Raw genomic sequence first — 126548 nt, 5'->3', positions numbered from 1 at the left:
GTGTGTATGCATGTGTGTGTATGTGTGTGTGTGTGTGCGCGCGCACGCACGAGTGAGCTCACAGGCCGTCACTAAATGTGTGTTGACTGCCTCTCGCCTCCCCCTGCCTGTCCCGGTTCTGTCCCTCTGTCCCGGTTCTGTCTGGAGTTCAGGCTGCTGCCTCCTCTCCTCTGTCAGGCCTCCCATCTCTCCACATGGGTAGGTTGGAATTCCAAAGGAGGCATCTGAGGGCTCCGGCCGCGCCCTAATGATCGCTCAGAAACCCAGACAAGGCCAGTCATGGCTGCTGAGGCCTGCGGCCCCCAAGATGCCCATCTGCAGTGGGGTTTATCTTGGTGTTTGCTTTCACCCACTGCCCGCCGCTGGCTCACTGCCGATGGCCTTCAGTCTCTGCCGCAGGCTCCGTGAGGTCTCAGCCCACTCGCTGGGGGTCAGGAAGGCGCAGGAGGAGAGATAAGAGAAGAATGAGGACACAGTGGTGGGGCTGGGCAGGGTGCCTCCAGGGTTCCACCAGTTGGAAAGCCCCTGGGAGGAATCCTGAACCCTTTCCTCTCTGAGGAGTCCCCCAGAAGGCGGCCTGAAGGTGAGTGCGTGACCTTCGGCTCAGGCAGCCCAGGGCTGGGACCTGCTGGTACAGCTCCTGCCCACCCCCCGCAAATGGCCCTGACAGCAGCCTTGATGGTCCTGGGTGAGCTGCACAGTCCTGTGACGGGCAGAGTGGTGTGGTTGGGGGCGGGGGTGAGGATCGGTGACCCACTCCCAGTAGGTGCTCAGTGAACTGGTGACCTTTGAGAGGAATGTGGGGTTGGTGGACATAATCAGGTTTCAGACTCAGAGAGACTCGGGTAGGGTCCCCGGCACTGCCACTAAGTAACTATGTCACTTTGGACAAGTGGCCTTTGTTTCTTAGTGCCTTAGTTTTCCTCCTCTGCAAAATGGGCTCTAACAATTTCCAACTACACCAGAGGATGGGTGCCCCATGCAGGGGACTCAGCTCAATAAACAGAGGTCGGGGTTTTGTTTGGATGAATGCATTTCCTCTCTAACCCTGGATTTCACTCTGTGCTGGGCGCTGACACAAGGTCAAGGCTGGGAACACAGCGGGACAGTTCGGGACCACAATGTGCAGAACTGACTAACCTGCCCTGCTGCACTGACCAATCACCAGTGTGGAAGGAGCCCGGGTGTCCTGAGGCTGGTCCAGCGGCACAAACAGGTGGGTTTCAGGATAAACCATTGTGAGGGGTGTGATGAAGGGAAGGGGCACCTCTGTTAGCTGCTTGCTTACATGGGTCCATTCACACCACCCTACCCCACCCTATGCATCCCGACCAGAACTTCATGTCCAGACACTCCTCCGGGCACACCAAAGCACCCATGCCCACATATGTGACAGATGGTGGCCGCTGCTGCCACCTGATGCTAAAGCTAGCAAACAGACTGTGGAAGCCCAGCGCTTCGTGACACACCACAGACAATGCTACCACACACCCAGGTGTTGTGATCCAGATCTGGAGCTGGGGAGCCCAGCTCCAGGAGCCTTCCTGTGATGGTCAGTTTTCTGTGTCAGCTTGGCCAGGCTGTCGTACCCAAGGATTTAATCACACACTGATCTAGGTGCTGCTGTGAAGGCATTTTGCAGATGTGGTCAACATCGACAAGCAGTTGACTTCAAGTAAAGGAGATGGACCTGCCAGAATGTGGGTGGGCCTCACCCAATCAGGTGAAGGCCTTCAGAGCAAAAACTGCGGTCTTGGGGAACAAGAAGTGTGGCCTCAAGTGTGCAACATCAACCTCTGCCTGAGCTTCTGGCCTGCTGGCTGGCCCTACAGATTTCAGACTTGCTGGCCCCTACAATAGCATGAGCCAATTCCTTAAAATATATCTCAATATAAATACATATATAAAAAGAGATAAATACATAGACACTTAAAGATACATAAATATATTGGGACTTCCCTGGTGGCGCAGTGGTTAAGGATCCACCTGCCAATGCAGGGGACATGGGTTCGAGCCCTGGTACAGGAAGATCCCACATGCTGCAGAGCAACTAAGCCCGTGAGCCACAACTACTGAGCCTGCGCTCTAGCGCCCGCAAGCCACAACTACTGAGCCCGCGTGCCACAACTACTGAAGCCCGTGCGCCTAGAGTCCGTGCTCCGCAACAAGAGAAGCCACCGCAATGAGAAGCCCGCGCACTGCAATGAAGAGTAGCTCCCGCTCGCCGCAACTAGAGAAAGCCCATGCGCAGCAACAAAGACCCAACGCAGCCAAAAATAAATAAATTTTTTAAAAAAAGATACATAAATATAAATATTCTATTGGTTCTGTTTCTCTGGAGAACTCTGAGACACCCCCATTCCAGCCACCTGATCCCCTGAGGGGCAGCACCCATGCTGCCAGGAAAAGCATCGAAGTGACTGTGGCCTCGGGTTCAACAGGTCTTGACCTTTCACTTCAGACTGCTCTGACTCTCGTTAGCAGAAATGGGTTTGAGTTGACATCCCACGACAGAAGGGGTTTTTAGAAGCCCGGCATGCTTTCTGCAACCACTGACCCCGGGGTCAGCAGTATAGACTAGGGATTGGCAAACTACAGACCAATAGCAGATCCAGGCCGCTGCCCTTTGGTGTAAATAAAGTTTTGTTGGAACACAACTGTGCTCATTCATTTGTGCTCATCTATTTCCGTGTGTCTATGGGGGCTTTTGCACTACAACGGCCGAGTTGAGCAATTGGGACAGAGAGGGTGTGACTTGCAATGCCTATATGAAGGGGGACTTTCTGGGCTTGATTCCTGAGATCCATCCCCAGTGGGAGGTTTGCCAGCTCCCTGGGGCCTAAGCAGGGAGGAAAGTGAGTTCTCAGGAAGGTTTGGTGCAGTAGTTCTCAGACCTGGGGGATGAGGGTGGGGTGGTTATCAAACATGCAGATTCCCAAGCCCACCCCTAGAGATTCTGAGTCAGAGGCCCGGGTAGGCTCAGAAACCTGGGTCTGCTCCCCAGAGGATCCTGATGCTGGTACCCCAGGCCCGTGTTATAGGAAACCCTGGATTAGGGGTGTTTCCCTGTCCAGGCTGTAGGAGCCAGTCCCTCAGTGGTGCCTGGGCAGGGAGATCCCCACAGGAACACTAGGCCTTTAAGGGCTTCCCACACCTGTGGTTACCCTGGCCCCCAGGAGAGTCTGGACCCTACCTTGGCTTCAGGATGCAGAGCTGCTGAGAGCCATGACATAGCCTTGCTCTGATCAGATAGGCTTAGGGGGGTCTGGACTGCAGAGCTGGGTGGTGCTGGCTGGAGCTGCTGGCTGGAGATAAGGGACGTCTTCCCTGGTGCTAAGCCAGGCTGCCCCGTCGCCAGTTCACACGCTTTCCCAAGACGGCATCTGAGGCTGCCCAGGCCTGGCCTCAGGCGGTGGTGCTTTGTTCTTCCGCATTCTGCCCAAGCTGGCCTCTGCTTGTCTCTGCACTCTGCCTGGAGTGAGCCTGCCAGCCTTGTATGCGGCCAGCCTTGTAATCTCTTTGGGACCTTAGCTGCCCCAACTCCAAAATGGGAGATAAAAATATGAAACTCCCACCCAAGAGGTCTGGTTAAAGGACCATGATGCAGTCCAGGTGAGGGCAGAGACCCTGTCTGCCTGTTTACTGCTTAGCCCTGAGCAAATGCTCAATCCAAGGTGCGGAGTGAATGAGTAAGTAGCTGGAGAAATACCGGGTTCAGAGTCCCCTGCAAACACCCTGACAGTGCTCACTGCCTGCACATCTCTGGAGGGGCAGAGAGAGACAACACGGCAGCTTATTGACCATCACCTCTTTATTTACAGCTCAAGAGAGCGCATGCAACACGCCATCACAGGACTACAAGGGCGTAGCACCTCCCCCCTCCCCTGCTTCCCCAACACCTTAAAGAGGAACGACAGCCCCCCCCCAGGGAAGTTCCCAAGAGTCAGAAAACCCAATGACTGAGGCCCCAGGCCCAGGTGCTTCAATTCATTTCCTCTAAAAATAAAGGCCAGTTCCAGCCCGGGAGACACGGTCTCAGAGCCTGCGAGGTGGTCATTGCTGGTTATTAACTAGGCAAACTGGATCTCAGATTTGCCAACTCACACCTGAATGCAAACGCCCCCAAATCATCTGAATGTCCCTGACCGTCTGACAGTCCTGTCTCCCTCTCTGCATCCTAGGCCCACGTCTCTGAATCTTTATTGTGCACAAGCACGGCCTGGAGAACCTGTGGTTCAGTAGGTCCCGGTGGGACCGGGATCCCACATTTCTGCCAAGCTCCCAGGTCTTCGTTCCTTTTCCCACAAGAATGTGGAATGACACTGACATTGACAATGGGGAATTGTAATAGGGAAGAACCTTTTGTAGCCACTGAAGGGATGTTGCCTATAAGCTCCAATTGTACACAGTGGCCCATCTCTGGGAACCCTGCTTCCCAGATAATGAGCATTAAGCTAAAATACCTTTGTTTAGCTCACAAGAAACATTCTGACCAGGCCCATCTGTGAATGACTGCAGGGAGGAAGAAATGAACACATCCCTTCTGGAGGCTGATGGGAACCAGGAAGTGTTTGACTTTACTCGCTCCCCTTTTAGTACAAAAGGAGCCTGAATTCTAACTCTGGCAAGATGGTTCTTTGGGGCACGCGCTCACCATCTTCTCGGTTTGCTGGCTTCCCAATTAAAGTCATTAGTCCTTGCTCCAGCAACAGCAATAACAACATAAAAGGACGGAGGGACCAGAGAGCCTCTTGCATCCAGAAGACACCGCTTATCCTCCATCAGACCACCCGTCCTGACTCAGGATTCAGAAAATACACTCCCGGCAATGGAAGCCCCTGGCTCTTCAGACTGGCAAATCCTGTCACCCCTCCCCAGCACACACTCTCTTGTCTCCCATAGGAGTGAAGGTCATCTTGAAGGTCATGGTGCACCTTTCAACCCCATGAAACCCCCAATGAGTAGCCTAAATGGTTTGCCCTTCGGGCCCCTTCCCGCTGTCTCTTCCAGCACGTATTTTTTCCTTGCTGTTCTGTTGTTTTTTTTTTTTTTTTTTTTTTTTTATTTTTATGACTGTGTTGGGTCTCTTAGTTTTCGTGTGAGGGCTTTCTCTAGTTGCGGCAAGTGGGGGCCACTCTTCATCGCGGTGCGGGGGCCGCTCTTCATCGCGGTGCGCGGGCCTTTTCACTATCGCGGCCCCTCCCGTTGCGGGGCACAGGCTCCAGACGCGCAGGCTCAGTAGTTGTGGCTCACGGGCCCAGTTGCTCCGTGGCATGTGGGATCTTCCCAGACCAGGGCTCGAACCCGTGTCCCCTGCATTGGCAGGCAGATTCTCAGCCACTGCACCACCAGGGAAGCCCCTGTTCTGTTGTTTTATAAACACGTTCCTTGCAGGTTGCACGTATGTTCGCTGTCTCTCCAGCTGCAAAGCGGATCCCCTTCCAGGGAGCTGATGTCCACCATCTTGACATCAGATTTTATTGGATGTAAACATCCACTTGCAGCTTCTCAGTGGTGGGAGGGATCGTGGCTTTGGGAGGTGACTAGTGGCTCCGTGACTCCACAAGGGGGCGGGTAAAGCTGTCCCGTTCCCATGTGGTGTGGCTTTCATGTCCTCTGACCCTTCACTCATTCCCAGCAGGCTCAGGAGCCCCTCTTGGCATCGCCGGACAAATCCCAGAAAGGCAGCCCCATGGGAACGGTGGGTATCTCTGGGGAGTGGCTGGAAGACTCCCGCAGGAGGAATGCAGGGGTCACAGGTGACCGTCCCTGCAGCTATTGGTTTCCACTTGGCCTCCTGCTTGGCTCTTCCCGGCCCCGGGGTGGGGTGGGTACTTTTAGAAAGTCCTGATCTTGTTATTATTGCAAAGCCACTGACACCTGCAGCTCTGCCTCAGTGGCCAGAATCTGTACATGCTGCCTCGGGCTGAGTCCAGAGCAGTTTTCCAAACCTCTTTGACCCAGAACGCCATCCCCTCTCTCCTAATGGAGCATCTCACGGCCCCCGTGTTCCAGGGGACACGCCTTGAGAAAGGAGCCTAAATGGTGATCTCTGAGTATGTGACGGATTGTTATCTCAAAAAACAGAACACCTACTAAAATGATCCTAAAAATAAATTAGCTAACACTGAGGGCTTATTATGTGCCAGGCACTGTTCTAAGCATGTTACCGGGATTTTGTGTTTACATCTCACAGCACCCCTATGAAGGAAGATTTATTATCCCTATTTTACAGGTAAAGAAATCAAGGCACAGAGATATTAACTAAGTTTCCTAAGGTCACCGAGGTGGTGAGCGGTGTAGTAGGCCGTTTGTCGGCAGCTGTACCCGCGTAGTCAGCAGGGCGAGGGAAGGGTCTCGGGCCCAGTGTACATCAGAGTCACCTGGACGCTTTGCAAACACACGAAGCCCAGAGACAACCCAGACCAATTAAACCAGCATCTTCGCAGGTGGGCTCGGGCATTGGTACCTTTGAAAGTTCCCCAGACTGTTCTAATGTGCAGCCAAGGTTGAGACCAGCAGATTAGAGCAGGGACCTGCAAACTGTGGCCCGGGGGCCAAATCCAACCCACGGCCTTTTTTTTTGTAGTCTGCAAGGTAAGAGAGGGTTTTATATTTTAAAATGCATTTTAGAAAATCAGAATAAGAATAATGGGTCTGTGACAGGTAAAAATTATATGAAATTATGTGTCCATAAACCATTTCATTGGAACACAGCCTAAAATATTTATCTGGCCCTTTACAGTAACAGTTTGTTGAACCCTGGATTAGAGGAAATTGGCTTATGTCCCAGCAAAAAAATTTAAGATAGACCAAGGAAGAACTTCCTGGTGGAGAGGTTTGTTAAACACACAGGGGGCTTTGGGATCCCTGACTCTGGAGTTATGAGGATTCCACCCACCCTGCCTTTGCAAATGCAAAATGGAAGTAGCTAGGGCAAAGAGATAGGCCTTGACTTTCTAGCTATGGAACTCCCTTGGTAGTCAGTGGTAGTTCTGTGGGGCCTTTCAGCTTTGTCCTGATCTTCTGTGTTTTCCATCGTTGATGGCCCAGGGCTAGCCTAACCGCTGCCCTCCAGACAAAAGCAATTCTGGGTTCCCTGCCTGCAGCCACCCCTGCTAGGGTTCTATCACGATCTCGAATCTGCCACTCCATGTGAGGCACACAGTGTGGGCCTTGTCTGGTCTCAAACAGACAAAACTGCCAGTGGATTCGATTTCCAAATAGCCGGCTTTGATCTCTTGCAGTCCCCCTTCTCCCCAAGATTCCCATGCCCGTCGAACTTGAATAGGGAGAAAAGAGCCAGTGTATTTGGTTTCTCCTAGATCTGTCTGCTTTCCTTGGTGCCGGACCCTTGACCCCGACTGATTTTCCCAATGGAGTAAACAGCCCTGGCATCCCGTGGGCGTGGTCCGCCCGGCTGGGGTCCAGGCCAGCAAGGACTCTGGATGGAGAAGGCTTGCAACCTTCTTTGCCCTGGAGCTGAGGGTTGGCCAGGAGTGAGATGCCAGGTGGGGGTATTTAAGTGGTTCTCCTGAGGTGGCCACTAGAGTCACATCTGCTCAGAGAGGTGTTTGGGGTGGGCATCGTGAGTCTGGCCTGTGGGGGGCTGTTAGGAGACGTGCCCCAACTCCTCAGTGGGCTCTGCTGCAGAAGTGTAGGTGCGGGGGTCCTGGGATGGTCTCTGGGGGGACTGGGAACCACTAAGACGTATGCAAAGTGGGTGCACACGAGCAATGTGTGTATTTTTTGAGTCCATGCTTGCATTAGATTCTCAAAGGACATGAACTACAAAAGCCAAAGAACCCCCCTGGGGTGGCAGCTTTCAGGCAACTCCAAAGTGCATGTCCCAGGACGGGGTGAGCGGGGCCATAGAAATAAGAAACAGCTTTACTGTTTACCCCAAACACTTCATGTCTCAGAATACCAGCTCCCAGAGGGCAGGGGTCAATCTGCCCAAATCTTGCCTTATAAGCAAGCAGGTGCTTAATGCACATTTTCTTTTGTTTTTTAAATGATATACCTTTGTCCAGGGAAAGAAGAGAATAGTCGGTTATTCCAGCCTTCACCACAGTGAAAGGAACTACCAGGGAACACGTCTCTCTCACCGAAAGTCATGGAGAACCTGAAATGCGGCCTTAGTTGTGGAGGAGCAAAGACATGTGCCTTGGAGCTGGTTGGACCCAGGTTCAGATGCCAGCTTCACCCTGACTCTGCAGGACCTGGTGCTTTCAGTGGGGTCTTGGGTCCAACAGCATCGGCATGCCCTGAAGCTTGTTAGAAATGCAGAATCGACTGAATTGGAATCTGCATTTTAACCAGATCCCTGGGAATTCTTACACAGGTGAAGGTTTGAGGAGCATTGATCTGGGACCCTGGACAAGTCATAAAACCTTGCCTCAGTTTCCTCCCCTGTAAAATGGTGATTATGCCTACTTTAAAGGGCCATGTGATAAATGAGATAATGTATGCCCCTCATTTAGTACAGTGCCTGGTACATAGGAGGTGCTTCGTACTCGTCTCCCGCCCCTGGGTTCCCCTGTCTCTCAGGGAGTTTCCATTCTTTTCCAGCTCGAAAACCTCTTCCTTTTTAAACTTGAAACCATTGCAGTGCTGCGGTCGGACGGTAGAGGGCGCTCTCGACACTACCATCGCGGAGAACGCGGACACCGGGATGCGCTGGCGGTGTGGGTCTCCCATTGGCCGGGTGATGGCTGCAGGTGTGCTGCTGCTCGGCTCCTGGGCGGGGGCAGTTCGCCCAGGGCTCCCCTCCTGGGGCTGAGTGTCCTGGGTCTGAGCCTGCAGCCTCAGTCATCTGACTCCCCATTTGCTCTGCCACCGCGAGTTATAAACAAACTGCCCGGCTTCTCCAAACCTCCCGCGCTCAGTCCCCTGGCCGGTGGGGAGGCGCCTCACGCGGCCCGCTAGACGTTGATGAAAGATCCCTGGTCGCCGTTGGCCGTTTCGGGCTCCACGCAGCGCCCCTTTCTCCGGGTGACCCTGCGGTTCCGGTGGAATTTGACGTAGCAGCGCAGCCCTGGGTGAAGAGAGGCAAGGGGGTCAGGGATGCGACCAGCCAGACCCCTCCGTGCCCTCTGGAACCCCCTGCATCCTCTCACCGCCACCCCCTTCTTTTTTTTGTCCTACAACCAACCCATTCCCCGCAGAGCAGCCTGAATGGGCTTAAAAAAGCGAATCACAGAGGGAGAAGGGAAGAGTGAACAGATGGAGCACAGGGGATATTCAGGGCCACGAAACTATTCTGTGTGATACTATAATGGTGGGTACATGTCTGCGCATTTGTCAAAACCCATAGAATGTGCAACACAAAGAGTGAACCCCTAATGTAAATTATGGACTTTAGTGAATAATGTATCACTATTGGTTCATCAGTTGTAAAAAGTGCACCACACTAAAGTAAGATAATAGGGGAAACTGTGTGTTTGGGGGGACATATGAGAACTCTGTATTTTTTGCACAATCTTTCTGTAAACCTAAAACTGCTCTTAAAAAATAGTCCATTAGGGGCTTCCCTGGTGGCGCAGTGGTTGAGAATCTGCCTGCCAATGCAGGGGACATGGGTTCGAGCCCTGGTCTGGTAAGATCCCACATGCCGCGGAGCAACTGAGCCCGTGGGCCACAACTACTGAGCCTGCGCGTCTGGAGCTTGTGCTCCCCAACAAGAGAGGCCGCGATAGTGAGAGGCCCGCGCACCGCGATGAAGAGTGGCCCCCGCTTGCTGCAACTAGAGAAAGCCCTCGTACAGAAACGAAGACCCAACACAGCCCTAAATAAATAAATAAATAAATAAAATTAAAAAAAAATAGTCCATTAAAAACCTTTTTTTAAAGGGATGCAGATTCTGCCCTCCCCTATGAAATCTCCCATGGCTCCCCATTGTACTCAAAAGGAGATCCAAACTTCCTACCCTGGCTTATAAGACCCTCTGGGACCTGGACCTGCCTTCTGTCTGCTCTCTTCACCTCCCACTCCCCTCCTCATTAACTCCAGCCACACCCAGTTTTCTTGCTTTTTCTCATACACCCAGCCATTTTTGGCCCCAGGGCCTTTGCACTTGCTGTTCTCACAGCCAGAAGTGCCTTCCTGAAGCTCTTGGCATAGCTGGTTCCTTCACAGCCTTCAGGTCTCAAAGGGACCCTCCCTGACCACCCTAATTAAAGTAGTCGTGGCCCACCAGTGGGAGGGCTTCCTGGCTATGGCTCTATCATAACCACATGTCAGGCATCCCCTGACATACATGGGTAGACATGTTTTTCATTTAAGGCCACAGAAGGCCACATCCTCCTGATTGGGGGTGGGAGCATTAGGGGAAGAGATTGCTCAGTGTGGCCTGAGCAATCCCTACGTTTCAGGTTAGGAGTGACCACAGGGAGAGAGGAGGATATCACCTGCTTAAGATCTGCTTAAGATCTGCTTATGTCACTGTCAAGAGAATAAAGGAATTGCTGTGAAGTTTGTGCTTTGGGGTCTAGATCACAGCTTTGTGCTTTGGGGTCCTTTGGGGTCCTGGATCACAGCTTTCAGACCTGTGGCCACACAAAATACACTTAGGAGGGGGGCAGGGGATTATGAGCAGGAGTGGTTGGTAGCCACAGAAGCCCTTCTGGAACCCTCCAGAATCCAGGCTGGCCTAGACTGCTGGACTTCAGCCCTGGGACCTGAATTCAACATTTTGGGATTTCTCAGAAGTCCTCAGGACTCTTGGTCCTCAGAGGGTCCCTGACAAGCTCTTCCTGGACTATCTTTAATGAGCTGTCATTTCCACTCAATTTTTTTTTTTCTGGAGCCTGAGTCTCCACGGAGGAAGCAAGAATTTTGGTGGGACTGACCAGGGTGGGAGAGACCACGGGAAACGAGCAGATGGGGTTTTGGTTGCACACATATCTTTTGGATGACTGAAAAGCTACCCCCTCCTACCTGAGGCCCTGGGGAGGAAGGAAGGAAGCCTTCCTGGGCAGAGGGGCTGCCCACTGAGCATCCAGCTGGGCACCAGCCGGGAGTGTGAACTCAGTCGGGCCATGTCCCCCTCACCTGGGCAGGCTGGACCTGGAGGCCCTGGCGCTATTCCGGGCTTCCTGGACCAGAGCGCCCTCCGGGCCATTCTGCACCTCAGTCTCCGCCGCTGCGAAATGGGCCCCCAGCCCTGCACACAGGTAACGGAAGGCAGCTCCCCAGCATCTCCACCCCTGCCTGCCTCCATCCCCTCACCTCCCAGCTGGTCCTATGTGTCTCCACTCCTGCCCCCAAGAGTCCTGCAGCCCGAGTGAGCTGTTACACTCATAAGTCAGACCAGGTCACTCCCCTGCTTAACACCTGCCGACACCTTCCCATTGTAACTCAAAGTCCTGCGTGATCCTCCCCGCCAGCTTCTCCTACTTCCCCTTCTGCCACCTTCCCCGTTGGCTACTGTGTGCCAGGCGCCCTCAAACATGCCAGCCTCATTCCTGCCCGAGGCCCTTGGCTTTGCTCTGCCGCTTGCCTGGGACTCTCCCTCCCTCCCCCCCCGCCACCCCTCATTTTCAGGTGGCTGGCTCTGCAGTCCGCTCCTGTCCACCCTTTTCTAAAACACCTCCCAGACTCCTCATCAGGCCAGTCTGGATTGTTTTCCTTACAGCCCCTATTCCTTTCTACAGACATCTTACCTACTTACTTGCTTATTGTTGCTCATCTCACTAGAATGGAATCCATGGGTGCAGAACTTGCTGGTTCTCTGTGCCGCTGAATCCCCAATGTCCTTATCAGAACCCAACACATAGTAGGCACTCAATAAACAGTTCTTGGTAGACTGGATGAATGAATAATTGGACCTAAGCAGCTTTATTCCTCTCACAGCAGATAATTTTTGAGGCTAATGTGAGAAAAAATTGGGCATGTATCTCAGAATGGTCAACAGAGGGACTGAGACCAAATCCCTTCACTCAGGAAATCCCTTCACCAGGAGCCCTGGATGTGGGATGACACTGAGTAATTATTGTGCATTTTTGGTATTTTGTTTTTAAAAGAGTACTTATCTCTTAGACATATATACTGAAATATTCACAGATGAAGTATCTACACTTCCAGGAGTTGCTTCAAAATCCTATTGCAGGGACTTCCCTGGCGGTCCAGTGGTTAAGACTCTGCGCTCCCACTGCAGGGGGCGCAGGTTTGATCCCTGGTTGGTGTAAGATACCGCATGCTGCGCAGTGTGGCCAAAAAAAAGATTTAAAAAATCCTATTGCAACGGGGGAAGCAGATGGGGGGGAGACAGCACAGATTGGCCATGAGTGAGAATTATTGAAGCTGGGTGACGGGAAATGGGGGTTCATTATACTATCCTGACGACTTTAATATATGTTTGAAATTTTTCAGAATACAAAATTTAAAATGTTCTCCCACTTTTCTAGCTATGTAGGTTTGGGCAAGTGGCTTAACCTTTCTGTGTCTCAGTTTGCTCTTGGGTAAAATGGGGAGAACAATAGCTCCCTTCCTGGGATCGTTGGGAGGATTAAGGAGATAATGGGTAAAGGGCTTAGCACAGAGCTGGGTACACTTGGGCCCAGCTGGGCAGGAGGGCACATACCGCTCCACGTGCGAGCTCGGAGGAGTTAAGGAGGGAGCCAGCCAGGCAAGTGCATCCTTTCCTGGGACAGTGCTGGGAAATCCACCCCCCACTCCTTGTTATCACACTTGGAATGTCTCCCCTGGGATAGAATTCCGGTGTGAAAGCACCAGGCTTCTCAGGTTTGATCTTATTTTAAAAGATACGCTCCTCTCTCCTCCCCTCTCCCGCCTCCAGATCATGGGAGATCATGCCAGCTTGTATTTCAAGAGGTGAGAAAAGCAAATTTGAGCAACGATGCCAGGAATCGAGACTAAATGAGTTCACAGATTGTGAAGGCACCGAGCAAAGCTGTTCCTGCTCGTGTCTTCAGCTCCCCAGGGATTCTCCCACCCCCTTCTCTGCCCACCCCGGCTTCGAGGAGAAAGGGAGGTGGCGAGGTCTCGGCACCGAGGGAGCCCCCGATGTCGGGCTCACCTTCCACACACATGCAGTCGTCAAAGCATTTGTTGTTCAGGCCTCGGTTGTGGGGCGTGCAGAGATGCTCCCGGAGGTCGCAGCAGGTCCCTGCCCACACAGCAAAAGCACACTCGGTCAGCCACGCCGAGCGGACCCTCCCTGCGCCCTGCACACGCTCCCACTGGACAGGAGATCCATCATCTCCACGGTGGGGCCGTCCCTGGCAGGATGGACCATCTGGTGCGCAAGGCTCCCAGCTGGAACCACCGACGAATGTCACAGCCGAGGCCCCTGGGGGCGGGCGGCAGAGACCCCAGACGCCCCAGATGGGCAATTGATTGATCATGGGAGGAGCGAGGGCGCTGTGGGATCCCCCCCTGGGTGGAATGGCTGGGGGCTGCCAGGTGTGAAGTCATCATGGAGCTGGGAGGGGCCTCAGTGATCATGGAGCCAACGACCTCTTTGGACAGATGGGGAAACAGAAGCCCCCGAGAGGCAGGCCCTAGGCACGGCCTCGCCCACCATGGAACCGATTCTCAGAGCCACTGTTCAGTTGGCCCAAACTTGAGCCTTTTCTTTCTGCTCAGGGTGAAAACAACGGTTTGGAAAGAAAACAGCCTTTCAGAGAGCTGGCGGTCTGGCTTATCGGATGCCAAATGGCTTGTTTGGTTGCTGTTTTGTAGAATATTCTGGTCACTGAATTAACGAGCATCGTGGAGGTATGCAACTCAGATCTCCCTCCGGAAGGCACTTGCCATCCATCGGCCAGGAGAGCAGTTAGCTGCCAGCCTCCAGCTGTTAACACCTGCAGGAGCCTCCTGAGCCAATGTCACACTGTTCCCGAGCAGAACAGCCCAGGCAGTGACTGGCTCAGCGGGGGTGCCAGGACCTGGCTATCTGCCCAGCAGGGGCCTCTTCTAACAGGGAATCTTTGCTCTGGAGCTCCCCGCTGGGCGGGCGGGCGATTGCATCACAGTCTCCTGTCTATTCCTCCTTCCTTCCACTTTTATTTTTCATGGGCCTTACCCTACCCCCGACCCCCAGAAACCTCCTGCCCTTCTAACTCTACCTCGCTATCGGCGTCCCAGAAGTTCCAACTGACCCAGTCAAGGGCCAGCAGTTTAGACCATCAATCAAAACCCCAGGCCTCTGTTTTCAGACTGTCTTAATGGGCTCGGCTGCTGAACAGGTCAGGATGTCATCAAAGTATCCCAAGAAGCCCAGCAGTGTCATGATGGGACAAGGACAGAATTAAGCCCAAAAAGACATTAGGAGAGAGAAGTCGAGAGAAGGGTCATCATGATTTAAGGCAGCGTGGGGCAGCGGTTCAGAACCAGGCAGACTCAGGTTTGAGCCACTTACTAGCTGTGTGACCTTGGCTGAAACACTTAGCCTCTCTGAGCCTCAATTTCCTTGCCTGAAAATGGGGAATGACAGGGTCTCTTTCTCTGGGTTGCTGTGAGGATTAAATAGAACAAAGTATGACAGCAACTCTCAGTAAAGTGGTAGCCGTGGTTGTTATTATTTACCATCCCTAAAGGGTGCTGCTCATGTGTCTGGGAACACCCGCCCCCATCCCCACGGAGGTTCCCCCAGCGCCCGGCCTAGTGCCTTGAACACAATGCTGGTTTGGTACCTGGCAGGCAGTCCTGGTGGTGGTCGCAGGGCTCCCCTTCAGCCGGTGATGTTTCATTCCCATCACTGGAGAGTTTGCCCCGGTGTTTCTCTGGGGAAAACAGGATCTGTGGTCAGAGGCTGAGGCTCAGCAGGGCAGAGAGATTAAGCACAGGACACCAGGGTGAGAGCGCTCGCACCGCCACTCCCACAGTGTGGCTTGGATAAGACACAATACCTCTCTCTGCCTCAGTTTTCTCTTCTCTAAAATGGGATCAACAGCAGAACAGGCCTAACTTTTTTTTTTTTTTTAAGGTTAGTTAAGTGAGTAGCTACGTGGAAAGCGTTTGCCGTGTGCTGAGCACTTGAGAGCAGCAAGTCCATTTCAGGTGTCCGTTCCATTATAGACTCCAGGCCCCCCATCCCACCTTAGACATCTGTAGGTCAGGCTGGAGTCACCGAGGCCCCTACCCCCAGTGGATGGTGGGAGAGGGGAGGGAGCCCAGCAAGGGGGTGGCGGGGTGGGTAGACATACCTTTCTTCTTCGAAGACGGCCAGACCTCAGGCTTTAAGTCTTCATAATCGGTCCAGTCAAACAAGGCCATGTCCAGTGTGGGCATCACCTCCCCGTCAGGCCTGGGATGAGCCTGCAGAGGGGGTTGGAGAGGAGGGAGCTTGAAGATCCCAACAGGTGAAAGAAGAAACGTGGGGCCCCAGGACCAGAGAGCAAAGGAGGGGCTCCTCAGAGGCCAGCTCGTCCTGTGCTGGACAGCCTGCAATCCCAGCCCGGGGACATCGAGAGGGCCGCCCAGAGCAGCCTCCCCCAATGTGGGACGGTGCCTACAGGCAGCCGATACAGTCGGGCAAGTGATCCACCAGGCCCTCTGGGGGAGGCAGGGGGAGGCAGCTGTGTCCGCTCAGGAGGAAGCCCAGCTGCTTGTTCCCCTGCCCCTTCTCTCCCCTGCAGATGTCATCAGCTCTCTGTGGCGCTGTTGAGGCCACGGCCATGGCTCAGTTCCACTCACAGCCCTGGCCAGCAGTCTTGGGGCTGGATCTGCACACAGTAGGATGTGGGTTCACAGTAGGATGTGAACCCACCTTCTAGGGCTGGGTTCTCAACAGATGGGCTTCAGGGGCCCTGCGACAGCGTGGGCAACCATGGATTCCTCGGAAATGGCCCATAGTCTTATCAGAATCTCAGGGGGGTGCAAGATCCAAAAAAGAGAATAAGAAAGATCTACTGCTAAAAAAAAGTTTTATTCCTTCTACACATATATTTATTTTTGATCATTTTTAATGATTTTATTTTGAAACAAATTTCAAAGCCCCAGAAGAGGTGCAAGGATGCACCTCATGTTACTTGCAACAATAAATACCCTCCATCTAGACTCACCAATGGTTGGCGTATTTGCCACGTTTGCTGGCTTGCTCCCTCTCTGTATACCTTTTTGTTTTTGTTCTTGTTTTTTTTGTCTGTGCCACGTGGCACGTGGGATCTTAGTTCCCCGACCAGGCATCGAATCCGCGCCCTCTGCAGTGGAAGCACGGAGTCTTAACCACTGGACCGCCAGGGAAGTCCCTTCCATATATCCTTTTTAAAGGTCTGAAGCAGATGGGTTAAAGTGTTAACTAAAACTTGTTAATTCTGGATCACGGGGACATGGTTTTAAAGATTATTATTCTCTGTACTTTTCAGTATGTACAAAATTCTTCCCCAAAGGCCTTGCTCTTCTAGATGCAGAGACCAGTGTGCTGAGCCGGCACTTGCTTCCTTGGCATTCCCTAGAGTGAGCCCCCAGGACCACTGCCTGGACAGTGGCAGCCCTCCCTGGCCAGTGGGCCCACTGGCCCGAGCTGGGCTAGATGGGCATCAGGAGACCTGGCTTCCATCCAGCCCCGCTGGCCTGGACCAGCTCCTTCCCGCCACTGTGCCTCAGTCTCCCTAAATGTACTAAGAGGGGTTTGCACGACAGCATCTCAAGGACCCTTCCATCTCCGAGGCCGACCCGGGCCCCTTACCTGGGGCCACAGGGATGTGACGGGCAGGATCAGGGACTCTTCTGTGGCAGGTGCTGCCTTAAAGGTGGTGAGGTAGAGTATGGTGGGGGCCAAGCTGGTGGAGGATTCCTCCATCATGGCATCCAGGGCCTGGTCTTCTGAGAGCTCCACCTTCTTCATCAGGGAGCTGGGACCTCTGACCAAGGCTCGGCCTGAGACAAGGAGCAGGAAACACAGCAACTTTATCTGCTTGCCACCCACCACCCCGTATCGGCCCACAGCAGGACCCACATTTCCTGCTGTGAACAGGGGGCGGAAGGAACCATATGACAAGCTATTGGCTCAGCCGACATCGCTGCTGCCCACACTTCTGCAGGGGTAGAAGCAGGAGTCTGGGGGCAGGACGAGGGGGAATGTCTTGGATAAATTTGCAGTGTTGCTGGGGAGACGGCCCAGGATTCTTGCTCTAAAGCAATATTCCAGCAACTTCAAGTCTGGGTTGCTTGGGTGCAGCCAGCAGTGTAAGTGCAATGAATGGAACTTAGTAGGATTAACCACGGAAGGCTTCCTGGAGGAGAGTAAGTTTGAGTAGGGGAGCAACATGATGAGGCTGAGAGGCATTGCAGGGAGGCAGAGGCCTTTGAGAAGGCTGGGAGGTGAGAGCTCCCTACGTGGTGATAATGACCCTGTTTATTGAGTACATGCTGTGTGCTGGGACCATGTTGTACGCTGGGTCCTGCTTTACAAACATTGTTTCACCTAACCTTTGCAGGAGCTCTGGCAGGGAGGTACTCTTTCAGCCTCATCTACAGGGAAGGAAACTGAAGCACAGAGAAGTTAGGCAACTTGTCTGAGAGCACACAGCTAGTGAGTATCAAAGTCTGAATTCGAACCCAGGTCCATCTGATGCAAAACCAATACTTTTAACCACTGATGCTGCCTTCCAAGATATGTGGGCATGGGGTAGGATGAGTGTGAGGGGGGAGAGTGTGCAGGGTTGGGGGTGGTCGGGAACCAGGGGGCTTCGAGAAAAGCTAGAGGCCCCAGGCTCATCCTTGCCTCTTTTTCTCAGGCAAGATCTGACTTTAAGGTTGCTTGGGTCAGTTGGGGCCTCCCCACCATTCAGAGATGAACCCCAGAGAGTAGGAAGGGGACCCGGGGACCACTGAATCTGCTCTATTCATTTTACAGAAGGCAACTGAGGCCCCATCAGCCTGAGACCTTACAGCTGGTCAGCAGGCCTGGACCTGGACTCCAGACCTCCACTCACCCACTCTCGTGGGAGTGCCCCGCTGGTCCACGGGAGCCGGGGCTGGAGCTGGGCCGGGCTGAGTCCACACCCCGTGTATGCCTTCTTTTTTTTTTTTTTTTTTTTTAATTTTATAGCTACTTTATTTATTTATTTCTTTATTTTTGGCTGTGTTGGGTCTTCGGTTCGTGCGAGGGCTTTCTCTGGTTACGGCAAGTGGGGGCCACTCTTCATCGCGGTGCAGGGACCGCTCTTCATCGCGGTGCGCGGGCCTCTCACTATCGCGGCCCCTCCCGCTGCGGGGCACAGGCTCCAGACGCGCAGGCTCAGCAGTTGTGGCTCACGGGCCCAGCCGCTCCGTGGCATGTGGGATCTTCCCAGACCAGGGCTCGAACCCGTGTCCCCTGCATTAGCAGGCAGATTCTCAACCACTGGGCCACCAGGGAAGCCCTGTATGCCTTCTTGCTTGCTGTCAAGGCCGCCACTGCCCCCACCCCACCTGACACGTGATCCCCAGGGGCGGGAGGCTGAGAGTCTAAGCTGGGCCCGCTCCCCCGTGTTCTGTCCACCTGGGGGGGGGTCTCAGCGGGCCTGGCAGGGAAGCAAGCCCCAGCTGTTTGCAGGAGAAGGTGGGGCTGAGTCTCCATCACCCGCCTCCTGCAGAGCCCCCGCCCCCATCCATGCCTGTGGCGCTCGGTCAGCCCCTAGAGGCAGTCACGTCACATGTAGAGACTTGGAAGCCAAGGTTGCCTGCCTGGGCTCTGGCCGCGGGACACTGGGGAGGAGCCTGCTGGATGGGGCTGCGGGGACATGTTTGTTCCGGGGAGGCTGGGACCAGTGGGTGGTTCGGCTCACAGGGGATTTGGGAACGTGGAGGGAACTTAAAGGAAGGTCAGAAAGATGAGGAAGAAACCCCATCCAACAACCAGAGCAGAGGCAGGAGAAATAAGGACGCGACCGCTCTCCTTGGTCAGCCGTGTCCAGGTCGGAGGACACTGACTCAGCCCTGAGAGAAAGCTGAGAATTAACTAGTAACAACCTCTGCCAATCGCCCCTGCCAAGTGCCAGGCGCCATTCTGGGTACTCCAGAGAGAAAGCCGTCTCTGAATCTACCCCGAGGGCAGAAGGGGCCATTACACTCACTTTGCAGAAACTGAGGCACAGAAAGATGACTTGCCAGTAAGTAGTGGAACCAGAATCAGACCTGGGGCAGATCTGGCTTCACAGTCTAAGCTCTTGGCCTCAGCTCTGTGCCTCGGAGTTGATGAAGTGATGTGCTTGGAGGGCACCGAACTGTCCCATCTCTACTCAGGACTTACAGTAGGATGGATTTAGGTCAGATATGAGGTAGAACTTCCTGATTTAGGAGGATGATCTATTGATAAGACTGAGCTCCTATGGCCACATGTCCTTCTCTTCCTCCCATGCTCCACGCCCAGGCCTTTCCCAGTGTCCATTTCTTACCAGATCCCTCTGACATCAGTGAGACCCCTCCTTTCCTCTGGGGTGTCCACTACCTGCCCCCTTTGGGGCCTCTGGATGTCCTCCCAGGGACCTCACACCATTGACACCTCCGCCCCCCCTTTCCCCCCCTCCCCCGCCTCCCTGTCCTGTTCCTGAAGTCCGCTTGGCCATTTGGATCTGATCCCTCTCCCCCACTCCCCCTCCCCCTTTCGTTGCAGGGCCCCACCCCCTCGCAGACCTCCAGCTACCTCTGTGCAGTTTCAACCTCTCCTTACGTCTCTTGTGCTCCCTGCCTCGTTTCTTCACCCTCTCTGACCCTGGAGACCGGCTCTGCTTCTCGGGGTAGGGCAGTGTCAGCCCCAGGAGCAGATCCTTGTCCTGCAGCAGGCCTGCAGGACTCTGCCCAGGCAGCAGCTCCCCTGCCCCTGGCAGCCTGGAGGCCTGCCTGGTGGTGGCAACCACAGCCCCATCCTGGGCCCGGCCAGGTGTGCCTGGGCCACGCTCCTTCTTGCCCAGGCCCTGCCGGCGGTGGTGGCTGGTCTGGGGTGTCCACAGTGCTGGGCCCGGGAGGTCGATGTGATTCTCCGGGAGGTTCCGAGCAGAGCTTCCGGTTCCCAGGGAGACTGCCAGGCTCAGCTCCAGGAGCAGGAGGAGGGCGAGGAACAGCATGGGGGCAACGTGGGTGGTGGGCCCAGCCATGGGCTTTTCCCTGCAAGAAAAGTAGGACTCTAAGGGGGCAGCCCTCCTCTCCCTCCACGTCCCCTCTCCCCAGTCCCCTCACTCACACTATTATAGCGTAGTGTTTCTCAACAGGGATGGAGGGGAACTTTGCCCCCTCACCCCTCCAGGGGACGTTTGGCAACATCTGGAGACATTTTTGGTGATCAAAACTAGGCAGCACCACTGACTTTACTGGGTGGGGGCCAGGGATGCCGCTAAACACCCTACAATGCACAGGACCCCCCATGACAGGGAATCACTGGCCCACAAAGACCCCAGTGCTGAAGCTGAGAATCCCTGGTTTCAATAGTTTAAGAAGTGCCCAGGTTCCAGATTAGTCTAGATTCCTCTTTCTGTACAAACCTCTGCCTTTGGCTAAGTTCCCTGGTATGAGCTGAGTCCCTCCAAGCTCAGAAATAGGCCGATAGTCCCAGAGACTTGACTCAAAGCCTAAATTCAAACAAATGGAATAATAGCATTTGAGCACGTGCTGTAAGTAAGAATCGTGCTCAGCGCTTGGTGTGAATTTCTATCACTTGGTCCTTTCACCGACTCTCTGAAGTAACGCCTATTATTTTCTGAAGTGGAAATAAAGGCTCAGAGAGGCTGTCACACGGAGTATGTGGCATTTATGCAACTGCTATGCCTGTGCTCTGAGCTCCCACGTGCTGTCCCAGGACAGCCCAGGCCTTGCCTTTTCTTTTCCTCCAAGTTCCAGGCAGGTTCTGACATGGCAGGCAGTGTCCCTGCTGGGGCTGGGGAACTTTGGAGTCTGGACTCTGACCCTGCAGGATGGGGTGAGCTACCTCTGACCTACACTGGGGACAGCCCATCCTTCTGCACCAGAAGTGGGGTCTCCTCAGGGGACCTCACTGCTCCCCCCTCTGTGCCAGAGGGAGAGTCGGAACCCCCAGATGCTCCAGAAGGACTTGGAGCTAAGGCTCAGGAGACTCGTGGCCGGGGGACGATGGGAGTGTCCCACCCCCTGGGGCCCATCCCCCCATAGCCCTCCCCCCTACACCAACCTCACTGCATCCAGCTGAGTTGGGCACCAGGTTAGCCAGGCTGATTGAATTTTTATGGCCTCCCTGGGCCCCCTGCATATTCCATTAGGTTCACAGAGGTGCTTACACAACCGTTTCCTTGAGATTTGTGGCCTTGTAATTGCCCAGGGCTGAGGAAAGGCTGGTGGCCTGGGGATGACTGCTGGCGTCTCTCCCTCCTCAGTTCCTGCAGCCCCCGCACTGGCCATCCCACCCCAGGTTCACCGTTAGCCAACGCTGAGTGAGGGGCCCTTGAAGTGGGTGGGGAGGACAGACTGACCCACTCTGGGAAGAGATCTCCTGCTGTTCCTTCATCCCCAGCTGGCATGTAATGGTCCCCTAGGAGGTGAGGGCCTCTACTGCCCTGGGCTCTGCCCCACCGGCCTCAGCCCCAGCCTTCCCATAATGAGGGCCCGGGAGGCCGGTGCTCAGGCCAGGCCTGCACTCCTGAGGCAGCCAGGTGGGAGAAGGAGGGGCCCTTTGAGAGGCCTGTCAGTCAAGCATTGTTCTGCTCCCAGGGACCCCTCCAACCCTATTTCCAGGCCTCAGGCAGATGCCAGGCTGCATTTACCAGACTCCACCTTCCTCTCCCTGTGGCTGAGAAAGGCTGAGTCTGTGTTGGATGCTGACCTGACCCAGCCCCGCCCTACTGTCCTGCGGGGACATCACATCGATAACCTGGGAGAAACCCGCAGGGCACCATCAACAGGGAGCCTTTGGGACACTGGCCCGGTGAACAGAATCCCTCCATCTTGAGAGTAGAGAGGAGCAAGGCGGGACACCCAAAAAGTGCAGGCAAGGGACCAGATGAGGCTTGGCAGAGGGGTGGGGGTGGGGCAGCCCCACGGCGTGTATGGGCAGCGTGCCGTCCCTGTGGACACACATGAGGCCGATCAGTGACCCAGAGCCAGCCTCTGAGCTCGGTGACCAGCCTGGGCCCTAGTCCCAGAGGACAGATCCTCCCCTTCAGAGCCAGGAGCTGAAGCCCAGCCCTATCCCAACCCTACACCCCGTGCATCACGACCCCACCCATACTTGCCATCTCTCCCAATGAAGTCCTCTTACCAAGCCCTTCCCGGTGGCCATGGGTCTGTTCATCATACCCAGGAACCCCAACTTCAGTGCCATCTTGGTTCCCTCCCACCCTTTGCACCCCACGAATCATGTACGCGGCCAGCCTGGGGCAGGGAGGGGGATTTCAGCGTGCAGGCTGAAGCACCTGAGAGGCCATCCCTCTCCTGGGTGAATATCAGCACCATCCAGCCCCCGGACCCAGCCCATACTGCTGCCAAACTCCTCTGATCCTGACGCTCTCCTACCCCAAACTGTCCATGGCTCCCTAACCCTTTCCCATTTAACCACAGACTCCTCACTTTGGAACTCAAGATCTTGTACAATGTGGCCCCAACCTAACTTTGCAGCCCTGACTTCTATTTCCTCCCCGTCACAGCCGATAGAGACTATGCCCTGGGCCTCGAGCACCTCCCAGCTTTCCTGTCTCTCTCTTCTCGCTGAGGCTGTTCCCTCTGCCCGGAACAGCCTCTCCTCTTCACCCCCATCTCTCTCTCTGTGGAAATCCTGCCCATCCTCTGGGACTCGTCCCAAATGTCCCTTCTGGCAGAAAACTCCCCCCTCGGGGCTCCCACCCAGCTCTGCCCGGCTGATTTCCTGCTGGGGCAATCAGCCTTGTTTAAAGTCCCCGACTAGGGACTTCCCTGGTGGTCCAGAGGTTAAGGCTCCACGCTCACAATGCAGGGGGCCCGGGGTTCGATCCCTGGTCGGGGAACTAGATCCCACGTGCCACAACTAAAAGATCCCGAATGCCGCAACTAAAGATCCCGCACGCCACAACTAAGACCCGGCGCAGCCAGATAAATAAATAAATATTAAAATAAATAAATAAAATAAAGTCCCTGAGAAGATCTGGGGAAGATCCCTTTCCCCTCTGTTCCTGTCAGATTTACAAGACCCTGCAAATAATAGGCACTGATAACTACGGATCGGAATGGAATCAAACTGACACCTGAACAGAAGATCGTAAAAAATTCCCAGGGAGGGTGCGCGTGTTTGTGTGTATGTGTGCGCGACAGAGAGAGAGAGAGGAGAGAGCTGAGTGAGGGTTGGGGATCCTGGCACCTCTTTGCCCTGAAGACTGCATGGAGCCCTGTCCCCAAGCCCACAGCATTTGTACTTGAATCTTGGCACATTCCAGCAGCCAAGATGCCAGCCTGGCAAAGAGCCACTCAGGGAACGCGGGCTGCTAGAGAAGCCGCACCAAGGATCCACAGCGATGCGAGCTCCAATCCACTCTGCGGTCTGCAAGCCAGCTGGAGGCTGCCTCCCAGGGCACCAAGCAGCCGGGAGAAAAGGGGCAGCAGGTGCCCCACGTCGCCCACCCCCGTCAGCCCGGGATGGTTCTGCCCGAGGTTTGAGCATAAAGCCTGCTCCTTTGGGCCTGGGTCGCTTTCCCCCAGGACTGGGGATGCTCAACAGCTTTCAGTCGCCCGGGACAAGGGCAGTCGAGGGACATGAGAACCATCCACAACCCAGAGACAGCCGTCTCACAACAGAGATCTACTAGCGACTCCTTAAAAACGAAACTGAACATGAGCAATCGTCATCCTAGGAGCTGCCACTCCCTGAGCGGCTGGAAAGCCCAGGCTCTTACAAGCTTACTTCATCCGTTTCTTATTGCATCCTCTCAATTGCCCTGCACAGGGCAGGTTGTTCTCCATTATTTTTAAAATGAGGAAACCCAGGCTCTGGGAGGGTAAGCCACAAACACAAGGTGACACCACTGGTGAGTGACAAAGCCCCACCTCAAGGCCTGGGTTCTCTCTGCACCCCGTCGCCCGTCCACTGAGCTTTGTAGGGAGTCTCCTGCCTCCCCCGGGTAATCTCTTGCCATTGCTGTGAGTGCAGCCAGGGCCCCGGAGGGGGGTACCAGGCAGCTGGGAAAAGGAAACTGACAAAGGAGGGGAAAGGGGCTTGTCTCGTGCCCTTATCCTGTCCCCATACTGTGCAGAGTTGAACTGCCAGCGTGGTCTCCATCCAGAAGCCTGCAGGGAGGCGGTGTTACATGCAAATGAAGGCAGTTGATGGAGCCCGCAGCTCGCTTTGATTCCTGAGCCCCCTCCCCCATCCCCATAACAGCCTTGCATTTGGGGGCCGGGCGACTAGGGGAGCTCCTGTCCACCTGCCTGGCAGACAACAGTGAGGCCTGAATTCCTCCTTTACTGATCAGCTCAGCCGATGCCTGATGGGTTGGACGGGAGAAGGGGGCGGGTAGGGGGGGTGGGAGGCGGGAGCAGGGCTGGCTGAAGGGGGTCCAATGGGAATCCCGGGCCAGGAATATCCGTGACGCTCTGATAGAGCCTAGGGGTTATGACGCTCAGTCCAGGCTGTGAGCCAGACAACCACCCACCCGGAGAACGTGGCTGTCAACCCCCCTGCCTGACGCTGCGCCTCCTTCTCGCGTGTGAAAGTGACACACTTGAGCCACCATATTTGGTAGAGATGCTTCAGGGGTTCTCTAAGCATGTGATTCTAACCTCACTTTTAAAAAATATTTGTTAAACTATTTTGAAAACTGTAGGTAAAAACAACAGGCACTCTCAAATGCGTCCTCTACACACTTTTAGCTCGGGCACAACCCCACAATAACTTGGCCATCTCCCGGGTCACTGAAGAGTGTTCCAGGGATGCAAGGTGAGCAGTTTAAAAGAACTGTTGCCATTTGCAGCTACTTATTGACATGCTCCAGGATTTTCTGGACACCAACGACCAAAGCCTGTTAGAGGCTCGGTCTCATATCGACAAATGCAACTGACATCCATAGCCTGCTTTTATACCATTGAAGACAGCTTCTTTTTTCTCTTTGATTTACTGTAAAATAGGCAATATTGTACATTGGGGGCATAACAGTGGTCACACAGCATCTCCATGGAGGAGAGGCTGAAGAGAGTCTGACGGCGTGTAGGGCTTGAAACTGTATCTGCATGAAATGGAGAAAATTCTGGTTTGGGGAAGAGATTATTGGTGGTGTTGGTGAGGTGCTACACCGCTCATAAAATGCTGCCTTTATTGATTTTATATGTTGGGATTATGGATAAGATTTCATGGGAAATGATTTGTACTGCGCAAAAAATAATGGGGGGGGGCACGTAAGGGAAGAAGACCACTGGATCACTGGGTTAGATTAGATGGTCTCGAGGGCTCGGTCTGCCAAGGGAGCCTAGGAATTAGTGATCCACAGTGACAAGACTCCTCCATCTGTCTGTCTATCCAACTGACAGCCCCTGTGGGGAGGGATGGCACATTATATCCTCCAGGTGCTGGAGTGAGCCCCCAGGGACCAGGGACAGGTATGGCGAAGTAGCATGAATTCAGAGGACATATTTGTGAATGTTCAAAGACAAAACGCGGGAATTCCCTGGCGGTCCAGTAGTTAGGACTCTGCGCCTTCACTGCCGAGGGCGCAGGTTCAATCCCTTGTCGGGGAACTAAGATTCCGCAAGCAGCTTGGCCAAAAAAAAAAAAAAAGACAAAACACAACCATGTGTGACGATAACAAGCCCATTCCTGGGCCAGCCCTCCCTCTCATTCGCTTTTGGAGGAGCTCTGCCTTGCTCTGGTCACCTCTCTAACCGTGACTGACCCCCAGCACACAGATGAAAGCCTAACCCACCGAGCCGCTGGGATGTGCATCCTGAGACCAGTACAGGGGTCTCTGGGATGACTGGGACACTTCTATCTTTCAAGGACTCTTCAGAAAGGGGTGCACAGTGCTGGGGGTCAGGGATCTGAACACGAAGGGGCCCTGATTCCTGCCACTCCCCTGGCCACAGCTCAGGTCTTGAAAGGACCCTCCACATGGAAACATCCTAACCCTCTTTAGCTCATAAGAAACTGGAAGGTAGCTGCCTTCTGCTAAACCTGGACCAGAAGGGACCTCTACCCTTGAGAGGCCAAGAAACGTCTCCAAGGGGATCTTGCTCCCTTAAGAGAACCCAGCCTTCCTCTGGGGCAATCTGGGAGCCAGTATTCTTAGCCACAGGTGATGAGCTCTCCCGGCTTAAGGGGGAAGTGGGTCTGGAGTTTTGTGGCCTGCTGGGCATCTCTGGGGACCCTGACACTAAGGGCTGAATTCTGTCCTTCACAGTAGCTGCCTCAGGCCAGACTGGGCTCTGTGTGGGTGCCCCCTTATCACAGAACTCTTGCCACATTCCCTGCCATGTTTCTAGTAACACAATCAGCCTTTGGTGCTGCTGTCTGCCCAGGCCCCAGCTTATCACCCAAACACCCTCCACTTTGTGGTCAGAAGAACAAATCGGACACTAGCTTTCCTGCTTAAAACTCTTCAGTGGACATTTCTGCAACACATACAGCAGACAAGAGATTAACTCCTTAATATATAAAGAACTCTCACTCCACTCTCATCCCTGGGAGCCCTGGGGGCAGTGTTTGTATGCCCAGAACCCCAAGTCCGTAGTGCTTAGGACAGATTTTGTGAGATGCAGGAATTATCTCTGATTTTGCTTCCATACTGCCGTGAAGATTTTAGGAATGCTCTAACTTGGAATTATCTGCCTGACTCTTCCCTCTGGCACCTCCTCATGACTTGACTGGACACTTCCTGGAATGGCTGGAATCGGACAATGGAGGTGGCCATCCCCAGGTACCCCCTTCTGCTCTTAGACCAGTGGGGCCACCTGGTAGTCAGCTCCACAAACCTGGAACTCCAGTTGGGGTCTTAGAGCATCTAAGACAGCAGGTTCCTGTCTTCTTTAGGGAGAGTGGATTCCCCCAGGGCTGGAAAATAAGTAGTTGTAATTGTTCAATCAAAATAGTTGTGTCCCATATTTCAAAAAGAGTCGTGTACCACAATGTTCATTGCAGCTCTGTTTACAATAGCCAGGACATGGAAGCAACCTAAGTGGCCATCGACAGATGAATGGATAAAGAAGATGTGGCACATGTATACAATGGAATATTACTCAGCCATAAAAAGAAATGAAATGGAGGTATTTGTAATGAGGTGGATGGACCTAGAGACTGTCATACAGAGTGAAGTAAGTCAGAAAGAGAAAAACAAATACCGTTATGCTAACACATATATATGGAATCTAAAAAAAAAAAAGAAGGTTCTGAAGAACCTAGGGGCAGGACAGGAATAAAGACGCAGACATAGAGAATGGGCTTGAGGACACGGGGAGGGGGAAGGGTAAGCTGGGACGAAGTGAGAGAGTGGCATGGACATATATACACTACCAAACGTAAAATAGATAGCTAGTGGGAAGCAGCCGCATAGCACCAGGGAGATCAGCTCGGTGCTTTGTGACCACCTAGAGGGGTGGGATAGGGAGGATGGGAGGGAGACGCAAGAGGGAGGGGATATGGGGATGTATGTATATGTATAGCTGATTCACTTTGTTATACAGCAGAAACTAACACACCATTGTAAAGCAGTTATATTCCAATAAAGATGTTAAAAAAAAAAACAAAACAAAACCAGTTATGTCCTCAATGAGAGTGGGGGAGGGGAGGGGGATCCTAAATTCTCGGGCTGTGCTCTTCCCAAGTCAATCTGGGACTAGATTCTGTCTCCCTAGCCCCTCCCACGACCCTCCCACCATCACACCTCATCATGAGTCATAATTTCCCTGTCTGTGAAATGGGATTATTAGCCTGTCATGAGATTTGACTATTTAGGAAATGAGGACTTCTGTGTGATTGGGGAAAGGGAGGTTTCCAGGTATGGAAGGAACTCAGGCAGTGTAGGTGGGATGGAAGGCAGCAAAGATGAGCTCCCTGGAAGGGGGGAGGGGAGATAAGAGTTGAAACATCTGCCCTGGGGGGTACTCATTGGTGGATTGGCCTTGACAGTCCTGAGCTAGTCCCTACCCATCTCCCCTGCCCCCCTGAGGCTCTATGGCCCCCAAAGTGCCTCCTGTCCAATAGGAAGGAGCCTCTCAGCCCCCCTAGGCCTCAGAACAGCCAGAGCCCCACCTACCCCTCCACATGCCTTTGTGCCAACCTGGCCTCACACAGAGAACTCTGCCTCTTGACCCGTGGAGCACCAGGGTGGAGACTGCCAGGGACAGTGAACCAGATAGTCACCACTTGCTGAGCTCCTCTGGGTGCAGAACCTGGATACCATGCAAGGGAAACTGCTCTAGTCTGAAGACCTTGTCCCTGCTGCTGGAGATTGCCAGTCTGATTGGGGACAATAGCCCTGGTACTGGGGAGCTCCCACTGTAACAGGGAAGATCTAGGTCTTGCCTTAGAGCACTCTTAGACTGATGAGACATGGCTCCTGTCCTCAGGGAGCTCTCAGTCTGAGCAAGAAAAGCAGCCCCTGCCCCAGGAAGCCTCCAGTGTAACAGGGGAGATCCTGTTGCTGCCCTTAGGGATTTCCCAATCTCATAGGGGAGACACAGCTCTGGCCTTGGAAGTTCCCAGAACATGGGGAAAACATACACTTTGCTGGAGGGAGCTTCTATTCTGTGGGCAAAGACACAGTTTTTGCCCTCCGGGTGTCCCCGCTCTGACCTGGCAGGGAGGCCACACACCTAATGAAAGATTGAGGCACAGATGTAATTATTACTGATTCAAACACAAAAATGTCAGCCCAAACCCATTAAGCTGAGCCATGGGAGAGCCCCCCTGACCAGAGCGGAAAGAGCTGTGTGACCTTGGGCAAGTCATTTGACCTCTCTGAGCCTCGGTTTCCTCTCCTGTAAAATGCTGGAGGTTGCGAGAATGAGGGGAGGCAAAGGTATACAGAGTGAGTGGTACCCAGTAAGCGTGCAATAAACAGTAGCTGTTGTTATTATGAGGAGGGGAAAGAGTGGGAGTGGGGCTTGGGGGTGGGTTCCTGGAAGTGTTTGTGCATCTGTGCCTGCGTGCGCAGGGGGGCAGACACAGGTGGCCACGTCCTCAGTCCTCGGTGGGGTGATCGATGGCTTCGGTGGGGCAGGTCAGCACAGGCCCAGGCCAGCCTGGAGGGGACCATTGTCTTGGCAAATGAGGTTTGGCTTTCCCGCAGGGGCAGCACCATCTGCTTTTATTATTTCCAACAGCAGCCTCGGGAATTCCCACCCTCCTAAGGCCTCACACCTCGAAAAAACTGATGTAGGGGTGTTGTTTTGGGGGGAGGGAGTGGAGTCCTACCTCCTGCTACATTACAGGTACTCGCCACCCCTCCTCCTCTCCTAAGTCATCCTCCTGGCCCCCTATTCCCCAAATTTCATTATCTTGGTTCCCAGACAATTTGGTTGCACCCATCACTTAATCATCAAGTGACAAAATGCCCACTGTCAGTTCTGGCAGAGGTCAGTGTGGAGTAGAAAGACACCTGGAGTCAGACAAGCCTGGGTGTGAATCCTGGCTCCAGCATTTAATAGCTGTGTGACCCTGGACAAGTCAATTAACCTCTCTGGGCTTCAATCCCACATCTGAAAAATGAATGTTTGTTTGGGTGTCATTTATAGGGCATCAACTACTCTAGGCTTAGAGCTTTATATGTATTATCTAGTTTATAATTCAGCCCATTGAAGTGGACAATACTTTTCAGGTAATAACAATAGTAACAATGGTTCAACACTGGGACAAAGATTTGAAGGATTTGCTCAAGGTTACACAGTAGAGAGAGTGGTAGGGCTGGGATTTGAACCTGTGGCCACCTGACTCCAAAGGCAGACTCTTTGACCACGCCTCATGCTAACTCAGTAACTAATACTAGTGCTGATGCTGTGACTTTCAGGGATGACACACGGTGGGGGCCTTAACCCAGCGCCTGGCACAGAGGGGGCCCCTAAAAACGTGAGGTCTGCAATTACTTTATCCCAGCTGCTCTGGATTCTCACACTGGTACCCCTACACTCACTCAGATGTGTCCCAGATGGTCAGTGCCAGGCCGCCAAAGCTGGGGACTGGTGTGAGGGTGGTGGCAGGGCCTCTAGTGGCAGGGTCCTTCCTGGGGAAGCCTGTGTCCCATTGGCTACGGTGGCCCACTGAGAGGAAGGGCTGGGGTAGGACAAGCAGAGGGCCTGGACCAGCAAGAGAGGAGGATGGCACCTGAATGGGCCAGTGGAGGGATGTTAGTATGACTCCTCCCCACCCCGGGAACATGCCCAGCTCCTGTTCTTCCCAGGCTGTAGAGTCAGGGAGGCCAGGATGAAAAACCCCTGCTCTGCCACATTTCTGGCTGAGGCAAGTGAAGGTCCAGGTCACAGAGCTGCTAAGCTAGTCTGCTGAACTTGGGCAGTCGCTTCCCTGTCTAGCCGATTTCCTCTGTTCACATCAGGCACAGAAATCATCCTCATCTTTTGGAGGCGTGCAGAGCCCCCAGTACCACAGGGACTTTCCAGGAGGCTTGCTCCCGCTCCACAACCTCACCAGTCTGCCCTAGGGCCAACTCTGCCCCTGGCCTGGCCAGCAGGACCCAGTGGAACCCACGGATAAGCTGTGGCTTGCAATTTTCAGTTCATTCCTATCTCCTTGGCCAAGGATTCCATATATTAGAACAAATATGGACAGAGCACCTGCTGTGTCTCAGGCACTGGGGCCCCAAGTGGAACAAGACCCAGCCCCGCCCAGGGAAGTGCAGACCGCGGGAGAGACAGGGGGGCAAGGGAGAGCAGGAGGGCTCCCCACAGGAGGGGCCATCTGACCTTGGCCTGCAAGGGGAGACATTTTAGATAGAGGGAAGAGCCCTAGCAAAAGCTCGGAGGCAGTCAGGGCGTGGAGATGATCGGCCCTCCGTCATGGCTGAAACCCAAGATGCCGACAGGGGTGTGATGGGAGGCAGGCAGCATAGTTAATTTAGTGGAAACAGGGAGCTTTTGAGAGATTTAGGGATGCGGAGCAGGGTGAATTGAACGGTGGGAAGGGAGGCAGAGAAAGTGGCAGGAAGGATTGTGAGCAGCAGTCCGGATGGTGTGTGTGTGTGTGTGTGTGTGTCTGTGGGTGTTTCCAGTCCCATTCTTGCCTCTCTAAAGAGAAAGGCGCTAGTTGCTAGCTCTGGCTGTGGCTGAAAAAAAAGCTCAGCTAGGGGAACCCAGAACTTTCCAGCCGGGAGAAGATGTCCCTCTTCCAAAGTTGCCCTCATTATGGCCCTAAGCCCACATCACTGCCGGACTCCTGGGGTGGTGTGTCACCTGTCGCGATGACATAGACGATGGTCAGAGGGTTTGGGTGATTACACAACAGGTGCAGGGTCCAAAAGACAATCCCCCCCAGAGGAAAGGAAATGGCTCGTGAGTGAGAGCCATTAGAAAAGAAATGGGTGCAAGACAGAGATTCAGAATTGGGAATGAGTCACATGGATGCCTCATGATCAATGACCAGCTGTTGGCAACATCGACACAGCCACGTTGATCTCATTTTGAAAGCAGACACCCTTTTCTTTCTGATGTTTAAGCTCTGATTTTAGGACAAGCAGAGAGGAGGAGGGAGAGAAAGAGAGAAGAGTGCCTGCAACAGTGTGTAGGGGGAGGTGACCATGATACGGGAGGAGCCACAGTCAGGCTTCTCTGCAGTGTCTCTAAGCCTGAATTTTTGATCCATTTCCCCCTTCCTGTGGACCCCCTATCCCCACCCCACCCACGGACTGGGACTGTAGAATCCCCCGTGGCCACCGAGCGTGTGCCTCGCTGGCATCCAATATGTTTTTTTTCCTGCTTTCACATATATCCCCATCGGTAGGTGCTATTATCCCCGTTTTATGAAGGGGACGCTGAGGCTCAGAGAAGTGCGTCCCTTTGTCCAAGATCACTCCCTCAGCCTCCGTCTGCCTGGCCCCAGAGGGATGGTACTGAACCAGCACTGGGACACTTCCTGCATGCCACCAGGCTGGGAGGTGGGCAGCATGGAAGAGTGCTCCACGCAAGAGAGACCAGACAGAGGCGAGGGCAGAGGGAGCACCCGGTGGAGTAAGGCAAGACTTGGCGGGAAACCCAAGAGGTCTCACGACTCAAACCTTGGCTCCGGGCTCCCGAAGGCGCCTGAGACCCCGGCGCGCGGTTGGAGAAAAGCCAGCAGTGGAGAGGGAGGGAGCCCGAGCCGGGGCCAGAAGAGCGAGGCCAGCGCTGTCGGGGTCGCTAGCGCGAGGGACTGGGCAGTGCTGGCGGGGGGCGCAGCCAGAACCTCCCTCTACCTGCAACACACCCCAGCCCCGTAGGCGGCCTCGAAAGAAGCAGAGGGCACTCCTGCCAGCTCTGTCCGGAGCTTAGGGAATCTTCCAAGCTTCTTCAAACGATGTCAGACTGGGGTCCCCAGCCTGAGAGACCACCCGGAGACTCAGAGACAGAGAGACAAAGAGAGACCGGGTCCCAGAGGGAGAAGGCTAGTGCCGAGGAGGAGAGTGGGCGAGAGCCGCGTCCGGAAGAGGGCGGCAAGGGCGCACGCTAGGCAGTGTCAGAACGTGGAAAAGTGAGTGTCCGGCGGAAGGCGGGCGGATGAGGGGCCCAGGAGCAGAGCCAGGAGCCGAGGGGAGACGCGGCGAGGAGCGGAGGCGGCGGACCCACTGACCGACGGGTCCGAGGGCCGGGAGGGCAGGGACGAAAGCAGCATCCTCACCTCCAGCCTCAGTCCCCGGCGCGCCCCGCCCCTGAGCGCTCCAGGTAGCCCACCTTTGTCCCGGCGCGCACCTTTGTCCCGGCGCGCAGCCAGGTGAGGCGGGGGGGCGGAGCCAGGGGCGGGCCAAGGCCAAGCCTTACCTGTCCAACCGGCGGGGCAGGGGCCGAGGGGCGCGGGGCCGAGCGTCTGCGGGAGTCGAGCGCGGCGGAAGGCCGAGCCGCGAAGCCGGGACCGCGCGGAGAGGTGCGCGGGCGGCAGGAGGATGTGCCGAGGCTGAGCTGGGCTGGAGGGAAGGGGGAGGGGGCGGGCGTGAGGGGAGGGGGCGGGAGCACGCGGAGGGGACGGGGGAGGGGCGGCGGCGAGCGGGCTCCACTGCCCCCAGCCGAGGGGCAGCCCCGGGCCGGGCCCCGCGCGCTCCCAGCCGGCGCGCCCTCGCCAGCTGCGCTCGGCGTTCCGGGCCCCCTCCCCAGAGGCCTAGCCGCCGCCGCCGCGAAGGCGCGGGGCAGACAAAGAAGGTAGACAAAGGCGGGCGCAGCCAGGCGGCCGTGCAGGCACCGGGAGAGGCGGGCCCACTCCTCCCGGTGCGGAAGAGCCGCCTCGGCGCGGCCCGGGGCGCGTGGGACGGGCGGGGCGCGGGCAGCGGTGGCGCATCTGGAGCGGCCCGGCAGGGAGCGGGCGACAAAGGACCGCGGCAGGAGGTCCCTGGCGGACCCCAACAATGGATCGGAGCTGAGCGCTCAGCTGAGGCCGCGTCTGGCAGCGCAGAGGCCGGCGGTTCCCCAAAAGGATTATTCCGCCTAGGCTGTCAAATGGGACGGAAGAAATGCCCTGTGCGAGGGAGGAGGAACGGGGCACCGCGGGGCCTCAGTAGCCTCCGAAAGTGCGCAGAGTGGGGGGACGAGGTTCTGGGAGGGGTCGCTCTTCGACGTGGGGGTCCAGGGGGGTCTTCAAAGCGCTACCAGGTGAGACTCGGGAGCACTGACGGCTGCGCTAGTGTCCCCTCCCCATTCACACACCCTGGGAGGGAAGGGAGAAAGACAATACCCCTACCCAACACACACACACACACACACACACACACACACACGCGGTCCGCCTCCCACCACGCCCCGTCCAAAGTAGGTCTGATGCTCCCCAACCCGGCCCAGGCAGGACAAAGCCAGCGCTAGGGGTGGCTCATCCATCACCGAGCAGGGTGCCGCGTCCTGCCGACCCTGGGAGTCCCGGAATGCTGTGTTATGGGTCCCGCGGCCCCCATAACTCACCGCGGGGTCAGGGGGGCCGCAGGCGCTGCAAAGATCAAGGAGCGGTGGGGCGGGCTCGCGTTCGCGGGAAGCAGCAGTCTTGCCTGGAGCCCAGAGCTGGCCCAGCGGGTTCCATTTCGACTGTTTTCTTCTTTCTCCAGTGTGGCAAATTATGGCTCAGAGTTTTAAGAGCTCCGCTCTGTAGTCAGGTTAGATGCCTGGGCTCCTCTTCTGCTGTCATTCATTCCCCATATGCTTGGGCAAGGGGCCTGACCTCTCTGAGCTCACCGTTATCCGTAACTCTCAGGGTTCAAGGATTAAGTGCAGTGGCCTGTGTAAGGAGATAATGTTCCTAAGGTCCTGACCCCACAGGATATGCTCTAGAAAAATTATCTGCTATTGTTATCGTAATATTATCAGCCTGATGGGCAGGCACCAGGATGGATTGGGTTGCGAGCAGAGCAGAGACATGATCTGACTTTTAGGTTTTAACAAATTCACTCTGATTCCCAAAGTTGAGAATAGACTGCATTTGGCAAGGACAAAAGCAGGGAGACCAGCTAGGAACAGTGGCAGAGAAGAGGTGACGGTGGCTTGGGCCTGGGAGGGGGACGGTGGGTATGATTCCCTCTGTCAAGGATGAAGCTGTGGCCCAGCATTTACTGAACCAGAAGTAGGTTATTGGATCCTCTGGTTCAAATGCTGTTGCGATGGCTATTCGCCAGTGGGGCGATCTTTTGCCATGCTTGGACCCTCTGTTCTCTGGGTCCTCCCAGAGCGATGCTGCAGGAAAAGGTGGATGTTAGGAGAGGTCTGGACTCCTATCCCATCTAGGTTATGGTGACTTTGGGTCTCAGTTTCCCCATGTTTGAATGGCCAAAGTGGAAACAACTCAAATATCCATCACCTGATGAGTGGGTAAACAAAATGTGGTATATTCATGCAGCAGAATATTATTTGGCCACAAAAAAATGAAGTACCAGTACATGCCGCAATTTTGGTGAACCTTGAAAACAGTATGCTACGTGAAACAAACCAGACGTGAAAGGCCACATATTGTATGATTTACATGAAATGTTCAGAATAGGCAAGTCCATAGAGACAGAAAGTAGACTAGTGGTTTGTTGCCAGGGGCTGGCAGAAGGCGAGACTGGGGAAGTGGCTGCCAATGTATGCGGGGGTTTTTCTTTCTGGGGTGATGAAAATGTTCTGGAATTAGATAGTGGTGATTGACGCACAACTTTGTGACTCTATTAAAAACCACTGAATTGCATGCTTTAAAAGGATGAACTTTATGGTTTGTGAATTATATCTCAATAAAGCAGTTATTTTTAAAAAGTGGCAGTTGAGGGCTTCCCTGGTGGCGCAGTGGTTGAGAATCTGCCTGCTAATGCAGGAGACACGGGTTCGAGCCCTGGTCTGGGAAGATCCCACATGCCACGGAGCAGCTGGGCCCGTGAGCCACAGCTGCTGAGCCTGCGCGTCTGGAGCCTGTGCCCCGCAACGGGAGGGGCCGCGATAGTGAAAGGCCCGCGCACCGCGATGAAGAGCGGTCCCCGCACCGCGATGAAGAGTGGCCCCCACTTGCCGCAACTAGAGAAAGCCCTCGCACGAACCGAAGACCCAGCACAGCCAAAAATAAATAAATAAATAAATAAATAAATAAAAAAAATTAAAAAAAAAAAAGTGGCAGTTGAGTTGGATCAAGGGTTCTTACCCTGTGGTTGAGGATGACTTCAGAGGTCCTGGCAACCCCTAAAATTGTGGAAAACATTTCGTGTCTCTGTGCATTTCTGTGGATAAAAGTTCAAAGTTTAAGAAGAGATGACCTGTAAGGTCCCCCTGACCAACAAGGTGTCAATGACACTGTGGAGTCAGCAGAACTTCAGGGAGGGAATGGCATGGGGGCTTTGCCCTGGTTGAACTGTTGGAAGCTGCCCAGTGTTACTGGCCTAAGGTCAGGGCTCTGACCTGGGTCTGAGGTCAGCAGTGGACCCCAGGATCTGGGGCAGCTGGGCAGGTCAGGCCTCACACCAGAAGACTAGATGAGCGGGGAGAGGAGCTATCTTCAGCTGCAGCCACTTGTCTTTAGGCATCTCGGGCCATGAGGATGCATGCCCACCTTAAGGGCATCTTGGGGGCTGCCTGCTGCCTTGGGAAATGGAAATGGCAAGAGGGGCACAGCTACGGATGCTTTGGATGGGGTTTTGAAAGGCATGATGGCTGGTTCAGAGTGTTTGCTCTAGGGGCTTAGATAGTGTGTGTGTCAATCTTTTTTTTAGCATTTTTATTGGCGTATAGTTGATTTACAATGTTGTGTTAGTTTCAGGTGTACAGCAAGGTGAATCAATTATACATACACATATATCCACTCTTTTTTTAGAAAAACGTGGAACGCTTCACAAATTTGCGTGTCATCCTTGCACAGGGGCCACACTAATCTCTGTATCGTTCCAATTTTTGTATATGTGCTGCCGAAGCTAGCAAGTGTGTGTGTCAATCTTAATATCATTGTCATAACAGCCAGTAATTAGGCATTTATGTGCCAGGCATTGTGCACTTTATATTTTCACAAACATTATCTCACTTACTTCTTACTCAACTCTATGGAATTGGTGCTACCATGATCCCATTTTACAGATGAGGAAACTGAGAATCGGAAAGGGAAGGCCTCACAGCTGGTTAAGGGGCAGTGGTGGGGAGAGAAGCAGCAGCCCAGTGGGTGTGAGGGGCACCGTAGGGAGCATTCCGCAGCTCTTGCTTCATTTGTGAAAGCAGCTGTTCTCTGCACACCACCACCTAGAGCCCAAGCACTGAAATCAGAGGTCTTTGCTCCTCATCCAGACTAAATTAGGATTCATGTCAGGCAAGTGGCAGTGAGACACTGCCCACCATCATTTCATTCCTTCATTCTTTCATTCGCTCATTGGACACACATTCATTCAGAACCTGGATTTGGCCAGGCACTGGTGAGGTGCTGGACTAAGAGAATGAATGAGGCTGGGCCTCTGCTCAGGGGACATCCCAGCTGGCTGGGTTCCTGAATATCGTGGTATCAGTGGGATTGTCACCAGGCTATACGTGCTGACTCTGTGGCTCCTCCCACCTCCCTGTGTTTGGTGTCCTGGGAACCTTAGGCAGGGATGGGATGGATAATATGTCCTGTGATCGGGATGGTGAGAATGGGAGGGACTCTGGAAGCATCTTAGGGGTCTGGACACTTCATTGCTTGTTATCACACCCCATTCACTCATTGTGTGCTGTTCAGTGAACCCCAGGAATCTTCCTTCACCCATGCAGTCTTTGCAAAACTTTCTTGCATCTCACCTTCTCTTAGTTTCAACTTAAATGTCTCTAGGGAGTGATTTGCTCTCCGTTCCCATTGCAGACCCTCAGGAACCTGCTTCAGTTGGCAAATAAGCTCTCTCTCCTCCTAAACATCCATCCTTCCCTCCCAGATGCCCTCCTACACATTGTCATTATGGTGAAAAATATGCAAATACCTTTGAAAAACAGTCTCCCAGCAAGTGGGTATTCAAAAATGTAATAAATTAACCCCATGATGTAATCTGGGTCCTGTGACCATCCACCATGCTGATGCGATTAAGATATGAAGACCAGATGCCGAATGGATGGAAGTAACAGCTGACTTTTCACAGAGCTCCCCCATGGCCCTATGCTCATTCGGCCCCCTACCCCTGCCCCATCCCCAGCTTCTTGGCCCCCATGGAACCCGAGGCCATCAGAGGTTTAGGGAACATCTGTCCAGCCTGTTCATTTCACAAATGAGATCGAGGCCTTTTGGGGGCTGAGGTCGATCAGTTTGATCCCTCCTCATCTGTCTCCTAGCCCCCCTTCCTCTGTTTATGGCTGGCTCCAAATCCAAAGCCCCAAACTTAGGCATTTTTATCCAGGTTACAGTTGATAGGGTGGGTACCCCAATGTCAAACAAAGCTGTTGGGACCTCAGTGTTCTCACTGGAAAAATGAGAGTTTTGGGGTGTATGTCCACCAAGGTTTCTCTGAAGTTCTTTAGCTCTGTGTGGCAGGAGACCTCTGGGTGGCTTGCACTGTGTCGTCTCAGGGCGGGGGGTGGGGGTGTCTGGGGCTTAGGGCCCATGAAGGAATGCCTGGCATGAGCCCCCAGGTCACTCACACTGTGCCTCGGAGGCCACCCCACAGGAGTAGCTGGGCTCTGAGTTTCTCCACCCTAGACCCCGATCCTAAGGGACCCTTTACAAGGAATTGCCCCCTTAAGACTGCCACTTTCTGTTACCAGTGAAAATGCTGCTTGAGCGGGCTCCAGGGACGGGCAAAGAGGGACCCTCAAATCTCCCCAGTTTCCAAAGCATCCTCAGTGATTAAATCTCAGGGGGCCAGGGGACACCTGTCTCCAAGCAAGTGAGCTGCTCAGCTCTTTCCATATGGAAATGGTCCTCTTCTATGACATGGGCAGGGTCCCCAGGTCTTGGAAAGGATTGCTGTGCCCACAATGTGCTGCCAGGTGCATCCATTTCTGAAATAAATCATCCATTCCATTGGGTTAAGCATTGCAATTTTATGAAATGCAGACTTTCCCTGGAAAAGCCCAAACCACTGTGGTTGCAATTCCCACACTTTCTTGGGCATCAGGGCCCCTGGGAGCTTGTTAAAGGGCTAGTGCCCTGCTGTGCACCCCAACTGATCTGGTAGGTCCGGGAAGCCCAGGTTCCAGCTGTTCAGTGGGCTCCCTGGGGATCCTGATGCAGATTTCCTAGGACTGCTTTTGAGAAATGCTCTGCTGGCATTCTTGGCTTAATGGGCTAGGTTAGTTATTCTCTCCCCTGCCCCCACCCCATCAGAAGTGTGTAAATGCAGGTTTGAAAGCATCTGGGGTGAAGGGGGTGCAGGTCTCCAATACTAAGCAGTAAACGGTAAACATTCCTAGCTATATCTGTGTACCAGCAGATGGGCATGACTCCTAACAAGCTTTTGTGTCCCTGGAGGTCAGAGACAAGATCCCCGGACTTCTGGCCCTGATTTGTTGCCATAACTCCTCAGCCACTTCTCTGACCTTAGTTTTTCCATCTGTAAAATAAAGGGGCTGAAAATAAGGTGAAGCCCTGGAGTTAGAGTAGAAGTCAGAACTGGGTTTGTATTCCAACTGTGTGATTTTGGCAAATTAGGGAACATCTCTGAGCCTGTTTTACCATCTATAAAGTGGGACTGTAAAATGAAGGCTTAGCTCCTAGGGTTAATGAGAGAATTAAAGAAATCAGTGCTTGAAACATAATAAGTGCTCAATGCATGTTAGTAATTATTTTAATATTAATATTATTATTTCCCAGGGTCCTCTCAGCCCTTCCAGAGTCCATGCCTCTGGGGGACTTCCGAGCTACAAAGTGTAGTGGCAGAAGACAACTATGCCCACCGCCTCCCCCAACAGCTGGGTAACTCGGGCAGGTTACTTCACCCCTCTGAACTTCACTTGGCTCATATGTAAAATGGGGATAATCATGGCAACTGTCGCGTGGAATTGTTTTGAGGATTTAGTGAGCTGATCCACGAACACACTTAGCCCAGTCCCTGGCACATGGCTGGACCTCTATAAATGTCAGCTATTGTTATGATGCACGGCCCGGGAAGTTTTACCTTCTTGGGAGGTAAAGACTGGCTGCATTTAGGCTCCGGGTGGGGGTGGGGACGGGGACGTCCCCGGTGCTCGTCGGCCCTCCCCTGTCCCCGCCCCGGAGCCGGCGGATTCGCTTTCGGTTGGGCAGCTGAGGTTCCGGGGATGGTGACTGCGGAGCTAGCGGTAGATGTCGCTGTCCATAGTGCCCAGCTGTGACCTCCAGCTGGCTCTCACCAGCAACACGTACGCTCCCTCTTCCTGCCCCTCCTAAAGCGAGAGAAATGCCCGGGGTGGGGGGAAATACGTTGCGATCCGATGTGGAGACCAAAGTTGTCTTTTTTCGCGCCCACCTAAAATTGAAAGGAAGAGGCGTGGTGCAGTATCGGCCCTGGGATCACACCGGCGCCCAGGCAGGGCCCCGCCCCTCCAAAGCCCCGCCCCTCTGGCCGTCTCTCTCTCTCTCTCTCTCTCCTGCACCCGTGGTTGGCTGCGCGGGGGGTGGGCGTGGCTGGAAGTCGGCGCTAGGACCCGCCGGAGCGCCGCGGACGTCATGGAGCGGCGCCTGGGCCTCTGGTTGAGCGCGAGGCGCGAGTGATCGGTCGGTGGTTTCCCTCGCGGGGGCCTGGCCCCGAGTCCGGAATCGAGGCCGGAGCCGGTACCGGGGAAGAGGAGAAGGGCGGGATTCCCTCAGGGGAAGAATCCAGGCTGGCAGGAGGTGAAGTCTTATTCCGGCCTAGTTTCGCTTTCCCCATCTCTGGCTTCACGCTACCGGCCCTGCGCATCCAGTTGTTCCCTCTGCGGCGGTGCCCTTTATGCGGGCACAACTCTGGCCTTATCTACTCCCAGGAGACTGCAGGGCGAGGCGGCCAGTGCACAGAGGCTGATCGCGGCGCAGCTGATGCCTCCGAGCTCTGACGCCAGCGTGGGGGGTCCTTCCCAGCTGCTCCGGTTCTGTGTGAAGGGAGGGGCGGTCCTGCCCAGATTCCCCCCAGACGGAGGGGAGGGGCAGTGGAGGTGGGCGGGCCCTGCGGCTGTAGGGGCCTTAGGAACTAGCTCCCGCTCCTGCCCCACCCCCTAGGTATCGGGAAGGATGACCACGCTCACGCGACAGGACCTCAACTTTGGTCAAGGTAGAGAGGCTGGACCTGCGGACCCTGGCGGGGGGCGAGGGAGGGCCTGCGCTGGCGGACTTCCCCGAGCGCACCGGGTTCTGTCCCCTCGCAGTGGTGGCCGACGTGCTCTGCGAGTTCCTGGAGGTGGCAGTGCACCTGATCCTCTACGTGCGTGAGGTTTACCCGGTGGGCATCTTCCAGAAGCGTAAGAAGTACAACGTGCCTGTCCAGGTGAGCCCCACATCCAGACTGGGTGCGCTGGGTCACCCCCGTATCACACAGTGGGTAGAGAGGAGATTTTTAACTTTCTTCCTTCTTCAGGCTCAGCCCTCTCAGTCCCCAGCGGCCTGGCCTTGCCTTCTAGTTCCCGGCAGCTGCTGATAGCCCGACAACCTCCCACCCCTCACCGCAGTGGCGTTTCCTTCTTCCCCCTCTGAACTGGGAGTTCCCCTTGCTAGAAGTTAGGGACCAGGTCCTCCGGTTAGAGCCCCCCAGCCCCCCATCTTTCTATTTTAAAGGTCTCCTGAAGCTGGTGAATGGTTGGTTTGGGGAGGGGATTCCTATAAACCTCAGGCACCTTCCCTCTCCCCTCATTTACCCTAATTGTAACGGGTTGCTTTAGGTTAAAAGGCAGACAAAGCAGTAAATATATGCTACTCTATCCCCAGCCTCTAGAAGTGCCTGTCCCTTAGAAAGCACTCAGTAAATATTAGAATAAATGACCGAATACTGGAAGGTGGTGGAAGCTTAAAAGATATACAGGGGGGGGGGGGAACCCAAAAAACTAACAAACAAAAAGATATACAAGGAAAAGGAAAAAAAGAATCAGCACTTACTGAGCACCCACCGTGTACTAGGTACTTATCTCACTTAATCCTCACTTTTTAAAAATGAGATCTTCCACAGATGAAGTAACTAAAGCACAGAGAAGTTAAGCCTGAGGCCACACAACTTCTTAGTTCCAGATTTTTTTAAATAAATTTATTTATTTATTTATTTATTTATTTATTTATTTATTTATTTATGGCTGCATTGGGTCTTCGCTGCTGCGCACGGGCTTTCTCTAGTTGCAGTGAGCGGGGGCTGCTCTTCGTTGCGTTGCACAGGCTTCTCATTGCGGTGGCTTCCCTTGTTATGGAGCACCGGCTCTGAAGGCGCGCGGGCTTCAGTAGTTGTGGCTCGCGGGCTCTAGAGCGCAGGCTCAGTAGTTGTGGCGCACGGGCTTAGTTGCTCCGCGGCATGTGGGATCTTCCCAGACCAGGGCTCTCCCCTGCATTGGCAGGCGGATTCTTAACCACTGCGCCACCAGGGAAGTCCGTTCCAGATTCTTAATGCTCGAAAATGGATTAAATTTCTGGATCCCGTCTCTGGAAAAATGCCTGTATGCTCAAACACGCACAATTTAAAGACTTCTCAGACTCTGGAGGAGCTCAGTGACCCCGCATTAGGAACTCCTAATGCTACATTAAATGCTAATGTTGAGACTGAATTCTTAGGATCTTCTAACTTCTCTCCCTCTGTGGATAATTCAGTTCTTAGCCTCGTGATGGGAAGTCTGTCTCTTGGGTGGGGAGCCCTAGGGAAGTGCTGCGCCGCTCTCCGAAGGCAGACAGGCCTTTGGGCTGCTGGAGGGGGTCTCCGACGGCTCCCCCATCAGTGCTGCAGCCTCACCAGCCATCATGGGGTTGTGTGCAGATGTCCTGTCACCCGGAGCTGAACCAGTATATCCAGGACACGTTGCACTGCGTCAAGCCGCTTCTGGAGAAGGTGAGGGCACCAGGCCCCTAGCCCACCCCACCCCCAGTGCTCCTCCATGCTCCAGGATGGGGTGACGCTGGGACCATGCCGGGTCCCCATGACTCTTAACATCCAGAAGCCTGTTCCCTGCACTCTGGAGACCACCCCTGCCCAGGGGCAGGCCCCAGGGCATCCGGGCACGTTCAGGGCGTGCTGGGCCCGGGAGCCCTGGTTAGTGGAGTTGGCTGACTGGGGCCTGCCCAGAGGGTTTTGGGTCCTTCTCACCTGTTCTTTTCTCCCCCTCTGCCCCCAAGTTCTGTCTGAGCTTGGCCCCTCAGGGCTTCCTTATTCTACCTTGTTCTGCTCCCTGTGACACCCTGGTACCCCTGCGGGGCCCAGGCATCCTCTCCTCTCCGCGGGTACCACTCATGTCTGGGGGTGCCTACTTCAACTTCTCAAACCTCTTTCTGGGCTCTCAGGGACTCTGGGCCTAGAAGCTGAGCAGGGCTGTGAGTGTGCCTTTCCCATTCTTCCCTGGGCAGGGAGCAGGAGGCAGGAGCTGGGGGGTGGGGTAAGGGGGAGGCAGGTGTCCAGTTCTGGAATAGGGGGTTCCTGTCCTTGCAGAATGATGTGGAGAAAGTGGTGGTAGTCATCTTGGACAAAGAGCACCGCCCAGTGGAGAAATTCGTCTTTGAAATCACCCAGCCTCCGCTGCTGTCCATCAGGTGCGCTGCCTCCATCCACATGCTCGCTGGTGTGAGTTCCCTAGTAATACCGCCACTCTCACCCCTTTAAGGCAGCCCCTGAATGCCTTGCTAAAGGCCTGAGAGGAGACATGGCAAGGTGTGCTGACCTAACGAGGCCTGTTAGTGTCTGAGTCACAGCCGGCCGCCCAGTGGTCTCTGTGGACATCACACAGGTTACACGGAGACCCTCCAGTATCACACTTGGAAAATCACAACGTTGGTGAATGGCTAGTCCCAACCTCATTTTATTTTATTTTATTTATTTAAAAAAAATTTTTTTTAAATTAATTTATTTATTTTTGGCTGTGTTGGGTCTTCGTTTCTGTGCGAGGGCTTTCTCTAGTTGCGGCAAGTGGGGGCCACTCTTCATCGCGATGCGCGGGCCTCTCACTATCACGGCCTCTCTTGTCGCGGAGCACAGGCTCCAGACATGCAGGCTCAGTAACTGTGGCTCACGGGCCTAGTTGCTCCGCGGCATGTGGGATCTTCCCAGACCAGGGCTCAAACCCGTGTCCCCTGCATTGGCAGGCAGATTCTCAACCACTGCGCCACCAGGGAAGCCCCCAACCTCATTTTATAGATGGAGAAACCAGGGTCCCGAGAGATGATCTTGACCTGGTCACCCAGAGCCAGGACACAGACCCAGTTTCCTGACTTGCCAGTCGAGCATCCATCCAGTCCCTAGTCAACTAGAAGTTGACCTTGGATGGGTGTGTTGGGCTGGTCAGCTGCCAGCTTCGTGTGGTGAGGTCAGGGCACTAGAATCTGTCCCCACTTGCTATGTGGCCTCGGGCAAGCCCTGTCCCTTCCCGGCTTGGTGTCCCGGTTCTCAGACTGGGCTGCACATTAGAACCACCTACTGGGGTTCCCTGTGCCCCTTCCCCCCCGCATTCTGACTTAATTAGCCTGGGATGGGACTCGGCTTTGGTTTTAAACTCCCCAGATGATGTCGAACTGTGTAGAGACAGGCAGCCAGGGCCTCAGAAGTCAATACACTCAGAAGCACTAGGGGGACACTGCACCCCCAGGGCTGCTTCCGGGGTTGCTTGCCTGCTGGTGGGAGGGGGACACCCATGTGCTGGGAGACCCTCCTCTTCTCTGCTTCCCAGCTCAGACTCCCTGCTGTCTCACGTGGAGCAGCTGCTCCGAGCCTTCATCCTGAAGATCAGTGTATGTGATGCCGTCCTGGACCACAACCCCCCAGGTGTGCTCACTCCCACCCCCTCTTCCCTGGGCTTTTCCATGGCTACCTGTGTTGGTCTGTGTCCTCAGGTCCCTACTTGGCTGCACCAAGCCTCCTCTCTTCCTCCCTGCCTTTTAGAACCCTTCTGAAAGCCCACCTCCTCCAGGAAGCTTCCCTGATGGACTCCACCTGGGCTTTAGTCTCCCTGTTGACTGTGACTTGTCTGAGCACTGGGTTTACACTCTGCTTTGCGGGGCTGCTGAGCCAGCTAGGGAGGTGGGAAGAGGCTGTGCCACGTGGCAGGCATGGGGTGGCCCTGGCTTGACCAAACTCTGGCCTCTTTAGGCTGTACCTTCACAGTCTTAGTGCACACGAGAGAAGCTGCCACTCGCAACATGGAGAAGATCCAGGTCATCAAGGTGAGATGAGACTGGTGTGGGAGGATGGGCAGGGAGACTGCTGGGAGGCTCTGAAAATCAGAGTTCCATGAGAGTGAGGGCGTTGCCTATGGCAGGGCATTCATTATACATCTTACGGCAGCGCCCGGCGTCGGTAGGCTCTCACTGTGTGCTAGCTCTGTGGCCACCCGCTTGTCATCGCCCCACCTGGGCACCTGGCGCTGAGAGCAGGGAGAGCCACCAGCTCACTGGGGGTTCTCAAGGGAGGGGATCCTTAATCCAGTTTCAGAACTGGTGTTTGGGGCTTGTTAAATCACTGGGGCTCCCGGCCCAGCTCAGATCTACAGACTCAGCCTCTCTCCGGTGGGGGAACCTGGGAATCTGCACGGCCAGCGATTCCCTGGTGATTCTGATGCTCCCTGAAGTCTGAGGATGTCAGCTCTGGAAAGGGAGAGGGTAGCAAAGTGAGGGCTAGCCATGGACCAGCCCCCTGCCACCCTTCCCTTGTCCCCTCCCTAGGACTTCCCCTGGATCCTGGCAGACGAGCAGGACATCCACATGCACGACCCCCGACTGATACCCCTGAAAACCATGACATCAGACATCTTAAAGGTAAGCTGCTTGGGGCCCGAGTGTGCTTTATTTAGGGTGTGCTGAGGCCTGTCAGGCGGCTTGTGGATCAAGGCTCGGGGGAGATGACCAGGGCGTGCCTGGCTTTAGGCTCCCAACTCCCTCTTTCCCTTAACCCCTGGCTGGGGCCACATAGCCCACCCTTGTCAGAGACCCCATGGGTTCTCCAGAGTAGCTGCCCTGGCTGTCCACCTGACCATGGTGTTCGTTCCTGTCCATTAGATGCAGCTCTACGTGGAAGAGCGAGCTCATAAAAGCAGCTGAGGGTGTGCCTGCCCACCGTGGATGCCACAAGTGTCGGACTGTGGGGGCCCAGCCTAGGGCAGTGCTGCAGGGCCACCCTGATTCCAAGTGCTCTTATTGCCTCTATGTATGGACCACCCACCCTCCAGCCCGGGGCTGCTCAGGCCTGGTTGCCTTCATGGAGGAAGCCTCCCCAGGAGGGCAGGGAAGGGTGCTGGGACCTCAGTTTCTCAGCCTCCTGGGATTCAGCTGGCCAACGCTGCCTCAAATACTGTGCTGTGAGTTGTTTCAATAAAGAGCCCCCAGGGCTGAGCTGGGCTGTCACTACCTGGAGGGGAGGGAGGCTGCTTCTCTACCAAAGTGCCAAGGACCTTGTACCCCGACCCCTAGACCCGACGCCAGGCTGGTTTTACTGAAAACATTACAACAAAATGTCAGAGCTACGTGACAGTAAGTTCACAGACTGGTGGGTTTGCCCCAGGTTGGAACTGGGGCAGGGGGCCTCGCTGCCCCCTACAGGCTCATGCCTTGCCTGGAGGGGACCTTTGGCACTCGGCTGGCCCAGACAGAGGATGGATGAATGGCTGTCAGGGGACGGACTGTCAGGAGGGCCTGTGGAGGTGGAGGGGGGAGGGCAGGTGGGTCACCTCCTCTGGCCCCTGCATGGTCTAGGGCTGAGCCACGGACGGGGCCGGGTTCCTGGTCATCCTGTGGCTGACGACGATGCTGCTGTTGGTGACGCGGGGACCATACCAGCCTGCCCAGAACTGGGTGTCCTTGCCCCCGTGCTGGAAGAGGATGTGGCGGACACCTGGAGGGTAATCCGAGAAGGTGTGGGAGACCTGGGGGGGGGCGGAGGGGAAAGGAAGTGACCACCAGGACTGAAGAGGGGACGAGACAGGATGACCACTGAGCCGGAGAGGGGACGGCTGGAGTCAGGTCCTGCAGGGGAGAGCCTCCCGGCCAGAAGGCAGGCGCTCCAGACCGAGGACTGGTGCATGGTGGGCCCTGGGGTTGCCCCGTATTTCCTGCCATCCTGGCCTTGGGAGAAGTGGATGGCGAGGGGCAAGCAGGTGAGGCCTCACCTCTGTCCACCTGGCATCGTTCCACTGGTGGACGGTCACGGGCGTGGGCTCGAAGGAGGCCAGGACGAGGTAGTCGGCCGAGGCCAGCTGTACTCGGATGTGGTAGGTGCAGCCACAGTCTGCTCTGGCGGCGAACCTGGGCGAGCGGAGGGCTTGGGACTGTGCACCCCAATACAGAGGTGGCCCTGGAGGCCACCACCTCTGGAGGCGGGCCGGTAGCAGGCCCACACATTGGAGCCCCGAGTTTCATTTCCCTGCTCTGCCCATGAGGCCCAGCTGGCTTCAGTGCTCCCTGTGCCCCACTGTGCCCCTGGGGTAAGCAGACTATCTGCGCTGGCCCTCAATAATCCCATCTGAGAAAAGGGGCAACCCTTCTGGGTGTTCCAGTGAAGATGTCACCATAAAAAGCAAAAGGCTCTCTACAGAGATAAAGTCCGGGGCTGTCGGATCTGTGACGCCGCCTGTACATTACAATGGAGGTTCGGGAGGGGTGGCCTGTGTGATGGGGGCTGCACAGAGCTCACCCTCTGGTCAGCCCTACTGCAGCCCTGCACACCTCTCAAGCCCCAACCCCCCACCCTCAGAGTAGTGGCCCTGGGGCCTGACTGGTACTAGGGTCCTGCTTCTGCCCTGGACCAGGCCAGACAAAGTTCTGGGCACAGAGTAGGAGCTTGGGATAGAGTCGTGGGATGAACAGTGAAAGGGGCAGGGGAGGCAGACAGGCATGTGATTATCTGCGAGGTCCAGGGAGGCTGGGTCCTGGTGTCTCTCGCTCTAGCGCCCGTTAGTGACAACTCATCTGTAGGCCTCAGTCTCCCCATCTGTAAACTGGGGTTAACATCTGTTGATGCAGGGTTGGGGCGGGGGGCAGTGCTGAATAAGTGCTGGGCCTGACGGTAGGGAGGGGGGCAGCCCTTGCCCCAGGACTCCGCTGGTCTCAGTGGGCACTCCCTAGAGGGGTTCTCAGGAAGAGCGGAGGGAGGGATGCAGAGTGTGGGACTCGGGCGTGGGCCCCACTCACCAGTCCTTAACCTCGATGTCCGGCCGGAACTTGTCCAGTAGCTCCTCCCAGTAGCCCTCGGCTTTGAGGTCTATCAGCTGGGATTTGAGACACATCCTGCGGAGCAGAAGGGGAGGCGTGCGTTCCCAGGCGTGGGCCTGACCCGGGGAGGTGGTTCAGGGGCTGCAGGACGGCCACTGCCGGCGCGGACTCTGGCTCCTGCCTCCTTGCAGGCCCGCGGGGAACGTGCAGGGAGTTTGACCCACTCGTGCCTGGGTGGCGTTCATCCCAGTCCCTAGGCCCAGTGTCCCGGGCAGCCAAGGAGGGCGCCTCCGTGAACTCAGGCCCCTAGACTGGGGACAACCTGTACCACCCCTGACTTACCCCAACCACCTAACGGGCTCCCAGCCTCCTCAAACTGCTCGCCTCCCACACTGCCTATTAACCCAGCCACTGAGTTGCCTCCTGCTCCAGGAAGCAGTAGATGCTGAGCTGGCTTTGGAACCCCCTTTCTGGAGCTTCACACACAGGCCCCTCACTTAGGCCTGGGATTTGGCAAAAGGTTGTCCGGTCCCTCTTCCCTCCACACAGCTTCTCAGTTCAGTTCGTCTTACTCATAGGACGTGGCAAAGTACTTCTTGACTTTGGGGTCAGGGAAGTCTGTGCCATGCGCCCCGGGGAGGCTCTCCACCTTCCACTGGTCCCCTCCGTTGGAGTCGATTTTCCAGGATCTCATATCCTCTAGGAAAAACAGAAGCTGCAGTTAAGACCCTCTGGGTGAATGTTCAGCCTGGCCCTCTCCACCTGGTCCTGGGAGGGAGCGGGTAAGGCTCAGATCTCAAGGCATGCATCCCACGGCACCTTGGAGCCGCCCTACAAAGCCCCCCTCCCCACGTTCCCACCTGTGCCCACCACATCAATTCTGATCTGGGCCATCTGCCTCCCCCTTTGTCCCTGAGAGGCTCAACTCCCAACGTGAAGCTGGAAAAAAAGAAAAAAGGAGTATGACCAGAAATTCTAAATGAACCTTTCCTCACTTCCACGTTGCCCAGGGGCTCTGGAAATACCCAAGTTTCAGTTCTCGAACCATTAAATTATGAAGGGCCTGTGTGGGTAATTCTGTTCTTAATGGCTAATGTGAGTTTGTCCCAACTCAGACCACTTACTAGACGACTGGCGTTCCCCTGACGTCGACGTCCAGGAGGTTAACTATGTAACTGAGATCTGAGGGGGTTTGCTGGTGGGTCGTGGGAGCCTACCGTGCCCACTCGGACCCCCTCTGCCCAGGGCAGGAGGGAGGACTGGGGGGCTGGGCATCCTCTGGGTTGGTGGCGTGTAGTAACCCCGAATCGGTGGAAGGTTCCCCACCAGGTTGCCTTGGCAGGTTTGTAGGCATAAGGCTGTCCCTCCCATCTCCCCCTTCAGACTGAGCTGAGAGGACCTCAGGAAACAGTGCTTCTCTACCCAGGCTTTCCAGAACAATCACCAGGAGAGCTTTTCCAAATTATTCCTTTGCGCCCTCTACTAGGAGCCCACATCTATTCCCCAGGTGCCCCGGGAGCCCCCCAGTAGAGAATCAGAAGAGGAATTCAGAAATCCAGAGCGGGCCAGTGCCCAGGGCAGGCCCAGGGGGAGAGCTGAGCAAGGCTGGGTGGCCGGCTCTGCAGGGCTGTGTGAGCTGAGTTGGTGGTCCGGCCCGGCTGCGCAGCTTCTGAGCAGAATTTGGGGCAGGCCAGGAGACTGAGTGTCTGGGGCACTGTCTATGGGGCCTCTAAGAGGGGCCTAAGGGCCTTCAGCAGTCAGGACTGGACCCCAGAAGCTGGGAAGTTCTAGATCTTTGAGCAAGATACTCATCTTGGGGACCTCATGCTCCCCATCTATAAAATGGAGCCAAACCCTTCTTATTTGGCTAACTCTCGGGATCTTCACGAGGATAAAGAGAGGAAGGGATTCTAAGTGTACAAACTATGCCTCTTAATCAACTGCTGCTATACCCAAACAGGAAGCACGATGCCTGGTACTAAATGAAGATGCTAAATGAAGAAAAAAAAAAGCCTGGCAAATATATAAGAGAACGTAAGCAAAATAGGAGCCTCAAACCATGGGATCGTAGCTACCTCTCAAATTCCTCATTTTCTTCCTCTGTATCATGGGGTGACGGGAGGATAAGGACATTTCTAAGACCTCAGACTAGTGCCTGGCACACAGGAATGTGTCCCTCAATGTTAGGCAGCAGAGACTGAACTAAAGGGGAGGGGGTCTGCAGTGTGTTTATTCATTCAACAAACGTTTCCTGAGCACATGCTATGTGGACACAGGGTGCAGGATGGCAAGATCTGTCAGGCTCCAGGAACTTGAAATTTGTGGCAGAGAAAAAAAAAGATTCAGTTATTATAGGTTATGACCAGTGCTATGAAGGAAGGAAATGGGGCGATGTGACAGACGTGGGGAGCACTGTTTTCAGATGGGGGATCAGGGCACATCTCTGAACTGAGACCTGGAGAATGAGGAGAGGGACCAAGGGAGCATGACAGGTGTTGGGGGGGGGTGGCAATGAGAGAACATTCCAGGTAGTGTGGGAACAGCAAGTACAAAGGCCCTGAGGTTCAGGAAAGGGACGGAACCAGCCCAGCAGCAGGCCCCGGCCCACCTTCGGCACACGGGTTGCGCAGGAGGTTCCTGCGGAGGCTGCACAGAAAGTAGAAGACCTTCCAGTCAGCCACGGACTGGTCCCAGTCCTCAGTGGCGTAGCCCTCATGCAGGCATTTGCGCTTCCAGAGGGACACAAGGTCGATGAGGTCGCGCCAGAGGCTGCAGACAGGGCGGCAGTTCAGCAGCAGCTGGCGGGCGGGCAGGTGCGTGAACACCTCCAGCAGGATGCTCTCGGGCAGCTGGTTGATGCTGACCAGGGCCATGGCCGTGGTGGGGTGAGATGCACGCACAGGCCTGTGGGGAGCAACGGTGGTCATGAGCTCTGACCAAGGAGGTGGACCCCTTAGATCCCCAGGGACCTGGGCCAGGGAACATTGGAGCCCCTTTCCAGTACATGGTAGACCCTCAAAATACAGAGTGGCCACATGTTATGCACATTTGAAAGAGTACAATAAAAATATTGATAAAGTCTTCAGGGACTAATTTTTTAAGAGGCCCCATCCCCCATTAAAAAATTAATTGCTTAATTTTCAGTTGGTTGGCCTGGAGAACCGTAAGATTTTGCCAAGGCCATGCTGTTGTCTGTAAGCTCTGCAAAGGCTTTCAGTGATGTTATTTTAATACTATGAATTCGTTAGAACATAAAATCTTGGGACTCCCCGGTAGCAAAGTGGTTAAGAATCCGCCTGACAATGCAGGGGACACGGGTTTGATCCCTGGTCCAGGAAGATCCCACGTGCCGTGGGGCAACTAAGCCCGTGCACCACAACCACTGAGCCTGCGCGCCACAACTACTGAAGCCTGCACGCCTAGAGCCCGATCTCCACAACAAGAGAAGCCACCGCAGTGAGAAGCCCACGCACCACAAGGAAAAGTAGCCCCCGCTCGCTGCAACTAGAGAAAGTCCACACACAGCAACAAAGACCCAATGCAGCCAAAAATAAAAATATAATAATAAAAAAAGGTGTGAGGGAAAGAATATGTATATAAAAAAAAAGAACGTAAAATCTTTATGACTTCCACAGACTAGCTCACAACTTAAGTGATGGGCTGAGAAACAAACTTTCTCTCCCCAAATTGCCCACTTTAGCTGTGATAAAACATCCCAATGAGGAGGCTCCCCACCACCCCCCAGTTCTGGGTTGGGCATCAGGCCACTCTGAAATGCCCAGAAACGGAAAAGCACGTTGAAGGTGAAGAAGCAAGATTGCTTGGGTTTGAATCCTGGCCTGGAGTGACTAGCTGGGAAGGTAGTCCCCCCACCAAAAAAGGTGGTAACTGTCACGACCTCAGAAGGGCTGGGGGGACCGAGTTAGTACAAGTAAAGCATTTAGCACAGGATTGGCTGAGAAGTGCTCCACAGCGTCATTAACCACACTCTTAGCCTTAGAGCAAAACGACTCTCCAGTAGTTGCAGAGGTAGCGGCCCCTAAGAACACATTCCTCCCTCTACATCCGAATTGCACAGGGTTTTGGGAAAATTACAGTGCCACCACCTTGGCCTGAATCTTGCCTGGGGGGGATCCTGGTTAACCAGCTAAGGGGATTCTCTCAGGTGGGTGGGAGTGGGCCTGCAGCCACTGTCACTCAAAATGGCTGGAGCAGATGGGCCTTATCTGCTTATGGGTGGGGAAGGGAATATTCTCCTGGGACATGTAGAGACACTGGGGAGACTTTTCATTTTTCATTGCGACTTGGCCAAAGAAGCAGTTGTTAACTTAAAACAATAAAAGAGCCAGATATTTTACCAGCAAAACAGATTTATTTGGGAGCAGCAAAGAATTGCAATTTGGGACATGCAACTGGTGAACCACTTGTAAGTCCCGTTAAGCAAAGCAGAGGGAATTCTTTTATAGAAGAGACGGGGAAGTTGGGAGGGACTGTTATAAACAAAAAGTCTCTGGAGGAAACTGGGAGTTCCAAATATAGTGACTTTTCAATGGCTGAGTTGTGACAGTCTACCATTAGCTAAGCTGTTGCCAGGAAAGGAGAAAATCTTTCTTCCTCCTGCTGGCACTAGTAGTGTTACTTCCTGCCAGAAGATCTGTGTTGATTCTTCCTGTATTGGCTGTCAAGTACTCCCCCTTCTGGCCTCCCAACTCCATTTTAGTGAGGTTTCCCTTCATTAATTTTCACATTTCCCCCTTTTGATCAAGATCTTTTTCCAAAAGCATCACTGATAAAGAGTCAGGGTTTTTGTCTGTTTTTTTTTTTTAATTAATTAATTAATTTATTTATTTTTGGCTGTGTTGGGTCTTCGTTTCTGTGCGAGGGCTTTCTCTAGTTGCGGCAAGCGGGGGCCACTCTTCAACACGGTGCGCGGACCTCTCACTATTGCGGCCTCTCTTGTTGCGGAGCACAGGCTCCAGACGCGCAGGCTCAGTAGCTGTGGCTCACGGGCCTAGTTGCTCCACGGCATGTGGGATCTTCCCAGACCAGGGCTCGAACCCGTGTCCCCTGCATTGGCAGGCAGATTCTCAACCACTGTGCCACCAGGGAAGCCCCTGTCTTTTTTTAATCAGCATTCAGTGGCCTTTTGTCCCTTGATGCCAGGAAGGATCTTTTCTGGGTGTCCTGTCCCATGTCAGAGGGAAAGTGCACAGGTTGGAAACCTACTGTGGTCACACTTGAGTAACAAGGAGGGGTAGGAGGGAGATCGCTCAGGAATTTCCCATCCAAAAGTCTGTATCTTAGAATAGTGAATACAGCAAGGGCACACTCAAAACGGAAGGAATTAAACAAGAATTTTGTAAAGACGATGTGGTACATATATACAATGGAATATTACTCAGCCATAAAAAGGAACGAAATTGGGTCATTTGTAGAGACGTGGATGGACCTAGAGACTCATACACAGTGAAGTAAGTCAGAAAGAGACAAACAAATATTGTATATTAACACATATATGTGGAATCTAGAAAAATAGTACAGATGAACTGGCTTGCAAGGCAGAGATAGTGACACAGATGTAGAGAACAAACGTATGGACACCAAGGGGGGAAAGCAGGGGTGGGTGGTGGTGGTGGTGGTGGGATGAATTGGGAGATTGGGATTGACATATATAAACTAAACTAATATGTATAAAATAGATAACTAATAAGAACCTCCTGTATAAAAAAAAATTAAATTAAAAAAAAAAAGAATTTTGGAATGACACAGTGTAGGAATAAACATGAAGTAATTAAACAGTATTGTTACCTCAAAAGAAACTGTTTGGAATCAGATGTTTTATCAATGATACAGACTGTAGGTTGAAAATTCAAGAAACTGAATTTGGATAAGAATCCAGAGTCAGTTTTATAGTCCAGATGAAAGAAAGACACTTCTGTGAATTCTAAATCTTCTAACAGGCCTTGTCTAGACATCTTGGGCAAGCTGTCTCATCAGATGTCATCTGCTTCAAATCCAGGAAATCTTTACCTTCAGGTCACCAGATGGTGTGCAGATCCAGTTAGGGTCTGGTGCTTTCTTAGATGTGTCACATGAATCCAAGAGTCTGTTCTCTGAAGTTTGGAGGCACAAGGGTAGGTTAGCAGTACCTGATGGGGCCTTTCCAGTGAGGTTGAAGAGAGTCCTTCTCGAGGTTTCTTTTCCAGTACATGAAATCTCCAGGTTGAAAGGTGTGATGCTTAAGGTCTTCGTCTCCCAAGAGCGCACTATGAAGAAGATTGCTCTACCAAGCATTGTTATTTTTAATAGAAGCAATTAGGCCTTTACAATATTGAAATATATCTCCTTTCATCAGCTGTGGGTCAAAAGTGGGTAGGGCAAGGAACATTGGGTGTCCTGTGACTACCTCAAAGGGTGAGAGTTTGAGTTCTGAAAGGGGTGCATCTGAGATTTAGAAGAACCAATGGCAATGCTTTTTGGGGGGAGGGTCTCTATGAATTTTGCCCACTAGGTCTTAATAGTGCCATTAGTACGTTCCACTAACTCTGAGGATTGAGGATAGTAAGTACAGTGAAAATGTTGTAAAACCAGTTAAAGATCACAAACTCGTCGAAGCACCTGACCAGTAAAATGGGTTCCTTGATCACTGTGAAGTTCAAGAGGGGTTCCCCAGGTAGGGATAATCTTTTCTATCAAAATTGTAGCCACAGAAGAAGCAGTGGCCTGTCTGCAAGGGAGGGCTTCAATCCAATGAGAAAACATACAGACCATGTAATAAAATATATTTATATCCATGAGATGGGAACAGCTACGTGAAATCCATCTACCAAACTTCTTTTTTAATTGGAATATAGTTGATTTACAATGTTGTGTTAGTATCAGGTGTGCAGCAAAGTGAATCAATTATACATATATGTATATCCACTCTTTTTTAGATTCTTTCCCATACAGGTCATTACAGAGTATTGAGTGGAGTTCCCTGTGCTATACAATAGGTCCTTATTAGTTATCTATTTTATACAGAGTAGTGTGTATATGTCAATCCCAATCTACTGATTTATCCCTCCCCCCCCTTTCCCCTCTATATCTACCAAACTTTGAATGGCCCATTAGGCAATTCTAAGTGTCTGGGAGGAGTGCAAACAGGTTTCCCTGGATTGTATTTTGGACAGGTGGGACAAGAAGGTAGGTACTTTTTGTGGCCTTATTAATATTTCCCCACCAACATTCATTCATGAATGCTATCATTTTGTCACTGGACCAAGAGTTCAATGCATGTACAGTGGTGAGGTGTGGGAATCAGAATTTCTGGTAGGACCAGTTTGTTATTTGGCCCAAACCAGAGTTTTCTCTTTCTACTGAACCAGCAGTTCCTAGATCCCCAGTACTGTTTTTCCTTTTCTGGGGCATTGGGCATTTCTAGATTGTTATCTTGGGGAGCATCCTTTTGGATCATACCGGAGGTTTGGTCATGGGTTCCTTCGAGAGCAGCATTTTGGGCAGAAATATCAGCAAGTTGGTTTCTTTCATCCTATAGGGACTCAAGCTTGGAATGCCCAGGGATCTTAATAATAGTCAAGGCAGCTGGCAAGAGTATAGCGTCTAATTGATTTTGGATATAAGAGCCATTTTTAATCTTTTCTCCATTAGAGGTAGGGAAACCTTGTTTCCACGTTATTCCAAAGTCATGGGTTGCTCCAAAGGAATACTGACTATCAGAATAAATGTTTGTAGTTTTGCCCTTGGCTAAAGTACAAACCTCAGTGAGGGCATATAATTCAGCCTGTTGCGTAATTAAGCCATAGGTAAAGGCGTTGCTTCAAAAATATCAAAAGGAGTTGCAATGGCATACTCAGCACAATATTTACCACTTTCTCCCTTTAAATAAGAACCATCAGTAAACCATGAAAAATCTGCATTGGTTAGAGGAGTCTCCTCTAAATTATTACACGGAGTCAAAGGGTGACCAGTAAGGGTCAGGCAGTGGTGAGGGGTTTCGTCAGTGAAGGAGGGGAGAAAAGTAGCAGGGTTGAGGTTAGTACAATGTGAAAGAGCTATGTGAGGAACAGTTAGCAAAAGGATTTCATAAGAGGTGAGGCAACTGACTGAAAAATGTTGAGTGGATGAGAAGTTAGGAGGGCTTCCACTGCATGGGATACAAAGATGGTTAAAGGGGATCCCATGATTGTCTCTTTGGTGGCCTTAACCAGAAGGGCAGTAGCAGGAATGGCTTTGAAGGTCCCCCTGTTTTTGGGATCCGAGGACATTCCCTGCCTTCTCACATACAAAGAGTGAAAAAGGAAGCTGGTAATTAGGATGCCCAAGGGCAGGTAGTCTCATTAAGCTTTTCTTTAAGTCTTCAAAAGCTGTGTCATCTTGATCTCCCCAATTAATGGGGTCAGATTTGCTGGTTTTTAATAAAGCATGTAGGGGCTGAGCCAGAAGAGAGAAAATTGGGATCCAATTTCAACAGTAGCCAGATAGCCCAAGAAAACCTTAGGAGCTTAGTTTTTGATTCTGGGCAGTTCAGGATGTCATGGAGTCTATCTAGATCCAGTAGTCCCTGTTCTGAAATCACGTGCTCTAAATACTGAACCTGAGTTTGAGCAAAGTGCCATTTTTCTTTGGAGACTTTATGTCCCTTTAAGGCCAAAAATTTTCGCGGGTGGATGCTGTCTTCCTGTGAGGAGGTTTGAGAAGGACAGCATACGCGCAAATCATCTATATGATGTAACAAAGTAGAACCTGCAGAAAACTTTACATCATCCAGATCAGCTTTCAAGATTTGTGAAAAGTAAGAAGGACTTTCTGTGAAACCCTGGGTCACTACTATACGAGTCTATCGTCGTCCGTCCCAGGTGAAGGCAAAAAGATATTGGCTAGCCTTATCAACTAGAATAAGTTGAAAAATACACTGCATAGATCAGTCACAGTGAAAAACTTGCTTCAAGTGGGAATGGATGTCAGTAGCATGCAGTGGTTAGGAACAACTGCGTGTTGAGAAATAACAATGTTTATTGCTCAGCGGTCCTGGATAAACCTCCATCCTCAGCCCTTGGGTTTTCTCACAGGTATAACAGGTGTATTACAGGGACTAATGCAAGGGATAATGAGGCCCTGAGCCTTGAAATCTTCCATCATGGGTTTTCTATATGAAGGGCTTCTTTACTTATAGGGTATTGATTACTTCTGAAGAGAGTTTAGAGGGATCGATTTGAATCTTAATGGGAGGTACACTGTGAATTTTGCCAATATCAGTTGGAGATTTTTGCCTGTAAGGAGGTTGGTAGCTGATTCAATAGGGACAAATGATCAGTGTTTCAAGAATCAGCCCCAGCAGTGCCGGAAACAGAACAAATAAAAGATGTCGAAGGGTCTTTTAATTTACCTGGTTGGCTATTTTGATGGCTACTGTCAAATTCTAGAATTATTTCCCCCTTTTGGGAGAAAGAAATTGGGCATAATACTCTTCCAAGAAGTCTAGGCCTAATAAATGAATGGAGGCAGAGGAGCTAAGGAGAGAAAGTGTGTATCTCTCAAAGGGCCTAAACAAAAGGGAGAAGGTTCAGAGACAGGAACCTGCTGAGGATTATTAGAAATCCCCACTCTCAGAACTGTATTAGGGCTCTGCAGTGGGGCTGAGCACCGAGAGTGCGGCTCTGCTGTCAGTAAGGGCAGAGAGAGAGATTCCTTCCCAATCTGGAGAGTTGTTTCTTTGAGCTGATTAACAGGGAGGATTGGGAAGAGCCCCTGTAGTTCCTCAGAGCCCCGTCATTGGGCATTAGGAGGACATTGGAAAGGCTGAGAGGGCTGAAAACTCCTGAAATGCTTGAATTTGTAACAGTCTTTTTTCTGATGCTCTGGCTTTTTGCAATAGCAGAAATTAGAAGGTTTTTGGTTTTGTTTAGGGACCTTCATTTGCTAGAGTTGAAGATTAAGAATTTTAGTGGTCTTTCTTTTTGGTGACTCACCTAGCGTGCAAGTGAGCTGATTTGCCAAATGAATCTAGAGTGGACACAGTTTCCCATTCCATCCTGGTTCTTTTAAATAAAAGAAAAAGATCCTGGTTCAGCCCATTAATAAACATGGAGGTGACAGTTACCCTAGTGGACTCAACATCTGAAGGAAGACCAGAGCTTTCTTTAAAAATAACCTGAAGTCGATTAGAATAGCCATGAACAGGTTCATCAGATTTTTGTATGCAAGGTTGACCTTTGTTCTGATCAACAGGCTTAGGAAAGGCTACTGTAATTGCTCAGTGGAGGTTTTCAATGAGTGTTCTAGCCTCTTGCCAAACGTTAGAGGATTGCTCTTCTAAATCCACTCCAGAATGTTCCCATGGGCTAGTTTCATCCAGTGTTTGCTTGACTCTCACCAACAAGCACGTGGACTAACTGATATAAATCTGAGAAACCAGACTGGTAGGTTTGAACAAGTATTAAAATCTTCAGCAAACCTATGGGGGTCCTCAGTTACTTTAGGAAACTCTTGAACTATGGCTCACAATTTGGCTTAGTCCAGGGAACATAAGTAATTTGGGGTTTATTTCAATCCTCAGAAGATTAACTTTAAGGAGCAGGTTCTGATAGGTTCAGAGGAGGGAGCAGGGAGAGTCAGCAGAGCTGTAGGGAAAAAGGGAAGTTCAGCAAGAGAATTAGACTGGGGAGGTGCAGAAGGAAAGGAAGATGGCGACTGGGATGGGCTTGAGCACAAGACGACTGCCAGCATCCAGAGACAGAGAAGACGGGGTAGGGGAAAAAGAGACCTCAGAAGCCATTTTGTCTTTCTTTAATATTTTATTTGCCTCAGTTACTTTAAAAATTGTATATTGCAAAGCGGCAATTTTAGACTCCTGATACGTTTTGGAAGCCTTAAAATACCAATCAAAATTGGTGTCCAATTCAGTTTTGACAACTGCAGATCTATGGCTAACACAATTTTAAGAAAGGAAGTTTGGGGAGTTCAGAAGTTCCCCATGCTGGTCACTGATCTAAATTACGTGTTTCAGTTGGTCCATTTAGTTAAAAATGTATATAAGGAGAGACAGCAGTTTTTAAACATAAAATTGCCCAGGGTCCCTGAAAAGGCGGGGGGGGCACCCTCAAAACATTTAGATAACTGGGATCCCATTTTTCAGGGGTTTTTCTCTAGAGCAAAAGAATCATTCTTAAACAGCCCACAGGCCAAATACCAGCACAGTTTCAATAGGAACAGCCTGGTTCCAAAAGTAGTCGGACTGAAAGCTAGCACAGTTCCAGCTGGAACAGCGTGATTACAAGAGTGAGGCCAAAGTGCCAACCAAGTACTCACAGACAAACAAGGCCTTAACAAAAAAGGACGAAGCCTTCAAAGAGATCCCAAATAAAACCTGGAGAGCTTCAAAACGCAAAAAGAGCGCAGCTCAGATCCAGGAGAAAAACTTACCCTCAAACTGCAAAGTTGCTGAGAAAGCAGTTGAGTTCTGTGGGATCTGTGGGTACCAGCACCTGTTTGCTCACCAGCCTCGGAGTTGTTGGGGGTCTTCTCTGGATCTCAGTGAAACCTCCGTGTAATGTTAACCTAAAACAATAAAAAAGCCGCTTATTTTACTAGCAAAACAGGTTTATTTGGGAGCAGCAAATAACTGCAAGGCAGGATATGCAACTATTGCGAACCACTTTCAAGTCCTGTTAAGCAAAGAAGAGACTCTTTTACAGAGGAGAAGGGAAAGTTGGGTGGGGCTGTTATAAACAAAAAGCCCATTGGAAGACACGGGGAGTTGGAAGTATAACGGCTGTTCATTGGTTGAGTTGTGACAGTCTCTCATTGGCTGAGCTGTTGCCAGGCAAGGAGAAAATCATTTTTTCCTTCTGCTGGCAGTAGTAGTCTCACTTCCTGCCAGGTATGCCAAGTATGCCTCTTGATGTTGGGATTGTACTGACTGTCAAGTGTTCCTCTTCCTCATTTCCTGACTCCATTTTAGTGGGCTTCCCCTTTTTAATTTTCACACAGCTCACAGTCTTCTCAAAGCTTTCATCCCTTTAAAAAAATGAGGGTGGGCACACACTCTGGCACCTGCCCAGGGAGAAGTATTTTTCCATTATCAGAGAAAAAAAACCAAAAAACAACAACAAAAAAAAAACCAGATAAATAAGGTACTTGTAGCTTGTGCAAAATGCTATGATGGAAAAATACTCCATGCGGCCAGGTCTTCCCATTTTTCAGGAGGAATTTTAAACATTTTTTAAAAACATGAAATCTGTCAAATTTTAAACGTTGGCAACTTCTAAAAGCATTGTCTAGGCCAAATAAAAGTCCCTGGGCTCCAAGTTAGAGGCGTCTTAGGTACAAACAGCTCCTCGACCTATCGTCCAAAGTCTGGTCTTTCGCTCTGGTCGCATGTCATCACTGGACTCCATCCCCAAAGCCTGAATGCTGAAGGGTGGAGGGGGTGAAGGTCATCCTGGGGCATTTGGGGGTGGAGACGTCCACATCAGCCCTAAGAAGCCACCTCGCATCGACTGGGCTTCCCACGTACCAGGCCCAGAGCCACGCGCTGGCCTTTTCTCCATAGACCCTCCCTACAAACACTCGAGACACTGTTACTAAGCCCATTTCCGAAAACGGAAACTGCGGCTTGGGGAAGTTAGGCCCCCGTCCCAGGCCTTGCGGGCGTGACGGTGCCCAGAGTTCCTAGATTGTCCCCTGGCCGGGGCGCTGCACACGAGGTTAAGCCGGAGTGGCCGCGGACGCCAAGGATACTCCGGGACAGCCAAGCCGGGAAGCGAAGCAGTCCGCGCCGAGCTATCAGACCCTAGAGACTGGCCCCGCCCCGCGCCCCGCCCCGCCCGGAAGCGGCTCCCCCCGGCGCCCCTCCCGCGGCTGCCGGCTTCCCGGCCGGCTGGAGACAGCATCCTCGGGCTCGGTTAACATCCCGACGACCCTCCCCAGCGCCGAACATCCAAGCCCCCTCCCGCACCTGTCGACCCCCTACCCGTCCCTTGCCTGGGCCGAGATCTGGGCGCGGGGCGGAGCGCTCGGCGCGACCTGAGCTCGGGGTCACCCTGGAGCTTACGGCCTCGGCGGCGCCGTCAGCTCTCGCCCCGCCCGGCGCCTGCGTCACGCGCCGCGCTCAGGCCGCCTCCCTCGCGGCCCCAGCCTGCTGCTCCAGCGGCTTCGCCCCGCCCCACGCCGGGGCCATTTTCCCAGACGCGACCAAAGACATCTGGTGTTCTCAGGCTCGGGGCGGCGTCAAGGGAGCTCCAGACCTCGTTTCCTGAACCTCAGTCTTTCTTTCCAGGCGGTGGGCGGCTCAGCAGTGGGGACCCAATTTTTCTCTGCTTCCACCTCCCTCCGGTAGGCCGGAGCCTCCTTCTGACCTAGCCCTTCCCCGCTGGGGGCCACTCCTTAGACCTCTATTCCGGTTCCCTGGACGCAGGGAGGGAGGTGGGCCCGCTTCCTGCCCTGGACCCGTGGGCCCCCGCCTGGAGGGTGACTGCTGAAACTCCGGCCTTGAGCCTGGTTCGTACCGTCCCTAGGACTTACTCAGAGGTAAAAACCGCTCTGCGTTTTTGCTGGGATTAAGTTCATTAATTCCTTTCTTCATTCCACAAATAATTATCAAGCACCTACTTCAGGCAACCACAAAGGATCGTGCAAGGTGTGCACTGCCCAAGGGTGCCTGATCCAGGCCGGGTTGTTAACTCAGGGCTGCATATTCTCCGAGGAAGAGTGTCTTTTGCTAACTTGCCATACAGTTAGTGGGTGGTGGTCCTGAGACAGGCTGGGACCTGGGACCCTTTGCTGCAGTGCTTGCACCTGGACAAACAATCTCTGAGCTGACAAGCTGTAAAGAAACTATAAGGGACTAAAAATAACTGTGTGCGTGTGCAGTTGGGGCAAACTATGGACAACAAGATACAAAAAGACCAAAAACCCAACTGCCACTTCTGAAGAGCCCAAAAACAGAGCATGGGGAGCAAAAGCAGGGTACTGCGCATGCCCCCTGCACACACCACCACCAAAGGGGTGGGCAGACCACCTAAGCCACCCTTCCTGCCTGGCCCCTGGACACACCCCTACCCTCACCCCATACAAGGAACCAACTCCCCCACTCCCCCAGAGTGAGCGAGGGATCCAGCAAGGGAAACTGTTGCTTGATTTCACTCCCTCCTGCTGTAGCAGGGGTCCCAGGAAAGCCTTACCTGAAACTCTTGTCTGGCCTCATCAATTTCTATTGATTAAGGAGGCCAAGAACCCTGGTCGGTAACAGTCATTGCCCTGGTTGAGGCCCTAATCTAGCTCACTGTTGAGTCAGATAATGCAATTTAACAGTGCTTATTGAGCACCTACTGTGTGCCAGGCACCATTATAAATTCTTTGGCTTTGTCTATTGTCAGTAAAGCTCTGGGCAGTGAAAAAAACAACAGTAAGTAGTGCCTGGGATGGCAAGAGTTGCCCAAGATATCTGCACACTCCACCCCCAGCCTGCGGCCAGGCCTCCAGAGGAAGCTGGCAGTTCTGGAGGGCTGCTGGGTGCGAGATGTCTGCAGCTTGTCCAGGGGTCTGTCCCAGGACCCTCATTCTTCGAAGTCTGGCTCCTGAAATGTTAACCCCTCTCTGTACCTTGGACAGAGCCATATAAGTTGCAGCTTCTACAGGCAAGGGGCAAGACCTCCCATGAAGTTTGCCTTTTCCCCCAGAAAGCACAGGGCACACGTTGGGCTGGGAACACCTTTTATTTGGCCACATGCAGCAGGGGTAGGAGAACTGCTCTCTTTCCAGCAGGAAGCAGAGGCAGGAATGTGGTCCGACAGGGTGGGGAGGTCCTGGGAATGGCAGTTTCAAGGGTAGGGTGGGCGCTTGGAATGCTCTCCAAGCCACAGAGTGCCTGGCCTAGGCATGGAGGTGGACAGGTGGTCCTTGAAACCCCCCCCATCCCACTCATCCAGGGCTCACACATTCCAGCTCTCAGGGCCCAGTCCTGCCCCCCACCTGCCCTGGGTTGCCGTGTGCAGGATTCCAGGGGCGTCTTTTGGAGAGCCCTGCCCTCACTTAATACACGTGTAGCTTCTGGGGCTTCACTGACAAGTGAACAGAGTCCAGACTTGGCCGGGACCCCACGCCACCCTGGGCCTGCCTATCTCAGACCAGGCCTGAGCCTCTGGACCAAAGCCACCTCGCTAAGCAGGCGGACAGAGTGAGAGAGCCTGGGAGTGGCAGAGAATGGGGCAGAGGATGGGCCGGCAGAGCCGTCCTTCCACTCCCACACCTGTCTGAGCTACATCATCGCCCAGCATCTGTATTATGCAGAGCAGCCACAGGCTTGCCAGATGTCCTGACTGTCCCAGGTCTGAGGGCCCTCAAAGAAGACAGTGAGAAATGACCCAGCAAGGGAAGGTAGACACATAGATCTAGGTTACCAGCAGAGCTTGGAGACCCTCCCTCAGAGGCATCTGGGGGAGGAGCCTGGGGGAACACCATGCACCCCCCCAACCTCAGGGGCCCCATCATTCAGGTTGAGACCCCCGGGCGGAGAGCTAGCTACCCATAACATATGAAGTCTCCATGAAGAGGCAACTCGGGGGGGGCAAGGATGAACTAGGAAGTCTGGGAGAGCCTGGCCTCTACCTCCCCTTCCCAAGCCCAGCCCACCTCTGCCAGCAGGTTATCAGTTGGGATTAGGTGGCTGGGGGCTCGGGGGCGTCATGGCAGTGGGGGCCCGATGGTGATGCTGCTGTTGGTGACCCTCGGGCCGTACCAGCCGGCCCAGTAGTGAGTGTCCACGCCGCCGTGCTGAAACCAGATGTAGCGGACGCCGGGTGGATAGTTGGAGAACGTGTGGGAGACCTGGGGGGCAGGGGCAGGTGGAGGGAAGGAGAGCGGTCAGGGGAGTTGACCCTGAGGGGGGTACTGCCTGAGGGGGTGAGGGGGCCAGGATGGGCTGAGGTCTCAGTGCTCGACCCAGAGTCAGCAGAACGGAATTCTAGTCCTCACTCTGATGTGGGGCAGACCACCTCCCCTGTCTATGCCTCCTCAGTTTCCTCATCTGTAAAATGGAGCAAAATCCTGCTGGATCCACTCCATGGGATTATCTAAGTGCAGCTCAAATGAACTGAAGGAAATTTTGCAAACTGCCAAAGGATGTCCAATACTGTGATCACTGAGCACGTGTGGCTATTTAAGTTAAAATTAATTAAAGTTGAATAAAATTAAAAATTCAGTTCCTAGTCGTACTATGAACTGGCTCTTAAGTTTTCAATTGTCACATGTGGCTCTTGGCTACCAAACCGGACAGGGCAGACAGACCATTTCTTTCTTTCTCTCTCTCTCTCTTGCTCTTTTTTTTGGCTGTGCTACACCGCTTGCGGGATTTTAGTTCTCTGACCAGGGACTGAACCTGGGGCCATGGCAGTGAAAGCGCCGAGTCCAGACCAGGGAAGTCCTAGACAGACCATTTCTATCACTGCAGAAAGTTCTACTGGAGAGCACTGGTCTAGATCAGGAGTTGGCAAACTATGGTCTAGGGGCCCACTGCCAGTTTTTGTAAATAAAGTTTTATTGGAACACAGTCATGCCCATTTGCTAAAGCTGCTTTCACAACACAATGGCAGAGTTGATGAGCTGAGTAGTTGTGATACAGTAAAACCTGCAAAGCTTAAGCTATTTGTATCTGGCCTTTTAAGAAAAAGTTCACTGAACCCTAACCTAGATAATAGTAATAACTGATATTAGTAATTAATAATAGTCAATCTTTTCGAACATGGCTTTACCAGCATCATCTCACTGATAATCTTTGAGAGCTCAGAGCAGCCAAAGCCCAGGTAAGAAGCAGCAGAACTGGGATCTCAACTTGGGCCTGTCTGACTGCAGTCTCAGCCTTGGACAATGTGCCCCCTGTCCCCTTCCCGGCTCACACACCTCCCTCCACTTGGCATCGCTCTTCTGCTGGATGGTTGCTGCGTCTGGCTGGAAGGTCCCCAGAGGTGCATGTGCTGACGACAGGAGCTGAACACACAGCTGGTACTTGGACCCGCAGTCTGGCCTGGCTGCGAACCTGCAGGCAGAGGAAGGGCCCATGAGGGCCTTGGAGATGGGGGGGCAGGGTGGGGGTGGGGCACCTGAGTGGCAGGGCCCCCCCCCAAACCCTTGCCCCAAGCACTCACCAGTCCTTCACCTCGATGTCTGGCCGTGTGGTGTCCATCAGCTCCTCCCAATACCCTTCAGCCTTGAGGTCCACCACCTGGGACTTGAGGCAGGTGCTGGGGGTGGGTGGAGGGGTGGGAGGGGCTGGGGCTCGCCACTAGGGCACTGGGGGGCTAGGACTGCCCCCTCCCAGAGCAGGAGAGACCCCAAGGTGCAGTGACTTGGGCTTCCCCCCACCCCGAGACCCCTTGGATCTTACTAATAAGAAGTCACGAAGTATTTCTTGACCTGGTCATTGGGGAATTCCTTCCTCTGGTCTCCAGAGAGATCCTCCACCTTCCACTCATCACCTCCATTCACGTCCAGGCTCCAGAACTCAAACCCCTCTGGTGGGAAAGCAGAGTTCGTATCAAAGGGAAGCCCCTCAGTGGCCACCTCCCAAGTGCCCCTTGCTCCTGGCACCTCTCCCTGGATTTCAGCAGCTGCCCTCAAGCCCCGTGTTGGGGAACCCTGCACATCAACAGCGCCTGCCTTGTATTAGGTGCTGCCTGTGTGCCAGGCACCATGGTAACTGATTTCTACTGGGAATCCTGATGATGGGAACAACCAGACTACTTCTGTGATGGAATGCTCCAGCGCTGGTCAGACAGATCTGGGTCTAGTCCCAGCTCTACCAATACTGGGCTCTGTGACCTTAGGCAAGCTGCTTTCTCTCTCTGAGGCTTGGTTTTGTCCTCTGTAAACTGGGGTCAAGAACAGGGGCTAGCAAACTTTTTCCGTAAAGAGTCAGAATACTTTAGGTTTTGTGGGCTACATACTGACTCTATCACATAGTGTCTTTTTTGTTTGTTTGTTTGTTTTAAAGTATCCGCAACATTTTTTTTAAGTACATATTTTTTTTAAATTAATTAATTAATTTATTTATTTTTGGCTGTGTTGGGTCTTCGCTTCTGTGTGAGGGCTTTCTCTAGTTGTGGCAAGTGGGGGCCACTCTTCATCGCGGTGCGTGGGCCTCTCACTATCGTGGCCTCTCTTGTTGCGGAGCACAGGCTCCAGACGCGCAGGCTCAGTAGTTGTGGCTCACGGGCCCAGTTGCTCTGCGGCATGTGGGAATCTTCCCAGACCAGGGCTCGAACCCGTGTCCCCTGCATTGCCAGGCGGATTCTCAACCACTGCGCCACCAGGGAAGCCCCTTTTGTTTGTTTTTTAAGTAACCCTTTAAAACCATAAAAACTATTCTTAGCTCCTAGGCCAGATTTGGCTTATGGACCATAGTTTGTCAACATGCTAGTCAAGAACATGGCCGTTGGGGAGTCAAGTGAGGCAGGCATCTGAAAGCTCTGGACAGCTTGGGGTTGTTTTACTATCATTTTGCTCCAGAATTTGGCCACATAATGGAGATTGAGGTTCTCAACCCATCAAAGTGTCTACTTAATCATTTACAACACAGCAAGGGAAAAGAGGGGGCTCTGGAAGACCGCAGAAGTCTTGTTTTACCTTTTGTTGGAATGCGCTGGGAAGAAGACTGGATCTCTCATTCTCTCATAAGCAAAGCCCCCTTTGTCTTCTGGGCAGTCCTAGTAGGCCTAGTCCTGGAGTCTGGGAGCCAGGCCAAGCAAATATGGCTCTGACTTCCTGGTCTTGTGTCTTGGGCACAATTCATTCCAACTGGCCAACATTCCCTCTCCTAGGAAAGGTCACTGGGGAAATAACCTTCAGAGTGGAATAATGCCACTCTTGGCCTCAGTTTGCCCATCTGAAAAATGGGTGCCTAACAGTACCTATCTCTTAGGATTATTGTGAGAAAGGAATTAAACCCCCCAAAGTGCCTGGCTGGCTCATAGTAAGTGCCTAATGAATGTTAGCTGGTATCACGACAGTGTGTGTGTTTGGGGGCACGTCATACCCAGTCTGCACCCCACCTTCGGCGCACGGGTTATGCAGGAGGTTCTTGTGGAGGCTGCGGAGGAAGTAGAAGACCTTCCAGTCGGCCACGGGCTGGTCCCAGTCTTCGGTAATGAAGCCCTCACGCAGGCATTTGCGCTTCCAGAGGGTCACGAGGTCGATGAGGTCTCGCCAGAGGCTGCAGACCAGGCGGCAACGCAGCAGCAGCTGGCGGGCGGGCACGTGCGTGAACAACTCCAGCAGGATGTTCTCGGGCAGCTCGTTGATGTTCCCCACCGCCATGGCTCTCCTGTCGTTGTTGAAAAGCTACACTACAGACCTGATCCTCTCCCCAGGACCCAATATTCGCAGCACCCCCTGGTGGTGGAGGTTCCCTCCCAGCACTGCCATTGACTATCTCGGGAAAGTCACTGGGCCTCTCTGAGCCTCAGTTTCCTCCTCTGTAAAATGGGGCCAGGAACAGTACTTACCTCCTAGAGGGGGTACAAGGAGCTTGGGACACAGCAGAAGCTCAGTAAAAGGTGAGCTCTGATTTTTTTACCGGCACCTCACAATAGCCTCTAAGGGAGGCTAAGGAGGCAGAAGAGGTAGCAGGATCTGCCCAAGGTCACACAGACAGGAGCAGCAGGGAAAGGAGCCTGAGCCTTCTCTGAATCTAGAGCCAGCTTTTTTCAATAGGCCGGACGGTCTTTAGCATGGAAATAACAATTCGCAGCCCCGCAGCCTGTCTGATACCTTCCGCATTCTCTCTCCCATCCTCAAAACGGAGGAGCGGAGATATGGGGGGGAGGGATAATTATCATTGTCTCCGACCGAGGTCCAAAGGGCTCTAGCCACTTTTTCGAGACCACGGAGGAAATGCTCTGGCTGGCTAGGACTGGAGAAGGGGTGGGCGATGGGGAGCGGGCTTTCCTATACCCCCACCCCCATCCCCGTGGCTGGGCTCCAGCCCCGGGTGTCCCCGCGCGCCTTCGACTTCCCATCCCTCCTCGTGGCTTTCAAATGTTTCCCAAAGTCTAGGCTTGGACCCCTGCGCATCGATGGCGACCCTAGCTCGGGTTCCGGCTCGCGCCGCCTCTCGAGGCCGCGCCGCGCAACCCCGCCGCCTGGGCCTTGTCTGCGCAGGGCCTCCCTCGGCGCACTGCTGCTGGGCCCGGAACCGCCGAGCCCGCCCGCCCGGCCCCCGCACCCCGCATCCCTGCCCCAGCGCTCCCCGCGCCCACTCCCGCCGGTCACCTGCCCTCTGCCACCGCTGTGCGATCCCGCTCCGTAGCAGGGGCTGAGCCAGCCTCTGCCTGCGGTCGCCTGTGGATGCGGCCCCGCCCCAGCCCGCCGAGCCCCGCCCCGGCCCCGCCTCCACGGCCCGCTCCGGTCCCCGGCCCGCGGGGAGCACCCGGCTTGGGGTGCGCCCCCCACGGATGTAGGAAAATTACCTGGGGCGGGGCGGTGTCGTGCCGGGAGGAGCCTCTGCCCACACCCTCCGCATGACCCAGACTCTCCCAGCCTCCTCGCCGCCTCCTCCCAGCAGCCACCCCAGGAGGGTGCTGGGAGACGCCCCGAATCGGACTCCCACCCGCCCCCATTAAAAAAAAAAAAAAAAAAGAAACGACTCCCGACCTTTCTTGGCCTCCTGGGTCCGCCAAGGAACCGGGAGCCTCAGGCCTCGGGCCGATCGCTCCGGACTGTGGGGCGTCCCGGCGCGGGGCCAAAGGCGGGGCGGGGGCGGAGGCGGGGGCCTTTAAGAGGCGCGGCCGGCCGGGACCCGACCCAGACGTGAGCAGCGCCTGGACTCGCCGCCGCCGCCGCCGCCGCCGCCGCCGCCGCCGCCGCCGCCGCCGCGGGACTCGGACAGCCCGCAGCGCTCCGGGTCCTCCTCCTCTCGCGACCGCGCTCTGCAGCGATGGACGGAGACGGTGACCCAGGTAGCCGCCGCCGCCGGATCCACTCGCTCAGCCCTGGAGGGGTGACCGGGGCAGGCGGGCGAGTGCTACGGAGAGGGGGCATCAGAGAGCGAGGGGGCCCCCGAGACGCAGAGCGACACACTTTCACCCAAGCAAAGCCCTTGAGACAGTCTCAAAGGAGCACAGTCCTGTGTCTGGTGTCTTGATCTGCCGGAGGCCTTGAGAGATGACAGGCAGAGAGGGAGGACTCCTGGGTCCCGCTTACCCGGGAAGTAGCGTATGAGTAATACCACGTTCCCGCCTCCTGAGGGTCTATTGGACCCGGGTCTGGGACCTATCAGGGATGGAAGAGGCCACAAGCCTTTTTATTCCATAAGCTTCTTCCATTTGCCAACTCTGGGCCGTGAGATGCCTGAATCCCCATGAATTTCTTGGGGTTACTGGCCTCTCCCCAGCCCATCCCAGCCTTCCTCCTGGGATCCCTTGTCTGGAGGAGCTGTCCTTCATTTGGGTGGCTGGATGCCCAGTGGGGACCAGGCTGGTGGTGAGGGAGAGTTGGGACATCAGCTCTAGCCAACGCTCAGGGCCCTTTGAGACTGCCCAGTCATCTTGTCTGGCACCAAAGATCCCCCCCTCCCCATCTCTAGAACTCCCCGCTGGGCCTGTAGGGGTTGCCTGCTGAGTCAGGGTGGGAACAAGACCTCCCCCCACCCCTTCCTCGCCAGGCCCATCTGAGAGTGGCCATTGCTTGGGGAGACAATGGGAAACAGATTGATGCTCACTCAGATAGCCAAGCTCCCCACCCCTCCCTCCAGCCCTGAAAATCCTAGCTGCTTCCGCTCTTGCTCCCAATGCATGGCCCCCTTGCCACACCCTGTATAGGGCCCCAGAATGGGTTCCTGCTTCTTCCCAGGGCCCAGCTATTCCCTGGACTCAGGGGCCCAATCCAGGTGAGTGAATAAGCCTCGGAGGCAGCTTCCAGGGGCCAGATAACTTTCCGAAGGCAACAATGTGGGGAGTTGTGTGTGCTCAAGAGGGGGTGGGGGGGCCTGTAATCAGATCTGGGGCCTTGAGTGCCAGGCCTGGGGCCAGGAGAGGGGACTGGGCGAGGTGCACCTTTCGGGGGAGCATCAGGTGTCCACCAGGGCCAGGACAGGGCAGGGCCGGGGGAGGGGTGGAGAGGTGAGGGCACTGGGCCCAGCTCCCCAGAGAGCTGTGGGCAGCAAGACGGGCAGGTGACATGGCTTCAGGGCAGGCATTTTCCTCTCCGCCATCCCACAGTTCCGCGGTGTGACTTGGGAGAAGTCAGTAAGCCTCTCTGGGCCTCAGTTTCCTCCTTGCCAAAAAGGAAGTGTGAAGCCCCACATCATAAAGATGTGGCAAAAAAGAAAGAAAAAAAAAAAGCTAACAATGAAGGGAACTGTGCTGAATAATAAGATTCACTAAATAAGATTTACTGAGGACTCACTGTGTGCTCTGGGCTCCGAAGACGTAAACCCTGATTCGGTTCTCAGGGGGCTAAGAGTGTGGGCGGTGGGGAAACGCTGCATATGAGGAGGTGAAGGGCTGGCCTCCCAGGTCCTGGCAACACCCAGCCTTGGGTCTAGGCCCTGCCCGTTCCTCCCCTGGTGCCTGGCCTCTTTCCACCACCACCTTGGCTTTCCAGGGCCCAGCACTTAGGACTCCCCTGCCCCCCCCTGTCCTAGGTCTGAGAGCAGTGGCCTCCCCCATCACCCAGAGTGGCTACGTCACCTCCCCACTGTCTCTCCCTCCTCCAGAGACACTGGGCACTCGGTATCCACTCATTCAAGGCTTCGACGGCCCAGCTGAGGCCAGCCAGGATCCAGGAGACAGGCCAGCCCACAGCTCCTGGTATCAGTCCCTCTCCTCAGAATTTGGAATGCCCTTGTCCCCTCCTCAGAAGAGCTGAACATCAGGACTGTCTGATTGGCCTGGGATTACCCCCATTTTATAGACGAGGAAGCTGAGGGCCAGGAATAGGAAAAGGAGTGAAGAAACCTTCCCTCCCAAGCACTTAACTACGTCTCCCTATTTGATACACATGTTCTCTTTTAACGAGCTTCCCTCCCCCATCCCCAAGCCCCTGTTCTCCCTTCCCTTCAGGCCTCAGATCCCCGTATCCCCTGCCTGAATACCAGCAGTGTGACCTTGGGCAGGTCACTCCCCATCTCTGAACCTGAGCATTTTCTTCTGTGAAATTAAAATCATAACCCTCAACTCAACGAATCATTTTCTCAAGGCTGTGGTGGTTGAAGGTGGCTCTGGAGCCAGACTGCCTGGGTTCAAATCCAGGCTCCAGCCACTCATTTGCTGCGTGATCCTGGGTGGTTTTACCTCTCTGTCCCTCAGTTACCTCATCAACGAAATAGGGATGGTAATAGGGACAACCTAGAAGAGATGCTGTGAGGGTTTAAAGAGTAAAAATTAAAATGCTCAGAATGGTGCCTAACACTTGCTAAGTGCCCAGTAAACATTAGCCGCTGCCAGGCAGCCAGGCAGGGCACCAGATGCCAGGCACGGGGGATGAAGCAGTGAGTTTCCCAGACCCGGTTCCTGCCCTCATTCCCTCAGTCTAGTCCCCAGGAAAGGTGTTTATAAACCATCAAACCCTTGGACGAAAGCTAGGAAGGACGGAACTCCCAGCGGTGAGGTGAGAGGATGCTGTAATAGGGGAAGTTGGGGAGTGCTCCCCTGAGGAGGTGACCGGAGCAGGGATCTTAGAGGGCCGTGGAGGGGGCTAAGGGGCTTCACTGTGTCAGGAATATCATCAGTTACTGCTGTCGGCTCAGGTATGGGGTTTACTGGCACTGCAGGGGAAACTGAGGCCTCTGAGGCCACTCTTCAGAGCTGATCTGTGGCCCCGGGCTCCTGGGCCATCTCCACAGGGTCCCAGGCTCTGGTCACGGAAACTCCGGCCCCCGCTGAGGACTGTCCGAGCGTGGGTGGGGGCGGATGCCGTTCACATCGCGGTCGTGGGGCGCGGCGGGGGGCAGTCTGGGGGGAGTCTCAGCCGCACCCCGCCCACCCGCAGAGAGCGTGGGCCAGCCGGAGGAGGCCAGCCCGGAGGACCAGCAGGAGGAGGCTGGCGCGGAGGAGGCGAGCTGCGGGGAGGAGCGGCCCGAGGACGAGGGGGAGGAGGAGGCAGCGTACCTGGATGAGCTGCCCGAGCCGCTGCTGCTTCGTGTGCTGGCCGAGCTGCCCGCCGCCCAGCTGGTGCAGGCCTGCCGCCTGGTGTGCCTGCGCTGGAAGGAGCTGGTCGACGGCTCTCCCCTGTGGCTGCTCAAGTGCCAGCAAGAGGGTCTGGTACCCGAGGGCGGCCCCGAGGATGAGCGCGACCACTGGCAGCAGTTCTACTTCCTGAGCAAGAGGCGGCGCAACCTGCTGCACAACCCGTGCGGGGAAGGTGAGGGGTCGCGCCCTGTCACCCCGGCCTGGGGAGCTCAGCTTCCCCTTCCGTACAATGGGCAGTAACAAGGCCAGCCTGCTTTGAGGGGTGGATGAGATAAGGCGCTTGGCGCAGCGCCCAGCACAGAGTAGCCCCAGTACAGACTGTAGTATTATCCTCCTGTCCTGCTCCGGGGCGGGGGAAGTCGGGGAGGCGGGCGGGAGTTGTCTCTCTCCCAGATCCTTCCACCCCCAGGGAGCTGGGGCAAGACAGGCCCCGCGGAGGACCCTCCTGCGAGGGAGAGAGAATCTGGGGACAAACAGGAAGTGCTCACCATTCACCCCCACCATCATCTGCCCACCGCGACACCATTCAAGGACCACGTTCATCCTCCCCCCACGATAGGGGCAAGAGCCAGCCCTGCCACACCCTCGCAGGGACTGGGTGACCAGCGTGGGGCTGTGCTGTTCCTACAGAGGACTTGGAGGGCTGGTGCGACGTGGAGCACGGTGGGGACGGCTGGAGGGTGGAGGAGCTGCCCGGAGACTGCGGGGTGGAATTCATCCACAATGAGAGTGTCAAGAAGTACTTCGCCTCCTCCTTCGAGTAAGGAGAAGGGGGATGGATGGGAAGGGGGAGAGGGGACCTCCCCTCAGTCCTAACCCCCAGTCTCCCAGGTGGTGTCGCAAAGCGCAGGTCATTGACCTGCAGGCTGAGGGCTACTGGGAGGAGCTGCTGGACACCACTCAGCCGGCCATCATGGTGAAGGACTGGTGAGCGGCCGTGGGGGAAGGGGAGCGGGGTTGAGGGGCGACCTGGAACCGACTACTCTGCTTCAGAGACCGCTGCCTCCCTACGCTAGAGGTTGCAGTCACGTGACCATGGGTTTTCAGGAGAAGGTGGAAATCCATCTCCCCTCCTGAGTTTTAAATGTTGGCAAGTTTTTTTGTTTTTGTTTTTGTTTTTTAATATCCATCTGCTGTCCCAACAAAAAGTGTCCCTGTGGGTTGGCGTTGGTCCCAACACTGGGTCTGGCCCACCAGGGGTTTTAGTCCTTGGGTTTGGGCAAGTCACTTGGGCAAGTCACTTTCTCTCTCCGGCCTCGGTTTCCTTATCTGTAAAATGGGAACATTGGTATTACCGGTCAGCAGGGTTAACTCCTGTAGAGGGTTGGGCCCAGAGTACCCGCTCAGCAGGGCTGAAGCCCTCCCGGGGCGCTCCCTCCCTCGGGGCAGGTACTCGGGCCGCAGAGACGCCGGCTGCCTGTACGAGCTCACGGTGAAGCTGCTGTCGGAGCACGAGGACGTGCTGGCCGAGTTCAACAGCGGGCAGGTGGCAGTGCCACAAGACAGCGACGACGGTGGCTGGATTGAGGTGAGCTTGGAGGCCCGGGGGCGGCGGGGCGGGGCCTGGGCGCGACGGGCGGGGCTCGTGAAAAACCCGCCCACGGCCCGTGTGGGCGGGGCAGGGCCGGACTGGCCGAGAGGCTTGGAGGAGGGACGCTGCGCTGAGAAATCCAGGGGGCTAGACGAGGGTCAGAGCGCCGGGGTGGGGTGGCTGGGGGAGGCCTCGGGGCTCCGAGCCTGACCCTCCCTCCCCCTTCCCCCTGACTCCCCACCCTCAGATCTCGCACACCTTCACCGACTATGGGCCGGGCGTCCGCTTCGTCCGCTTCGAGCACGGCGGACAGGACTGCGTCTACTGGAAGGGCTGGTTCGGGGCCCGGGTGACCAACAGCAGCGTGTGGGTGGAGCCCTGAGTGACCCATCCTCCAGCCTCCCCCGGCTGCCTTGGAGGGGCAGAGGCGCGGGGGTAGATAGGTCTTAGTCGGTAGCATCCTGACCTTCCGCACCTGGCACACTCCTCTCCCGTCCCATGCTCGAAGACCAGCCCCCTCAGAGGGAAAGATGGGTTTTGTTGGTATATATTTGCATCTAGAAAATAAGGTGGGTGAGGGCGTGGGCCTGCACGGGGCCCGCCGCCGAATCCCCTGCACCTAACACTGTACCTGCCGCGAAAATGGGCGCTCAGTAAATATTATTTGCCGGAGGAAGGAATGAATGAACACAGGGATGAATGAACTCCCCTCCCTTTGCTTAGTCTCTGTCTCTTGAGGGCCCCTGGCCCAGCCTGGAAAAATACTTGGTGGGGTTCCAGCTGCTCTGGTTTCCAGGGGCCCTTGGGCGGGTGCAGAGCCAGCCAGGCCTGGTCCCGCCAGACAAAGGCTGGGATTGTGAGGCCAGGGAACGGGGAGCTGGGCCTGGCGCCTGACTGACACCCAAGCTGCCCAGAAGCCAGAACCGGGTGTGTGTGTGGGGCCCCCCCCTCCTGGCCTCTCTTGATCCCTCTCCCCGTTGTTTTTTTTTTTTTTTTTCCTGAAGACAGGGTGGTGGGTGGTGGCAGCATCTCATCTAGGGTACCAGTTCTCCTGGGCCCAGGGATGGATGCCAGTGGCTTGAGGTGGGGGATGGGGGGGGTGACAGGCTGGGGGACACAGAAAGGATCAGCTTGGTGTCGCTCTTCAGTTCATGCCCACTTCATGCTGTCCTCCTTGGCTTGGTATTGGATCGGACAAGAGTCATTAGCATCTGGTCTCATTGGTCGTTTTCCAGGCCCTGCTCAGAGGCTGGCCCCTGGTACTGGTTTGAGGGGAGGGGTGGAGGGAAGGCTGTGGTGCCAGGCTCTGGACCAGGAACTCCCTTTCTGGCCTCCCCAGCAGCTCTCAAACCCAGCCCCCTCCCCAGGACTCTCAGCTGCTGGTCTTGGGGGTGGGTGAGGGTCTGAAACATATTCTCTCCTCTCCTAAAGGATGACCAATAAAATCTCCATGCCCCTCCAGCTTTCCTTTGATTCTAGCCCTGATACCACCTGCTGGTCAGGTGGGCTTGCAGAGTTTAAGCTGGAGCCTGCCTGCATTTGTTCATTGGTTCATTCATTCACTCATGATTCCTGAAGCCCCAACCAGGGGCCAGGCCCAGCACGGGGTCCTAAAGTTGCAGGGGTGAGTTAGACACTCCTTGTCCCAGGAAGAGTCACCAGCGTGGCCACATCGAGGATGGGGCATCCGGGGAAGGGATATATCCGGAGTCATGGCGGCCTCCAGTCTAATGGTGGAGGCAGAGTCCCTGACCCGGGAGCATCCGCGGTCAGACAAGGGAAGACAAATCCCGGAGAACTCCCAGTCCGGTGGGGGAGGCACAGCCCCTTGTGCCATGAGCACCTTTGGTCCTTTCTAGGGGTTTTCACAGTCCAGTGGGAGAAGCATCCTCCACACCCACCCGAGTTGCCAATCAGATAGGAGAAGTAATGCTTTGCCCTGGGAGCCCAGTTTGATGAGGAGCCATGAAGCAAGCGGGTCACCCCCATGAGCTCCCAGGTTTACGTAAAGGAGTAATAGGCAAAGCAATGTTTTAGGGTGAGGAGGGATTAGGCTGAGCATGTTGGGAAACAGATGGGGGTGAGTCAGGAGAGGACCAGAGCCCACGCTTGGGCTGAAGGAGGAGGCTGGATGGAGAGGTGCAGTGGATGTGAGAGGCCGGGAGTCTGGGTCCAGGTGTCCAAAGGACTGGATGTCAGGGCGGGAATATGGGGGGCATGAAAGGTGCTGTAGGTGGGGGGAGCTCTCCCCAGGAGGCATTCAGGAAAGAGGCCCATAAGGAGTCTGGGGCTCTGGGCTGGAGATAGAGGTGTTGCAGTGTCTGTGGCCGGCAGCCAAAGCCAAGGGCACTGGTGAGAGCTGGGAACAAGTGTGGAGTGAGTCACGAGAAGGCCCAGGGAAACCTCAGCTCCTGGGGCCACGATGGGGGAGACATAGCAGCCAGGGAGGTGGGGGTCAAGTGAATAGGAGGATGCAAGCCCAGCAAGGCCACCTCCAGCCAACTGCCTGCTCTCAGAGGAAAGAGCCAGAAGGCCAGAGGCCAGATTCTCTCCCGAGGGCATGGGGCCCACAGAGGAGACCTGAGGGGCTTGGATACTGGGGTGGTGCTGTCCGTCCCTGCGTGTCTGTCACCGGAGGGACAGCTGGATACACTGGTGGTGTTTAGCTTGGGAAGACGAGACAGCTTCTTGTGGGTCATCCGAAGGCTGACGTTGGGGGAAGGGGGGCCCGCAAGGCTCACTGTGCACCGGGTACGTCCTGTCACACCACCCCTGTAACCCAGTTGGATATAGGGAAGGGGGCAAGGGTATCGCTACCCCCTTCTACACATGAGGAGACTGAGGATGAGAGACTTTCCTGGCATGTGACACCCAGAGTAACTGGAGAAGCACAAGTTCTGATCCAGGTGCATCTGGCTCCAACGAGCATGCTCTGAACCCTTCAGTTTTACTGTCCCTACTCTAGAGGGCAGAGCCAGGCAGGCAGGGAAACTTGACAGTTATAGGAGGCAGCTATCAGCTTCCCTCGAGGAAAAACCAACACGCTGTCCAGCAGGGGGCGCCTCAGGGCCCTGAGGAGTGTGGGAGCCAGAGATGGCAGAGAGGTTGGCCACACGGCTCAAAGGCACCAGAAAGTGATTAAGGAGAGAGAGGCCTGCGTGGCCCCCAAGATCCTTTCTAATCAGCCGATGTTTTTGAGCACCTACTCTCTGCCAGGCAGGGATAAAACAGACGAGGCCTCTGTCCTCCTGGAATATACAGTCTAGATGGAGAAACATAAACACATGCAGTTAAATAAATAGGATAATTACCAACATGATATAGCACTTAATAGACATGCCTGGCACTACTCCAAGACCTTTGTATATATATTGATTCATCATGATAACCTTATGAAGTGGGAACCATTATTGTTTCCATTTTTACAGATGAGAGAACTGAAGCACAGAGAGATAAAGCAAGTTGTCTGAGCCCACACAGCTAGGTAGTGGTGGAACTGGAATTCTACCCAGCCACTTAGGCACTTGACCTCTATAGTACAGTAAACAAAGTAGAGAGTGAGGGTGGGAGTGCTACTTTGGTCAAGGGGATCAGGGAGGATCTCTCTGAGGACGTGACATTTGAATGATGATGAGAAACCAGATATCTGGCAGAAGAACACTGAAGGAACAGTAAGTGCAAAGGCCGTGAGGTGGGAATGAACTTACTTACGGATCAGAAAGGCAGCCAGCATGGCTGGAGCTCAGTGAGCAAGTGGGGAAGTGGCTTGACATGAGGTTGGAGGTGTAGGCAGGCAATCCTGAGAGTTTCCTGAGCACCAACTGTGTGCTCTGTCTCATAAGATATAAACACTACAAGAAGCAGATGCGATATCAGTGTCCTTTAAGGAAAAACCTTTATCTAGCAGGAGCTGGGGTTGGGGAGTTAGATATCAGAAGCTTACAGTTTAGTTGATGAAACCAAATTTCCCATGAGTAGCAGGATGAATGGGATGATAATGATGATGGTAGTGAGGACGACAGGCATTTGCTGAGGCCTTACTGGTGCCGATTCCTGTGCTAAGCACACAGCCTTATTTAATCTGCTCAACGGCCCTCTCTGGTAGATAGAGATGTTCCCATTTTATAAATGAAAGAGCTCAGACTTGGATGTTGGGTAACTTGCCCAGGGTCATATGATGAGTGAGTAGTTGAGCTGGTCCTAGCCACTTCTCTGTGGTACAGGGTCAAAGATGGGCACGTGCCAGAGGACAGAGCTAGGGCAGGAGGAATGGAAAGAGCTGGAAATGACAAGGACTGTGGGACTCCAGGGCTTCTCTGCATATCATTGCCCCAGACAGAAGGTAGAGGTGCTGTGTCTGAGCTATTTTGGTTAAGGGATCAGGGAAGGTAAAATGATTTTTCTTTTATTGATTGATTGATTGCCGTGTGGCTTGCAGGTAGTTCCCCCACCAGGGATTGAACCCGGGCCACAGAAATGAAAGCCCGGAATCCTAACCACTGGACTGCCAGGGAATTCCCGAATTTTCTTTTAGACTTCTTGGTGGAAATCTATTTAACCATTTTGAAATGGATAAAAGTCCCTCTTTCCCTTTCTGATCTGTTTACTTTGTAAATCTGGGTTTTTGTATACATGGTATATAGCTTATCTGGGGACTTAGAGGGAGGAGGGAGGGAAGGACCAGTTCCTCTAAGCACCACTAGGTGTCAGCATTGTCAAGGGAGTCCCCTGGTGGGGCTGGTTAGGCCCAGTTCTCTGCAGAGGAAGGGGCCTCAGAAGTTAGGATTTGAATCCAAATCCTGATTGCTTTCCATTCACTGGGGCTAGGTCTGGGTCCACAGAAGCTGAGCCCCCTGCCCTGCTTTAGGGCTGCTCTTATGCCAGGGGCTCCTGAGAAACATTTAGGAGGCTAAATCCTCCGAGGCCTGAGTCCTCTAAGACTGGAAAGGGCTGGTGGTCTCCAGGGATCCAGCCTCAAACGGGTCTGGGGGCCTCCCCCCGCGAGTCTGTCCCCACCGCAGCAGAACTCTGGGCCTTCCTCGTGGCCCCGTGCCTGCAGTGAGCACAGAACACCCGGCAGATCCAATCCTGATCTCCTGGTGAGTAATGACTTTGCTATTTGTTTCCCCATAAATTAAACCTAATCTTGTGTTGACTCTGCTGAACAAGGAGAATAATGAAGATTAAGATGAGATGGTATTCATTCTCCTCCAACAAAAGCCAATTAATCGTCAGCAGGATTACCGCCCTAAACCGGGAGCCGCCACCAGCTCTGCAGATGGGGTGGGCAGTGCCGGGGGCATCTCCTAGTGCTTCAGCCAGGGTCCGTTGGTGATGCAGCGGGAAAGATTTCTGTTAGTTGTAAGGAAGAACTGCCTGGATTAGGGAGGGGGCTGGAGCCAAAGAAGCGGAGATGAAGAACATAGACCCACCCACCCAGGTGATGTTTGTAAGACACAGAGGGAGTCTCCATGGGAATTCCTGAACCCCTACACAACCCAGGCATTTGCTCCCTGAGGTCTCAGTGCTCTCTGATCACTCCCCCGTCTCCATCCCAGGCCGCCTGGCACCCTCCCCTACTTTTCCTCCCACAGGGGATCTCTCTGTGACCTATCTCAGCCTCGTGGGCTCCATTCTGGGGTCGCCTGTGATAAATGAACCTGCATGCGGGGGTCTCCAGCCTCCTCCCCACCCTGCTTTCCTTCCTCCCCTCCTCTCCCAGGAATCAGGGAGGCTGCTTGTCCACGATTAAGAGCATGGATTTGGAGACAGAAACATTTGGATTTCACCTGACTTTGCCCCTAGTCCTTACCTGCAAAGTGGGACTTGCAACCACACCTGCCAACCTGCTTTGCTGCTCCAAGGAGCTAGGTTCCAGGCCCAGCTCCCAGGGCTGCCGAGGCTCTCTGCACAGGATGGGAGGCCGATGGGACGAGGCTGACTGCTGCGGCTGGGGCTGCTGTTATTGAGAAACAGGAGGGAACAACTCCCTCTCCTCTCCTACACTGGCTACGTTATTGGCTCCCCCAGCAAAGCTCCATTTTGTCATCCCAATTTATAGACGAGGAAGCCAAGGCTCTGAGAGGTGTATCTCACGGTCAAGGTCACGAAGCTGTAAGCTGCAGAGCTAGCTGAGATGAAGCCTGGGTCCAAGGGCCCCCAACGCTCGTGCCCCTCCCCACCACCACGAGGCTTCAACGCACTTGAAAGGCATTCGATACACACTTGCTGAATGACTGAAACACCCATCAAGTGCTGTTTCAGGTGCAGTAAGTCCCTGTTTCAGACTCTGCCACATCTCGGTAACTCCCAGAATTCTGCAAATGGATTGCATGTGCTTTGCAAAATTCTTCTCGGTAATTCTTGGCAACTCACCCATCTTACTACTACTATTAAGAAAAACCCACCCTTCCATCCAGATCTCAGAGCTTGCTTCATTTACTTGGATTGTTAAGGATTTGTTATTTTTCTGAGTGTGGCAAAAGTATCCCCAAAGCCCTCATTTGATAGTCCATGATCTTTCACACCTACTGAGTGCTCACTACGTGTGTTCAAAGCGCCGTTGGTGCATGGCTTTATTTAGTCCTCCTAGCACACCTGTGTACTATTTTCGTTCCTATTTGAGAGACTGTGACAGAATTGAGGCTCAGAGCAGCGCAGTCTCGCCCAAGGTCACACAGCTGGAATCCAGCTGCCATCTGTCTCACTCCAGAGCTGGAATTCTCTCCACACCAAGGGGCTTTCCCACGTGACTTTCACGGGGGATTTCAGTCCTGTAAGTGGTGGGATTGTTGAAGGGTTTGGGGCCTCTGGGTTTAGTGAACCAAAGGGGTCCTTGTCCCTTGGGAGCTCACAGACTAAAGGAGGAGACACCTGGATTCCAAGTTCTGGCCATCCCTACCTGTGTGACCTTGGTCAATCACATAACCAGTCAGTGCTTTAGTTTCTTCGCATGTAAAATGGGGCCAATCACAGGGTTTCTACCATAGGGTTGTTATGAGGATCAAACGAATTAACATTTGGAAAGCACTTGGATCAGGGCCTGCACATAGCAAGTGCTATGACGAGTTTGTTAAATAAATAAAATGCACAAGTCTGGCAACTACCATCTAATAATAAAAGGGCTGTGAGGGGGAAGCCCACTGTATTTTGGGAGCCCAGAGGAGGGGTGGCTAACTTGGACCTTAATCAGGGGAGGCTTCCTGGAGGAAGCAGTGAGTAGACTCTTGATCTGAGGAGTAGTAGGAAGGTAAATTACTTTCTTAGCCAGCACTAAGCTTCCTCTCCCATCAGCTGGAGCTGTGGTACTAACTGGTCTTTTCCCCGGACTTATTGTTGTAATTGATCAATGTGCTAAGCACCATAATGTCGTCTAAATTCAAAGAGAAACCTCTGTCCTCAGGGACCCATGATTGAGGGGGGGTTGGGCAGAGAGGGAGAAGGGATCCTAGATGGGGTGGGCAGGTGCGGGGAAGTCTCTGGTCGTGTAGGTTGTAGCGAGGCTGAAAACCTGCACAAAGACAAAGATTTTGCTCCTGAAAAAAATAAAAAGGAAAAAAAGAAAGGAGGGGAGAAGCAGGCAGGGAAATGATTTTCTCTGCTGGCATTTCTCGGGGAATTAAATCTTGTTTTTCGTTACCACCGAGTGGAATAATCCAATATATTAAAGCAGAAGCCCCCCTCCTATTTATTGCTGTGACTTTGACCTAACAGTCTAAGGGCTGCATTTGGAATCAGATGGTCCTGGGGAAGGAGAAAGGGAGGGAGGCATCAGCCCCGTGGATCAATTACTCTCCTCTCCAACACCGGAAAAATGAATTATTCCCCGAAAACCAGGCTCCTCATCCGATGAATTCTGCACTGCAGAGCTGCTGGAGTTATACGAAATTGAATTTGGTATTTGAGAGACATTTAAAACCAGGTGGATGTGTGTGGTGGGGAGTGCGTGACAGCTGTGGGAGGCCTCTATTGCCTGGCTGGGGGAGCCCCCTGTTTACAGACCTCTGGGGTGGGGGGCAAGAGGCAGCCATCCTGCCTGCCTGAGGGCCACCTGCGGTCTGCAGGGTTGAGACATTTTGTTCCCAGCCTGAGGCTCAGAGAGGTGAGGTTGCTTGTCTGGGACCACACAGTGAGCTGGTAACCATGGCAACCTGTTACCTTTTTGTCCCTTGTCCTGCTGAAAATGGCTTCAGAGACTCCCCCAGTCCCCTTCCTCCAGGAACCTCAAGGGGAACAAGTTCCGGCTGGGAGCTTTTCACTCTGGAGCACTGGTTCGGCCCATCCATAGCTGTGTGACCTGGGGCAAGTAGCTTAACCTCTCTGGGCCTAGTTTCCTGATCCAAAAAATGAAGCGTGCTAAAATCCTTGAGCTGGTTGCTACTTTGTCAGCTATAAATCACAGAAATGCAACTCAAAGTGGTTTAATTAAAAAGCAGGGCTTCCCTGGTGGCGCAGTGGTTGAGAATCTGCCTGCTAATGCAGGGGACACGGGTTCGAGCCCTGGTCTGGGAAGATCCCACATGCCACGGAGCAGCTGGGCCCGTGAGCCACGGCTACTGAGCTTGCGCGTCTGGAGCCTGTGCCCCGCAACGGGAGGGACCGCGATAGTGAAAGGCCCGCGCACCGCGATGAAGAGCGGTCCCCGCACCGCAATGAAGAGTGGCCCCCGCTTGCCGCAACTGGAGAAAGCCCTCGCACGAACCGAAGACCCAACACAGCCAAAAATAAAATAAATAAATAAATAAAGTAGCTATAAAATTAAAAAAAAAAAAAAAGCAGACCTGGGGGCTCACCTAACAGAAAAGCCCAGGATAGGTTTCTTTCAGGTAAAGCTGGATCCAGAGGCTCCAACAGTATATTCAGAACTTGGTTTTTCTCTTTGTCTCTCAGCTCTATGTGGCTTCATCCCAGGCAGGCTCACCCCAAAAGGGGCTGGGCACCTGCCAGGCCTATGTATTTCCAGCATTAAGTCCAGTGGGTTCACATGTCCACTTCTGAGCTAGTTACCATGGCGAGAGGGATGGCATCCTGATGGGAAAGGCCTGGAGTGGAGTCACCCATTGAGAACCACAGGGCTGAGAGGAGGGGGCAGACGCTGTGGGGCTCGAAGAAGGGGGACTGGGCGCTGGGATGAAAGTCTAACTTGGAGTCCCGCCCTGAACAGCCTCGGGCAGGGACAAGTGGGTGTTTGGCTCAGTGTCTGTGCAGGGCAAGCACTCAGCTGACCACGGCCCTGCTGACAGCGATTGCCTCCAATTTTCATTGAGGGGGACCCAGTGTCCTTTTGGGCAGGATGTGGGGGGCTCTGCAGGGACTCCCTCTGGCTTCCTCATGGTCTTCAGCTCTGTCTGCTCCTCCAGCCCACCCCCAGGCCAGACCCCAGCCTTCAGTCCTCAGCCTGGCCAGGGGTCCCCAGGGAGCAGTGGGGGGCTCCTTCCTTACCCCACACAGCTCGGGAGCTGCAGAAGCTGCACTTCCACTAATGATGTGGGGAAGAGAGGAAAAAACTAGCCTGAGATGGAGCTATTTTAGCTGAAAAACCCTCCCCCTGGATTTGAGCAGGTTTTTCAGGACTAATGAGCTGGGGCCAAGGGAGCTGCCGGGAGGGGGCCGTGTCTGGTCCAGGCTGGGGTTCTGCAGGGGCTGGATGCCTGACCGGGGAGAGGGAAGTGGGGGCCTGGGGAGGGGGCCGATGGGGGCTCTCACCCCACAGTAGCTCTGCCCACTCCCCGGTTAACCCTACCCGCCTCATGCCCCACCACAGTCTGATCCACCAATGGCCGAGACAATTTTGCCAAGCTTGATTATCTCTAGCCTGTGTTGTGAGAACACTGGGTATCTGTTTTATTTCCCCCCAATGTAAAGTCATGTTATAATATTGCAGCTGCCTTTTTATACTACAACCCCACCCCCAAGCTCATCCAGAGAGATCTACTCTGTCAACCAAACATCTGCCCTGGGGATCAAGAAAGGAGGAGGAGGAAGAGGATGGAGAGGAGGAGAGTCCTGTTTCACACCCACCTCAGTGTTGACTCCTTCTGTCTTAGGGGTTTGCACTCAGGTCACCCCCCCCCCCCACTCCACAACTTTCCAGTTACAGATGAGGAAACTGAGGCCATGTTGGGGGAAGGGGATGGATGTGCTTCTCTTGAGGGTCAGCCTCCTGGGTCCTGCCACCTCGGTTCTGGGATCAGCTGTGTGCGCAGGTGCGGGGAGGGAGGTCAGCATCCCTGCCCTGTTTCCTTTGGGTGGAGAGGAAGGGCTGGGAGGAGGAGGAGGGCCTAGGCTGGGAAGGGAGTGTGGAAACAGTGGGAAGGCTCTGGAGTCAGGAAGGAAATGAGGTAGGAAGTGGGCAGAGCTGACAGAGACCTGGGTTCTAGGGGTCCTCAAGTGCCTGATTGGACTGCCTGGCCGCTGTCCACCAGGGACATGGGATCTCAGGAGCCAGAAGGAGAGGTGATGATAAACACAGAGCAATGGACTTGGAGTTGGGTTCTGAGAGACAGCAGAGCGCCAAGGTCCGCAGCTCAGGCCTGGGTGCAGAGTGACCAGCTCCATCCCTTCTTGGCTGTGTGATGCTGAGCAAGGCTCCAGACCTCACTGAACTTGTTGCCTCATCTGTCAAATAGGAAGAAACTTTGGGCCAACTTGTTGGGCAGTCATGAGAGTGAAATCGGATGCTGTATGTAAAGCACTCAGTGCAACTCTGGGCAGTTAGTACTCAAAAGAAATATTAGCTTTTATTAGTATTTTCCCCTAATACGTAAAAGGTACTCCAGGCCTCTGGAAGAGGGGTCAGGGTGAGAGGCTCACGGGGGTTTGGGGAAGGGGCAGCAGGCATGTGGGAGTTGGAAGCATCTGCAGGGCTTATGGACCTAAGGAGGGGTGGGGTACCTGAGGCAGAACAGAGGCTGGGTCCAGGGCAATTCAGAAGTGCTCTGCCTCCAGGGTACCTTTCCAGAATCCCCTCAGTCCTCTCTGGCCACCCCCATCTCACAGCTACCAGCCTGGAGCAGTGGGCGTGGTTGGAAAAAGTACAGGCAGAACCTGAGTTCAAGTCTGTTTCTACCACTGGCAAGCTGGGTGGCCTTGGGCAAGTTACTTACCTCTCTGAATCTTGATAAAATTTTTTTCCTTAAATTGACATAATAATGCCTACTCCATAGAGTTAAGTGTATTCTGTGTCAGGCACCGGACACACCACAGGTGCTCAGTACCCCACATATTGATGTGCTCAGGGAGGGGTTCAAATTCCCTACTGGATTCAGCATATAGTAGAGAGGTGCCCCCCTGTATATGGGGCCTTGCTGGTCACAGCTGCCCCTGAAGGCTTGGAGGACAGAGGGCAGAGGCTTCGGTTAGAAATGGTGGAAAGGACAGCAAGAGGGTAAGAGTTGGTGCATTGCCTGGGAAGATGGTGCTGCAGCCTTACCTAAGGCCAGATATGCCCAGTCTTGAAAGCACCGATTGCAGGTGTGCAGGGCTTAGGGGTGTGTGCGTGTGGGTATACACACCCATCTCCCTTCTTTGAGTCTGGCCTGAATCCCTATAGCTTCAGTCTCAGGCCCCCACATTTTTGCCCCGAGAGAGGGCATCTGGCCCCCCTGTCTTCTGCCAGCTCCCCTTCACTTCTGAGTAAGGTGGCCTGGGGCATGAGAACAAGGAGAATGGGGCTTCCCACATCCAGAGTTCAAGTTCACATGCTGCTGCTTTCTCCCAAGGTGGCCTTGGGCAAGTTACTTCACCTCTCTGAACCTCAGCTTCCTTCCCTGGGAAATGGGAGAATAGTCCTTGGCACATGGCCTGCTGCCAGAGCCAAGGAGGTGAGTGGTTGAGAAAGTGCTCTGTGAGCTGTAACTGTTCTGCAAACAAATTCCTGCCAGAGCCAGAAAGTTTTCTCTCTTATAAAACCTTCCCTTGGAGATCCAGCCATGCCCCAAACACATAGCCTTGGGGACACTGTTTTAACCAGATTCTGGGCTGCAGCCTTATGATCCCCTCCTCCCCGCCCAATCTCTAATTCTTTGGGAGAACATTCACCTGCTCTGCTGGCCTGGTGTTGACTGGGGGATTAGACCTGACCTGATACACTGGGTAGATTTCTGGTTTTCTCTGGGCCTTTGTTAGCTGGACTGTAAAGTAGGGGTGATAATCTCTGTTTTATCCTTCCCTCAGCCCTAATTCCACCTGATCAGAAATTGCTCTAGGGCGAGGGAACAGGCAGTGCATGCAAATACACAGTAATTGGCCACTTGGAGATTCTCCAAAGCCAGCTTCCCCCGATACTGGAACTGGCACACATTGTGGCCAGAGAAGGCAGCCTGTCTACACCCTGTCCAGAACCCAAAAGGAGAGCAGGGATCAACCTGGGACAACAAAAACCTCAGCTACAACGTGATGCAGCCCAGCAGCTGGACTTTTTCTTGGCTGAAGCTGAGGATTTTCTGTGTCAGTGGGGGCTGGAGGTCAGGGACCAGACATGTTGTTCCTTTGAGTGACTCTGCTCCCCAACCTGGATTTTAGCCACCTTGGGATACGGGGAGGCAGAACCTTAGGAGAAGATTTGGACCTTTGCCACTCAGGTCACTTGCAGTAGCGACCTTGGGTGGGGGGAGATTCTCAGAGCAAGCCGACCAGGCTGGAGGAAGGAGATAACTCACCTGGAGCTGAAAGGAAGTGTTAGGTGTGGTTCAGCACCGTGGACAGCGCCTCACCACCATCTAGGCCTGGAGACCCAAGGAACTGACTTGGGAGAGCTCCAAGTTGACGGGTGACAGTTTAAGTAAGGGAAGGAGAGAGGGGAGGCACAAGGATTATTGGGCACTTATATCAGCCAGCACCAGTGCTGGACACTTTAATACCTAATTCCAGCTTGGTCTCATCTTTATTCTCATTTTACAGCTGAGAAAACTGAGACTCAGCAAAGTTAAGTAAGTAAGGTTGCTCCAGGTCACACAGTGAGCTAGTAGTAGAGCACAGACCTCAATCCAAGTCTGTATGGTTCCAGAATCTCTTACTGTTTCTTTGATCAGATGGGAGAGGCCACAAGCTTCTGCACACTTGTGGCAAGGATGTCGCCAAAGCCACTGGATTTGCAGCTGGGAGTCTGGGTCTGTGTGTGTATGTGTAGCTTTGTGAGTGCCTGTGGGAGTACATGAGGGTGAATTATTCAGTGGGGTGTAACTGTTTGCATAAGGCTGCATGAGTCCCCATGGGAGCTAGAAGATGAGAGTTGTGTCATATTTCAGAGACACTCCCTCCTCCTGGGAAGGAGACCTAGAATTCACTGCTGGCCTTTTTTTTTCTAAAAGCACTTAAAGAACAGACCAGAACTGATAGCTAAATTAAACCTGCTGAGAGTGCCTGTTTAATTGAAAATGCCATCTGTAATTTAAATGTCAGAATCAGGATGGTTGTTATGGCCGCCTTGAAGACTGGGGCTCATTTCACAGTTTCAAAACAGACCAAGAAAAGCAGCAAATGGACCATGGCCTGTGGCGTCTTGGAGCGATTAATAACTTCCCTAGTCCCGCTGAGATCTGGCTCCCATGGGGGCCCCTACAGAGGGAAGTCTGGCTGGGAGCTGGGAGCTGGGGGCTGGGGGCTGGGGGCTGGGAGCTGGGAGCTGGGGGTTGGGGGCTGGGAGCTGGGAGCTGGGGGCTTGGATTCTAGGACTCAGCCTCCTGCCTCGCCTCTTCTGCACCTCTGCTCCAGCCTCCACTCAAATGCAGGACAACATTTCCAAAGTGCAAGGCTCTTCTTGTGCCTCTTCAGGGTCTCCCTGGCACTTTGGGATGAAATCCCAACCTCATAACCTGGCATTCATGGCCTCTGGAAGGCAAGGCCCTGCCAACTGTCCTGCCATTGCTTGCTGCAGACATTCTGAATGCCTCCAGGCCTTTGCACAAGCTGAGCCCTCTGCCTGCAAAACTGTGGCTTCTCTTTTCTACCTGGTGAGCACCACTTAGCATGCATGACTCAACCCTAGTGTCACCACCCCCAGGAAGCCTTCCCTGACTACACCATGCTTCCCCAAAGGACCAAGCCAGGCAAGGTTAAGGGCTTCCTTCCTGGTCTCCCATGACCCCTTTGCTCACCTCTGCAACTGGCTTACCACGGGGACTTCCCTGGCAGTCCAGTGGTTAGGACTCCATGCTTCCACTGCAGGGGGCACGGGTTCGATCCCTGGTCGGGGAGCTAAGATCCCGCATTCCACGTGGCACGGCCAAAGAAAAAAAAAAAAAGAAAAGAAAAGACTTACCACCGTGCTGTCTTTTCCCCATTCTCCTTGTACCATGAGCTCCTCAAGGACAGAGATGGTGCCTTGTTCATCTTGACACCTGGTGCCCTGCCCTGAGCAATCACAACAGCCAACATTACTCAGCTCCTACCATGTATCAAGCACTGTTATCAGTCCCATTTTAGAGATGGAAAAACTAAGGCACGGAGAGTCATTTGTTATAAGCCAGACAGCTACCAGTGGCAGAGCTGGGACTTGGATGGAGGCAGTCTGCTTCCAGAGGCCAAGATTTTAGCCACTATGCCATAGTGCCTCATGCTGGGCCCTCAGCTTGGAGCATGTTTGATCATGGGGTACATAAATTGCTCGTCAGGTGTGTTCCAGTCTACCTGGGGAGGACAAGCCATAATAAAATGATTAAGCATAAAGTGCAAAGGGAGTTAAGCCAGCCCTTGTGATAAGCTCAGGCCCTGGTGCTTCCTCCTTGCAGGAGGGGCCTGCAGGAAGGGGTCCTTGGGCTAAGACTCCTATGGCTTCAAGGTGGGTGTCCTTGTCCCCTCTTCCACCCCTACAAAGGCAACTCTCTGCCTGCCCACACTCTGCCTATGACCCCCAGTGCATTTAACGAAGGAGTAAGTGCAGTGTGACAACCAGAGTTGATGTCCCAGCCCTCTGCTCACAGCCAGAGAAACTTGGCAGGACATTTCACATCTCTGACCTCACTGTCTTCATCTTTGAAATGGGGTCATAACAGTACCTAACTCAAATTGCTGAGGATTAGATGAGAGCCTGGAGGTACAATGCTTCTCAGAGGCAGGTAGCAAAGGTCCAGTGTATGATAGCCCTCCCTCCCTCCCTATCTTTTTTCTTTTTCCCTTCCTTCCTTCCTTCCTTCCTTCCTTCCTTCCTTCCTCCCTCCCTCCCTCCCTCTCTCTCTCTCTCTTTGTCCATGTCCAGGGGTAAGAGACCATGCCTGATCTGTGTTCCTGGGCCCCCAACTTCCAGCTTTGGGGGATTTTAAACTGCTTAGTGGAAAGAGAGTCTCCAAGATCACACTCTTGTTCTGTGACTGATGCTACCTCCGTCATGCTCTCAGCATGACCGCAGTCTCCCGATCCCCTCCGGCCCCCACCCCACCTTCACGTTCTGTCTGCCCTCTGCCCTGCTCTACGCCCTGACCTCTTCTCTGGGGTTGTCATGCGACCATTTATTCCCTCAGCCAAGAGAAAAACAGAGAAACTCACTCCTAATTAGATGCGTTTCCATCTCCCCAGGTCTTCACTTCTTGCATGTTCTTGACTTGTCAGAGGAAACCGTATATCGACATTGGTATTGATTTGCATAATTCAGGTATAATTAGGAGAAAGACTTGCCAGAGTGGCAGGTAGCGGGGCTGGTGCTGCTGTATCCTGCTGACCCTGGGGAGAGTTTGGAACTGGGCCTTTAATCCTCACCAAGTTCATGGCTCCATGGGCACTGTACCCAGAACTTTACTTCCCCATGAAGTTTCAAGGCAACGGGAAAGCCCTCTGCCATCAAAGTAGCTCCTTACCTGGCCTAGCATCTGGAATCCTGACTGACCATGAAGGCGATCCCATGGGGGCCTGCTTAGATGTAGAAAGACATGCTGCTGGCCAGGAGGTCAGTGGACACAGGGGCCAGTTTGCTTATGATGCCCGTCAGGAGGGGGGAAGAGGACTTCAGAGTGGTGTCATTTTGACAGCTGGAAGAAAGGAAGAAAACCTAAGCAGCGCTTAAGGCCAGAGACTAGAAATTAGTGTGACTCAGTGAATTATATTGCTGCTGTGATGAAATGTGGTGGTGCGTCCTTGAAAAGATTAGGAACATAACGAGGCAGAGAAATAGATGAAAAATGCACACCCATGCCTGTTCTATTCTGTAACCATTTCTTCACACCTTCATTTATTCATCTATTCGTTCAACATATATTTATTGAGGGGCTATTATGTACCAGGCAAATAGTAAAGAATTAGGTGTCAATGCTGGGAAAACAGATGTGATCTCTTACCACTGTACCTGGTGGATTGGGTTCCCACCCACTCCAGCCTAGAAGGGTGGATACTGGTATAGGATTTAGTGCTGGGGGGGCAGGCTCTAGGAAGGACTAGTGCCCAGAAGACCATACGATGCTTCCTTTGAATTGTGCCTCTGTCTATTTCACCTGTGAGCTGGTTCTGTCCCAGGAAGGCAAGTGACAGCACGGGGGTAGGGGTTGGGGGTACTTCCAATCCAGTGAGAACCTGGGAAGTGACAGCATGGGGGTGGGGTGGTATTCCCAGTCAGGTGAGCTTCATGGGAAGCAGGAAGATGGGCAGGGAGTTTCTCTCCATTCCCAACACCTGTCCCCACTCCTGCCCCAAAGTGACCCCTCCTCCTCCCACGCAGCACCTGCAGAGAAGTTATCACCAGAAGCCGCATCCAATTTCCCCAGGGAGCAATCTCCAGGCCACTGATTTACGCGTTGGCTGTCACCACGGGCACTGAATAATAAGGGTCTCTTCCCACGGAAAGGATGTTAGAGGCTGCAATGGGAAGGGCTAGGGCAGTATGATATTTATTTCTGGGGCATTTGCTGCAAGGAATCAGAGGGCTGTCTCTAACCTCCCCTCACACGGCACCACAGGCCCATCCGCAGGCCCTAGAGTCCCGGGGGGTCTTGCCCGGTGATCCGTTCCAGAGCCCCATCCAGGATTCAGGCTGCCTGTTGTGCACATGCGTGGACTGAGAGAGGGAGACGGCCACCATCCTCCACTTGGAGAGGACTCTGTGATTCATTCATTCACTCATTTGGCAAACATTTATTGAACATCTGTGTTTCCTGCTGTGCCCTGGACTGGGGGCTGGGCATACAGGGTGAACCAGCCAAGCTTCGTGCCTGTCCTGGGGACCCTAAGTAGTGCTATATTTTCCATCCCTCTGCTATCACGCAGTAAGCAAGACTCTGTACTGAGGCTGGCTGGGGTTGGGAATTGATTCTCCGTTCTCTTTCCTGCCCCCTCCCCTTCAAACCCACCCCACCTCATCTCTGCTCAGATGGGTAAACAAGATATTCAGTCCCTAAATGCTCCAGTAACGTTTCTCAGCTTTGTGCCAGGACTCCTCTGCTTTCCTTGGGTGGGAGAAGGAAACCCTTACTTTATCAGCACCAACCTCTGCCAGGCCCTTCCCGATGGTGATGTTACCTACCTGATCTCATTTAATCTTCACTGTGCAGATGGGGAAACTTGCACAGGGTCACACCTAAAGCAGTGGTGTGCTGGGCAGACTCGCTCCAGCCGGCATCTCTTCTCAACTCAGCCTTCGGTGACGTCAGGTTGCTAGTTTGAAACTGCCTGGGGTGGGGGTATTTATAGCATGGAAGTTGGCAGATGCTGCAAATCAGGGCTTTTCCCCCTTGGAGAGCTGGTTGTTAAGCACACCACTGCACCTAAGCGCTTTGCCCAGTACTGTCCTCTGCAGCAGCAGCGAAGGATGGGGGTCATATTGGAGCAGACAAGGATGGTCCTCCTGTCGGTAAGGGGCTGCTTCGTTCTGGGAGAACTGAGGAAGAGCAAAATGAGTTCCCATTGAGGAGAAAGGAGTTGTCAGCCTCTGGTCGCTTTGCAACATCACAGGTCGTTTTGGGAATCAGATGCGGTTCCGGCTACCTTCCCCTCCAACCGCCCCCCCCACCCCCCACCCCGGGGTGATGATGGAGTTAAGACCTTGCGGCTAATTGAGGTCTGACTCAAGGTTAAATGGTGCTTTTATTGGTGTGAGTGATAGCTTTTTGCAGGGCTCTGAGGACAAAGCAGGAATCTGGTGGGGGGAGTGCACTGAGGCCCCCCCCTCAGAGATAAACACAGACACGTCGTCTAGAAGACCCTTTTTTTATGGCTGGGTTTTCCCCCTGCCTTTTATCTTTTTGATTGCATCTTAAATGGCCTCTCCTCAAGGAGACCCTGACCATCCTATCTACAGTACGTTTCTCTGCCCCCGACAATCTTCTCTTTTAGTTTATTTTCTGTTTACTTCTTTCTTTGTTTCTTTCACTAGAATGCAAGCTCTGTGAAGATGGGAAACCGAGGCAAGCGGTTTGGGATGCTTTTATTCGGCATTTCCTCACTGTGGCCTCCTGATTCCTGATCTGGGGTGGACATCACTCCCAGCTGTTTTCATAACTTAGCTTGGATCCGCATTAGGTCCCTGGGCTTGGTGGCAGAGCCCTGATTTTGCACCCCGGTTTTGGGGCTGACTAGCTGTGGGCTCATGGGGAAGGAACGGAAAGGACAGCCTGGAACAGAAGCTCTGGGAGCAAAGGAAGCCCACCGCCCTCTGGCCCCCCGCCCAGCACTCTGTGGCTTCATTCTCCCAGGGACAATTTTCCTAGACACTCTAAGGCCTTCCCTGCCTTAATCTTTTTCTTTTTTACTTTTGATATGATAAAAATAATGCGTTCCATTGGAGAAAATTTGGAAAATGCAGAATATTAAGACAAAGGAAAAGTCATCTTTTAGGTAAGGGAATTGTGTCAGCTTTACTCCCTTCCTTTCCTGAATTAGCCCCACCCACTTGAGCCCCAAACCCCACCTCCTCCAGCAGTTGTAAGTAATCTTAAAACTGTCTCTCTCTCTCTTTTTTTTTTAAAACATCTTTATTGGAGTATAATTGCTTTACAATGGTGTGTTAGTTTCTGCTTTATAACAAAGTGAATCAGTTATACATATACATATGTCCCCATATCTCCTCCCTCTTGCGTCTCCCTCCCTCGCACCCTCCCTATCCCACCCCTCCAGGTGGTCACAAAGCACCGAGCTGATCTCCCTGTGCTATGCGGCTGCTTCCCACTAGCTATCTATTTTACGTTTGGTAGTGTATATATGTCCATGCCACTCTTTCACTTCGTCCCAGCTTACCCTTCCCCCTCCCCGTATCCTCTTGAACCAAGTTATTACTTCCAAGAATAATAGTTTCTGTTACTACAAGAAACTAATTAACAGCATGCAATGAGGGGGAAAAATTCAATTCATTAGTGGCTTAATAAGCACTAGCAACGACTCTGGGCTTGGCTTGGGAGTTGGGGTTCGGGGGATGGCGACCCCAAGAGGGCTGGGGGCGGGGGCTTGAGGGGTGGGGATGAGCGCGTGGCGGCTGGGGAGTGGGTGGGGTACTGAGAGAGCCTGGGAGGCTGCGTGGTCCACGGCGAGAGAGCCCTGTTTCTCATTTCGCAAGATTTTTGCTCCGCCTCCTGGACTGAGGTGCTGGGTCGCAAGGTAGGGGTATAGTGTTGGAAAGTTCTCAGTCTCTTCCCAGTGTGGTGTTTTGGTGGTTGCAGGGGAGGTCAGGAAGGAGTTCCCTTCTCTGCCCTGTGGGCCGGGGGTGGGAAAGGAAGGTAGGAACTCGGGGCCTCTCTCCTTGCTCACAGCCCCGCCCCGCCTCCTTGAGTCCTCCCATCCCTCAGCCAGAAGCTTGGAGTCACCCGGACATTGCCCCTTCCTCAAGCCCCACCTCCAATCTGTCCTGAAGCCTTGCGGCTGCTAGTTTCTAAGTGGTTCTCCCAACCCCCCCCCCCCCCGCCATTCCTCTCCCCTCCCCATTGTCCACGTCCTCTTCCTGGGATTCTTTTTTCTTTTTTTTTTTGGCTGCCCACGTGGCATGTGGGATCTTAATTCCCTCACTAGGGATCGAACCCGTGCCCCCTGCAGTGGAAGCGCGGAGTCTTAACCACTGGACCGCCAGGGAAGCCCCTTTCTGGGATTCTTGAAATAACCTTCCCAGGGTCCAGCTCCCCACCCCTCCAGCCCACTCCCCCCCCCCCCACCCCAGCAACTTCACTGTCCTGCTCACCACTGGGGGATCAGAGGGGTTCAAGGTCCTGCTTTGAGCTTCGAGGTCCTGCTGGTCCGGCTCCAGCCCCCTGGCCCTCCTCACGCCCCCACCACTCCTGCAGGCCCTCTATGCCCCCAGCACCACGCCTGCTTTGAGTTACCCGAATGGAGCAAGTGTGAATGTGCTACAAGCTCTGGCACTCAAGGCTCAGGGTCTTTCTACCGCACAGGTCCCTTCCCCGAGCATCGCGTCCCCACGGTCAAGCATGTGTGTAAAATCTGCTGACGTCGATGATGTTAACTGCAGTCCGTTAAGACTGCTGTCTCTGTCCACTCAGGCTCTTCTGCCTTCCCGCAGCCCTGGGATCAGGGGGCTCTGGAATGGCCATGGGCAGTTTTAGAATCCATCTAGGTCAAGGCTGAGTGGGGGATTCGTTTAGTGTGCGCCCCATGGGGGATATATGTATGTGGTCCATAGAATCTGAGTCTAGTTAAGAAGCACTCCTACCACCCACCCGTGACTCGCCCAAGGTCGTGACATGAAGACACAGGGGCAGGGGTTGACATGCAAGGTGAGCATGTCCTGGGGGGCCTGGCCTGGAAGGTCTGACACATGTGCAGTGGGAAGCAGGTCATTGGATGTGGACGTTTTATTTTTATTTTATTTTTAAAAAATTAACCATTTTATTTATTTTAAATTTTATTTTATTTATTTTTGGCTGTGGTGTGGCTTGTGGGGATTGAACCAGGGTCCCCGGCAGTGAAAGTGCCAAGTCCCAACCACTGGACCGCTAGGGAATTCCCTGGATATGGGCATTTTAAATGGAAGATTTAAAGGTTCTCATCAATGCCTCGTCAAGACAGGAGTTGTCTGCACTCAGGAACATACCTGAGAACATATCATGTCCAAGTATAAATGCACTCTGTGTGTATTTTTTTTCCCAATAGCAATCATGTGAAATGGAATTGATTCTAATTCCTGTGTTTGTAGGTGTATTAGTTTCCTATTGCTGCTGTAACAGACTACCACAAACTTAGTGGCTTCTACAATACAAATGTGTTATCTTACAGTTCTGAAGAGCAGAAGTCCCAAATGGATCTCAAATCAAGGGCTGAAATCAAGGTATGGGCAGGGCTGCATTCCTTTCTGGAGGCCTTCAGGGAAACATCTGTTTCCTTGCTTTTCCAGCTTCTAGGGGCTGCCTGTATTCCTTGGCTTGTGGCCCCTTCCTCCACCTAGGCTGGGCCGAATCCTTCTCATGCTGCCATCTCTCTGGTTCTCTCTCTGTCTCCCTCTTCCATTTTTAAGGACCCTTGTGATTACATTGGGCCCACCTGGATCATCCAGGACCGTCTCTTTATTTTAGGTCAGCTGATCAGCAACTTTAATTCCATCTGCGACCTTAGTTCCCATTTTCCATGTAACCGAACACGTTCACTGATTATGGGGATTAGGACATAGACATCTTTGGGGGACCATTATTCTGCAGACCACAGTAGGACATACACCTTCAGCAGCTCTACAGACAATGAGTGTGTCTGTGTGTGAAGCCATGTGTTTCATGTATCCCATATAACAAAATATATTTATTATACATATATATAGATTAATATACCTATATGTGTTTTATGTGTGGGTGTATTTCATTCAACCATGCTAAAGGAATTATCTATCTTCTCTCTAGAAAATGACATTACAAAATCTTGACATACGAAGAGGGAATTCAACAGTTTGCAGCCAAAAATGTAAGAAGAAACTATTATAGAGGTGCTAGGCAGTTAATAAAGATATATATTTTTTCCTGGATTTTGGAATGTTTGTGGTATTTGTCAGCTTTAAAAACTGTGTAAGTTGTACTTTTTCGTTCTAAATAAACATTATTTCATAATAAACTTTATTTAGAGCTTTATTTCATTGTAAATAAACATTAACTTTCACACCTAATTTTGCATTCTTCTGAATTCATTCTTTTGAATGATGAATGCAATTTTGCATTCTTTGGCATTCTTTTTTTTTTAGAAAAAAGCCCCCACTCCCACCCAAGTTGTATAAACTTCAGGTCCCACAAAACTAGGATCCCCTGCTGCTCCCACCCCAGGACATTTGCACATACTCCTCCCTGCACTGAGAGCTCTTTATGCCTCCCCCACCCTCCTCTCTCGGCTCATCCTTCAGACCTCAGCTCAAGCTGAGGTCATTTCATGGGTGCCCACGTGGTGGGTGGCAGAGGCATGTGTCAGCAAATTCTAAGTTGGGAAGTTGGTGAAGAGCCAGGCTGCTTTAGACTGTGGGGGTAATAGGGAGCCACTGCTGGTTCTGGAGCACTATCGGCTGTCATGGTCTGCCCTTGTGGGAGGCTCTCTGGAGAAGAGTCCCCTGGCCTGGCCCCATCAGCTCGGGTGGGCAACTGGGTTAGAGTCTTCCCCCCCTGCAGCCCGCCTGGTTGCACTGACCCATCTTCCCACAGTACCTCGATTATGCCTATCAAAGCCGGCCGCTGTGGGCCAGCCGTTTCCAGAGGGAGGCCGGTAAGGCGTTTATTGAATTTACGATTTCAATTTATGACAATTCTAATCCCATTATGGGTTCCCTTTTGTCTGCAGCCTGCACGGTGGTGGAGTTTAATTACGGCCAAGCAAGATTTCCCCGGCTCGGGGCGGACCTTTCCTGCCAGTCCCAGAGGTCCACCCCCAGTTGCTTGAGGGCATTTAGTGGCCTGGTGGGGGAGAGGTTCCCCGGTCTGCGGGAGTGACGGGCTATGCAACAGTCCCTGCGGTTGGCAGCTGCACCGTGCAGGACGTGTGGTGATGCCTAGTGAGCGACAATTAGGACGGCAGCGTGTGGGTGTGTAGACAGTGCCCAACCGCACAGCTGTCTGGGCATTGCGGGGGGGCTCTGGAGTCAGGCAGCGTCCAGCGGAGGACGAGGGAGCAGAAACTCAAGGATCTGCCAGGGCTTGTGTGTCAAAGCCTCTGAGAAAATGATTATCCTGGGGTGGGTCCGAGACTCCACTGCCAACCCCAGAGAAGGGGACGTCTCCCTCCCAAGTGGTGAGGGTCCCGGGAGGGAGGGCCAAGCCGGGGGAACGATCACAGTGATATCGGGCAGAGGCCCTTCTCAGCTTCTGTGGAGGGCCGTGCAGAGTGGAGAGGGGAACGTGGTAAAACAGGGGCTGGTCCCAGTTCTGCCAGCAGCAGCTGTGACCTCGGGTCGCATTCAGCCTCTCTACGACGCTCCTTGTCCAGCTGGGAAATCAGGGGCAGAATCAGGCCCCGCCTCAGCCTGGAAAAAGAATATAGCTGGGGGGGGGCTGTAAATGGCGGAGGCCGAATGGAGGGCCCGAATATCGGGTCAGTGGGAGCTCCAGGCTCGAGACCCCTGAGGCCCAGGTGAAGGCGAGGGGGGCCTGGACCTGGTCCTAAAGCTCAGGGACTACCAGAAGAGTCAAGGGTGACGAGGGGGGGAAACAGCCTTGGCTGGGTGGCAAGGGAGGCCTGGGACATGAGAGCAGCCTCGTATATTGCAAAGAGGGACCCAGAGTCTTGCCTCAGTTCCTTCATCTGTAAAATAAGCATGTGAACGACGCCAGACCTGTTTCCCGCCTCGGGGAGGAATGGGAGTTGAGACCGTGTTGGTGGGACGGGGCTGGATGTCCGGGCGAGCGCGGAGCAGAATTTCATGGCTCTCTGCATCCCAGTCTCTCATCTGTAAGTGATGAGTTAGGACCAGATGACCTGCAAGAATCCTTTTAGCTCAGGCCCTGCAGAGGTGACGATTAAACAAGGAAGGCTTCCTGGAGGAGTCGGTCTGAAGCAAGGGGAAAGGTGGGACTTTTTTCAGATCTTCAGGTCTCAGATTCTGATACTTTATGAATCGGATGAGGGTGGAGGAGGCAGCATGGTGTAGGGGTTGAAACCCAGACACCTGCAGGGATGGAGCAAGTGACTTAAATGAGCCAGGCAGACACGGTGTGACAATAGGGGGTGGTGGGGACTGTGGCAAAGTGGAATGTGCACGTCCCATCTCAAGGGACAGCCATTTCTCTGCTCCAGGGATCATTGCCATGCGAGGATGCTGATCTTGGGTTGTCAGATGGTCTCAGTCTCTGCAAGTGCCCCCATCTGTAAAATGGCACAATGATATTTTCTGTCTCACGGAGTTGGAATGAGGACGAAATGAGCTAATATATGTAAAGTGCTTAGAACAGCGCCTGGCACGTAGTAAGTGACGTTGACAATTACTATGATTATTGTTGTCATTTTCTGTCTGCACAAGAGAACAGCTGTCTCACTCCTCTGGCCCCCAACACACTCTGGTTGGGAAGGTGGGGGGAGTCTATTCATTGTGGTCTGGTTATTTGGGGTCTTTGGGGCAATAAGATTCCCTGGCCAAGATGGACTTGGCCTGAATGGTTACTGTAGACAAGAAATGTTTGTGATGTAGGGAGAAAGCAGATGCTGTTAATGCTGCTGTGAGCAGAACCCGTTAAGTTATCCGGAGTCACTTCATACATGTTTTAATTTTATTTTGGGAGGTTATGCTGAGCCTGAGATGTACACGTTTGCAGGAAGGATTTGTCAGGCTTCGCTGGGCCAAGAGGGCTGTGACGGAAAATCGTGGGGAGGGGGGAGTCACGTGGGGAGGTGCAAAAACAGTGCCAGTTGGAGAAGGGGCTGAATTGTGAATCTAAAAGAGGTTCCCCAAAAATAAAAAATAAAAAAAATAAAAGAGATTCCCAAATGTGTCCAAGGACAAGGAGGGAGACATTAGGAGCGGGAGTGAAAGGTAATTGTCTAGCCAGTCCTCAACTCTGCATGCATTCTTAATTCTGCCTGGGCTGGCAGAAAGAGCGGTGTGAACACATGTATGTGCATACGCGTGTGTGCACATTGGCACTGTGTGTCTCTCTACCAGCTGCTTCACCTCCTTCAAGACCCTCTCCGTGGTTCACCCCAGCTGGCCTGGATTACACTTCATCCCTTTTCTCAATTTCCAGTCCTGGATCTTTGAATAACCAGCTGCCTGTCCTTGGGTGAGTCGTTTACCTTGCTGTGCCTCAGTTTACCAATCTGGAGAGAGCGCTCATCATTCTGGCCCTACCTGCTCCAAAGAGGTATCAGGAGGCGGCAGGCTGATGGCAGGGTCCTCAAACGGCTGCCTTTGGGTTTGGACGCGCCTCCTCTCCTCTGCAACATCCTTTTTCAGTTTCCAGGCTCTTTACGGCATCATCACGTCTGATTCCTACCGAGACCCTGTGAGGCAGAGCGGCCGGATGCAACCCCAGGATACAAATGGGGAAACTGAGGTTCAGAGAGTGTTTTAAAGTATAGTTGTATCATTATTTAGGTGTGGTGAGACCAAGAGATCACGAGGCAATTGCCATTGAAAACATAGTTTGTTACTCACAGATCCAAGAGATGATCAGGGGGATGAGAATGCTGGGCAGCCTGGTCCAGTCACACACCCTTCATGTGTGTGTGTGTGTGTGTGTGTGTGTGTGTGTGTGTGTGTGTGAATGTGTTGCACAGAGCACTGTGACCAAGCTCCGTCAGGACCACATGGAAGGGGGACAGATGGGCAGAAACAGGCACTGTCTGTCTCCAGTTCAATGCTCTTCATTTCCATCCAACAGTTCTCTGTGAAGCTCTCGCTCTTTCATGGCCTCCAGCCCTGAGCTAGAAGGACTTTCCCGCTGTTCCCACAGATGGCCTAGAAGAGCAGGCATCCTGGTCTGGGAGCCAGGACGCCAGGGTCTGAGTCAGATCACCGTCACTGAGTCACTCTGTGACTCAGGACAAGCACCATAAGCCTCAGTTTTCCCATCTGTACTATGGGTGGGCTGGGCTAGTGGGTCCTTAAGACACCCCCAAGTTTGACCCTCTGTGAATGAAGTGCTCTGAGCAGTGGTTCCCAAGCCCACTCGCCAGAGTGGGCTGAGTGGGAACAAGACGCTTTTCAAATCCAGATTCCTGGGCCCTCTCCTTGATCTGCCAGATCACACTGTCTTGAGAGTGGGGCCTGAGAAGCTGTATTTTTAAAAAATGTTTATTTATTTGGCTGCGCAGGGACTTAGTTGTGACATGCAGGATCTTTGTTGCGGCATGCGGGATCTTTTAGTTGTGGCATGCGGGCTCTTAGTTGTGGCATGTGGGCTCTAGTTCCCTGACCAGGGATTGAACCCGGGCCCCCTGCATTGGGAACGTGGAGTCTTAACCACTGGACCACCAGGGAAGTCCCATGAGAAGCTGTATTTTTTTTTTTTAAACAATGGTTTCATGAGCAGTGATGGGGGGGGGCCTCTGTTTTTTTTTTAATTAATTAATTAATTAATTTATTTATGGCTGTGTTGGGTCTTCGTTTCTGTGCGAGGGCTTTCTCTAGTTGTGGCAAGCGGGGGCCTCTCTTCATCGTGGTGCGCAGGCCTCTCACTATCGCGGACTCTCTTGTTGCGGAGCACAGGCTCCAGACGCACAGGCTCAGCAATTGTGGCTCACGGGCCTAGTTGCTCCGCGGCATGTGGAATCTTCCCAGACCAGGGCTCGAACCCGTGTCCCCTGTATTGGCAGGCAGATTCTCAACCACTGCGCCACCAGGGAAGCCCAAGAGAAGCTGTATTTTTGAGATGCGATTCTGATGTTGTTGATTCATAAGCTGACATTTGGGCACCACTGCCTAAGAAATCTGGTTCCTCAAAAGGGACAATGAACTGATTCCCGTTTGTGGCATCGTTTGCCTCCTGTGTTAGCCTGAGGGCCAGTGGGGCACGTCTCACATGTAATCGGAAGAGACAGTGGCTGCCGAGCCCAGGCCACGTCTAAGCTTCCTGGTGGTGACTGTTCTGTGTCCACAGGTGGTAGGTGGCCCATTCGGGGACTCGGCCCTGCCACGTGATGGAACATCTTGGAGCTGGGAGCTCTCCCTGGAGTTTCATCTGGACGTCTTACTCCATGCCAGTGCCTGGGATGAGATGTGGGGAAGAGAGGAGGGTGCCAGCTTGGGGTGGGCACCAGGAGGCTGTGGAACAGGCTGCTTGAGTCCAGCGGGGAGTGGGAGGAGCCTGTGACCTTGGGCAAGTCAGGTCATCCCCTCTGGGGCCTTGGTCTTCCCACCTGTAGAATGGGCGTAGGAGTGGATGAGATGGCTTGCCAGATCTTTAGAGCTGGGACATTCCGCATCTAGTCTAACCCCTAGAGAGGGCTCAGCTGGGGAGAGGGGCCATTGAGGGCAGCTGGTGGGAGGGTGGTGGCGAAGGCAGCTGCTGTTGGAGCAGGGAGGAGGGCTCAGCCTGCAGGAGCCTGTGGGCACCCATCTGACAGGGTGGGGGCAGGGGAGCTAGAACTTAGGAGGGGAGGGAGGGGGTGATGAGGCAGAAATGCTTCTGATGGGCAGCCTGGGAGAAGCCGCAGGACAACTCCGGAGTTCCCTTGTCCCTGCCACGGAGGGGAAGGAGCTAAAAGCACAGACCCCAGAGCTTCTCTTTTTGGGTTCAAATCCCAGCTCAGCCTCCTCCCAGCTGTGTGACCTTGGGGAAGGCACTCTACCTCTCTGTGCCCTTGTTTCCTCACCTATACAACGAGGGACGGTAGTAGCACCTCCCTTGGGGGTCCTTATGAGGACTGAGGGCTTAAAACTGTGCTAAATGAGCATTTAGCTATTGTTCGCATTACTGTTATTAATATTAGAGGGCAGTGTCCCCTAGTGGTTACGAGCAGGCCTCTGGAGGCTAAGCCACTGGCTGGTTGGCTGTGTGACTTTGTTGCCTGACCTCCCCATACCTCAGTTTCCCCGCCTCTAAAAGGAGGAGAATGGTGTCTATTTCATTACAGTGGTTTAACCCAGGTGAAAGCTTTAGCATTGGGCCCAGTACATGGAAACGCTCTAAAAAGAGCAACTCTTACTGTAGGTACCATTAATCCAGTTGGACTGAGTTGATTATGTCAATGATGTTTCTGACTTGTTTTCTCCAAGCTCCGGGGGTGGAGGTGGGGCCCGGACCTCTAGGCAGCCCAAGGCCCAGACGCTGCCCTCCAGGGGTTCAGTTGAAGTCAGTGTGTTTGGTTTGATCGGCATCGTTCCTGATGTTTGTGCCCTGGTGTGAGGCAAGAGCTGAACTTTGAGTCCAAGGCCTGGGTTCAAGTCCCAGCCTCGGCCCTGGCCAGGATTTGCCCTCGGCTAATCTGAGCCTCGGTTTCCAAATCTGTGAAGTGTGATGAAGATGCCTATTTTACCAGGATGCTGGGAGGTTTTAGAGAGAGCAGAGCGGGGAACCAACCCAGCAGAGGCAGCTGTGCCAACGGAAGGGGTTGATGGCCGCGGTGGCTCCACCCAGCATGCCACCAAAGGGACCTGACTTTGCTTCGCAGCCCTGCCGCTCACGAGCTGGGTGACCCTGCGGCAGGTCCCTCACCTCCTCACCTGTACAGAAATATGGGCTATTTCGTGAAGCTTGCAGGTTACTGTGAAGTTAAAAATGAGATTGCATTTGCCAAGCATCCAGCACACAGGATGCAGGACAGCGTGGCCAGGAGGGCTGCGTCACAGGCTGGACCTCAGTCTGGGGGGAAGGACAGGACAGCTTTCTCCTCTTCCTCCCCTCCTGCCTCCAGGCCTCCCTCCCCAAGCCTCTAATCTTGCCTCTGCTTCTCCATTCACTGTCTCTGTGTTCTCCCTTCTGGCTTCCCTTGTAGTATTTAAGATTAGACTTTAGTGCTCGTGTCTTGAGGACGTGGATGTGACACGCTGGTGTCTTTGCAGATTTCTCCCCTGCCAGCCTCAGCCCCCGATGTGACAGCAAGCACCGGATTCTCTCACCGCAATAGATGCAGAAGCGGGGTGCTGCAGCTTACCCAGCTGTGCGGACCTGCAGTTACACGGGAGGGATTTTCTTCCTTTTGATTTGCACTTCTTGCCTCCTTATCCCCTGTGCTAGATGTGGTCTCTCCCCTTTTCCTGTGATGTTCAAGATTCTAATTAAGTGGAAAAGGCTTTTACTCCTTGCAATTCTCTGGTTATGACTAATGATACTGGCTCATAAATGCAAGCTGATTTTCTATTGAAATTCTCTGTGTGTTTTTGTTTAAAAAAAAGAAGGTAGGAAACCAGGGCTCTTGGGTCATTTGCAAGTTATTAATTTCAAGAGGAACTCTTAACTAGCTTATTAACGGTGAGGGTATTACAGCTGAGTTAAATGGCTGCGATATTAATTACCTTGCAGGCTTTTATGTGTGGAGAAATGGCTTATTTCCACATTGGTGGGTGGTCTAGGTGGAACTCCCCTTCTGAGAGGCATGAGAGGAAGTGAGTCCTGGTGAGAGGCTCCTTGGGTAGATACTGGGTCCCAAGAATTGTTGCTGGGAACTCTTCCCTGGGTTCTGGGGCAAGGTGTCTGGACATGCCATGGTACTGGGGCCAAGTGTCTCAAAGACAGACACAAGTGGGGGAATGGACGTGTCTTCCCAACACAGAGGACTGTGTCCCCTTGGCCTTCACCTCCACTGAGGACAGGCCAAGTAGAGGTGGATTGACACGGCGGCAGGAGACATTTCGATTAGTCCAGTGTTTCTAAAATCTCAGTCATTTCATCTCTGTTTTGGCTATATCGACCGACTGCCTGTTCTATTATTTACTTACTATATTTATTTCCATTGACTTACTTAAAAAAACCTTAAATTTAGTTTAAAGGGAAACTTTATATCACCACCATAAATGGGAAACCAGCATCACTCGTCGCAAATTCAAAGCAACATGAATGCATGATGATTAAAATAAAAAATGTCCATTTGGTACCACCTGAAGCGAGTCCCGCATGGGCAGTGGTGCATTGACCACCTGGCGGGAAACCTGGACTTCTTGACCCATGGCACGTGTGGCCCCAGGTTGGGGGTTGGGAGACACACGAAGGGGAAAGGTGACGAACCAGCAGAAGCAGTGCTCTCTGGGGTCCTCCCACAGGATGCGGAAGGCTGTAGGGGAAAAGGCAGTTCTAAGGAATTTCTATATATTTTGAACTTCAGGGAACAGCATGTAAATGATATGCAAATCCCATGCCAGCAGCATTTTTTCTCGGGGCCTATTACTCAGGTGTGTTAGGTTGGCAGTGTGGCTCACCTGCTTGGGGCTCCTGCTCTCATCTGGTCCCTGCATTCCCCGGAGCCATGGCAGGAGCGAGGGGATTGTCCAGAGAGCACTGGCCTGGGAGTCAGGATGGAAGCAGCCAGGCTCTGCTGCTACATTGCTCTGTCACCTTGGACAGACCACTGGGCCTTTCTGGACCTCTGTTTCTTCGTCTATACATGAGGGTGTTCAAAAAGATGCATCTGGGGGTGATGCTCTGATAGTTTATTTGATGTGTCAGCTTGGCTGGGCCATGGTGTCCAGATATGTGGTCAAACATTGTTATGGATGTTTCTGTGAGGGTGTTTTTGGATGAGATTAACATTTAAATCAGTAGACTTTGAGCAAAGCAGATTGCCCTCCATAATGTGGGTGGGCCTCATCCAATTAGTTGAAGGCATGAATAGAACAAAAGACTGACCTCCCCTGAACAAACAGGAGCCCTGCAGCAGAGGCCTTCGGATTTGAACTGCAACATCAGCTCTTCTCTGGGTCTCCAGTGGTAAGTCAACCTCCAGGGTTATTTGACTCAGCAGCTCAAGAGTCTCACCAGTTGTCCAATTACTTTCCCATCTCTCCACTCTTTTCCATTCCTGGTGTTAGTTTTGACAGGAGAATGGCTCCCCTCATGGTGGCAAAATGGCTGCACAGTTCCAGTCACACCTCCTAGAACAGAAGGAGAGAGATGTCTGTCCAGAATCCCAGCCAAAGTCCTCAGCCGAGGCGGGCTGACTGGCCCACTTCAGAGCCAATGCCTGTGCCAGAGGAATGACATGAATGGATCAGCTCAGACCTGGTTTATCTAAACCAACTGCTGTGGCAAGGGGCATGGGACTACTATGTGACAAGGGGGATTGGGGCTAGACTGGGGTTAGCCTCATGCAAACAGGGTTTTTTGGGGGGTATGTAGGGATGCTGAGCTCAGAGTTTCAGCACTGTGTGGTCCAGGCGCCACTCCCTTCCCTTTTTCCCCTGCACTTCCTTCTCCTCTCTCCCCTCCTCTCCTATTCCTCAACCCCCTTACATCTCCTTCCCTCTCCTCTCCCCTACCCTTTCCTCCCCTGTGGTCACAGGCTGCGTCCTCGTCCTGGAAACTGCCCAGTCCCCGTACTGGGAATCCCTGACTATCCAAAATATCCATATTGTTTGCATCTGCCCAGCATCAGTTCCTCCTCTTATGGTAACAGAAGCCCCCTCCTTTAGGGGAACATCCCTCCTGTCCATTCTATTTGGTTGTGAGGAGCTCTTCATCACTGGACCCCTTCCAGCTTACACAAGTGGCCATGAGATCCAGGCAGAGCCAATCAGAGTTCTTCTCTGGGATTTTATAGCCTCTCTTTCCTCTGAAGTCACTAGTTGGGATGATGTAAGCTGGAGCTGTCTGTAGCCTCACTCTCTCCCTACCAAGTGGAGGAAGCTGTGTGCGGAAGAGAATGAGAGAGAGAGAATGCTAAGAGGTCGAAGGACATTGTTTAGTGTCTGGACCCAGCTGTGCCCAAAGCTAGCTCTGTCATGCCTGGACTTTTCAGTCACTGGAGCTGCTAAATACCCTTTCCCTATGAACGAGCTTGGGTTGTTGCTTGTGACTGAAAGCACCCGACTGGCACACCAGCTTTCATTCCTTTATTAATTTAGTCAGCCTGCATTCACCACTTCCTTTGGGCCAGGTATTTCTGGAAGATAGGTACTATTATTTCATAGGTGGGGAACAGAGGCATGGAGAATTTAAGCAACTTCTTCAAGGTAATGGTGGAGCTGGGATTTGAACTTGGCTTTGCCTGTTTCCAAACAGTCAGCTCTAGCCAGGAGCTGCGATGAAGCCATCCATATGGGGTGTGACAGAGATGAGAGGCCAGCTTCAATTAGATACAAATAATAATAATAATAATAACAACAACAACAGTAGCAGCAGCAGCAACAGTAACATGTAATGGAAACTCACCATGTACCCGGCAGTATTCCAAACACTTTCCATGTATGATGTTCTTGAGGTGGGTATATTTATTTCATCCCCGTTTTACAGATAAAAAACCTCTGAAATTCAGAAAGATGAAGTAACTTGCCAAAGATCGTGCAAGTTGGAAATGATGGGGCCCGAATTTTCTCATGGCAACAATTTCCACTTGAGGTCAGGCCCAGGGCTGGGATTGGATCTCTTCTGTTCCAGAGGGAGGGAAGAGCCCCCCAGGCCATTCGTGGTGATAAGCACTGAAGTTAAGTGCCCGCCAACTGGGCCCATGCCTCCCTCCCTGGCATTCAGCCCCCTGGGCCAGGGGCCTGACCCATCTCCCAGAAGCAGAGTCGGTCATGCAGAGTAAAAGTGGCCTTGGCCTGTAAAAGTAAAGTGTCCAATGTACCTGACTTCAAACATCGTTGTGGGGTGTAAGTGGGAGTGTGGGGCGGGGGAGGAATGCAAAGGGGCTGGTGCTCAGGAATCCAGCTCTGCTCCAGGCTGGGGGCCAAGTGGTAAGTTTGGTCTTTGGTGGCAGACCCTCTTGGTGGTGCCCCATCACCCCCAGTTCTCCGGGGTCCTGGTCTTCCTGCTGTGTTGAGGGAGTGGTGGGAGGCTAATCTTAGCGTCAACACTCTCTCCCTCTTAGTAAGAACTGTGCATTATAACAGAGGCTTCTAGAGCCAAGGTCTTACTCCAAAGGAGGGGCAGAGCTGAAGCCACTAGAATAACTGATTCATCTTCCTGGGGGTCCCCATGGGGGCCAGGTCCATGGACGACCCCATAGAAATTGGGCAGTTTTTGCTGGATCGTGGGGGAGTTCCCCCCTCTCATCTCCTCCCTATGTTGCTTCCCCCCTGCCTTCACCTGATCTGGGTGAGACACTCAGGATGAAACCTGCTGCCTCCTCTGGGATGTCTTCTTGGATGGGTCCAGTCTGGCCTGCTCTCCACCCACCTGGACTGGCTGCAGCCACAAATGTCAACATTGTATACATTCGGTGACGGTTGTATTCAGTTTAGTGCTTGGTTAAGCACTGTTATTTATTTTTTCTTAAATTGCCTTATCTTTTCCACCTGATTTCCACCCGTACCTCCTGTTCTGGGACCACCCACTTGGTTGCATTCCACAAGTACTTTTGGGGTCCCTCCTATGTACCTGGCCCCAAGCTGCTTGGGCATGGAAGGGTCCAAACTAAACCCTTGAAGGGTTGGCTTGAAGGACATCTCTTCCACTGTCAGCTCTGGGCTCAACGCTGCCCTGCCCTTGGGCCGGGGGGCAGGCTGGGAGAAAACTGGCTGACCATCTCAGAGGCATCCCACGGGGTGGGGTGGGGCGGGTTGTGCTGTGATAACAGCCTCAGCATCTCAGTGGTTTACCAGCACAAGCGTGTGTTTCTCACTCACTAATCATCCATCGTGGGTGCATGGGGGCATGCTCCTGTCTCCTCCCCCCAGGACCCAGTTGGTGGAGCTGCCACCATCCTTTTTTTTTTTTTTTTTTTTTTGGCCAGCATGTGGGATCTTAGTTCCCTGACCAGGGATCGAACCTGCAGCCCCCTGCAGTGGAAGCACAGAGTCTTAACCACTGGACCGCTGGGAAAGTCCCTGGCCACCATCTTAAGTGTTGCCGGCAACCTCGACCAGAGAGAGCCCTGGAGGGTCTGGGATGCACTTCATTTCAGCCTGCAACTCACTGACCAGAACTGGCCGCATGGCCCACCTCACCCCATGGGGGCCGGAAGAGAAGGGCTGGGGCTACGGGGGAGCAGCAGTGATGACACCCTAGAACCCAGAACCTAAGACTGGACAGCGGAAGCCTGCTCGTTCCCCAACCCACCTCCCACCCAAACGCTCGGGCCCAAACCAGGAGTCACCCTGATCCCTCTTTCCCTCCTTCCCAACCAGCCGGCTGGGGTGCAAGCAGCGGGATCTTCCCATTGTCACGTGGGCGCTGACCCAGGATGACCGCAGTGTCCCCTACTGTTCTTCCTGCGTCCTGTTCCCTCCCGGCTGCTTACTCTCCAGGTCAGCCAAAAGGATCTTGTCTTTTTTTTTCTTTAGATATAATTCATACAACATAAAGATTACTATTTTAAAGTGTATAATTTAGTGGATTTTAGATTTTAGTAGAGTCATGATGTGGTACAACCATCATCACTATCTAATTCCAGAACATTCCATCCCCCAGAAAGTGACCCTGTAACCCATTAGCAGTCAGTCCCAATTCTCCCCTCCCCCTGGCCCTTGACAACCATGAATCTGCTTTCTGTCTCTATGGATTGCCTATTCTGGATATTTCATATAAATGGGATCACACAGTATATGGCCCTTTATGGCTGGTATCTTTCACTTGGTGTGTTTTCAAGGTTCATCCAATACGTAGTGTGTATCAGTACTTCATTGCTGTTTGTGGCTAATATTCCACCGTGTGGCAGACCACGTGGTGTTAATCAAGGGACCTTTTAGAGACATGGATAAGATCCTACCGCATCCCTGCCCACAACTCTCTAAGGGGTCCTTCAGCAATTAGAGTACACCCCACATTTCTTCACTGGCACCAAGGCTCTGCCTGGTCAGGCCCCTCCTATGTCTCTGACCACATCTGACTTTCCCACCACCAGCCACACTGGCCTCCTTGAGCTGGCCAAGGTCAACCAGCCTCAGGGCCTTCGTAACAGCTGATAACTTCTGCCTAGAAAGTTCTCACCCCACATGCTGTTTTGTTTGTTTTTACTTTTTATTATGGAAAGTTTTCAAACAAATACAATAGGAAAGACAATATAGTAATGAACCTTTCCTCTATTCATCCTCCAGATCCAACGATTATTAATTCACGACCAATCAGTCTTGGTTTATTTATAGCTCTATCCATTTCCCTCACTATATTATTGAGCAGCAAAACCCAGACGTGTCATTTCATCTGTAGCTATTTTAGCATTATCTCTAAAAGAGAAAGAGACTCTTTCCAAAAACATAACCACAATACTATTATCACATCTAAGAAATAAACTATATTCCCTCAATATCATTCAACATCGAGTCAGTGTTCACTTATCCCCCATTGACCCATACTTATTCTTTTAAAAAGCAACGTTTCAATTTATTTTTGTTGAGTTTTCACGTGGAACACCATTGGTTCCTGCCTACCTCCAGATTCAGGTGGCTTTTTTTTTTTGACAATGTTGAAGTATTTTTTTAATTTTTAAAATTTATTTATTTACGGCTGTGTTGGGTCTTCGTTTCTGTGCGAGGGCTTTCTCTAGTTGCGGCAAGCGGGGGCCACTCTTCATCGCGGTGCGCGGGCCTCTCACTATCACGGCCTCTCTTGTTGTGGAGCACAGGCTCCAGAGGCGCAGGCTCAGTAATTGTGGCTCACGGGCCTAGTTGCTCCGCGGCATGTGGGATCTTCCCAGACCAGGGCTCGAACCCGTGTCCCCTGCATTGGCAGGCAGATTCTCAACCACTGCGCCACCAGGGAAGCCCCAGGTGGCTTCTTAATTCAGCTAAGCATTCTTTTATTTTACCCTTTTTAAAAAAATAATTAATTAATTTTATTTATTTATTTTTGGCTGTGTTGGGTCTTCGTTGCTGCGCGCAGGCTTTCTCTAGTTGCGGTGAGCGGGGGCTACTCTTTGTTGCCATGTGTGGGCTTCTTATTGTGGTGGCTTCTCTTGTTGCAGAGCACAGGCTCTAGGATTGCGGGCTTCAGTAGTTGTGGCACACAGACTCAGTAGTTGTGGATCGCGGGCTCTAGAGTGCAGGCTCAGTTGTTGTGGCCCACGGGCTTAGTTGCTCTGCGGCATGTGGGATCTTCCCGGACCAGGGCTCGAACCTGCGTCCCCCGCATTGGCAGGCGGATTCTCAACCACTGCGCCACCAGGGAAACCCTTATTTTACCCTTGATTATGACTTCAGCCCCATTTGTTCTGTTTTCCTTGAGAACACATGTTATATTTAGGATGAAGTCTTAATGATTTATGTAATTGCTCCCTTTCTCATTATTCTCTTCCTGACTGTTTTCTTCTGCATGCTAGAAGGATCTTCTCCAGAGCTTGATTCTTCATTGCCAATTTTATTTCCCATAGTGGCCAGTCTGCTGTCATACATCTTTTAAAAGTTTGTAAATAGTTTGTACAATAGTTTAATAGGATAATCTGAATGTTGCCATTTGTTGATATGTCTCTTAAGTCTTATTTAATCTGTAGGTTAACCCGTCATCTCTCTCTCTCTGTCCTTGCAATTGATGTGGTGAAGAAACCAAGTTGTGTCTATTTTAGAGTTTCCTGCTGTCTGGAGTTTGCTGGTTGCATCTTTCGTGGTGTCACTGAACATGTTCCCTCATCCCTTGTCTCTACAAGATCTAGATCGAGAGGCTTGATCAGCATTAGGCGAGATAATTTAGCAAGAATACGTCAAAGGTAATGCTGTGTATTTTCACCGGGGGGCCCACAACTGCACATTTTCTTTCTTGTGAGTTTCGCCGCCACCACTGATCATGGCACAGATGTGTTCACTCATTAGGCTGGTATTCTGGTATTTGAATCCAGGGGTCCTCAACCCGGGGTGGTTTTGCGCCTGAGGGACATTTATCAATGGCTGGAAACATTTTTGCTCATCACAAATGGGGAGATGCGACTGGCTTCTGGTGGGTAGAGGCCAGGGATGTTACTCAACATTCTGTGATGCCCAGAACAGCCTTCCCAGCAGTTATCCAACCCAAACGTCAGTATTCCCAAGATTGAGAAGCCCTCTCCTAATCTAGCATCTTCTTTGTGGAGAGTGAATTTTTGCTCCCAATTCTTCATTTTTCTTCAATAAAAGTATGCGTCCCACAGGCTGTGGCCTCATGGTGAGTGGAGAGGACTTCCTGCTCATCGACTTTGGGCTTGTTGGGGCCGATGGGGCACTCACAGACGTGATGTGAGCAAAGATTTGAACTGTACCCTTCTGGTGCTTATGTATTTTCAAAACGTAAGCATGCAGTTTCTTAGATAAATAGCAGCATGTTGTACACATCTTTTTCCACTCCGACTTCCCACTCAATAATATATCCTTAATGATAAGTCACTGAGTAGCGGTGTATAGCGAGCCTTCTCGTTCCTTCTTACAGCTGAGTCCCCGCCATCCCGTGGCTGTGACATCGCCATTCAATCCCCGCTCCCCGCCGCCGCTCACTGATATTATCTGGGTCATTCCCAGTCTTGCTTTTACAAACAGAGCTTCAGTGAATAACTTGTGCAAACTCCTTTTCATATTTTTGCCAGTGTATCTTTGTTATTGCAGATTTTTTTCTCGACCATCTTCTTACCATCCAGGATTCAGTTTAAATAAATGTCACCTCCTCAGAGTGGTCCTCCTTGATCACACTGGCCAAAGTGGCCACCCCCATCCCCAAGTCACTCTTAAATCTATCCATTACCCCCAATTATTTTCTTCTGCCTTGTGCTGGTGATGTGTGTGTGTATTTTCTCTCCTCACTCCGGTGTAAGCTCTTTAGCGCAGGGGCTTTGTTTTACTACCCCTGTAGATCCACAGCTCAGCACCTGGCTGAGGGACTGAGGGTGTTCCCAGGGCACAGGACTTTCTGTCTTAAGACCTTGGGCACACTGGGACAATATGGGTACCCTCGCTGTCACGTAGTGGGTGCTCATTAAATATTTATTGAATACATTTGTGCAAACTGGGGTAAGTATGTCTTGTTTCATCTACACAACATCCAATTAAGTGTATTTTAATTAGATAACTTTTACAAAGCAAAGTATTTCATATAAAAATCTGGATTCCTGCTTTCTGGAAAAAATCAGATGACCTTACAACATGGGGCCTGTATTCCCGCAGGGCAGCTGTCAATTGGAGCTTAATTGGGGCCAAGTGTGTAGATGGGGCGTGTGCTTGTCAGCTCCCTACAGCACCCATTTCTTGCATTCGCTCACCTCCGACCTGCTCAGCCCCGGCAAGCCTTTGTGGTTTTGGGGCCCTAATGGCCTCGTGGTTGGCTGCACAAACTTTTGAACCAGATGGATTTGGATTCAGGTGGGGGCCAGGACACCTACTAGTTCTGCCACTTTGGTGGGTTTCCCCAGCTTTCCGGGCCTCAGTTTCCTCCACGTCACCTCCTTCTCTTGTCCTTGGGGTTAAGGCGTTGACACTCCCATTACAAAGTGAAGGTCTTACCAGGTTGGAAGATGTATTAACCCATCATTCCTCCCCTCCTGACCCACCCCCCACAAACTAGAGAGCTGGGCCCTGGAGGGTCTAGTGTCGCTCGTTCCTCTCCTTGCCTTGTGGAGTCACTGGGCTCAGTGCCAGCTCAGCCAAGGCTCGGGGTGCTGTGTAAGACCCAGTGTGCTGCTGGCTAGTACTGGGGGGCAGGAGCCAGGGTGAGGGTTACCATGGTGATCACCCCCAAAAGATGAGCAGCCAGGAACTGAGTCTGGAGACCAGAGGGGGTAAAGGAAAGGGAGAGGTTTGAGGCAAAGGCTCATTGAGGGGTGCAGGATGGAAAGCAGGCTGAGGCAGGGGATGGGTCTTTCTGTTCCAGGAGCTCTGATCCCTCTTACAATGCAAATCCCCTGGGAGGACCGGTTTCTCCTTTCTTCTGCTGCTGTGGAAAGCGGAAGATTTGAGGCCCTGGCAGCCTGAAATCGGGGCTTAGAGTTGCTCTGTCAGCCTCCCTCCTCATCCCGGAGATGCTGCAGCTAGAGGCAAGCGTCAGGGGTCTGGTTCCTCCCCACCGCTCCGCTCGTCAGGAGCAAGCTCTGCCCGCCCTGGGCTCTGATGTTGCCGAATCATGTATCTCCTCCCTCTCTCTAGCCTCCTCTCAGAATCCCCTCCTCCCTGCCCAGCTGAGCTGTCCCCTCTTCCAGGAAGTCTTCCGGAACACTCGCTCCCCAGTCCTAGTGAGGCAGACCCACTGGGCCACCTGGCAGCCTGTATTTCCTCCATCAGAGCTTTGGGTCATTCTCTGTGACTGCCATACTTGTCCACTTCTCCAGTACGTTGTGAATTCCGAGGGCGCAGGGGCTGTAATTTGCTGGTGCACCGCAGCGTGCCTTCCACCTAGTAAATGTGAATGAATGTGCGTAAGCGGACGGAGGAAGACACGGTTCACTATCGCAGAGTTTAGACGGGGCTGCGGGGGAGGCGAGAAGGGCGTGGGGATGATGGAGGGAGAGCTCAGAGAGGAAGAGACGTCTCTCCAGCTTGGATGGGGGCTCGCTTGCAGAAGCCCATCCCCCTGGCAGCCGGGTGTGTGTGTAGCTGAGGCCACTGTCCCACATGTCATGGGTCGTTCAGGACCCGATCACAGTACCCCTCATGAGGGGACAAGTCTGCCAGGGCATCCCTTCCTCTCCTCTCTCCCTGGGCATGTCCCAGTCTCTTCGGCTTTTTCCCCAAACCTCCTTAACTTGGGTAGAGGCCACTGCTGAGCTGGCATCATCCAGCCTCACTGGCAGAGGAGGCAGTGGACCCAGGCACCTTTACCCAGCAAAGCTCCCTGAAGGTGGGGGCTGGGCAGTGGGAGGGGGTTTCCCTATTCTGGGGCCCTCTCCCTGAGGTCGAACCCAGATCACTTACACTACATGTACCAACACTTCCCTGGGGAGCTTGCCCTTGTGAAGCCCTGTCCTGCCCAGACCGGCAGCTGTCAGCTGGCCGACTGTACAGGGGAAATATTGTAGCCTCTTCCCCTTTCTTTTCCCCCTTTCTCTCCATTCAATCGAAAAAGGGAGGTCATAAATGTGGCAGGTTCACTAACTAGAAAATATACTCCAAACCACACAAATGAAATTCAACCTACTGGCCAAACAACATTTTTTTATTGCTTTGTTCTTCATGGATGAGAGGGAGGTCTTTGTATCTGTCTTCGTGTGGTTCTGAGCATTTCTGCACCGCGAGGCTGGCAGCCCTGTGGGGGCTTGGCCTTAACTAAGCACAGTTCTAAAATGTCGATCCCGGGGATAGGTCAGCGCTGCAGGGCTCACCGATGGCTGGCAGGGCCCCCAGAGAGCAGGATGGGGAAACTGAGGCCCAGAGAGGTTTGGTCCCTTTCTCAATCAAGGTCACGCTAGCTCTTTGGAACTACAAGCTTTTAAGGATCCTGCAAAAATATCTGAGACCTTAAAATATTTATTGGCTATAAAATGGGGGAAAAAAACCCTGTGAAATCGAAATTAATAAATGTTAAATGTCTACCAAATGTAACATTAGGTCAACGGCATTAATTACTGCATTTGGTATTCATAAAAGTGTCATTACACGTGAAAGCAATTTGTCAGCTACATTTTCTCAATCGGTAAGAGATCCCGGGTAGACGAGAGAATGGATGGGCAGGAGTAGCCACCGGCAATTAAATCAGTGCCCGGCAGCCAAAGAAGTCCAAGAGCAACATTATAAAAATCCTTAAAAAAATTCGTGGCGAAACTGTTACATTTAATATGATCTGTTGGTGCCCTTTGCTCTGATGGAAGAGACGGCATTAGGAATCCTCCTGTCTCGGGCTTGTCCCAGGTCGGGGGCCTGCCCTTGGCATCTGTGAGATCTCAGCCAGAGCCTTTCTGGCAACTTCACTGCCAGTAACCCCTCACTGCGAGGAGGAGGGAGGGCTTTCAGAGGAGATGGGAAGGACCCGGAGGAGGCCCTCCTGTCCCTCTGATTCCATCGCCAAGTTCTCTCTGCAGGGCTGGCTGCCACCTCCCTGTGAAGAAAAGCTCCTTGGAGTCTGGGAACACAGTTGCAAGCCCACAGCAGGGACAATGTTGGGATTCAAGCCACAGGCTTGATGGGTAAAAGCGGGTCTTGGGAATAGCCAGAGGGTTGGGTCTGGCCTGGAGCCAACTGGGCAGCGGTGTCTCAGAACTGGCCGATGGAAGAACGCCTATGACTGAACTGGTGGCCCATGTCTGGTCCAGCACCAGATCTTAGCCTGGCTCTGCCACAAAGAGCTATGTGACCTTGAGTGAGACATTTTTGCTCTCTGGGCCTCAGTCCTTCACTTGACAACTGAGGGTATTAGACCATCCCTTTGAAATTTGAGAGCAAGAAGAGGTCTGCTAATGAAATCTTCCCATTTTACAGCTGGAAAGAATGAGTCTTAGAGGAGGGAAGGGAAGACAGTATGGTACTGGCATGAAAACAGAAATATAGATCAATGATACAGGATGGAAAGCCCAGAGATAAACCCACGTACATATGGTCACCTAATTTACGGCAAAGGAGGCAAGAATATACAATGGAGAAAAGACAGCCTCTTCAATAAGTGGTGCTGGGAAAACTGGACAGCTACATGTAAAAGAATGAAATTAGAACACTCCCTAACACCATACACAAAAATAAACTCCAAATGGATTAAAGACCTAAATGTAAGACCGGACATTATAAAACTGTTAGAGAAAAACATAGGAGAAACACTCTTTTTTTTTTTTTTAATAGTTTTTTTTTAAAATTTATTTTATTATTTATTTATTTTTGGCTGTGTTGGGTCTTCGTTTCTGTGCGAGGGCTTTCTCCAGTTGCGGCGAGCGGGGGCCACTCTTCATCGCGGTGCGCGGGCCTCTCACTGTCGTGGCCTCTCTTGTTGCAGAGCACAGGCTCCAGACGCGCAGGCTCAGTAGTTGTGGCTCACGGGCCTAGTTGCTCCGCGGCATGTGGGATCTTCCCAGACCAGGGCTCGAACCCGTGTCCCCTGCATTAGCAGGCAGATTCTCAACCACTGCGCCACCAGGGAAACCCAGGAGAAACACTCTTTGACATAAACCACAGCGAGATCTTTTTTGACCCACCTCCTAGAGTAATGAAAATAAAAACTAAAATGAACAAATGGGACCTAATTAAACTTAAAAGCTTTTGTACAGAAAAGGAAACCATGAACAAGATGAAAAGACAACCCTCAGAATGGGAGAAAATATTTGCAAATGAAACAACAGACAAAGGATTAATCTCCAAAATATACAAACAGCTCATGGAGCTCAATATCAAAAAAACAGACAACCCAATTAAAAACTGGGCAGAAGACCTGAATAGACATTTCACCAAAGAAGACATACAGATGGCCAAGAGGCACATGAAAAGACGCTCAGCATCGCTAATCATTAGAGAAATGCAAATCAAAACTATAATGAGGTATCAGCTCACACCGGTCAGAAAGGCCATTATCAAAAAATCTAGAAACAATAACTGCTGGAGAGGGTGTGGTGAAAAGGGAATGTTGGTGGGAATGTAAATTGATATAACCACTATGGAGAACAGTATGGAGATTCCTTAAAAAACTGAAAATAGAACTACTATATGACCCAGCAATCCCACTACTGGGCATATACCCTGAGAAAACCATAATTCAAAAAGAGACACATACCACAATGTTCATTGCAGCACTATTTACAATAGCCAGGACAAGGAAGCAACCTAAATGTCCATCGACAGATGAATGGTTAAAGAAGATATGGCAATGGAATATTACTCAGCCATAAAAAGAAACAAAATTGAGTTATTTGTAGTGAGGTGGATGGACCTAGAGTCTGTCATACAGAGTGAAGTAAGTCAGAAAGAGAAAAACAAATACCGTACGCTAATGCATACATATGGAATCTAAAAAAAATGGTACTGATGAACCTAGTGGCAGGGCAGGAATAAAGACGCAGACATAGAGAATGGACTTGAGGACACGGGGCGTGGGCAGGGGGAACCTGGGGCAAAGTGAGAGTAGCATCGACATATATACGCTACCAAATATAAAATAGTTAGCTAGTGGGAAGCTGCTAAAAAGCACAGGGAGATCAGCTCGGTGCTTTGTGAAGACCTAGAGGGGTGGGATAGGGACGGTGGGAGGGAGGCTCAAGAAGGAGGGGATATGGGGATATATGCACGCATATGACTGATTCACTTTGTTGTACACCAGAAACTAACACAGCATTGTGAAGCAATTATACTCCAATGAAGAGGTATTAAAAAAAAAAAAAAGACAAGAAGAAAAGAAAAAAGGAAGAGGTCTGTTAATGAAATCTCCCCATTTTACAGCTGGGAAGAATGAGTCTCAGAGGATGAAGGGATCCATCCAAGGTCACACGGGGAGATAGGATGGAAGTGAGGCCAGCGCCCCCTCTGATTCCCACCATGTCGTCCCACTTGTGTCTCCACTCCCCCACCACAGGGCCTTCCTGCAGGGACCCAGCCCCTGTAGGGAAAGTACCCAGAGCCCTAGGTTGCTGGGAGCAGGTGACCTCATATCATTCCCCCAAGAGACTCTTTCTCCATCCCTTCCCCCACCCCTGAGAGCACACTGGACTTGGAGCCAGAAACCTGGGCTTCCTAACCTCCTCCCCACGTAACAGATGTGTGACCTTGGGCGAGGCACTCAATCTCACTGATTCTCAGTTTTCGAATCTATAAAATGGAGCAGAGATGGGCTCTGCCCACCCGGTGGGGTGGCAACAGCTGCCAACAGCCATTTGCCCTGGAGGAAGCAACCCCCGCCCACCCAGGAAATATGTCATTAGATCTATAAGTTGTCACATAAATGCCACTTCCTCTGGAGACAGGAGGAAGAATCTGTTCCTTTCAGAGGCTGGGGAGGGAGGGGCCGGCCTGGTGCCAGGAGCTACAAATACCATCCCTCAGGACCCCTCCCTCTCCCAGGGGCCCAGAGGGACCCAGGGGGACCCAGGCTCGAGGTGGCAAAGCTGCTGCCGGGAACTGGCTGAGCTCTGGCTCCCTCCTGTCCCCTCCCACCCTCGGTCTCCTCCCGCTCTGATCAGAAAGCCCGAAGGGTCCAGAGTCCCTGAAAGTTGCTAGGAGCCTCCTGATTGGGGTCTTTGCTGGAGTGAGGTCCTGGGTCCCTGGCGGAGGGGATGCGGAGGGCATGCGGAGGGATGGGGCTTCCGGGGCTGGGGGCCGGGCACCTGGGCATAGCTTTTCTGTGGGGGGTGGGGGTGTGGAGCAAGCAGCAGTGAGTTTCCAGCCTTTGGTCAGCTGACTCTGGAGAATGTTATGAATAACACGGAACACAGGCTCCCCTGAGCCAAACAATCTGGGAGGAAGTGAAATTGGGGTTTATTCACGGGGGAACACCGTGGCCCTCTTTTCTCCATCTTCATCTCATTCCAAACAGGACGATGGATTCCAATAGGGAAGACGGATCCCCTCCCTTCTCGAGCGCTTATGATATGCCAGGCCCTGTATTGACCATTTTAAATGTGTCATCTTATCTGATCCTCACCACAGCCCTTTGGGAGTAAGTACTATTTATTATCCCCACTTTACAGGTGGAGAAGCTGAGGCTCAGGTACCTGGCCTAAGCCCAGCCCTATCCCCTAACCACTAGGTGACACTGCCCTTGTTGACACTTTGGCTGACAATATTCTGGGAACTGAGGGTCTTACTGGGAACCTTGGTACAGCCACCCTCCTTCTCTGGGCGTCCTGGCTCCAGGAGCTGGGCCTGACCAGCAGGGGGCACTCCAGTAGCCCTCCCCTTAGCTCCCAAGGCCCACGTGCCTGGCCCTTGACACCCACCCCCAGGTGCTCCCCGTTCAGGTCTCCCTAGCAGGGAGCCAGGGACAAGGAGAGATCAGGAGCCAGAAACCTGTGGGTTGAGTCAAAGTAGGGAGGCTCCAGGAGAGGCCCATGGAGTTAATGAGAAATCTGTCCCTGCAGACCTGGGCAGTGACACCACCGTGATGGTCTCTCTGCCCGAGGCCCCCGGCCCTGCCCTGTTGACTCCATTCAGTGTCATTGATTGGCAGGGGCCCTGTAAGAGCCAAGGGGCAGGAGAATCGATGTCCCAGGGCCAGTGGGGCTGTCCCTGTGGAGCAGGGTGAAGAGAATGGCTTGGGTTGGGGCCCCAACTGTGGTCCTGATGACATTTCAGACCTTTGTCTGCAGAGGGAAGGGGATGCCTTCCTAGGAGACCAGGCGATGGGGGTCCTGTTTTGCGGCTTCCTCCCGGTCCCCCTCTGCAAGGACCACCAGGCGGGTTTCCCAGGGCAGAGGCTCTGCTGCCCAACTGGCTTACCTGACCAGCGCCTTCTCTCTAGGTCTTCCTACCGCTTGCTTGGAATATGCTGTTGCTCCCAACTACCTCCTGTGTTACTCTACCACCATCCCTCACTCTTCACCCCCTTCCCAGATTCCCATCTCTAACTCTGAACACTTTCCTGAGTTCCAAACCCAAAAATCCTCTACCCATTGGGCATCCTCACCTGGACAATCCCAGGCCCCTCGGGCTCAACAAAACCAAACAGGACTCGCCATCTTCCTTCTACAACCTCCCCGCCACCTGGTTTCCCTGCCCTAAGTTTCACCTCCCCAGTGAATGGTAGAGACGCACACTTTATGAACACACAGGTGAACAGGAGTATCAGGTGGTGTTCCGTGTGATATAGGGGAGCCAGAGGGGTAATGAGGTAGAAGTGACTGGGAGTGGGGCGGGCTGTGTCTGGTAGTCAGGGGCGGCCTCTCTGAGAAAACGAATGACCTGAGAGCTGAATGACAAGACGGAGCCGACTTTGCAAGGATCTGGAGGAAGAGTTTTCTGGGCAAAGGGAAATAGCAAGTGCAAAGGCCCTGAGGCAGAAGCAACGAGGCTGGTGTGTCTGGGAAGCAACAGGAGAGCCAGTGCAGGGTGAGGGTGGTGGGTCACATGGAATGCTGTGTGGGATGAAGTCAGAGAAATCAGCGGGCAAAGAGGTGGAATTTTTTTCTAGGTGCAGTGGGAGCCACTGGAGGCTTTTAGGTAAGGATGGGGGGTCACATTATCTGATTCATGTTTTAAAAGGATCCCTCTGGCTGTTGGGTGGGTGTAGGAGCTGGAATCATTTAGGCAGTTGACTTGGAAAAGGAAGGTAAGGACAAGATGTATGAGGAAGAAGTCCTCATACTGGGATGTGATTTGGAGACAGAGCCGACAGGACTTCTAATTGGATGCAGGGTGAGGACAGAGAGTGGAAGGCAGGATGATGCCTGGACTTTTGTTCTGAGCACCTGAGATGGGGAACAAGGAGGGAGGAGCAGGTGGAGAGGGAAATTGAGATTTCTGCTTTGAATTCCCATCCTTGTGACAATTTCAAGAAGGCAGCTGGATGTATGAGTCTGGAGCTCAAGAGAGATGTCAAGGCTGGAGAAATCAGTGTTAGCAGGTAAATGTGAGTCCAGCCTCCTGGCTTTGTGCTCACCCTTTGCTGCCAATGTCTCTGCTTCCTATTGGAATGTGAACTCCCTGAGGGCAGAACTGGGTTTTATTATTGTTATAGCTCCAGAGCTTTGGGGCGGATATGACTCAATAAGTTGTTGAGGAGCGAATGAAAGCATAAATATCTATTTCACGTATTCATTATAAAATATTTCCTTGGCACTTACTCTGAGCCTGGCTCTTCTCTCGGTGCTGGAAATACAGTCGTGAATGAGATGATGTTCCTGCCCTCTGGGAACTTAGACTTCGGTGGGTGAGACGGGCCAAAACCAAACCAAAGAATATGTAGTATAATGAGAAACAGTGACAAGAACGAGGGAGAAAGATTAAGCAAGATAAGGAGATAAAGGACACTAGGAAATGTTCTTTTTTTTTTTTTTTTTGGAAATGTTCTTTATGAGGGTAGTTGGAAAGGTCTCTTTAAGGAAAGGACATTTGAATAGAAACCGAGAATGAATGAAGGGTAAGCTGTGTAAATATCTTGGGGGAAGAGCATGTAGGCAGAAGGAACAGCATATGCAAAGGCCCTGAGGTTGGAACAGAGATGTCCCTATGCTGGAGGATAATGGCACCGCAGGGCAGACACATTTGAGGGATAATGAGAGTAGGCCAGAGTCTTCTTTTTTTTAAGTTTAAAAAAATTTGTTAAACTAAAAAAATGTTTTTTAATCCCTCCCTGCCTTTCCCCTTTGGTAACCATAAGTTTGTTTGCTATGTCTGTGAGTCTGTTTTTTGGGTTTTTTGTTTTTAGATTCCACATATAAGTGATATCATGTGATATTTTTCTTTCTCTGTGTGACTTACTTCACTTAGTATGATAATCTCTAGGTCCATCCATGTTGCCACAAATGGCATTATTTCATTCTTTTTTATGGCTGAGTAATAGTCTATATATACATCTATCTATCTATATATATATCACATCTTTATCCATTCATCTGTCGATGGGTGTTTAGGTTGCTTGCATCTCTTGGCTATTGTAAAGAGTGCTGCTGTGAACATTGGGGCGCATGTATCTTTTCACATTAGAGTTTTCATCTTTTCCAGATATATGCCCAGGAGTGGGATTGCAGGATCATATGGTAACTCTATTTTTAGTTTTTAAAAAATTAATTAATTATTAATTTTATTTATATATTTGGCTGCGTTGGGTCTTCGTTGCTGCGTGTGGGCTTTCTCTAGTTGCAGGCTTTCTCTAGTTGCGGTGAGCGGGGGCTACTCTTCGTTGTGGCACGCGGGCTTCTCATCGTGGTGGCTTCTCTTGTTGCGGAGCACGGGCTCTAGGCACAGAGGTTTCAGTAGTTGTGGCACGCGGCCTCAGTAGTTGTGGCTTGTGGGCTCTAGAGCACAGGCTCAGTAGTTGTGGCGCATGGGTTCAGTTGCTCCACAGCATGTGGGATCTTCCCGGATCAGGGCTCGAACCCATGTCCCCTGCATTGGCAGGTAGACTCTCAACCACTGCGCCACCAGGGAAGTCCCTATTTTTAGTTTTTTATTTTTTTTTAGAAATTTTTTTTTGTTTTTTTTAAACTTTGGGTTTATTTATTTATTTATTTATTTATTTATGGCTGTGTTGGGTCTTCGTTTCTGTGCAAGGGCTTTCTCTAGTTGCGGTAAGTGGGGGCCACTCTTCATTGTGGTTCGCGGGCCTCTCATTATCGTGGCCTCTCTTGTTGCAGAGCACAGACTCCAGACGCGCAGGCTCAGTAATTGTGGCTCACGGGCCTAGTTGCTCCGCGGCATGTGGGATCTTCCCAGACCAGGGCTCGAACCCGTGTCCCCGGCATTGGCAGGCAGACTCTCAACCACTGCGCCACCAGGGAAGCCCCCTATTTTTAGTTTTTTTAAGGAGCCTCCATACTGTTCTCCATAGTGGTTATATCATTTACATTCCCACCAACAGTTCAAGGGGGTTCCCTTTTCTCCACACCCTCTCCAGCATTTAGTATTTGTAGATTTTTTGTAGATGGCCATTCTGACTGGTGTGAGGTGACACCTCGTTATAGTTTTGATTTGCATTTCGGTCAGAGTCTTCTTCTTTCCCATACTCGTGTGAGATAAACTCCCTTGACTAGTGACTAAAGATAGAGGCTTGACAATTTGCTAGCTGACATATTTTTTTCCTTTCCCATGATTTCTAGGCTCCTTCTAGGGAAGGAGCCAGTGAGTAGAGAGGTCAAGAGCCTCTTTTAGGGGAAAAAGAAAAAGAAAGTCCCCGTGTCCCTCGGGCAGGACTCTCAGCCCCCAAGTGTTTGCTCTAGAATCCCTTCCTGTCACTGAGGGAGTGGGTGCAAGTTAAATTCAGTGACACAAAGTACCTTCATGACAACGCTGTGTAATAACTTAATGCCTTCATAGAGCTATTAACTATAATCACAGAAGACTCCAAATGCCACTGCCTAAGAGTGCTGGAACGCAGCCTCCGCCCCAGAAAGCTTTCATCCCGATCATGGTATTTTAGCCTCATAACATTCCCACTTAGAGGTGGGGCAGGCGCAGCACCCCCATGGTAACAATGTCACCTTCAGGGGTGGAGAGAGACCTATGATCAGAGGCTCCAAACTCCCCATTCTGGCTCTTCCTCCTTCCCCAGGTGTTCTGGGGAAACGGAGGTCGCTGTCAGTTCCCCATCTCAGCCGAGAAGCCCGGGCAGAGGTTTGGCTCTCTCCTCTCAGCCCCGCCCTCAGCTTTTCCCCACAGCTGGGTTTGGTTGCAGGGCTCTGATCAGACCTCTGGCCAGAAGGGACCGTGAGAGGAATGAACGTGTGTAGCATCTGTAGCATCTGGGGAGGGGGGATGGGGGCCCATGGCCTCCCAACCTCCCAGAGGAAAGCATCCTTTTGTCTCTCGGCAACCGACTCTTTGAAGATGCTGTCCAACTCATGTCCTTATTTCCCACTGGCCACGCCTCTCCAGGGGCCTCTGGCCCTTGCGTCTGGGTCTATATCTGGCCTCCTCTCCACCCTGCCCTTCCCGTCCCCGAAGCAGAAATCCTGGGGGAAGCTTCACACAAGTCGCTGGAGTCCTTGGCCTAGGAGAGAGAAATTCACAACGAGGGACAAGGCCACTCCATTCCAGACTCACTGGACTAACAACAACAACCGCAGCAATGATAATAAAGCGCTCGTCACATGCTGAACACTTTTCATACACGGTCGCATGATCGACGGTTATTTTCCCCATTTCCCAGCGGTGGAAACTGAGGCTTGGAGAAGCTGAGTGACTTGCCCAAGGCCACACATTCAGTGAGAGGCAGAGGAGGGATCTGAACCCTGGTCTGGCTGACTGCATTGCTCACTCTGCCCGTGCCCAAGCTCCCACCTCTGTCACTCATCAGGGGGCCTTGACCGCCGCCTCTTCTCAGCCACCTCTGGACATGGCTGCTCCTGACAGGGGCCTCTGGCGCTAGTGTTCCCTCAGTGGGCGGGCCGGCCTCTCCCTCGAGCAGGGCAGGCTGTTGACAGGAAGGAGGCTTGGGCTCCAGGGCGGGGCTGTGAGCTAGGCACTCCTCCCTGCGGGTCCCTCCTGCTCCCAGTGGCCTCCCTCCCAGCTGTCTTCTAGAAACCACTGGAACTGCAGGGAGGTGTTTCCTGGGCAGGACAGGCCTCCCTGTCCTGCATGACCCCTGCCCCGGAGGCCCAGAGCTAGCAAGGCCCGATCTGTGTGTGCAGGGACTGGGGGCGGGGGACAGGTGGTAAGGAAAGGCTGTGGAATTTCAGATGCTCCGGGGGCCCCTCTGTTTGCCCCTTCCCTGGGCCTGCCTCCACCTGCCCCTTCCCTCTCATCTCTTTAGAGGCTTCTGTTGCTTAGCCTCGACCCAGGAGGCCAGGAGGCCGGGAGGCCAGGGAGCATCACTTCTGAGGCTGTGCTTCTGCCATGGTTTGCAGTTCTTAGAACTTTCTCACACACCTCTCTGTCAAAAGCCCTGGGACGTGGGAGGGGACATTCACAGCCCATCTGGGAGGGGCCTGAGGTGCCCAAGACCACAGAGTGTGTCAGGGGAGAGCCGGGACCTGGTCTTCCGGCGGTGGGAAGGGAGAAACAGATTTTACCACTGGCCTCAGCCTTGACCAGCCTGTCCTGCCTGTGCTGAACTATTTCCCCCCGGGGAGGAAATGGACACAACAATAATCAACATTTGTCAAGCAGTTGCTAACCTGGTAGTTCTGAGGGCTTTGCCTGTACTACTAATTAATTTAATTTTGTCACAGTCCTATGTGGTTGGCACTGCTATAATCTCCATTTTACAGATGGGGAAACTGAGGCACAGAAAGGCTACTGTCACATAGCTAGTGAATGGTACAGCCAGGGTTCAAATGCAGGCTGCCTCCAGAGAACTGCAGTGGTATTTGATAGTGATTTACAGAAAAAGATTTTAAGTCTAAAAACTACATCAATGTACGTGTATATTTACACAATTGCCTTTATTGAAAAGAATGCAATAGTATGAAATCATGCGTATCTCAGAGCATCTGCTACACGTTTCTGCCTGTGTTGGGAGGCTGTGAGGGGCAGCCACAGGCAGGCAGGCTCTGGTGTCATGTCAGGAGGTCCTGGATTTAAGACCTGCCTTCCCCACTCACTAGCTGTGTGCCCTTGGGCATATTACAGAACTGCTCTGAGCCTGTTTCCTTCTCTGTAAGATGAGGATAATGCTATTCTCCATGTCATGGGGTTGTTGGGAGGATGAAAAGAAACCACGTGTAAATACTTTGCCTAGTGCCTGAGATGTAGTAACAATTGAACAAATGAGCTTTTATTATTTAAAGAAAGCTGCACCGTGTTTGTGGTGGTTTGGTGGGCAGTCAGGTGGTGTGGTGGAGAGATCTCTGGGGTTGTGTCTCCGGTGTTCATGTTATCTCTTGCTGCGTACAAAAGTCACCCCAAAAGGTAGTGGCTTAAAACAAAAGCCTTTATTTTGCTCCATATGGGCAGGGCTTGAGGGCAACAGTTCATCTCTGCTCTGTGTGGCATCAGGAGGGGAGGCTGGACCGGGGATGGAGCATCTATGTTCAAGAGGAGCTACTCATATCTTGATGAGTTGGTGCTGGCTGACAAGCTGGGATGGGTCACGGGCTTCATTTTCTCTCCATGTGGGTCTCTCTGCAGGCTGCTTGGGCTTCCTCACAGCATGGTGGCTGGATTCTAAGTGTGAGCATCCCAAGAGAACCAGGTGGAGGCTGTCTCACCTTTTATGACCAAGATTTGGGAGTCATATAACATTGCTTCTATTGAAACAGTCATGAAGGTCCTCCAGACTCAAGGAAGGGGACAGAGAACCTAATACTCAATGGGAAGAGTATCAGGGTCTCATTATGAGAAGAGCACATGGGATGGGAGGTATGGTTTCATCCATCTTTGGAAAGTATGTTCTCCCACACTCAACCACTAGTCTTTTCATTAGTCAGGACAGGTGAAGCTTTGCCTTGAATCTCACTGGAAGCCATATTTCTCACTCTACTGGTAGCCCATGTGGGTTGGCCAATGCCCATTGCCTGCCCTCCCACATCGGGAAATAAGGGATCCTGGTTCCTTCTGCTTTACTACACTGCCATCCTAAACTTGTGCCTTTGAAGTCAGTGTACAAGAGGGAGAGAGAATATAGGTGAAAATACAGGGGGTTATGGCCAGACCTAGAAATGACACCCAACACTCAGCCTGCTTCTCATTTGGCTAGAACCTAGCCAGATGGCCCCACCTCCACTGCAAGGGGAGCTGGGAAATGTAGTTTTCCTGTGTGCTCAGGAAGAGGAAAGGGGATTGGTGAGTACTTAGTTGGGCTCTGCCACACCCATCTTCTAAGACCTTACCTAGAGAGCACAGGGATTAAGGTCCTAGTGTTCACTGTTGTGTTCCCAGTACCCACCACATTGCCGGCACGTAGTAAGTGGTCAATACATGTGTCTTAAATGAATGAATGGATAGGGAGATGGCTTCCACTTTGGTCCTGGCTTCTGAGCTTTGGGGTTGGGTGTAAGAAGCTGAGTAAGTCTTAGCGTTGATAAGGTTTGGAAAGTGGTGGTTCTCATGGTTTGATCTAGAGTTCAAGTTTAACCCCACCTTCATTAACCCACCGAAGATCCCCTGTGGAAGCTGTGCCCTGGGTGTGGCTGAAGTGGCCGCCATGTCAGCAGGTACCCATGCTTTCCAGGACTTGGGGAATGAGTTGCAGGTGTTTGCAGGAGGCAGCTTCTGTGTGTAGAGGTGAGTGCCAAGGGGCATGGGTGGGGCACCGACAGTACCTGTCACATAGGGAAGGGGGAGGATTAAGAGGGTTCCTGAGGTGAAAGATGAGTCATCCTCCAAATGTAAGGGATCATGGTTAAAACTGATTGAGCATGAATACCCACCCACCCCTGCCCCAACACAGAAGTCCTGGAACTTCCTCAACTCCTACAACAGAGTGACCAGTGCCCAGTACCTCCATCTGGCCACCACTTCTGGCAAAATGAGAAGTGAGATCTTGCTTGATTTCCAAGTGAGAAATTAGTTTCCTGGATCAGGAAGCTGGTCGAGGCTACCACCTGGGAGAGGCTGGTGCTGCCAGGGACCCAGAAGGGCTGTAGATATGGGGTGCCCACCAGCTCCCTGGGCTTGGAAGCTTACTCTTCTTACTCCCCCTGAGTGCCCTATCACTCTGTCCCTTCTCCCGGCTCTAAGTGTCCACAAGTCATGGATATTGGAGCCACTAGCAGAGCTAAGAAGTCAGAATGGGCAGTGTTGGGAAAAAGACTGAGAAGAGGATGATTTGAGGATGCTGAGTTTCAGGGGTTTGGAGAGCATTCTGTTGCAGACAGG

The 126548-nt window shown here is 52.8% G+C and overlaps 5 protein-coding genes and 1 non-coding gene across 20 annotated transcripts; 2 read left to right on the top strand and 4 right to left on the bottom strand.

Moving 5' to 3' along the window:
- Positions 1–5489: 5489 nt before the first annotated feature.
- Positions 5490–33225, bottom strand: DRAXIN (dorsal inhibitory axon guidance protein). Of its 2 annotated transcripts, none has more exons than XM_057534811.1 (7): positions 32830–33225; positions 19622–20055; positions 16655–16845; positions 15171–15282; positions 14658–14747; positions 13040–13129; positions 5490–9037 (listed from the first exon to the last, which is right to left on the bottom strand). In XM_057534811.1, exons 2-7 carry the CDS (start codon positions 20043–20045, stop codon positions 8925–8927), a joined length of 1020 nt encoding a protein of 339 aa, XP_057390794.1. In that variant the 5' UTR covers positions 20046–20055; positions 32830–33225; the 3' UTR covers positions 5490–8924. The 2 variants fall into 2 exon arrangements, with proteins under 2 accessions (XP_057390794.1, XP_007170038.2); XM_007169976.2 differs by having other exon boundaries at positions 19595–20055; positions 32830–33223.
- A 3091-nt stretch (positions 33226–36316) lies between these two features.
- Positions 36317–36420, bottom strand: LOC114236287 (U6 spliceosomal RNA). Its single transcript, XR_003622254.1, has one exon. It is a non-coding gene; the product is annotated as a U6 spliceosomal RNA (small nuclear RNA).
- A 3645-nt stretch (positions 36421–40065) lies between these two features.
- Positions 40066–45923, top strand: MAD2L2 (mitotic arrest deficient 2 like 2). 6 transcript variants are annotated; one of them, XM_057554086.1, is made up of 10 exons: positions 40071–40258; positions 40390–40491; positions 40622–40673; positions 40768–40886; positions 42351–42422; positions 43017–43117; positions 44248–44342; positions 44667–44740; positions 45239–45331; positions 45572–45923. In XM_057554086.1, exons 3-10 carry the CDS (start codon positions 40634–40636, stop codon positions 45611–45613), a joined length of 636 nt encoding a protein of 211 aa, XP_057410069.1. In that variant the 5' UTR covers positions 40071–40258; positions 40390–40491; positions 40622–40633; the 3' UTR covers positions 45614–45923. The 6 variants fall into 6 exon arrangements, with proteins under 6 accessions (XP_007170045.2, XP_007170047.2, XP_057410069.1 ...); XM_057554089.1 differs by having other exon boundaries at positions 40390–40496; XM_007169983.3 differs by lacking the exon at positions 40390–40491 and having other exon boundaries at positions 40066–40198.
- Positions 42467–60985, bottom strand: FBXO6 (F-box protein 6). 6 transcript variants are annotated; one of them, XM_057554064.1, is made up of 8 exons: positions 60678–60824; positions 59144–59278; positions 50328–50623; positions 48292–48418; positions 47699–47794; positions 46678–46813; positions 46240–46434; positions 42467–45160 (listed from the first exon to the last, which is right to left on the bottom strand). In XM_057554064.1, exons 3-7 carry the CDS (start codon positions 50590–50592, stop codon positions 46261–46263), a joined length of 798 nt encoding a protein of 265 aa, XP_057410047.1. In that variant the 5' UTR covers positions 50593–50623; positions 59144–59278; positions 60678–60824; the 3' UTR covers positions 42467–45160; positions 46240–46260. The 6 variants fall into 6 exon arrangements, with proteins under 6 accessions (XP_057410047.1, XP_007170042.1, XP_057410052.1 ...); XM_007169980.3 differs by lacking the exons at positions 42467–45160; positions 60678–60824 and adding an exon at positions 60967–60985 and having other exon boundaries at positions 45901–46434; XM_057554069.1 differs by lacking the exon at positions 42467–45160 and having other exon boundaries at positions 45901–46434; positions 60774–60872.
- A 1432-nt stretch (positions 60986–62417) lies between these two features.
- FBXO44 (F-box protein 44) lies at positions 62418–68449 on the bottom strand. Of its 4 annotated transcripts, none has more exons than XM_057534507.1 (6): positions 68366–68449; positions 66766–67037; positions 65103–65229; positions 64864–64959; positions 64619–64754; positions 62418–63547 (listed from the first exon to the last, which is right to left on the bottom strand). In XM_057534507.1, the coding sequence occupies exons 2-6, from the start codon at positions 67028–67030 to the stop codon at positions 63404–63406; spliced, it is 768 nt and encodes a 255-aa protein (XP_057390490.1). In that variant the 5' UTR covers positions 67031–67037; positions 68366–68449; the 3' UTR covers positions 62418–63403. The 4 variants fall into 4 exon arrangements, with proteins under 4 accessions (XP_057390490.1, XP_057390472.1, XP_057390480.1 ...); XM_057534489.1 differs by lacking the exon at positions 68366–68449 and adding an exon at positions 68182–68253; XM_057534497.1 differs by lacking the exon at positions 68366–68449 and adding an exon at positions 67985–68077.
- A 101-nt stretch (positions 68450–68550) lies between these two features.
- FBXO2 (F-box protein 2) lies at positions 68551–74136 on the top strand. The gene is made up of 6 exons (XM_007169988.2): positions 68551–68670; positions 71702–72073; positions 72532–72661; positions 72733–72828; positions 73291–73429; positions 73680–74136. Exons 1-6 carry the CDS (start codon positions 68649–68651, stop codon positions 73812–73814), a joined length of 894 nt encoding a protein of 297 aa, XP_007170050.1. The 5' UTR covers positions 68551–68648; the 3' UTR covers positions 73815–74136.
- The last annotated feature ends 52412 nt before the right edge of the window (positions 74137–126548 follow it).

Source organism: Balaenoptera acutorostrata, chromosome 1, assembly GCF_949987535.1.
Source record: "Balaenoptera acutorostrata chromosome 1, mBalAcu1.1, whole genome shotgun sequence".
NCBI classification, from domain to species: Eukaryota; Metazoa; Chordata; class Mammalia; order Artiodactyla; family Balaenopteridae; genus Balaenoptera; species Balaenoptera acutorostrata.
This window is presented reverse-complemented; position numbering and strand designations above follow the sequence as displayed.

Coding starts and splice junctions, on each gene's coding strand:
- DRAXIN (XM_007169976.2), bottom strand. CDS start 20,045: ATGGCTGGGCCCACCACCCACGTTGCCCCCATGCTGTTCCTCGCCCTC. Junction 15,283..16,654: donor TCACATCCCTGTGGCCCCAG/GTAAGGGGCCCG, acceptor CCCCCTCTGCAG/GCTCATCCCAGGCCTGACGG. Junction 9,038..13,039: donor CGACTGCATGTGTGTGGAAG/GTGAGCCCGACA, acceptor CTCTTCACCCAG/GGCTGCGCTGCTACGTCAAA.
- MAD2L2 (XM_007169983.3), top strand. CDS start 40,634: ATGACCACGCTCACGCGACAGGACCTCAACTTTGGTCAAG. Junction 44,343..44,666: donor CCTGGACCACAACCCCCCAG/GTGTGCTCACTC, acceptor TGGCCTCTTTAG/GCTGTACCTTCACAGTCTTA. Junction 44,741..45,238: donor AGAAGATCCAGGTCATCAAG/GTGAGATGAGAC, acceptor TCCCCTCCCTAG/GACTTCCCCTGGATCCTGGC.
- FBXO6 (XM_007169980.3), bottom strand. CDS start 50,592: ATGGCCCTGGTCAGCATCAACCAGCTGCCCGAGAGCATCCTGCTGGAG. Junction 48,419..50,327: donor GCGCAACCCGTGTGCCGAAG/GTGGGCCGGGGC, acceptor TGTTTTTCCTAG/AGGATATGAGATCCTGGAAA. Junction 46,814..47,698: donor GACATCGAGGTTAAGGACTG/GTGAGTGGGGCC, acceptor CCGCTCGCCCAG/GTTCGCCGCCAGAGCAGACT.
- FBXO44 (XM_057534489.1), bottom strand. CDS start 68,234: ATGCGGAGGGTGTGGGCAGAGGCTCCTCCCGGCACGACACCGCCCCGC. Junction 65,230..66,765: donor GCATAACCCGTGCGCCGAAG/GTGGGGTGCAGA, acceptor CTTTCCCACCAG/AGGGGTTTGAGTTCTGGAGC. Junction 64,960..65,102: donor TACTTCGTGACTTCTTATTA/GTAAGATCCAAG, acceptor ACCCACCCCCAG/CACCTGCCTCAAGTCCCAGG.
- FBXO2 (XM_007169988.2), top strand. CDS start 68,649: ATGGACGGAGACGGTGACCCAG. Junction 72,074..72,531: donor GCACAACCCGTGCGGGGAAG/GTGAGGGGTCGC, acceptor CTGTTCCTACAG/AGGACTTGGAGGGCTGGTGC. Junction 72,662..72,732: donor TACTTCGCCTCCTCCTTCGA/GTAAGGAGAAGG, acceptor CCAGTCTCCCAG/GTGGTGTCGCAAAGCGCAGG.